At 39.2% G+C, this 144179-nt stretch overlaps 1 protein-coding gene across 2 annotated transcripts; it reads right to left on the reverse strand.

The window, feature by feature from the left end:
- Positions 1-6216: 6216 nt before the first annotated feature.
- SUCLG2 (succinate-CoA ligase GDP-forming beta subunit) lies at positions 6217-108239 on the reverse strand. 2 transcript variants are annotated; one of them, XM_030956591.1, is made up of 11 exons: positions 108120-108239; positions 87854-87995; positions 62938-63037; positions 62728-62818; positions 57611-57763; positions 56560-56649; positions 54035-54131; positions 50565-50726; positions 49025-49167; positions 15481-15601; positions 6217-8159 (listed from the first exon to the last, which is right to left on the reverse strand). In XM_030956591.1, exons 1-11 carry the CDS (start codon positions 108201-108203, stop codon positions 8044-8046), a joined length of 1299 nt encoding a protein of 432 aa, XP_030812451.1. In that variant the 5' UTR covers positions 108204-108239; the 3' UTR covers positions 6217-8043. The 2 variants fall into 2 exon arrangements, with proteins under 2 accessions (XP_030812451.1, XP_030812452.1); XM_030956592.1 differs by lacking the exon at positions 87854-87995 and having other exon boundaries at positions 108120-108198.
- Positions 108240-144179: the final 35940 nt, after the last annotated feature.

The raw sequence follows: 144179 nt of genomic DNA on the forward strand, positions 1-144179 counted from the left end.
GAAGGTTTGGCTGGATGATCTTTGAAGGCCCTTTCAAGCCAAATCATTTTGTGATTCTGTGAATGGGAATTATTGCAAACCATTAAAGCAGCACCTGCTCTTGAATTGCCAAATGAATGTTTAATTGTGATTCACATATCCTGAATTAGGGATGGGGATCCTGGGACATCACAGAGACACTGCCCAGCTCTGTCCTGAAGGCTGGAAGTGATACAGGCACTTTCTGCACCACCTGCTTTTAATACTCATCTTAACACAGAGTGTGTGTGGTTCTGGTACACAGAACACACAGCAGAACAAAAGAAACATCCTGCAAACGTGGGCTCTCCTGCTGTTGCTGCATTTCCAGATCTTTGAATGATCTGGAAACAACCAGGGAAGAACTTCAGCTGTGATGTGAACAAAGCTCAAGCTGAATGGTGAAACCTGGAGATCAATTATTGGAAGGAGGCAGTGCTCTGGCACAGCCCTCTGTGTCCTTTCAAAGGGAGCCCTTTTCAAGGAATGGCCTCATGACATGGAGATGGGAATTTCCCAACCTGAAAATCCAACGCAGCTGCCATGCAGAACAAGCCAGGTTCAGCAGATGGAGCATGACAGTGAGAATCCTTCAGATTTGAGGGCAGCAATTTCTGCAATGAATATAGTCCAGATGATAGTGGGGGAAAAAAAAATCATCAAGATGGCTTCTGTTAAGGAAATCGATAGGATTGAAGCTGCAGGGCTGAGTTGGGCACATGGAGAACTGACAGTCCCATTGCTCTGCTGTTGCCCTCAATAGTTTTGTCCTGATGGGGAAGCACTCAGCATTCTGAACGCTGGAATGAGAACAGCAGTGTCCTGCTCTCACCATGGAAAACACAGAAAAAAGAATCATTCTTTTGCAAGGGACATTCTGCACATCTGAGAACATTTCCTCTCTGCTCTGAGTGCTCTCTGAAGCGAATGTGAGGACTGACTGACAGATGTTCAGTGGACAAGCTGTGGAGGTGTGTTATGTCAAGCATTCCGCCAGGGCTACGAGACAATGGGGATGGAAAATTAAATGCAAAATAATGCATTGCTTCATTTTCCCTGTGTTTTGCACACACTTGTTTAGAGCACATCTCAAAAGGGATTAACATCTTTGGATGACATTCCTCCTGCTGCACAATATGGGAAAATCACTTGGGAAAACAGCAGAAAAAGCCTCTGGCACTGAGGGCTTTCCAGCACTTCAGGAATACAAGATCTAGGCTGAGCAGTGCTAATCAATGAAGCTGAACTTAGTGAATGGACAGCATTAAAAAAATCCAAGAGAAATAATGGGAGTTTGTCTGACTTTGTATTAATACTGGATTCTTTGGGCAAGCCCTAATAATTTCTGTTGACATCAGAAAGGAATGGGGCAACCAGGATTCCTAAAAGGTCCTTTTCCCCATACCTACCTCAAAAATGGAAAAAAACCAAAAGGGGCAGAGAGAAAATCACCCCCACCAACTCTTCCTTTAACTGTAAGGAAGAAAGGGAGGGACAAAGTCCACAGCTCATCCTGCCCAAACATCTCCAGGAGCTCCTTGCACAGAGCTGCCAACCCCAAATCCCTTCCCTGGCACCCATTCAGGGGCAAGCCAGGACAACCCAACGACCCGTGCAGGGCCAGAGGAGTTTAGGCCTGACAAAGAAAACATTTCCACCTTCCCAGTGAAGTCTGAGCTTGCCTGTGCACGGCTCAGAGGGGCAGGACAGTGCTGCTCTGCATCCACCATGCAAAGCCCAAGGTGGCAGAGGGAGGATGAGCCCTTTGATGCTCAGTGCCAGCACTGCAGGGCTCCTGCTGAAGGGCAGCAGTGCCCCCCCAGCTGCAGGGGGTTCTGTGCTCAGCTCTGGCTCCCCCCCAGCCCAAGATATTGCAGCAGCGGGGTGCAGCCCCCAGTGCTGCCCATCCCCTTTGAATGAGGCCCCTGGTCCCACTCTGCTCAGCCACAAGGTCAGTTTTGCCGAGCAGGCAGGTGGGGCAGGGCAGCAAATGCCATTTGTGCTCCCTCCAGGGTCAGGTCTGTAATAGAAGCTCAGGGAGGGAGTTTTTCCATGGATTGAGCTGAGAGTGCTGGCCATGTTCAGTCACAGAGCCAAGCAGAGCAGTGCCCCTGACCCAAGTGGCTTTTCCTGCCCCCCTTTACTGACCTGAAACAAAGGAGCAGCATCCCTCCTAAGGACTTGCTGCAATGCCCTTTCTTGCCTGTTGATTTTTGTGTCTGTTTTGGAGCAGCAGTTGGCACCTAGCTCTAAAGAGGCTGCCACATGCAATTACAGAGAGAAGGTCTTGAAGGACACAGTGCTGAAGCAGAGAGACATTTGAAATAAACTTAAAGGGAACAGCTTTGTTTAGCTCTGTGCCCTTTGGCTGCCCTGTAATTCTTTATGTCGATTATAATAGAAAGATCAAATTTCTCATTTTCTCACCTCTGTATCCAGAGAGATGCAAAATTTCGTTCACTTGATCTCTCTGAGCCCTCCTTTCCCAGATTTGCTTACCAATACTTTGTCACTGTCACCTCCTTGATGATGACCTGCTTGCATTCATCCATGCATTCACAAGAGTTGCTCTGGTAAATGAAAAGGTCCCAGTTTCCAAATCTGCACATCCCAACAGCACTTAATTCATGGAGCAGCCTATTTCTGACAGTCCTTCTGTCCAGGCTTGGCTATATCTGTTAGATTTCATTAGAAATTAGCATGGATTTAATTGTGAATTGAGGGCCAGGATATTCCCTGGCCCATTCAAGGATATTCCATATTTCAAAGATATTCCCATCTTTGAAAACACAAGGAGGTCCAGAATGAGGCACCTCATTCCTCTGTACCAGGGAATATTATCCTCATGGCATTGCTTTTACTTTCCCCTTCTTGATGACGTGTGAGGACTCCAAGGACACAAGGAGGGCAGATGTGGGAAACCATCACAATTCCAGTGTGGAGGTACAGCAGACAGGAGAAGCAGAGCCCTTCCCAAGGCCAGAGAGGATCCTTCTGCCATCCCCATCCCCAGCCCGCCCTGGGAGCTCCCTGCCTTTCTGCCCTCTGCCCGCCCATCAAGGCCATTTTGTGTTTATGAAAGGAAATGGGGCAGGGGGAACTCAGTGGCAGCAGCCTCTGTCTATCCACGCTCCAGAATGGACACAGGTCCTGTCTCCAGCCTGACACTCATCCAAGACACACAGAAATCCTTTTCCCTCTTCAGTGCCTCAGCCCTGCAGCAGAGGAATGGCTCAGGAGATGGGCAGCACCACATGATGTGCCATGGTCACTGTCACTGCCCAGCACCCACCAACAAACCCAGAACAGAAATGCAAAAGGCCAAATCCACATTATGCACTAGAGATTCTTCTATAATCTGCTACCAGGTCTTGGATAAGTCAAATCTTACCTCACAGCAGTTATCTCTGAGGAGTAACATGCAATAATCCATGTATTCTTTTATTTTTAATCTTTAGCTGGTACTTTGTGAGACTGAACAAAGACAGAGACGTGTTGAGGATTCTACCAAGGGTGCATCTGTCTCCAGATGAAAGGCTCCTGACATCAAACTGACTGCAGCTGGGCTGGGAAAAGTTTTAAATCACTGCGATCAACACAAGTTTTGCACCAAAGTACAAATACACACGGCATGATTTCCTCTGGGTGACAGGCAAATCCTGTTATTCTACTTATGAATGGGCCTCATTAAGTAGGAAAAAAAATTGTTGGTGCAACCTGTTCCTTTTTAAATTGAACATATTAAAGTTGATAGATACCCCTAATTCTCTGCTCAGCCTTTTATGTGTTGCAATAACACTGCTCCCATTGTTAGGGAAAGTCTTGAGTTTGCATAATCTGCTTTTCATTTCCCTGGCAGCTGCAGATCATTCTTGGTGACTAAATTAAAAACAGTTTCTTTCAAGAATCCACCAGATCTGTCCTTTTTCCTCCCTGTACCTACAAGTTAGGGAAAAAAAAAAGAAAACAAAGCCTTCCCAACAAGCATTAAATCCCATCAAATCAGGCTGGAAGGTCACCTCATCCATCCCTCTGCCCTGAGGCAAAAATCAGCTCTCCTTAAGCCATCCCTGACAGATGCTCACCTAACTCTAAAAACCATCCATTGATGATTTCACAGCCCATCCCTTGGCTTACCTCATACCTACAGGTCTGACCTCAATGTCCCTACAACAGCCAAAGCTCCCCAGGGCTTGTCCTGCCCCCACTGAACTTGGGGAGGTTATTTCTCCTTGCAGAAGAGTACTTCTCACTTTGGAACAGACCTTAAGGTGGGTGCCAAGCTTTCCCAGGCTTTTCACTCCTCTCATTTATTCCAAATATCTCTGTCTACTGTGATGGTGTTCACAGGGGTCTTAGGATGAGGGAAGAGATGAGGATCTGACTCCATGTTTCAGAAGGCTTGATTTATTATTTTATGACGCATATTGCATTAAAACTATACTAAAAGAATAGAAGAAAGGATTTCATCAGAAGGCTGGCTAAGAATAGAAAAAGAAAGAATGATAACAAAAGCTTCTGTCTTGGACAGAGAGTCCGAGCCAGCTGTGATTTGCCATTAACTAGCAACAACTAACATGGGCCAATCAAAGATGCACCTGTTGCATTCCACAACAGCAGATAATTTTTTGTTGTTTACATTTTGTTCCTGAGGCCTCTCAGCTTCTCAGGAGAAAATATCCTAAGGAAAGGATTTTTCAGAAAATATCATGGCTACAGTCTACAGCCTCAAAAGCTCAGCCCTGTTCCAGAGCCCAGCACAGAGCAGTGAGGAAACACAGGAATGGGGCTGGGTGTGGGGAGAAGTGGGGAAAACCCCAGGAAGTTCAGAAGAGGAAGGGGCAAGAAGCTGGGTGATAAATTGAAATGTGCAATGACCTTCTTTGCCCCACTTTGGCTGTGCTAGAGCTCACCTTGACTGCAAAAGACACTCCAATTTCCTGAAAGGCAAAAGAAAAAAAGGAATGAAAAAGAATGAATGAAAAGGCAAAAAGAAAAACAAGGAATGAAATCTCACCATCAGCTGAGGCTTACAGCAGCACTGAGAACTGGCATTCCACATGTCATGTAACAAAGCCCTAAGCCTTGGAGGGATTTCTGTAAGGTGACAGTTCTTGCCCTAGGACACAGTTTGGCCACTCCTGGCTCTGTGCTCAGATTTCCTGGCTCTCCCAGCCCAGCAAGGCTGCTCAGCCCTGGGTTTTGGGCCACCCTTAGTGCACTCAGCCCGCCCTGGGCTCAGCTCCCTGAGCCACGAGAACCAGAGGATGCTCCTGGAGGTGCCTGAAACAGGCAGGGCTCAGCTCAGAGGGCAGGGCAGGGCAGGAGCCCTGCCTGGCATCTCCTCTCCTCTGGTGAGTGATTTGCACTGCCATGCTGTTCCAATCACAGCAATTGTGCCTGACACCAGCTGCTCTGCCCCGTGGAGGCAGGCACAGCCCTGACAAACAGGACACTAAGTGCTCCTTAAGGACATTACTGCAGCACTCCCAGCTGTTACACTTTTGCTGGGAGAATTTAAAGGTATCTTGTTAAAGATGTAGCACAATGTCAGCATTAACAGTTTCCTCCTGTTTTGCCTTCCAAAGTGTCCCATCCTACGGAGTTCTATTAATACAGGCTGAAATTTCCAGATTTAAAAGCTAATTAAATCCCACTTTAAGCTTTCACAGAGGGGATTAGCTGGAACTTACCCACTGCTTATGCTGCTGTTTGGTTTGTGTGGGGAAAATACAACTAAAAACACCTTTCCCAGGGAGATCAAACCCCACTTTGCACATTTGCACATGGAGAGAAATAATCCATAAAAATAAAACAAACCAGTCCACACTACCACAGTGAGCCTCTGGTTACAGCCAGTGCACAGGGCCTGTGAAATACCAAACTCTCAAAGATACCAAACCAGAGCTTAGGGAAATTTTCATTTTACATCTGAAGAATTAAAATTATACTGTTCCATTCTGTATATGGCTTAAGAGGAATAAAACTTATTGGCCTACATATAAGAAAATAGAGATAAAATTATTTACATTTTTAGATAAAAGGCAAATATGTTGGAGTATAGCAGTATCACCCAATTGAAACTAAATTCCAATGCATTTGATTTCACTCACCTGTCAAAATGCTGGATGGAAGAGCACAGGCAAATTAAATATTTTTCTATTTTACAGAAAGGACAAATTCCATAAACATGTTCATTTTTACATTTATTTGACAAAACGCTGTACACAGTATTAATCTTTGCAAAATAATAATTGTGTACGCACAGTGGATTGATTTGAGACCAGAGTTAGGGACACAGTGTGTGACAACATTGCACAAACAGTTCTTCCACAGAATCTTAACTTTCCAGCATTAAAATATATAAAAGAGAGTGTGATTCTTATTTATTGTGGTGAGGTAAACATTTCTTCCTTCAGAGCAGTGTGGCTTTGATGCACCTCCAAGAAAGCTGCTAAGGATACCCTTCTCCTTCATTCTGCCAATAACTACAGACCTAGAGGCATATTTATTGCTCTTCTAATGGTCACACGTTTTTTCCTTGAGCAATATGTAGAGAAAGGAATGGAGAAGGAAAAACCTGCAGGAATTGATGATAGCAACCCATCTGCACTATTTGTGTCAGGAGCCAAAGATTAGTGCAGATAACTCATTTTGAATGTAACAGTTTTAATGGAAATGTCAAGAAAAATTTATTTACATTTTTCTAAGCAGAACATGGTATTGATTAGAGCTGCTCAAAAAAAATCACGATTAGGAATTTATTTCACAAATTTTTATATCTCTGCCCATTTACAAGAGCAGATCATAATATCCCCTCATTTGTTCACTGTTCAAATTTATTGATGATTTTCAGCACATAATTCCTGGGCAGAGTGAGATTTGTACAAAGTTCTTTAGTTACACAAGATCTTCAGTATTGCCTTCTGTTCCCTGAATGAATGATTTGTGTAACCAACAGCTTGAATTTTGACTGCTACAAAAGAGAATATAATCAAAATGAATCTTGGTCAATATCTGAGTACTGAAACTTAGGTTTTTTTTTCTTACACATACTTTTACTGATGCCTGAGAAGTCAAATACTTCAAAAATTGAAAAGTTCATTTGTGTTTTATTCCCAATAAATTAGAAATGGTTGTTGGAAGGCAAGTCAGATGAAGAATTCTCCATGCTCCTGAAAGAAAACTGCTTCAGTTTCTCATCTTATTTTAAAACCTCACAGCAGTGACATTCTCACAAAAGAGGTTATTTTAAAAAGTTAGCAGCCCTTTCCTTAGTGGCAGAAACATCCTCCTGGAGCCCCCTGGATGGCATTGCTCCACCTGGAAATACAGCAGGGCATTTCCAAAGACCAGAAAAGAAATGAATCACATTTCAGTGGTTTATAGGCACAGTAAGTGGGAGTTCCTTTCACTACCAACTTCTCAGTCCCTTTTCCTATTGTGAGGTATCCATTGGCATCAACAGAAGATAATCATCTTAAGGCAAAACCAGTGATTTCCAAAAAAAAAATAAACATCATTCATTTGAATAAAAAATAGGATTGTAAGCACAGCTTTATACATTATTGCAAAAGTCCATAAAAAATATAAACCCATTGTTAGTTTGCTGACTCTTTAAAATACAAAAAGACAAATGAAAATATTGTGAAATAGGTGACCTAAAAGTGTTTGATTAAAGAACAATTCTGTTGACAGAATCAATTATTACTTATTTTGTCTTATCATGAGTTTATCAGCGACAATTTGGGAAGGAGAGACAAAAAAGAACTTTAGGGAGTGAAGTATTACTTATTACAGTTGTGACTACCAAAATTACCAAAATTAGACAAAGACATACAAACTTTTGAAGACTGTAGCTGCAAAATTTCTGAAGGCCAACTTGCAAGCTGTGGCCTGGGGTGGCCACATATCTCCAGTTAAATCCTGATCTCTGCTTGGGAGAACTCCATTAATCCTCTGGAACAACAGCAGGAATGACACCTTGTGAAACACAAGTTTTCCATGAGAATAACCTTCAAGGTGTTATTTTTTGGCCACACTTGCCACTGCCTTCTTTGCTGCATCCTCCAGGTCATTGGCAGATGTGATGGGGAGTCCACTTTCACTGAGAATCCTCTGGGCTTCCTGCACATTTGTTCCTAAAAAAGAACACTGACTATAATTAGTAATTAATATTAATGAATAAATGAACATATCCTCCCATGCCTCTGAAAAATCAGGTAATGCCTCAAACTACACATCATTTCAGTTTAGCAGCAGATCAAATGAGTGCCTTAGACTGAGCAGAGGAGAAGGGGCTCCTAATTCCAGCGACAATTGTGACAGACAATGCAACCTGAAAATGGCACTTGTGTGCACAACAGGGGCTTGGTGGAGATGAGAGGGGCAGTGCAGCATCCCCCAGAGCCAGCAGGGACATCCAGCAAGAGCTCTGGGCAATGGACCACATGCCAGGCTCTTTTAAAGGCATTTATTAGCCATAATCAGCTACAGCTCATCAGTGAGTCAACAGTAACTAAAATTCACCTGTGATAACTGAAAGCTGCCACATGAGCTGTTGAAAGGCAAAGATTTGGGTAATCCTGAATATTTAACCGGGTTTAAGCTGCTCCTGAATATGCTGTTGCATTTTTACTAAAAACAGGGAATACAAAGGTCCCTGAAGTAATTCAGCATGACACCAATCCCTCCTCTGCTGCTGCACTAAATTATTACAATCACAGAAACATTTAGGTTGGAAAAGACCCTTAAGATCTTTGAATATGACTAGAAATCCAGCACTGCCAAGTCCACCAGTAAACCATGTCCCTGAGTGCCATGTCCACGCCACATCAAGGAGAAAATATGATTACACAGCACAAGGGCTGCAGTTTGTATGGAAAAAGCTCAACTTCAGTCAACAGACTAATGCAAAGGAAAGGAAAAAACCCAAAGCTGAAAAAGATATTTCAGGAAAATACATTTTCCCCACTTTCCTTGTCTAAAAGACAAGAGCATCACCTTCCCATTTACTCTATCTCATTCTTTTTGGAAAACTGAGACTAACAGAAAATCTGAATTCTCCAGAGCTCTCTGCAGCAAAGCAAATGACACTTTTGATCACTGCTGTTCTCTGCACCACAGAAGAATCTGGAGTCAGACATCCTACTGAGGAAGCAGAATCCACATTTTGGGGTCACACACTAGGCACAAGCACCCTGAGCTGGGCCTATTTAGAATAATTTCTGTCCTCTCCAATGTCAGGTTCCTTGTTCATTTGCCACGCCAAATGCTTAATTACTTTGTAATTCCTCGACCTAGCAAAATGAATTTTAATTCTATTTGGAGCTATACACTAATAATACCCTTAATTATTAACCAAGTAAGAAGCATTCTCTTTACTGTGCAACTTCCAGAATGCTCATTTTAAAGGATGATTTTTCAATTTTTTTTTTTTCGCAGACTTCATAAAACATCTGAAATGGTACCACAGAAGCAGAGCAATTTCAAAAGCCTGTTTCATCAGCATGCTCAAGTCAGGATTGCCACTCCTGGAGCTGAAAGGGACCAAAGGCATCCCTGTCACAGCACTTTGTGATGGGAGAGGCAGGATCAGGAAGAGGAATGTGGGACCCATCTGCTCCCTCTGCAAAGGCTCTGGCAGAACAGGTCATGCTTCCCATGGCTGTGCAGAGGACACGCTGCAGGGTTTGTGTGGGAAGGTCAAAGGCATCTGAAATCTTTGACAGAAGGGGGATTTGGTTGCTTAGTAACACTCAGAACTGTACAGAACTTTTTATACAGAGAAAAAAATAATATTATGGGCAAAAAAAGAGCATAATATTTGATTTTTGTTCAAGTATCCTATATTATATAATGTGGAGGCTGCTGCTTGTCAGCTCAGCACTGCACAGGGAAGGCAAGAGCCATTCCCAGGGCTCTGTTCTCTTTGGAGTCCCTCACATTTTTATAGTGATTCCCAAAAGGTTCTGCCTTTTATTTAGATAAAAGTGTGATAAACATTTAAAACAAGCAAGAATGTACTGATCTCTCAAATAGGATTCTACAAGACAAAGTGTTATGAGGAGAAAAAAATGGAAAGAGTGAAATTTTCCTGGAAATTTTCCCACACAGAAAAAAAATATTGTGGTTTTTGTGATAACCATGTATTTAAAACTAAACTTTTGTTCTTCACTAAGTGGCCAATATTAATTTACTAACGGGTCAGAGAGGGAACAATACATTGGATCTGTTCTGCACTGCATTGATTGCTCTCCACAGCACTTGTCTAACATGCATTACAAAATCAATACAAAACACAGGCCCCTGAGAAGGGAGGGGGAGTTTATGCAGGGAAATGAAATGATGAAAGCTGAAAAAAAAATCTCACTGCAGTCAAAACTGTATGAGTACATTTTGTATTTCTTAAATAAAACACTTTTATAGGCAGGCCATACAACTAACCACACTTTTTAGCAAGCACTTCCTTTGCTATAATTATCCTTTTTTTTTGCCTTTTTTTTTTGGTGGTAGCCTTTTATCTCATTGTGATTAAGTATTTTAGCTATGTGGAGAATATGGAAATTATAATGAGCCTGCTAAAAGCAGAGGTAAAAGATTTAAAATTAAACATTCCAAAAACACTGGAAACACTTAGGAATCTACAAAGAACACCATCTTGTTGCAACAGATGTTAAAATAAACAAATAAAGAATCCCACTATTCCAGCATTAACCTCCTGCCACTGGATGGTGTCAGAGAACTGTGAACAGAATTCCATACCCAGGATATCAGAATAATCTGCCCTTCCCCTGCCCTGCAGCCAACTGAGAAAATTCACAAGGCTGGAGGCTGTGGGGCTTTTGCTGTTGCTGGGGTTTATTGTTTGGGGATTTTGTGTGTGTGTTTGTTTTGGTGTTTTTTTAAACTGGATTCTATGAAGAGAATGGCTTTCTAATCAGAAGTTTTTGTCTTCTGACATATATTACTGTCAACAACACTCCCCAGCAAACCTGGAAAGATGTAATTTTATCGGCATGCACCTTCAGGCTTTGTAATCTAAACATCCCCCTGCTGGAAACCTGGCTTCTGGAACAACCTCAGTCTGTGTCAATGCAATCTCACATTCCCACTTCTGTGGGTCTGAAATCTCTGCTACCAGCAGCAAAGCAAATGTACTCAACTCATTACCAAAAAAAAAATCCTAATAATAAATGTTCTGTCTAAGCATGTCTCTACCAGTGGTGAGGTTACACCAGCACTCCCTGGGAGAGGCTGAATGAAAATCAAACCAATAAAATACAACCACATGCAGGATTTAGATTATGTTCCCTTACTCACTTGGCCTGCCATAGACCCATCAGAACAGGCTAAATGGTCACTGCTTAATGCTGATGCTTAGAGAGGATGCAGGATTCCGCAGTGCCATTTCTGGCTTTTCAGGTAAATAAGCTATAAGGGATAAGACACAGTTATATACATTTGCTATGTGCTAGCAAATAGATGAATAATACAAAAAATACTCTGATTGACCCAAAACATTCTGCTATGACAAAAAAAGTCACAATATACAGAATATCAATTATTATTAATGACATGAGCACAGTTACATACATTGCTATGTGCTAGCAAATAGATGAATAATACAAAAAATACTCTGATTGACCCAAAACATTCTGCTATGACAAAAAAAGTCACAATATGCAGAATGTCTATTATTATTAGTGACATGAGCAGGCTGTGCCCATGGTACAGGATCCCTAGCAGGGGTCCAGCTTGGCCATGCTGCACTGCTGAGGGCACTGAGCCACAGGGATCTCCCCCAGCAGGGATCCAGGCAATGAATGCACTCCTGTCTTCTCCCAGCCTGGAAACTTGGGACCTCTCAGGTCCCAAAGACAGGTATTGGACAATCAGGTTTGAAGTTCATCACTTCTTCAACAAGATTTGATTTGAGGTTTGGCTGGTGCCAAGCTCTAATTAGTGACCTTTAGGTAGGGAACATACAAAGTTTTGGTGGCTCACACATCTCACACCTGCTGGCTCTGCAGTCAAGAATAAACCAGCATCCACTGCCTATCTGTAAAAGACAATTAAACTCTATTATATCCACTCCATTTGCCCTTTCCTACCTTAAACCTTCCCCAAAGAATATTTTAATCTCTCCTTCTGCCTCATGTTTACATCCTAACAGGCAAGGGCAGATTTAAATTTGTGCTGAATGTTTAAACCCAAGATGTCTGCACAGGCTGATCTGAATGAAGCTCTAAGTGTGACTTTGCAATATCCCATTCTTCTCTCTTGACAGCCAATTTGGGATACTAAAAATCAAAAAAATCAGGCACACATACTAAACTATACCTGCAAACAAGACACACAAGCTGGAGCAAATTTTCACTTGTGTGTAAAAGATTTCTGAAGATACTAGAATATTTCAGATTCTGAAGAACACACAAGGTTACTGATCACACGGAAGGAAAATTTAAAAAAAATTGCATTCAGACATGTGAATAAAAAGCAACTTGTATCTATCTGAATTTCAACATATTAAGTAGTTATGATTCCTCCCAGTCCTTCTTGCCCTATGACCAGAGAAGGAGAGAATTCATTTTCTGAAAGAGAGGATGTAAAATTTCCAGCATAGGAAGCAGATATCTAATTCACTATTCTTTTTTATTCTTCCCTCTTTTCATCTAAGCTCTGAGCTACATAAATGAGAAGCAAGGCTTGGCTTCCCTTCAGCACTCCTAGTCAGTTTTCACAAAACTTAAGTGAAGAGTATTACATTTTAAAGGGAAAAAATCCTGCATAAACCCAGCAGCAGTTACTTTTCTATCTGTAGAAGATGAAATCTGGAATATTTGGATTCTCCATTTGTCCATGAGCTTTTTAAACAATAATCCTGTGTCTCAGCTGGTGAGTTCTTTACTGATAAGGCAAGCAAACATATGTAATTATAAAGTTACCATTTTCAAAGAGGAGAGTAATCCTTTCTTTATCCACTGGTAAAACGGCTTGTAATTATTATACAGCTGAGAACAAAGATTTGTCCACAGAATCCTACTAAATCAAGACAGATTTGACTGATTAAAACTCTAGTCATCAAGACACTTGTAGTACAGTGCATGTGGGCAAAGAGACTTTAAAGTGCAGGTCACAAATCTGTTAGATTTATGGGAATAATCACAAACCTTCTGCTGGGAAAATGTTCAAAATGGAAACCCAAAAGAGTGCTTGCTCCTTTTTCTCCTTTTGAACTGTAAAATGTAATCAGTGATGTTTTAAAAAGTCTTGGGTAGTCTTATTACTTCTACAGTGCTCATTATTAATTCAAAATCCTTATAAGTTTAAATAACCTGGTGTGAGTTCAAAGAACGATGAGGATGGTAAGGGATCCAGAGGGATTGATTTCTGAGGAAAGATTAAAAGGACCAAACACACATGTATTGCTTGGTTAAGTGATTAAGGAGGCAGAGAAAACAGCAGTGACTTGCTAACAGTTCCAAAATACAACATCTGAAGGTTCTAAACATCACAGCTCTTTGTTTAGGATGAACATGAGGAATGTGAGGAAGAATTTAAAAAAAAAAGAGATGAAGATTATGCAAAAGTGGGAGATTGCTGTATTATTCTGGGAGAGAGTGTCCTAAAGAAAATGTGGTACTGCCATTTCCAGTGTCAGCAACCAGCCTAGGAGAGCCATTATCAGAGCTCTAGTGAAGAGTGAGCAGTCCTGGGAAGATGGTAACCCAAAGATGTTTGCATTTGAGTCTGTGTTTGACGCTCTGAAGATTCAGTTTTGATCTCTGTGGGTGGAGCAGCAAATGACTCAAAGGTCACAGGCACAAGAGGAACAGGCACCTCTGCAGGGCTTTCACTCCTCTGTACAATCATGGAATTACCAAAATTACAGGAGAAAGGCCAAGCAAACACAGTGGCAGACCCAGCAGACTGCAGTTTAAAATGACCAAGTTGCTCTTCATGTTTCTTTTATAACAGTTTCAAATATCACAACAGAAACATCTTGTTCACAGGAAAAACTAATGGCTTTTGCAATATCTTCACTTAAAAAGCAGCACTTACAACAGCTGAGAAGTCTCACAGATCTGACAGATAAACTTTTTCCCAGCTGTGAAAGACAGGAAAAGTTTTTTTTGCTATGACAAAAAGTGAAACAGCATTGCCTAGAGCTGATAAACAATGAGATTTTATATAATGAAACTTCTCTGCTTCTAAGCAACATCCATCAGTCTCCTTCATCCATATTAAACTTTTTACTCAGTTTCTAAAGGTGTTGACTGGTGCTACACCATCCAAAGAAAATTTTCACAATTTGCCTCTAAAATCCATTTTAGGGTATTTAAACTTCCAGCAGAAGCCATGCCAGCACGTGCAGTGCAGCATGAGAATGAGGGAGGGGAAGGCTCTGCTTTCTCCTGAAACACAAAAGGAGCATCCCCCTAAGCAAAGGGCTCCCTGGGCACTCTGCATCCTCAGGAATCCTGGGGAGGGCAATTTTTGGAAAGTAAAAAGCCTGATGTACTCAAAACATGTTTTCCTCTCCCTTCTATCACAATGAAAACACCTCAGCATTGCACCTCATGTCCATAAAGGGATGCATTGCCTCCTTTCATCACCACTGCACACTGACAGGACATTTTATGCTCTTTACACACACACAAACATGAATATGGATGGTTTTGAGTAAGAGTCCTTAAAACCCACCCAGAAATCCCTCTGTTTTCCAAACCTACTTGCCAGAATGAAATATTTTCAGCTTACCAGGGCTGTGTGCTGATTGCAATCAAGGCACTTTTCACTCAGTGGTAGAAGACTCTCCCTCCTTCAGGGCACTTCTCAGAAATTACAGGCAGAACCCCACACCCACTGCCATTTAAGTCTGTAACTGCCAAAGAGTGCTTGTCCTCCCCCCTCTGTGGCTTTTTTGTTTCTTGTGAAACAATGCTGGATGCACTAAAGAAAAAAATATTCCTTACCATTACCAAATCTTCTGGTTTTTATTGGATTTTAGCTGGATTGGGGTTTGGGCAGAGGAACACATTACAGTAATTTCTCTCTCAAAAATACTGTTTCTAACATCTTTCTTTTAATTGACACTGGTGTAAATTAAAAAAAAATGATATTTTGCTGCAGGTTTAGCAATAATGGAATCGCATTCAGTAAAAAAAAAAAAAAAAAAAAGAAATACCTCCCAGTAAACATAAACTTGCATCAAAATAATTCCTATTTGCATTGCAAATCTTACAGGCAAACTCACAGCACTTCCATTGCAAACTTTCATTGCTTCCAGTAACATCAGGGTCCATAAATGCAGAAATATGAGTTTATTGACTTCAGGTTGTGCTATGGCCGAAGAATTGAACATATTGTATAGGAGTAATATGTTTAGGAGAAGAAGAAATTCTGAGCGAATTACTGAGAACCTGAGGGATGATTTTGTCTGAATGCAGCAGCACTCACCTTCCAGTCTGACCACCAGAGGTACTTTCAGCTCGAGCTCTTGGCAGGCTTTGGTGATACCATTGGCTATGATGGCACAGTTCACAATCCCACCAAATATGTTCACAAGGATTGCTTCAACCTGTAGGAAAGAAACCAAGGAGGAATTGAGTGGAGGCATGTTTATGTTTTGACTTTGTTTTTTAAATACACACAGGTAAAAGATCCAAACCAGGATAGCAATTCCTCTCTGTCAGGCAGATTCTGATTTATGGAAGGTGCAAGCTTCACCTCTGCACTCAGAGAACTTGAGTCTGAGTCTATTATTGCTCCAGTGTACAGCAGTGATTAATTGTCTTGGTCTAAACTGGCATGGTAATTAATGCCATAATTAAAGTATTTACACAAAAAAAGGGACTTTCTACCTATAAATATAAATAAAAAGACCTTATACAAGCTATAGTTTGATTATTTTTGAAATGTATTGAACAATCATCAGAGGTTGGAGCTCAGAAAACACGGGGCATGAATGTGTGATGTACATGCAATGAAATATTCATGTGGACACTTCACAAAACAATCTGGATCTTCACTTTATCACAAGCACGACAGAGGAAAAGGTAATAAACTTGCCCTGACTTGATAAAGAGGAGTAAAAATCCCTTCTAATTAACAAGGAGAGGCATGTAATGAAGAGCATTCATTACAACAGGTTAACTGATAACCTCAAAAAACTGCTATTCATCAGTTTCTGGAAACTGCAATTTCTCCACCCGATTCACAATTAAATTGCCCTTTACAACATACAAGACATTAATACACAAAAGATAATAATATGATTACTTTCCACTTGGTAAGGCAGCAGAACATGAACCCAAGCCCATATTGCAGGCTCCCAAGCATGCCTTATCACCTTGAGGACACCCCGGGGATGCAGCCCTGCTGCTCCTCATCCACCCTGGGGCTAACCCACAACACTTGGGGTGCTCCACAAGAAGTTTCACTGGGTGTCACAAATGAGCTTTGCCAGAACTGTGTTGACTCAAAACCTGAGAGGATAAAGAAGGGATTAGGTGTGAAGGAATGAAATATCACTGCATTGCACTGGTGCAGGATGTCAGCTGCAATTATCTCAGCTCACTGCACCGCAGGAGGAGATACACCCTGCCAGCTCCAGCCAGCCAGGCTCATACCAGCACCAGGAAAACTCCCTGAGGCCACCCACGTTTATAGCTCTGCACAATCAGGTTTTACACCTCTCCACAGACAAAATGTGACAATTCTCTCCTGTGATGTGCACTCACACACAGCTCAGCGCTGGTAGTAAGACTGCCATCCACAGTGCAACTGGAAAACACAACATCCCAACAGATGCTTTACTTCCCATAAGACAGGGACACCATCCCCTAGACCATGTTGCTCAAAGAATTTCCAGTGCATTTTGAGTTCATGGAGCCTGTGTATGGCCCATGGTATGGCTTTCTGATCCCAGGCAAAGCACAGGTGTCACTATAGGACATGAAAGAACAGAAGCACAACACCGTTCTCAAGGTGAAGGAAAAAAGGGAACTTTAATTTCTGACTCTAATATTTATAGTTTTCCAAAAGTGACAGCAGATTGGAGGGTGACAGTGCCACCTCTCCAATGACACTGGTCAAACCAACAGTCTATCAACTCCCCCCTCCTCCATAAAGGAATGCAAAACAATGAGTTATTTACAGAAAGTGTGTGAGAAAGCTCACTAGAAGAATGTCAACATCAGAAGGCTTAGAAAATCTTAAAAAACCAGTGACACAGAGGCACCAGAAGGAAATTTATAACCCATTCAAACAAGAACATACAATTTAATTGATTCTATAACTCTTCCTTATACTCACATTAAATGCATGCATTTACCAGTGAAGGGTTTTCTGGATTTTCAGTTGGTGACGCCATTGCAGTTTTTTATTTCACCTTTGTGCTGCAAAATCCTTTACTCTGCAGAAGCTACAAAGACTAAAACCATAGAAGGTCCCTTCTCTGCCTTGTTCCCGCTGCTTGTGAGCACACAAACATTCCTGGTGTCAGCAAGTAAAATCTAAGAGGAAAAACAGAGCCCTTCCAACTCTTATCCCATTAACCCTTATGGCAGAGATGTCTCTATGCAAAACACTCTGGTGTTAAAGCACCCTGGTGATGGATTCTAACAGAGGGACACGCCACAGACAGCACTCCACCCTTCCTAATACATCCTCCTAACTCAGGGACATTGCAGCAGACATGTGACAGATCAACTTACCCAAGTGTGTTTACATTAGTGGAGATAAGGAGGAGGATTTTATGCCCACTACAGATATTTTAATTCCTAGCACAGACTTTTTCATTTAGGGATCTGCTTTTCAGCTTTCAAGCTGAATTCTAATCATGTCTTCTAATCCATTGGCAGCAAGAGGAAAAAAAATTGAAGGAAATTAGATGCAGCTTGGATAATTGATGTTTGTGTGCTTGGCTTTAATAAAAATACACTGTTAAATTAGAGAGGAGTCTAAAAGGATTCAATCAATAAGAAACTGAATCAGGTAGGGAATTCGATCTTGGGTTTTATCCTAATCTTCCAAATAAGCCAGAAGATCAGTTCCAATGATGCTGAGATTCATTTTAACTCTGCTGAAATCTGTGAACATTGTTTATATATGCTTCTGTAGCCTGACTAGATCCTGCATTTCCAGCTGAAAGAACTTTAGCATTCAGACACAGTGGATGGATGAAGGGGTTTTCAGTGTTTCATGTGCACAGAGAATGCACTGTCTATGAATTAATTAAATCTGTGAGAAAAATAAACCTCCTGTAGCATATCAGAACCATTATATACCCACATGCTCAGCATCTAATGCCTGTGGACTATTAGACATACCAAGGAGAGGGCAAACTGCCTGCATGCAAGACAGGTTACTAAACAGCATCATTACTCTAATAACCATTTTTATCTACCAGTATGCCTTATAAATGTTTTTTCTATTCCAGCAACACTGCTAAGGAAACAAACTCACTGCCAGGCATTTGTTTCTTCCCTCATCCCTCAACAGAACAAACACCAGTGGAAGGATGATATCAGATCACTCAACATGTCCCAGACTGGGGGATGCTCACACTGCTGGGTGCTGGGACACAAGCAATGAAGATCCAGATGTATCCCCAGTCCAGGGAGGGACAGTAAAGGTGCTGTCACCTACAGCTGGAGCCAGGCATCCAGTACTGCAAACATCCAGAAGCCTGACAATCACTGTCATGTAAAACATTCATATTCCCATTCTGATTTTCAGAGGTGTTTTACACCTCAAATCCCAGGAAACCCCAGTTAAAAGAAGGGCATTGCCTTTTAAGAGGTAAATAGCAACATTAAGAAAAACCCAAACCACTGGTAAAATGGGATACATAGTTCTTCTCTTTGAGCCTAATGTAGTGCATTTAATCCCTCCTACTAGTCCACTGGTGTTTAATATTCATTCATTCATAGATTACCAAACTTGTTTCAATGTGAAAGAAGCAGATTATATTCAATTCTCAATACAAAGTAATAAAATGCCCACAGTTGTGTTTTCACTCTTTATCCTTCTGCTCCAACAGATAAGTCAGATGCAAACATTTCTATGTATCTCTGTATTATTACAGCTTCGACCACAGGTCAAATGTTACTTTTTCTTATTTGGTTTTGAAATATTACTCTAATCCTCTATCTTTTTATATCAGAGAACATTTATGGTTCTTTTGAAAATAAAGATTAAGCTTTCTGTATCTGTGCAGTGTGAAAGATTTACAAACACAAAAACATTTGCTTAAAACACCCACTAGAGGACAGTGCAATTCAATGTGGAAAAGGGATATAAAAATCTCTTTGGAGAGGAGAGCAGGGTTATTTTTTCTACTTAAAGCCAAACGACATGATTTAACTTTATAACAATTATGCAGAATATCACTGTGCCTCTTTGGGATGGAACTTTGAAAGTCTGGAAGTGAGAAGTTTAAAGAGGTTGAATCAACAAACAGCAAAGCAGGAAAGCTTGCAGTCAGGTGAAGAAACACTGACACAATGCAATTTTGAATGTCTTGCACTATTCTAAATCAGGTCAAGTTTATAATTCACTGGCAATGCACCCTGTTGCCCTGGCAGGAAAGGAACTCTGATGAACCTCCAAAACACAATTCAGATTTTTCTGTCTGGGGCACCCCAACTGCTAGGTAGGAAAAGCAGATTAGGGATTTTGGCCAAAGCTAATTTTTGGTCTGTACTCAAGAGGTTCCTGAGCAATGCAAATCTCACTGAGAGCAAACACCTGGTTCTGCCACATCCCACTGTTGTATGTGGAGCCCCATTCTTGGATGGCAAGTGAGAAGGCAGTGCCTGGCTGGCACTGGGGGAAGCCTTTTTGAAATGCATCTCCTTTAGTGCCATGCTCAGAGTCCCAAATTCAACATTTTTGCAAAGTCAATGCTTTGTAGATCCAGTTTCTGGTGTGCTGAAACAGCCACCTACAGTTTTCAGTGCTTCCTGCTTACAGCAAATCCAGGATCTAGAACAGGACAGGAATTTATTGGCTTCTGCTGGTTTGAAAACAATTCAGCAACAATCCTCTGCCACCTGAGCAGATTCCGGAGTGTGGCCCTTCCTTGGGGTATGAAAACCAGGCAGGCCAGGAGGGGTCTGGAGCAGACAGAGCTCTGGTGCTCTCCAATACCAAAGATACCCCCCCGAATGGACCACCAGGAACATCCCTGCTGCGGGATTTTGTCTTAATTCTCTGTAGCACTGACACAAAAATAAAAATTAAGGGATCAGAGCTCATTAATGGAATGAGATGAAACGATGAGTGGCAAATTGCACATCAGAGTACCACAGTGGAAACAGTCCCCAGAGACTCTCCTTCATTCCTTTGCCCAGCTCCAAGTAGTGCATGTTTTGGGAACAGAAATATTCCAATTCCATGCACACAGCCTCCTTCAAATTCCAAAATATCACGGCAGGAACCTCCATCTCAATGAATTTCAGGGAGAAGTCCCACACCAAGCCTGTTTTGGGAAGGAAGACACACACTCTGCCCCCCTGAGCCCTGGCACAATTGCATCCATCACAATAATCCATCATCCCTTGGTCTGGGATCAACTTGAGGTGAATTTAGGAAGCTGCAAACCATTTCCTGCTTGCTGTGTCTGTGCTCCCACCTGGCCAGGCCTCAGTCAGGTCCTGCCCAAAAGCCACATCCCCCCAGGTTAATGCAGAGATAATTAATGTTCTTTCACTGATAGGAAGCACAACCAGCCCCTCATATAATCCTATTTATGATAATAAGGGAAAAGAATAAAGAGAAGGAAAATAAAAGGTTGAGACCATGAAGTACCATTCTGAAGTATACTTGAGAATAAAGACAATGGCCTTTAAAACTGTTTTGGGGACATAATGCAGCAGGAATTTGACAGAAAAATTGTATTTTTGGTGCAAATATGGCAGGATAACTTTTCTACCAGATTATGGGTATTTGGAATAAATTTGTTCTGACTCTCATTTAAATACCTGAGGTTCAATGTGATGAACCCCTGGATGAGCAGAGCAGACTTCAGAACAACCCAGGGAAGACAACTACCTACACAACCATGTATTGCAAGACTGAGAAAACCACACATCACCAGCTCATGTGTGTCAGATGAGAGCACAGTATTTCAGATTGCCTTTAAATTCCTCTGTGTGCACCCAGAACTAAGGGCAGCTGCATGTTTGGGCCTGATTTGGGAGATATTAATCCAGCAGAACCAAGAGGCACCCACACCACCCCTCTTTAGGCACAAGCAGTGCACACAGGTCATTAAATACTCAGGGAACTCCTACTGACTGCTCCATATTAGCATGGTAAGTTAGAGACACCCTCCAAACCCACTCATCCAAGGCAGTTTATACAGCAGCATGACTGCAAGTAGTTCCTCCACAACAGCAAAGTCTATAAAAATTGATCCAATATTTGCTGAATTTTGCCTCTGCACTTCAGATTAATTTCTCAGAGGCACATCATACACTTTCTCTAATGTTTTCACTGTCTGAAGTTTCAATTAGATTTTTGCTAAGCAATAATCAGCTTTCTGAAAAATAATGCAGAATTACTGAAGCATGTGACAGAGGAGGTAGCAAGGTGTCCCTGTAATTCCAACAACATGTTCTGCCCTGGGGCGCCTCTGCACAGTTTCATCATCCTTTATGGGGCGTTAAAAGGCAAAAAGGTCAGACAAGTTTAAATGATTTGAACTAACTGCAATATTCCTCAAAAGAGCGAGCACCTGGAGAGTGGATATATGGATATATATGATGGATATATGGATATCATGGATATATGATGAAATGGAGCTGGTGCAGGACACAATCCACAGCGTGGGCTGCTGCCAGATGAGTTGTTCAAAGAGTAAGTCACAATGGATGGTGTGCTGTGGTGTGTGGCACAAACCTGGCAAATTACCAAAGCCAATGCTGTCAAATGGCACAGTCACAAATATCCACAACGAGGCCTGACTGAACAAAACTGCTGATTTGATCACTTTCTGTACAAGACTTTCTGTTTAATTCAACAGCCAGTTAAAAATAAATGTATTACCAGTTTGAAGACATGTCAAGATGTTCCTTCTCTCTTCCTTCTGGTTTGACTTTCTCCTAAATCCAGCTACAATGTGCCTTGCTCCAAACAGACAGTTGTTTCATAATTCAGGCAAGGAAAATGCCAAAACCAAACCACCAAAAACCAAAGTTCCACTAAGATCTGAAATCTTGATGTGAATAATATTTGAGGTCCACTAGTAAAATTTATTTCCTGAAACAGAAAGTCACCAGAACTTATCTTTATTTCCTCTTTAGAAATAGCCATAGAAATACAAATACTATGTTTATTTGGAGTATGCAAGCATTAAGTAAAAGTGCCCATCACATGGGAGAAGAGAGATGAAGAACAGTTATCCTTGTTCTCTAGAAAGACTTGGGATCTTCCTTTTTGTCACCTGAGAAACATCCTTGACTTCTACTCCCCATGCAGAAAAGAATGAAATGCTATAGAAGCTACTATCTAGGTCAGGCTGCATTTCTTAGTGAGACAATGGAAACTTTCAAAAAGGAATTCTGCACTTCAAGAAGCTTAATTAAAGTACAAAAATGCATTGTCATGGGTACTGAAGTGCTTATACACATCTGAAATCTCCAAATAATTAAAACACGTTCTTTTACAGTAACATTGTAGTCATCAAAAACGTGAATTGCTGTCCTCATTAGGTTCCAAATTACTACCAAATAAAAATCAGCTCACTTTTAACGTGTAGTAAACCAAAGCAGAACTAGTAAAACTCAGAAAGGCAATTAGAAGAGTGATAAAGACACTGGACAAGGTTTGTATTCAAAATATTATAAATAAACCACAACCTTCCATTTTAGCAGAGGAAACAGAAAGAGGATTCAGAGCCAAGCCTGCAACTAGCAAGGGAAAAAGGGAACCAGCTGCAATCATTTTGTACCTGGCTCCAGGTAGTTTTATTTCTTAGTCCTTGATTGTTGAAATGAGACAGTGAAGATACAAAAGGGATCCTCTTACTGTTATTTTCAGATACAGCATACAGCCACAGTTAGAAATGCTGCCACAGGATATTGGTTATGTCAAAAGCTTACATGGGTTGAGAATATACAGCAACAAATTCCTGGAAAGAAAACAACCAAAGACTTGTAAATACAAGAGTATCAAAGATCACTGGAAGCATCCTCAGACACTTGTCCTCTTCTTGAGTTCCTCTTTACCTGCCTCTGGCTGCTGCTGGAGAAAACAGATCAGATCAAGATAGGTCCAAACCTTACTCAATGCAGTTGCACTCTTCCAGTAAAGCACAGCTTACATTTTTTAAATATATCTATGCAACCCTTTTCCAAATTAAGTCACAAAATAGTTGGTGCCTGAGTCATATATTCCTTTAGCAGATTACAAAACTGTCTGATCTCAGCAGTTACTACATAGCATCAATCAGGAACATGGCACTGGACAGGTGATTTTTGATTTTGATTACTCCTCCTTTTATTTTAATACAATTAATTCCTTGCTCTTTCCTATCCTTTTGAGGATCAGATCCCAGTCAGAAGGCGGGAACAGAAATTAATGTCTCTGATCTTGTCCACATGTGGAACAAGCTTAAGAGCTCATGTGTCCTCTTCCTCTTGCTTCGTCCAGCCTCTGGAGCTCAACCAGAGGGGGAAGAGCTTGTTCCTGGGGCATACCAAGCTCTGGATGGAACACAGCACAAGTAGAAATAGGAAATTCTCCTCCCACCTTGCTAAACTCAGCCTGGAACATTCCTTGCCCACCCAGCAGCTCGGGTTTTTCCCAGTGGTCACCAGCAGGACTTGCTGCCACCTCAACATCAGTGAGAATTTTTGTTCCAGAAATGCCTCTTCCAAAGGCTGGCATTATATATTAAAGACATTCAGCTCTGGACAGGACTGCTGAAAGACTGAGAATGGTCTTTATCTTCCGCAAGGTTTATATAAAGGAATTTAAACTAAAAAATGTGCCAGTTTAAAAATTAATGACCTGTAATAACATCCCCACAAATAGGATACTAAGCTAAGAATTGGATTATTGCAAAATGAGATGACTTCAGGAGTTGACAAAGGGGTTCTACGTACTTTTTTGGACTGTCTTGCTACTTGAAAAATCATAAAATGCAGCTTAACATTTTTTTCCTTATAGCAAAGGGGAAAAGATTGGCCTGAACCTTTGACAAGTAAAAATCAGTGATGTCACTTCAGTCTTCCTAATAATTTAATCTACTGTCTTCATCTTTACTAAACTTTTTCCACTTTTATTAAGAAGGGAATCACCTTCAGAGAATAATTATTCGATAATAATCTCCCATCCACTTTTCACAAGTTTATCAAAGTATCTTGTAATAAAACCAGAACTGAATGTTTTAGCCACAAACCCAAAGTGATACAATCAGCAAATCTGAACTGTGAAAGAAGTTATAGAGCTACATTAAGAAACAGATGGAGTGAGCCTAAAACAATCAGAGATAAACCAGCATAAAGGAACTTAACTTTAGATTAATCAAGGTTGAGATGCTCAAGGCAACCATGGGGAGTCAGGCATATTAAAATTAACAGGAGAGACATGTAAATCGCAGGCTGCTTCTTACATCTCACCCCAGTTCTGTACAGAACAAGACATGGAATTGTAGGTGTCCCTGTTAACCATATTCCCTTCTTTACAAGTGATTTTGCACTATGGTCAAGGAAAATATCTATCTCAAAGAATGGCTCTCCTAGACTTGTTAATTTCAATGAGAATTGGAAAAGCTTATGAGGATTTAAAACTCCCACATTAAATTGCAAAAAAATGTCAGAACAAGCCTCAGATGTATGCTCTGATAACACTTGAAACTAAGCATGATGAAAACAAACAAATAGCCAGCACATACTCAGTTATACAACCAACCACATTTCACACAGCCAAAAGCTGTCACTTGGTTTCAGTAGCACCTTTTCTAAATTCAGATTTTCTGCTGGGTATCAGTAACTTAAACACAGTTCCTTGGTGTAGGATTCCACAGATACAAAGAGGCAAGTCACAAATAAAAATTAATTCAGAACCTTAAAATGGTGCAAAATTCGATGGCAATATTTAATGCTAAGCACACAAGTCCAGCAGTGTCTCATACCTTTTAATCTCAAAATCAGATAAGCAAGTACATCCAAAGCAGATTACTTATTCAACTATTTGAGAGCATAAAAGTAAAGTTGCACATTTATATCTTCACATAGTGACTTTTTTTTTTTTTTAATTTCCTCCTGGATGATCCACAAAAAGGAAAAAGTCCCATTATTAGAATATATTTCCTCACCTGAGAAACATGCCCTGTTTTCCAATACACACACAGTACCAAGACAAACTTGTGATCTGGGCTAAGCTGTAGAAGGGAACTGAAAATCCATATTTCAAAAGAAAACAATGGAAATGGTTATAACCAAGGAAATTATTGCAGGCAGAAACAGTTTAATGCATGCATTGCATGTACTTTTTGTTAATTACTTTTTAAGCACTTACGCAGTAGTGGCTAAAGAGGAATTACATAAAAGGGAGATTACATAAAAACATTTCCAAGTGGGTGTTTCATGCTGAGCCACAGTCTGTAATAGCAGTGCTGATTAACCAGGACAGCCTTGGCTTCATTTCCAAGGCCTTTAATGGCCCAGCAGAATCTCATTCTTAGAATGGCTTGGGTTGGAAGGGAACTTGAAGGGGACCTCATTCCAACCCCCTGTCATGGGCAGGGACACCTGCCACTGTCCCAGGGTGCTCCCAGTCCTGTCCAGCCTAGCCTTGGACACTTGCAGGGATCCAGGGGCAGCCACAGCTTCTCTGGGCACCCTGTGCCAGGGTCTCACCACCCTCACTGGGAATGAGTTATTTCTTATATCTGATCTCAAAGCACCATCTCTCAGTTTAAAGCCATTCCCTGTGTCCTGTCCCTCCATCCCTTGTCCCAGGTCCCTCTCCAGCTCTCTTGGAGCCCCTTTGGGCACTGGAAGGTGCTCTGAGATCTCCCTGGAGTCTCCTCCTCTCCAGGTTGAACAACCCCAGCTCTCTCAGTCTGTCTTCATAGCAGGGATGCTCCAGCACTCAGATCCTCTTTGGACCTCCTCTGGACTTTCCCACCTTTTCTTTTTTCAAGCACCAACAGGACAGATTCCTGCCTAGATTCTGTCTGGCCAGGAGATGACTGAACTGCTTTGCTACAAGTCCCTGTTCCAGATGTCCTTTTTTGCATGGAAATGCATTTGTGAGAGACGTCAGCCCAAAGAGTTCTACCACACTTTGACAATCCAACACATAGTCAAGGAACTTGAACTGAAAAAGCATTTCCTGAATTTGTTATTTGATTTGATAAAGCCATCTCCCAATGAAGTGTGGACACACTACAAACCTCAAGCTGAGCACTCTTCAAAGCCAAGATACCCTGCAGCACTCTCGACAGCTCTCACCTCAGTGACACCTTCGAGTGTTTACACAGAGCAAACAAAAGGACTCTGCTTTACTTCTGCCTAATTAAAATGTTTTAAAAGAATTTAATTATAAAATGCCAAACTACACAAATGCAAAGATCTTTCCTACAGAGAATTAGTGATGAATTGAATGATTTTTTTAAATCAAACTGTTGGCAAGCGGTGTGGGTTTCCTGTTTGTAAACAACCATATGAATGCTAAACATATTTATTCACAACTTGACACGAAATACAGCTCTGTAATTAATCATTTCCCTATCTAAGTCAGAAAAAATAAACCCCCAAACTTGTACCCCCTGTTATTATGAAATAGTCAGCTACACATAAATGAATAATTATCTGAATTATCAACTATCTACAGATGTGCAGCTCTTTTCAGCCCAGACAATGGCATTCCCCTGATGCAAACTGCTAATCCCACACACATTCTCTTATTCTTTGTTTAAAGTGAGAAAATCTCCTTACTTATTAAATACACTCAATCATGGGCTATTAAAGCTATTGTTTCAGGTTATCTATTAATTGCAGGCTCCCCTGCCTATATTCACTGCTAAGATGACACCCCTCTTATAAATTGAAAAATGCCTGCCTGAGTGGGTAAAATGTTAAAGGCCATGGGTTAAGACTAATTCTGAAAAATGAGGTAACTCTTAAGCTGTGAAAAGTTGTCACTGGAATTAACTGCTTGAAATCCTGTCTTATTTTGACAAGCTGAGTTTCAGATATTAAAAAAATACTCAGTGGAACTTATTTAATTTCAGCCTTAAATAATTTGCAAGAATATTTTGTTTTCTATAGCAACAAGATGTTTAGATCTGAAAGGCTGTATGATTGCACTCCCTGTAAGACCTGACTTTAATCTTCTCAAATGCCAACAATTAGCAGTCAATATGAAGACAGAGGAAACCATATTGCTCGTGGGAAAAGACTAAATTCTTTGTGGGAATATTATATTAATCCAAAATAGATCAGAAATGTAATCTGCTCCTTGAATACAGTTCTGAATGTAATGGCAGCATTTGCATGCTTTTTTCTCCACTTAATAGGAAAAATAAATGCACAAGATCTTTACAAGCTTAGTACATTCAAACAGAATAAAAGTAATATGCAGTCATAGTTACCAAGTGACATCTTTGACAGACAAAAAACTACAGGTAAAATAAAAAACAAAAAGCTACAACACACACACAATGCAGGACATGGAAGATGTGCCAAGACCTAGACTAGAACAGTATGATGCCACCTACTTCTGAAAGATCTTTTTCATCATAGTGAACCTGGAACTAACAAAACACCAGACTTCTTAGAGACTTAATGTGAGATTGCTCCAGAAATTTAAAACAGTAACTTAAGAATCAATGATTTTGTTTAGATACCTGTAACTCATGTATAGCATTGCCTTGGTGTGATGGGAAGTGGGAAAGGTGGAGAAACAATTTAGCTTTATAATCCATGAAGTCAACAAGAATGATTCTTGAAAACAACAGATAATAAAACATTCATTATCAAAGTTTCACTTTGTTGTTTGTCTTCAGTGTCTGCAGCTGACAGATACACTAATTTATAATCCTCTGCCAGTTGCAAACTGGCAAACGCTTTTGAATTAGTCCCTTGACTTGAGCCTACAAATTTAATTGTTTCCACAAACAACTGGGCAATGTTTCAAGACTTTGCTTCAAGACACCAGAAAGTCCCATATCGTACCTAACAGAAAAACCAACAGCCTGTTCCTTGGCATTTCCTGGAATGCTGGTTCTGTTCAGAATTAAAACAACCTGGATGAAAAATTTAAGAAGTATTAAAAGTAATATATCAAGAAAATCTCTTTGCCCTAAAAACTTCTGACTAGTTCCAATTTTGATCCAAATTAGAAGCGTCTCTGAACATCCAAGGACTTTCATTAAGTAGTCAAAAAAAAAATTGTGTGTTTAAATCTGCTCTACTGTACATAATTCACCAGAAACACTTTAAACAGAGTGAAAACTGCTGTTCATATCAATGAAAAAAAATGCTCTCCTCAGTTTTGTTACAAAACTAAGAGTGAAACACCACTGAAACTGCATAAAGAAAAATTTATACTTAAAAAGGAAAAAAATCAACAAATTAAAGCCAAGGTAAATGGTACAGTGATTAATGCATTGCTCCTTTCATTTGCGACTATTCTGATCACATGGGATTAAATAGATTGTTCACAAAATCTTCTGTGAGCACATGACCAAAGCTATCTCAGAAACACAATGATTACCAGTCACAACTCCAGGCAACACATGTCTGCAGACAAAATTGATGTAAATCAGAAATGAGAAGCCCTGGAAAACTGTGACAGGTCCTTGTTGCAACAGTCAGTACATCTCTCATAATACATACATAAATACTCCAATACTTTATAGTCAATATTTCTTCTTTTTTTTCAACCAGACTACAAATCCCAAATATTTGATTAACAATATATCAAGAGGCCTTGGAATTCAGAATTAAAGAATGAACTGTCAGCAAATTATGGCCCCTCATGCATTATGACTGAAATGCACAAGCGTTTGTACAGGTCCCTTATGTACCAGTGAAGGTCTGAATTGCCAAGGCAAGCCCAAGGACATGACAGCTGACTGTCACCAGGATGTTTGGATTCTTGGTCTAAATACTTACACCTCATACTGGCCATTGTTTTTTGCACAAACTCACAAAGAGCCCTCATTCAATGTCATGACCTCAGTTATTTTCTGGCCTGGACTTCAAGTTTCTATAAAATCTCCCTTCCTGCAAAACAACTATGGTTCAGTTAATCACCATCATAGCCAGCCTCTATTATTACCTGCTAGGCTTTGATTACCAGGACTTCAGCAAATCCAATATCCCTGATTTTCTCTTACGGCTGCAGCTGTGAAAATGACTTCTGGAGAACACTGGAACTGGCAGAAAATGCCAAAGTGGTTCTACACTAGAGAGCTTGCTGCTCTCCCTCTGGTATAACACTCACACACAAGTTACAAAGCTTGAAATAATTGTCTACTCTCTGGGCCTTGAAATCAAAACCCAGCAAGTCCTTCTTGTGTCTGCCCAAAGCCTTCCACCCCACCCAACACTGAGGAATTACAACCCTACCTCATGCCCCACATTTTTTATTTGACAAATGAATTTCACCCATGTAATGGCAGAGCTGTGAATGCTCACAGTAAATAATGCTTCACGTGAGGAACCAACTGGAATTCTTTCAACCATTTTATAACCAAACAAACACAAACAAGATTTACTTATTGTTAAATCCTCAGTCAGGATCTACATTTAGCTACAGCTATTGGTAGGCAGGACAAACAGTTTTAAAGCACAGAGTAATGCAATAGTTTAACCTGTATATTGCTGAATGTGGATGTCACCAGGATGTTTGGGTTTTTACTTCACTCACTGGTTATTTCCAGGTCTTCCCATCTATGGCAAGCATTTGTAAGCATTCTTCTAAAAGCATGTTGGTCCATTCAAAAAAAATGTAAAAAAAAATAATGCACAGACACTGTTCAACACTGCATACAGCTGCAAATGGTAAAGACTTAAATGTGTACAAACCCTCAAAGAAACAAAACCCATTGTATTGATTTCTGGATAGCTATTTTGGTTTCCCAATTATGAAAAAGCTACAGGTATCAGTTTTCAGTATAATGCGATGCTGCAGTTGTCGCCTGTTTCTCATTAATTTTTCATTCCTACAAGAAAAAGTCTTTCCTGGGAGCACTAAGTGTCAGTGCAAGTCTGTTTCATTCACTTTTCAACACCAGACACGTATTTATTCCTAAGTTTTCAATTCCATTGCATAGCTTGCTATGCAACTTGCACACATCAACCCCAGCAGCAGACAGCTTTTCACCAAAAATTGTAACTTGACATATACCTTGTCTTGCCTTAGGCTTAAATTGATTAATTCATCTTTCACTTGAGGTAAAGTTCCCCATTTAAAATGTTTTAGTAGGAAAAGGCAGATTTTACAAACTGAACCAGAAAAAGGACTTTCAGCATCATTGTCACACTTTCAAATTTGATGTTATGCACAGCTGTTAAGGAAGTCTTTACCTTAATTTTGCTGTTGCTATCTACAAGAAGTTTCTGCTTTCCAGACACTCCCTCCTGTGCAAAATATGAGGGTTACAAAGCAATGCTTGTCTCACTCTTTTCTCCTCTTAGAATTCAATTTAAGTCTCACATCCTCAGATTTTTGGAAAGAAAATGGAGTCAGAGCAGCTACTCAGAATATCAAAAACTCACTTAAGAAACTCATTCTATTACACCACTGAGTGGAACACCACAGAATAACTTGTGACAGGAGACAGCTAATACTTCAGAAGGTAAAAATATACTACAGTAGGTTAACTATGGAAAAGCTTCTAGGAATATATGTGGTATCTGCCTTAACTAATGATGAAGAATGAGAATTTCTTCTAAAAAAGACGTGCTAATTCAAACATAGAACTCTGACCTCAAGGCAGGGATTTTTGGTCAAATGTTTGTGGGAAGTCAGATTAGATGATCTTAAAGGTGTTTTCTAATTTTCCAGTCTGACTCAAGGAGCACATAACAGATTTGGGGTTGTATAACCTTCATGTAAAATGTTTTTGACATATTACTGACATGAATTTGTTTTAACTTTAGAGTAACAGGGCAGTTGATCATCAGAATATCCATCAGCTGCTCCTCTGACACCTCATTTTGATGGCAGGACACAGATAAGAGCAGGGAAAAGAAATTAAGAATACATGGAAAGCTGTGCTGAATGACCAAAGAGAGGAAGAACCCCTTGCCCCGACTGTTTTGCTCATGAATTTGCTCAGTTAACCCCAACAAAGATGAGCTGATTTTCATCTGACATTTCCCCTTTAATAGCATAAACACTCCTCATGTGCAGAATTTGGGACAAAGAGCACATAAATCAGTGCATTTTGCAGGTTGATGGAAAGAATAATTTCCAGGTTGGACTGCAAAAGTGCATCCACTTTTCCAGGTGTCACTGTTTTCTGTCCTGCAGCTGAAGGCAAGGAATTGTGAACAGCAGCACGACTGCCAGCTTGATTTTCACTTGTATTTGAGGCACACAGGCCACTTTGAGCCCTTTTCATCCACACAGCAAAGCTGACTTGCAGCAAATGAAAAGCTACATCAAGTTATTCTGTGAAGAACTGCTGAGAATAACACTGCTGAGCACTTAAATCAAGGAAAGGTACATCCTTCAGCAGGAAAACAAGACACAGGCATGTACCTACCATGTGCCTGACCAGGGGAAGGGGCTACAGAAAAAAGGGTTTCAATGGAAGCCACAACATCTCCTTTTAACATGAAAACAATGTTGGAAATTCCATTACATGGCCAGTTCTCTGGCCACCCAGCTGTACACACCCTACAGTCACATTTCTACAACTGTATTTATCCTAATGTTATGAATTTTACAGTTGAATTAGTGAACAAAATAAAAGCAACCTCAGCAGTAAAAATTCAAAACTATTATCAATCCTGTAGACGAATAATATTAGTGACTGTCCACCTACAATGACATATGATAGAAGGAGAGCTGCTAAACCATTCAAACCATATATTTTAGAAGTCTGTGTAATCCTTCCTCTCTCCCACTCCTCAAATATTTATTTTCCATACAATAATGACCTCAGTATTCAAGGCAGCCTTTGAAGATTAATGACCAGTGGAGGTTAATGGTCCTCAGCTATTCTTCAAACCATCAACTCCTCCCAGCCAGTCATTAATCCACAAGAAATGCCTTAATGCTTCACTTATTACTGCTTAAGCATCAAGCCTGTAAATTTTCAGGGCATTAAATCTCCAAAAGTAACCTTTTTCTCTTCACAGACCTCTATTTCAACAAAGCAGACAAATGAGATGAAAGCGACTTCGTTTTACGGGGATTCTCCTCAACTCTACCAAAGAATAGCATTTATTTGTGTTTATTTGCATCTATTTGTTTTGGGCACTAATAAATAACATCTCCTTTCCTGTCAAAATATGGACACCAAACCTCCTTCAGCCAGCATGCCTCTGACACCTCCATAAACAGCTGTTCTCCCTCAGCTCAGCCCAGCAGGGACCACAGTGGAGGATGTGGCATTGCAGAACTCAGGTCACACAGCCTGGTTTCTAACACAAAAAAACCCCACTTTTTCTCTGCCATTTATTAGTCTTTTAAAATGTCATGACAAATTATTTGCTTTATTGTTCCTGGATGCCAACAGAATAAGCCATCAAAAATGGCAAAAAAAAATCAAGTCTTTCTTTAAATAGTGATACCATCAATCACACCATCAATCACACAATCTATATCCATTCAGAATCAATTATACAAAAGTATCTAATTTAGACACATTTGATCTAGGCAGCCCATCAATCATCCAAAGGGTAGCCTTTCTTCACCCTTTTCTTTACCTTTCTCGTATTCGTTTAAATGGACATCAAGTGTTACATTCTTTCGTCATTGTAATGCTCTAGTTAATAAGATGTGTTTTACAAAGTGTTCACAACTCTGATGTTCACAAGAAAATGAAAAATTCTTTGCAGGATTCAGTGTCATATGACAAACACAGCAAGATTTCATTATTCCTCAATCATTTTCTTTGAGGAAAACACCACACCACAACAGAGTCAGAAAAACGTTGACACTAAATTTAGAAAAAGACCAGACATAATATCAGACTATTATCATGCTCATTTATATTGGCACTCAACGAGCATTAGTTGTGAAGGCAGCAGGGCTGGCTGTCAAATGTGAGCAAATTGACAAGCTATTAGAGTGCCAACTGGAGGGATTCAATTAGAATATTTACTCCAGCACCAGCAAAGCCTTGCTTTTAAGATAAGGCAGAAATGTGGTGTGTGTTGACCGGGAAATAAAGATAGAAAATTAACAGGCAAAGACAGAAATGTATCACTTCCTTTCTGCTATAAAAGCTACAAACAAAGAGATTAGCTTGAAAATATTAACTCTAAAAAAGGTAATATCCAACACAAATCTAAGAAAAACTGTGGGCAAGTCTGTGTCATGGTTCTGTCCCAGAGACTGACAAGCAGCTGATTTCCTCCAAGCTGCTTTGGGATCCCAATCTTGGGATCAGCCTTGGACACTGATGCTTTGACACTGACCTTTCCCCCAAGTACTGAATAAATTTCAAGAAGAGCTTGAGTTTTTAACAATCTTTTAAGACAAAACAACATAAAAACCACAACCCAAACCTGACAAAACCTCGCCCAGACACATCTTCCCAGAATATTCTGAGTTGTAAGGGACCCACATGGATCATCGAGTCCAACTCAAGTGAACACTGGCACTAAATGACACCAGTCCCATGTCCTTACTCATCTTCTCGGAGTGTCTGCTTCCTCCCCCAGCCAGGGGTTGAACAGAGATGTACTTGGTTGCCACTTCCCACCAGGGAGGTGGATTTGGCTCTGTGTTCAGAAGAACCACTGCAAAGCAGGGCACAGGGGCTGGAAGGACAATCCGTAAATGAGGAATGGAAAGATGTTAGGAATGAAAATTCCCACATGGGAAAGGATGAAGACTCAGAGGAAGAGGGAGGAACTGTACAAGTAACTCCTGGAGGAGTTTGAGCATAGTGAAAGAACAAATTTGAAGCCAGATCCTGTTTCCAGATGCACATCTGGAATTATACCACAGCCTATGGAAACAGCACTTACCACCTGCCATCTTCTGTGCATGCTACCAGATCACTAATCCAACTCTAAAAATACCTGCAAGGAGTTCCAGTTACTCACTTGACAGACCATGAAATATCTTTCCTTTTTCAGCCTACTTACTTTTAAAGCTTTCCAGAGAGATGGCTTGTACTTTATTTCAAATATGAAGTGATTTTTGGCAGGACTCTGCAAACAGAAATGCAGATTGAGTCAGGGAAAAACCTACTCAGCAGACTCCTTGCCTCATCAGGAAGGGCACACACCGAGCTAATTTCAGGATCAAAGTCTCACCCTATAGCTCCTGCTGATAGGATTTGGTTTCCTTTTTTTTTTTTTTTTTTTGGATGATCTTCACTTCTCTTTGTTTTTAAAAATGATTAATTCCAGTTCTACTAAGATTAAATAATTATCTCTGTCCTTCATGTTTACACCTTTTATACACTTCAAAATGCTCAGCATGTTCTTCCTCCCAGGGAGTACAATTTTTTACCACTTTCCCTATAACCCTTTCACCTCCTGCCTCCATTATTTTTGATGTTTTCTTTGATTTATTCAGACACAGAAGTTTGACAGGGGAACAAAACGAAGGCATTTATGCCAGGTCAAATTTATCACAATCTACACCAGAATGATTTCAAAAGACAGGAAATAAAAGTTTTCCCTTTTCACATATTTACAAAACGCAATCAAAATTTAAGAAATCCTTTAAAAATATTAAAAAGGAAAATAAGAGAGAACACTTTTATTGTAGCTCAGGATAGGAAAGGTACACTAGAGCTTTAAAAACTCTGGACTGGAGAATATCAGCAAGATAAGGGAAGTTTGCTTGAAACCGTTATGATAAAAATGTGTATGAAGCACGCATGGAAAACTGGTTTGTGTGATAGGGGAAAAAAAGGGAATAAAAATTAATAGATGGTGTGGGAGCCTCTAAAGGTTTCACTGCTGTGAGCTTGAAGTGACAACATCTCTACCAGGTGCCAGAGATAGGAATGTCCTATATGGATTTTCCCCCCATGAGTGACAATAATCATAAAGATGGAGCATCTGCACCATCACATTCTATTTCCTGCCATTTATTTGATTTTGGCTTTTTGATGTTGGTCTTTGGAGGAAATCAGTTTCTGTGGAAACAATTTTGTCACTGATGCAGCAGGTGAAAAGTTGTGTCAGTGAAAAGTTAGCTTTTGCACCATTTTGAAATCTGAGGGGTGGTTGGGTAAAAAAACAACCTCAACTGTACTGAAATGTGTGTTTTATCTGTGGCTGCACCAACTGCCCAGTGGACAATCAGTGCTCAATCACTGCATTGCATCCAACAGTGGAGAAACCTGCTCCCTTCATTCTGCAGGCAGCCAGCAGCTGAGGATGAACAGCAACTCAAAAATTTCCAACTCCAGCAGAATTTGGACCTTTCAGACAGTCTGAAATCCTTCCCAAGGGAAGGATTCTGTCCTAGCATCCCACATTATGCAAGAGAGGAATCCAGCCTTCAACAAGTTCTTTGCCTTGATCCTAATTCTCAAAACACAGATCATCTCTGTCACACATTTTCCTGATGGTTTTTCTAAGCTGAATGAAACTACTCCAGTTTTTCCTGAAAGCTGAGACAGCTCCTCCTGCCTTCCTAGAAGGATTTTCCCAGGAGTGCTGCTACAGAGCTGCTGTGACCACAGGAACTGTGTTGTGTTAGAATGAATCACAGAATGGGCTGGAAGGAATCTTAAAACTCATCTCATTCCCCCTCCTGCCATGGGCAGAGGCACCTTCCACTATCCCAGGTGGCTCCAAGACCCATCCAGCCTGGCCTTGGACATTTGGGTTCAGTGTGCACACAGTGAACTATGCTTCAGCCTCTGTGCATGTGCATAACTGCACAGGTGAATTATCCAGGAAAAAAAACCCCAGTTCAATTCACACTGCACAGAAAAGAACTAAATAGGTATTAAGGATCTAATATGATTTTAGTAGATTAATGCAAACCAGGACTAACACTCCAGCACCACGAGATTTATAAATAATAGAAATATCTCACTGAGGAGAGAATCAGACCTTGACTTCTCGATGAAACAAAACTTTTCTCTCTCTATGGCAGTTTTGAAATTTCATCTCCAACTTTGAAAATAGGAATTTCAAAATTATTCTCAGTTAAATCCATAGAAGCACTGACCTTCAATATCTGTAATGTTCAAAGGAAAAGACACTTGCACTTCTGATTGACAGATCCATTGCAAACACAGTCTCAGCAGCTCCAGTGTGAGTGTTGAGAAATGCAACCTGAGCATCTACAGCTCACTCATTCTAACTTACTGAAGCAGCTTTTCCTTGTCAGGGGAATTGCACAATTCAAGATTCAGCCCTACAGATAACAGCAATCAGGAAACCACTCTCATGTATGAAGTGATCTTAAGCATTGGAGTGACAAAATAAAGCAAATCTTCCTATAAAACTCCATCTCAATAGGAGAGTGCCAGCTTTCAATTAAAATCTTGAATTATCCTTTGTATTTACTACCTGGAGAATCCATAAGCAATTTAAGTAAAATACTTATACTGAAAAAGCCCCTTACACTTCAAGATAAACTTCAAGCTGAAAATTGGGCAAACCTCAACTCAATGGCTATGCAAGTGTTGTTGTAATAGATAAATTCACTGTTCGTTCTGGAGAACAGCTTTCTAGCACAGAAACTCTTCCTGGGACAGACCTTCCTTGGATCTTTCCAGCCTGAGATTCCACAGCTGATTCCTGGAAGCCTTGACATGCCAGCCCCACACAGACCCTGCAGCACTAACACAAGCGAGAACCAAAGCTCACAAATGTCACAGCCCCTGGCCTGTGCTCCTCAGAGCAGTCTCCAAATTAACCCAAATCAGGAAAAAAATCCAAGTTTCCTTAAGAGCTAGGGATTAAGAAAAAAAAATGGTATTACCTGCCTCCATTTATTTTAAGTGAGAAGTACTCAAGAATACTCAGAGAATTGCCTTAAAACCTTTCTAGAAGTGGAAAATACTACTACACCTTTAAGTGCTTTTGCCTCCAACCCTTCCAGACCCTCTGCTACCTAAAATGTTAGATAATGCCTCAGTGGGTTACCAAGTTAAACCCCCTCGTTCAGGGCTAAAAAGCTCTTGAATACATGAGCAAGATCAAAGCAGGTAAGCTCAATAAACTGTGCAGTCCCTGTTTAGGGACTAGAGGAGCATCACTTCCCCAGCATGTTGGAAGTAATTTTCTCTGGTGACATGCTATGTTTTGTCTTACTGAACATTTAACCTCTAGATCTGGACAGCACACATTTGGCACCAGCACATTTCTTTAGGGAACACCAGAGTGGTTACTTCCAGTGACAGTTTTCTAATTATTCTGTCAAGCATCAATCTGTGAAGTTCCCAGTTCCTCAGCACCCTGATTGACAGGGCAATCAGCACTTTACTTAAAGCCTCCAGAGCTGTTCTGGCCTGACAAATGCTTAAAAAAAAAAATAACCAACCCAACCAACCCCTCCTCCCCAGTGTGAAAATGGAGTGGAATATTTGACTTCCAAAACAAATCCCCACTTTCTGCAAATACAATTCCCCAAACTAACAAAAAAATTGCATTAGCATATAAAATGTACCTCCAGAGAAGGAAGAGCTGACCAAAACAGTATTTTCTTTTATATTACAATAATTCATTTGTGGCATTTTATTGTGGAGCAAATCAGCTGATGAAAGTACATCAAAAACAGAGAAGGAACTGAGACAGCACAATCATTTTCACTGAAGTTTTCCTTCTCTACTCTTAAGAGAGGGAAAAGAGCCCCACCTTTGATGCACTTTTAGCTTGATTCCAAGCTCCCCTGATTTCTGATAAACATCATCTTCCTCTGCTGAGGGTGGTATTGTGACTCTGGGCCCTTACAGCACTTCTGACTGTAAGAAGTGAGAAATTGAGGGACTTGGTGAGTGATAAACAATTATCCCTGCACCAAGTTCAGGGAACAGTAAAAGCTATTTAGTAGTCATGATCACATTTTCCTAAATAACACAAAAGTACTTCATGCTCTTTATCCACCATGTAATTAAATTCAACACCAGGGCTGAGATTTTGACCAGGAATTTGGCACTAGAATTACACAGGGCTTGATTTTTATGCCAGGATGCTGCACCTGAGAATTCAGTAGTGAAGTTGCTCTTGGCTTGCTGGGACAATCTTGTGTTGGTGTTGTTCAACTTCACACAAAGGGAAGCTCTCTCACTGTACAGAACTGCAGCAAAATGCCAATAATAGTTTCTACTAAAATCAAACTCGTGCCAGATTTTCTCCTTTGGTTTGAAATGGTAAATTATGAATAATGGAAATTTGGTGGTCACCTTTTTATGGTGAGCGTTCTGGAGTGCTGAGTGGTAAAATAGACTGAACACAGCAAGACAGAAAAAGAAATAAAATACCAAATCAGGTTTCAAACAAAGGGTGGAAGAGGGCAGCACATTTTATCCCTAATAAGAGTGAGCTGCAGAATATCTCTCTCTAGATTTAATTTTTTTTTTTTTTTGAGGACATTAAATTTGAAAACATATTCACACAAAAAATTCCTTTTTCTTTCCTTGGATTTAAAAAAAAATCCCAACGGTTCTTGATAGAAGGGAATGACAGAGCTGACCAAGTGGCAGAAGGAAGTTCTTTGATGAAAAGCCTCACACTGCAGTGGTCAGTAAGGTGGAACTGGTCAGGGGCAAGGCTGAACCCATCTGCTTTTCTTATGGAAGTTCAACAGATGTTCAGCATTGCTAAGAGAGTTAAAGGAATGTTGCTGATATGTAGACACCATCCTTGCTCTGATTGTTTTTATCTTTTCAGTTCAATTAGTTCCACAGTTTGTATGACTAAGTGAAAACAAAAATGTATTTGAGATTCTCTCAAAGTAAAACACACAAAAATCCCAGAACAACTGTGCAGAGCCCCATGGAAGTTTTGATTAAAGGCAAATCCTTCACAATTCAGGGAGCACATACTCAATCAATGGTTGAAGAGGAAAACCTCCAGGGAGCAGCAGGAACTAAACAATTCTGATAAGGTTTCTGTGACTTTCCAGCAAATAGTAATTTGCTCCTTTATATTTCTTCAATGAGAAGTCGAGCATTGCAGTCCCAAACCTTTAAATCAAATGATTTGTTGGGCATCAGGCATTCAAGTTTCAACACCCCCTATAAAATATTGACTCTGCACATTCATTCATTTCTACCCAATAACTGATTCTTCTTTTTTTTGCCTGCTACAGGCCCATAACAGTATTCTGGGAAGTTGACTTAATCAAGATTTAGTTAAGAAAAAAGAAATCCTCAGCGTTTTCCAGTTTTAATCTTGTCTAGATTAAAACTTGCACCACATAAGCATGTATATAATCTATTTTCTTAATGAGATGTTTTTCCTCTTTTCCCAGGTCATCACTATTCATTCCAAATCCACCATTCAGAAATGCCATCCACAGTTTATACAAAGGTTCCTGCTTTAATCACAGGCTTGGCATCACTGTCACAGGACAGAGTTTTATGCACACTTTTGCTGAACAGCCTTTTCAGCAGGGCCCTGTCTGAAGGTGCAGATTTCATTCCCTTTTCTGGTGAAGTGAATACTGACTTCCCTGGTCAGCTCACCTGTCAGCCACCCAGAAATCCAATTTTCTGGCACTGATAGCAGGACTGCTGTGTTTCCTGCACTGAGGCACTGCAGAGTTATTTGGGGGAGGATGGCAGAGGATGGTGGGAGCCACAACAGCTCCAGCTCCTCTGCCCTAAGCAGATTTTTTGCAGCAAGGGAGGCTCCTTCTCCCCCACGTTCCCAGGGAATGAACATCTGGTGCTCTGCAGCTCTTTGGTTACTCAGGCTTACCCTTAAATAATTAGAAATGGTTTCTAAAGTACAGCAAGCAGCCAGCACTGCATACAAAACAGGCTGTGGAAAAGTGCACACAAGTTGTGTCAGAGCAGTAGCGGGGTAGAAATCTGCAGATTTACTCACCTTCACCATAGCAAGCTGCATGTAAAAATTCAAAAGGAAGTTCTCTTTCCCCTCTACTTATTTGATGAGTAAAATATGTATGCAAATGAAAAAGAAAACGACAGGCATAGCAGAAGATTCAAGAAAATGGTTTTGTAAAAGCAGTCAAATGTCTTCTAAATTCAGTTAGAATAGCTGCAGTACTATAATACCTGCTCCATCCCAGCCAGAAAGAAGAAATTACATGGCTATTTGAAACAAGTAAGGCTACCTTATTCCTAATCAGCTCCTCTAATTGCTTGAGGAAAAAAAAATCTTTAAAATGTTTAGCATTTTTCTGCTGGAAAATAAATCCCTACTTTATTCTTTAACTCTGTCTAGCCTCTGTTCCAGGTCAGCCTTCACAAGGCATCACCTGCACACACCCCAGAATACAAACAGGAAAATTTGGCCACTGGCAGCTGGAAATGGAAGAACTTCTGCTGTCTGCAGACTGCTATCAGGAGCAGAAATAAACTGTTCATTTTTCACACCAATCTAAAGAGAACACCTGACTTTAGAAATTGCTGATTGTGAAAGGTATAAAAAATGCAACATCTTTTGAGAAACAGGACTAAGTTTATCTTCCTATGAGAGGGTAGCTTTTTATTAGAAGATGAAACTAAACCTGGAACAAAAAGAGTAAGAGCTACTAATTTGTGGTAGACGTGGACTTGATTTGCCAACTACTTAAGCACAGGATAAGCTTTAAATAGACTCATTTATTTCAGCTTTATCAACCCACTCAGAATAATAGATAATAAAATATTAAAACTTGAACCAGGTTTGAATTCTTGTTGAATTTGAGCATGAATATGAAGCTGTGAAATAATTTGATCCTACCTGAAGAAAAACAGAGATTCAAGAGTAATAGCTTTAGTCCTCTTTAATTAAGCTGTATTTCAAATAATTTTTGTCTTTTACAAAACTTTTCCATCACCCTATGATACCCTTCAAAAAGAAAAAGTATCTTTACTCTAAAAAATTTAGTAATATCAGGCCTTTCTGTCATTAAAAGATAATTTTATGATGAGAAAACACTTGTTAATTTTGTCATGGTTTATCATTTTTCGCCCAATTTGAGTCTTATCAGTAAGAAAAATATGAAGTCCTATCTACCTGTGCTCCATCCATCCAGGGTGCTTCTGCAATGATAAGTAAAACCAGTTGTTATTTATTTCACTATCACGAGAGTGTGCTAACCCAGCACAAATGGCTGAAAGCACCTACCTGAGATACACATTTCATCATCTGGGCCAGTTTGTCAGGAACAGATGGAGGCAAGGTGATTAAATTTCTTCATTTTGATTGAAAGAACAAACACATTCCTAGACTGCCATAACACCCACTTAAAAATAATGAGAATGAAAATGCAATTTTCTCTACAGGAGAGTTTAAGTAGGGACAGCTACAACTCTTCTTTTAATGTACTATTTCCTACCTGTATTATCAGATTATTTGCCTTTCATTCTCCTGTGTGTGTGCTAGATGGAGGATCTAAAAGTAGATCCATAATACATTACTCATCTCACACAGATGAATTACCAAATTGACTTTCCCAAAATATCTTCTCTTTTTATCTTCGCTAATTGTGAAATGAGTCATATAAATTTTCAAAATTTCATCAATTTGGAAATCCCAGTGAAGGATTAAACACTTTTCAGGTGTGTTTTACTGGGCAACCCCAAATTCTCTTGCACACCCTGGACATGCCATCAGGCCCTTGGCAGTCAGGGGTGCTGGGAGGGTGCTCAGGATGGAGATTCACTGCTAGCATCCATCACCTTCCAGCTGAGGCCCTGCTTTGGAGGGAGATGGTGACACCAGGCTGTGGCATTACAAGAAACAGGTCCCATAACCATCCCCATGTCCTTCCCAAACACTTCCCACCACAGGCTCAGCCCTCCCAGCTCACCAGTGGAGACCTCAGAAAAGTCCCCATTGTCCAACCCTGAGCACTAAAACCAAAGCAAATAACAAAATCTTCTCTCACTTTGATCGCTAACCCAGCACACCTCCAAACAAGCAGGGAAATGCAACAAGCCTTGCCCACAGAGCAGCTCTCTCAGGAGGGTGATGCCATTTCTGCCCCAAGGAAATGGAAATGCCTGCTCTTCTTTCCCTGTTTTAGAAGGGACAACATTCCAGAGAGGATAATTAGCACACAAACACTTCAAGTTCCATCCAAACCTACCAGCTCAGTTTGTGTTGTGGTTCTTCCACAAATTTGCCAGCATTTACCACCTATGAAAGCATTCCTGCCACAAAGGAAGCAATTGCAGAATCACTGCAAGTTCTCCTCTTGCTTAGGAATTTTATTTTCATATCCAGTTTTTAGGATTCATTATAGCCTACTATAAAATGCCAAAAGGCATTCAACTTGTCAGTGCCCATAAATAATGACAGATTCATGTTCAAGTATATTTACATATCAATTACTTAGAACTCAATACTACACATGCTCTTGAAAAATATTTTACTTTTGGTTATAAATCAAGACAATTCAATTATGCATTTTAAATGCATAATTGTCCTCTCATTTTCATAAATATTGTCAATATGCTATCAGTCTGTAAAAGTGCCTCAGTGAAATGAAAGAATGACTTTTCAATATTTTAAGTGTTTTAAAAGATGAATAGTCATTTCATATTAATTCTGCAATACTGAAAAGGCATATTAGAAAAGAATCCTTGCTATAGTTCGATCAGTCTGTATTTTCTCACCAATGCAGAGCTAATAAAAATGTGGGGAAATTCCTAAATTACTCTTATAAACTCAAAACCTACAATATCTTTAAAAGAACCATGACCTGCTCCATTGTCTAAAGGCAAAATACTTGTACAAATTTCTGAGAGAAAAACCACAATATGCTTTTGTGAACTTTACCCAGCTTTCCTGTGCCATAGTAGGTATTTTCTACCTCCACAAACTGTCATTTTATGAGAATAATCTTAAACTTCCAGAGTCAAGACATTATTGCTCTTACAGAATTACCAAGCACAGCTTTACACAGCTTTATGTTTATGTTTCCTCTCTGAAACACAGAAAGGAAGCTCCAGACCATTCACTGGTTCCAAGGCAGGATCAACTCTCCCTGAAATTTCCTGGATAATTGCTTGTTTAGCCAGCCTTTAAAACCTTGTGCTGCTGGACAGTGTCTAAATTCCCAAAATAAACTGCTGTAGGACTCAACTACCTTTTTTGGCTGCAGTATTTTCAGAACAGCTACCCTTTCCAGCCACATTTCTTCGCTGCTCTTAACCCTTCTTTCCTGCCTGAGGCAGTCACTGACCTGCACCACCAGGCAGATTGCTCAGGTTAACTGAAGGCTCCTTCACCTTTCTGTGTCTGATTCCTCTTTCAACCCTCGAATCATTTGTATATTTGAAATCAGAGAAAAGGTTGGTCTCTAGCTACCTGTTTACTCCCCCTCAAAACTAGAAAGCCCCTCTTTTGTGCTAACAGGAGGTAATACTAAGATGATGTAGCAAGATGCAGATTCCAAAAACTATGTGGAATTTTTCGGTGATTGATTAGCCAACATCATACAGAAATATCAAAATTTCTAGCAAAAAATACAACAGGTTTATTTATTATGATTTTCTTTTTTAAAATTTAATATTGCACTTCTACAAAACCAGTGCTGAGCACTAAATTGCCAGGAGGAGGGGGCTCTGTAATAAGCAGTGAGGAACAGTGATAACTTTTATGATTTTCATAGCACTTTTTTAACAAACTATTTAATTTTTGATCAATGTTTGTAGATGCAGATGAGGATTACAACCCTCAGTTCACACAGAGGGGTAAATACAGCAGTCAGAGCCTCAACTTCCAAAATTCATCACTCAATTCAAGAGTTACATTTTGAGACACCCAGCTGGAGCAGCGAGGGCCATGCAGAGTGCAGACAGTGGCAGTTAACACCTGGGGAACAGTGCAGAGCAGGGCAGCACACAGGCATTGTGCACTGGAGCAGCTCCTCAGCTACAGAGTTTGGAGAACTCAAACCAGAGTATGATGCTTCACCCTCCTCTTTACACAAGGTGTAAAGAATTTCCATGCTGTGCAAAGAAGTGGTGGCTAATGAAGTGTGTAAAGGGTGCACGGTATGTGAATGAGAAAGCAAAGAGATTCCTAATGAGGCTGTAAGAACAAGGTTCTGAAATGACACAAAATCTGACAATTTAAACAAATTCAGTGCTAACACTCTATTTTATGTCTGCAACTGAATCTTATTTACATTTCCATTTTTTCTCCAAAATTATATGTCCATGACATAGGCTGCATGTGTGATAGGGAAGGCTATCTGTTCCTTCTGATTTATGGGCTTGCATTATTGCTACACTGAGAAATCCACTGCTGACAATCAGTGAAATGCAGCAAACTGCCCAGAGCCAGCCTATGCTGTAAGCATGAGGAAGTTCCCTATCACAGAAATGTGGCATTTGGAATTGTTGTATTTTTAAAACTTTCTCCCTTGAGCAGGTCATTGTTCAAAGCTGCAGAGTGAGAGCAAACAGTCCAGAACCACACAAATATAGTTACTACACCCCAATCTGCCTGAATGATTTGAGATATTTTGAATGGTCTGAACTGAGCTAGCTCACTCAATTTTAAATTAATTACCCAAAATAAAGACCAAATACATTATACATGGCAACTTTATTTTTATTTCTGAAATCTAAGAAAAGAATATCCCAAATTTTTCCTCTTAGTATAATGTTATCCCTTCTGTTGCCACAAAACAGACTGGAAATGTTAAGAAAGCTAATGCTAAAAATCCCTGAAGCCAAAAGGATAAGCTGGTGATAAAAATGTCTTGTATAATAAGGATGCATAAACCATATTATTTTCACACCAAACACAGCTGGGAAAGAAGAGAATTGCAAAGTTATGGTTTAATGATATCCTCTTTCAGAATTCTGGTCACTCTCTCAGATGCCTGGAAAACAAAAGCTCCAAAACCTCTGCTTGACACACAACAGTGAAACACAATTATGTGGTGGGCACAGAGATACATGAACATTAACAGGCAAAGCAAGGTGACAGGAATCATTGTCTATTCCATATAATTAAGACAATAATCTGAATTGGGACTAGATAATTGCTTAAGAAAAAAAAAATAAAGTCTTGTGTGGGTTTGATATTAATTATTCCCTGGATATGAGCTAACAGATGTCAATATGGAATAGTTTTTCCTGAGAAACGTTTGTCTTTCTGTCAATAGTATTTTGCCTAAATAACAAGCCAACAGTTGCTAACATCAATTGCTTTGGTGAGTCTTTAGTCATATCATCAATGACAGGCTTCAAAAAAGGTTTTCAAAGGAACTATAGTGGGAAAAGGAGAAAAAGAACAACAAACCATGTTGGCCTTTAGCTGCCTCTGTTTCAGTGACACTTTCTAATAGGACTCCACTGCTAAGATCAGGGCTAGAGCAGTAAAAAAATGGTAAAAAAAACCTGCTTGCAGCTAAGTTGGCTTTTGTACTAGTTTGTGAGGCCAGGCAGGGTGGCTTCTGTGAGCAGCTGCCAGGAGCTTCCCCATGTCTGATGGAACCATCAGGGACAGTGGCATCACCTCTGGGGTAACAGAGTTATAAGAAGGGCACAGCAAACTGCAAAACAGCAGCTGGAGAGAGGAGTGAGAACAGGAGAGGAACTGCCCTGCAGACAGCAGGGGCAGTGAAGGAGGAGGGGCAGGAACTGCCCCAGGTGCCAGGGCCAAGATTCCCCTGCAGCCCATGGAGATCCAGGAAGGAGCTGATATTTTTTTCAGCTTTAGCCTTTCCAAAAAAAACTTGCTGAATCCTACAAAGAGTCATCATATAGTAACCAGGTCTTCAGCATGAACAAAACCAAGCACCTGTGGAGCTTGACAAGGATGTGAGAGTGTTGACAGATGAGGACTTTGTGGGGATGCCTGGAGCAGGAATTCACACGTGCAGGGGAGAGCCAGGCACCAGCCAGAACCTCAGAAACACCAAAGGCAACAACCACTTCTACTTCACTGTGGGACAAAGGGGGATAAATGAAGCTCCTGCAGTGTCTCCCAGCAGCTTGAAATGCCAGAATTGAGCCATCCTTCCCTTTCCTGCTAGTATCTGAAAACAGGGAAGACTGTACATTTCCTGCCAAAGCAGATGCACGGCACAAACTTACAGAAATAAGACAGGCAGGAAGAAGGAAAAGAAGAAAGAAAAAAAGCAATTGGAATTTAGACAGTGAATAGAAAGGAATTCAGAACCATTGCAATGACCTGTCTAACCTAGGAAGTATTGGATATGGCAGACAGCAAACAAGACCAGCAGAGTGTAAAAAGGGTCACTGGCTCCAGGGACAGCATTTCCATCCAAAAGCCAGTGGATCACCTTTTGCAACAAAACCCCTCACATTTTTTTCTTTTTCCCCAAGAATTATAGACACTGACAGCTGACAGATTAAACCAGCAGCAAACCAACCCAGATCTTCACTTTTCCCAAAAAACAATATCCTCTGTTTCACTAAATCAAATCATGGCTTACCTTGGTTTGTTTATTTTCTTTGTCTGGGGGAGAGGAGGGGTTGTGTGGTTTGTTTGTTTGGGGTTGTTTTTTGGGTTTTGAGGTTTTTTTTTTGCTTTAATACAAATAGATATTTTAAAGACAACTAAAGGGGGAGAAGGAGATCTTTTTCAGAGTGCAGTTGAACCTTTCCTTCTGGAAGATTTCATCTCTTGCAATGTCCTTAACTCTGCCAGCACAACTAAAAACCAGCAATTCTCCATATTACAAGCCCTGAAAACTTTTTTTTTCTTTAGTCTACAGACATTTGGATATTTACAAAAATTAACTGAATCTCAAGTTCCCAAGAACAAATTTTTATCTTATCAAACCAAGTGGGAATCAAGTTAAAGGCCACAGGGAAATGACTGACCAGTTAAAACCTGTAAATGCTGCATTAGCCACAAAGACTCTTGGGACTGAAACCTCACCATTAGTTAAGAAAAGAGAGGATTCATCCAATTTTCTGATTATCTACTAGTGAGCTAATGGACATGGTGTATCAGGAGAAGAAATGACAGACATTTGCTGTATTTTATGAACAGAATGAAATAAACCATGAAATGCTTTGCCTTCTGCATCTTCAGCCAGTCAATGCCAGGAATGGCACAGCCCCAGCATAAATGCCTAATCCAGTTCTTTCCATGCTCCCTTTTGCTTTTTCTCAGTAGCAGAGCTTCCCTAGCCCTGGTGCATGCAGTTGGAAATAGTTAAGCAGTAACATATAAGCAGAATGGGTAATAGAAGGATATAACACAAGTCAAATGCTGGGCACACAGATGTTCTATAGCTGAGAGCTACTAGAATGCCTTTTTGTTTTAAAATTGTTTAAACTCAGTCAGCTTCATCACCAAAATTAATACCTGCTGTTTGTGGTGCAGCAGACAGTACAAACTACTTAGCACAGTGATAATCACCAGCTAAGTTGTGTATCTGAGACCTTACTGCACCTGCTTCTCTACCACTAACACAAGTTTCAGAACTAAATTACATCTCAGGCAAACCCAGATCATCACACCAAGCAAACACTGCAGAACAACTCAAACAACTCAAACAACAAACACTTGAGACATCAAGGTACCAGGTGCTTATAAAATATGCAGGGAGAGTTGCAACTGCAAAGAGCTTACAGTATAAAGCTGGCCTGTGCTTATTTTGTACTGTAAATTTTCTTCCTAATTTTGCCTTGAAATGTTGCTGCAAACAATACCCACCTCTGTTTGAGAAGCCACAGCATTTTGTCACTTTCTGCTGCACAGAGCATACAATTAGAGCAATGTAATTGTCACAGGAAGGTGGCATTTAGAAGTCAATATCACATCACAATGAACATGAGGAAAATGACTGGAATCACAGCAAACATGAGATAAAGGGGATGAAGCCAGATCCACAAAAAGAAGCAATATGTTGAAATAGGGACTTCAGCTGTGATGCTTAGGTGCAGGAGATGGGAAAGATGATCAAAGCCCTCCAACAGATTCCCATTAGTAAAAATATCAGCAGCAAGGAAGCTCTGGCTGCACACAAAAGCAGAACTCCACGTTGGCAGGACGGGCAGCTGGCACTGCTCCAAAGCCCACGCCTGATCAATTTTCTCTCAGCAGATACTTCAGTTCTGTCTGCAGAGGGGACCAGTGACCTCAACACACATCTCTAGAAATAACTTCTACTCAGTACACACAGACTAATGTCTTCTCCTCTTGTTCAAAAAAGAAAAGAGCAACTGCAGCTCCATCTGCAAAAGGAAGTGTCAGAACATTCCAGGCTATGATTCCAGCCTGGGAACGTTAATTAAATACAGATTATCCTGCAGTGCAGAGTCTGATATTTTAGAAACCTTGAGTTTAAAAGAGTACAAATCGCTCTTGGAATTAGCTATTTGCTTAAATTTCCCATTTTTCTCCTCAGTCTATTGTGTTACTACACTATTAGGAATGCTATTTTAAACATCTAAGTCTCACAAACTCCATTTCAGGAGTGAGGTGCTCTGAGTTCAGCACTGCAATGCCCAGCATAGCACACCTGCACTCCTGTGCTGAACTGCCTTGAGAAAGTTCCCACTCACAACTCACCAGCAAACCTGAGTATGGATCAGGAGCTGAAAAGTCTGTCCAGTGGTTTATATTGAATTAATTTTCCTCCCAGATCAGCCCATTAGGAACTCACCCTCAGTGTTCTCACCATGATCTGGGTTTTTCTGTGCACTATTAATGGTCCTACTCAGCCCTGCAGCTGCACAGGGAAGCTCCCAGTCCAAACCCAACATTTTTACCTTTGGATCAGCAGTCAGCAGTTTGAATGCTTGATAGACTTGTGCTTCCTTCACACCTCCACCCAGATCCAAGAAGTTGGCTGGCTTTCCACCGTTCAGGGATATTATATCACATGTTGCCATTGCCAGTCCAGCTCCATTGACTGTAATTGCAAACATGACAGTGCTTATAATTCACATAGATGAGATTTGTGAAAAGGCTTCAAATGTATCAGCACAACCCCAAAACATGGCTCAAAATGTTATGCAGCTATTTCTAAATACTAGTAGCTATTCAAGGATATCCAATGCAACAAATAATTCAAAATCTGGTGAAAACACACAAACATTAAGTATTTTTAGGGGTTAGATGTTCACCTTCCTTTAAACGTGTATGAGCACTGGAATAATAATTGTAGCAATGCAGAACCTTCTGATTTTATTAAAAATAAAGAGACATAAAAACTTCTGGGAGTAGTGAAGAACAAATTGACCCTTTAAGCTCCTCTCCCATCACTCTAATAGCAGTGGATGCTTTGTATTACTGCATCAAAGATAACTCAGTTTTGGGGACAGACCTCAGATGTTCCTGAAACATCTTATTTCAGATTTGCACTAGTCTAGAAGCATTTCCATGGACAGGAAGATCTAAACTGGGAATAGTGATGAGAATTATGTGTCCCCTTTATGTTGCTCCTATTGGACAAATGCTCCTGTGTCACCCAGAATACAGATCACTAAAAAATAACATAATGTTGGAAATCATTATTTGGGTTTTGGGATCTTTTGGTTGTTTTTTAAATTGAGATTGAAGTCTCACTGCTGCTTACTGAATCAACTGCAACACATTATCAGAATCTTCTAGATTTGCCAATATATCTCAGCCAATATAAATGTTGGGCATTTTCTCACCAAGTCAAAAAAAATTACCTAATTCAATTAGATTAATAATAAAATGTTGTATTGGCTAAAAGAATTTGTACCAAATGAAAATTATTTAGAGCACAGCTGATTTTTCTACTTATCTCTTCTAAACAGCAGAGTAATTTCTGTTCTACAGAAACTTCAGGAAAATAAAAAAACTGCCATTTCCAAGCAGGTCCTTTAGCAGCTTTCCTTAAAGGGAAATGGAGTTTAATATTCAATTGAAACTGGGAATAGCACATTTATACAAACATACTTTTCAAGTGCCTTTTAAGTAACACACTCTTATTTTTTTTAATTAATTATTAGGTTCTGATGACTTTTTTTTGTTTTGTTTTAATTACTGGAAAGACCAATTACATCAGGTTAAAAAGTCAGAAATTGAGTTTTTAAGGCTTAGCCTGCCTTCTCTCTGACACCACTGCTTGTGTGCTATGGCCATCAGCACAGTTTGCACACAATTTCAGTTTCATTCCTGCAAGAACTCGTGGAAGGACAGACAAAAACTGCAGAAACACTCAGTAAAACAAACTGAAATTCTGTAAAGGGTGACCTGAATGTCAGATGTAAACAAAGTCTCTACACTGAACAAGTGTAAATTTGTTTCCAAATGTCTTTTGGATGTATTTGTTCTTACCAAAGCAAGCAATGTTTCCATCCAGTCCTATATATTTTAAGTCATATTTGGCAGCTTCATTCTCTATGGGCTCATTTTCAGACTTGTCATCCATGGCAAATATTTCTTTTTGCCTAAATTCTGCGTTGTCATCAAAGTTTATCTTGGCATCGAAGCAAACAACTGGAGGAGAGAATAAAACAACACCCAGGAATTTAGAGTTTACAGTCAACCAGAGCTTCTGAAATATTGCAGCTCCTCCAGCAGCAAGGGGAGGCTGCTTTGGGAATTTGGGAATGATGCTGCCTCCAACACAGGGGCAGCTGAAGCTCCAGCACTGAGTCTAGCAGGAAAGGACAGGTTCTCCATAAATCCTCTGCTGAGAAAAGGCACAGCAAGATCTCCACAGCACACAGGAAGATTTTCTGTGTTTGCTGCAAAGCTCCTGTATGTTGTGAGGGCAGTTTTTGTCATTTGGACAGGTGGGCTGCAGCAATGACACAGAAGAGTTTACCCTGCATATTTTGAAAGAATAACAGATAAAACATGTAACACCAACTCAAAGCCATGCAGTCATTCAGAGTTGAGCAACACAAAATGCTTTCCTTAGCCATGTTTTGAATTTCTGATTTTATTAACTATATATGCATTATTTCATTAAAGAGCTTAAAAAACCTGAAACTAAATATGTTAAAAATGACCAAAATGTTACTTTTAAATAAAGAAAATTAGGAAAGGAAATACAAACCGTCTCATCGATATCAACATTCACTATGGTTATAAAAACAAATTAAGAAGTTGCTAAATCTGACTGCATGAAATAAAAGATACAAAGGACTGGCTAGCAGCCCCAGTATTGACATAAACACAGCAGCAACAGAAATGCCTGTAGAGTGCTATTTGCCTATTTCCTGACTCATTATTTCTATGGGTTTGCATAGGCAAATGCCTCATTAGATTAAAATGTTCTAAGCAAATGTAAGACTCTATAGTTATCATATTACTATGCAAGTAATTTCCCTTGTACTATGTTCAGATTATAATTACTGACTTAAGCATAATTGATTTCTCAAGACAAACCAATCAAATCTAAGTGCCTTTAAATGCTGTGTCCACAAAAATCTACTAGTTTTTCTGTCTGCTGATGTTTTTTATTCACATTGCCACTGGGACATGCCCATGGTACCTGTGCACGTGTTCTTGAGCATTGCATACATCTGGAGGTCAATGACAATTAAGAGGACAATTTTAGTCTGCTGGAAATGTAACTCTGTTCAATATACAGTTCCTTAACTTAGGAAAAAAATAGCTAAGGAAACAGCAAATAAAACATTTACACAAGTAGGAGAGTCTCAGCTGTATATCTTGATTTGCATTGAGTTCTCTTGTTTTGGTTTTTTGATGTTGATTTTTTTTTATTTTTTAATATTTCACTTGGAACTGATAACAGATTAAATTAAAGCTATCAAATTTCACTTCAGTGACTGCAGTTTCAGAAAATTATTCATGAGTGTGCATAATAAATCTCTTGGAAGAGTCCAGATCTTACCTGGTCAATCATCATGTGAGAATGTGCCAAAACGCAGAAATATCTGCAATCCCTAATATGCTTCTAGTGCACTAGAGCTGCTTTAATTAATTTTTTAGCAATGAAATAAGATATATTTTCCTTTTCAAGCTTTCAGGTGCTTAAATTTGCTAAACCCAGTCAAAGCTACAGTATAACTGCAGTTTCAGAGTTACCTTACACACAAACATCCTCCATGTCACATTAATAGAAACTCATTTCCACTGAACATTCATCTTTAACAAAGGCCATGATGTACAAATAGAAGCAAAAACATGTATTAATATTTATCAAACCATTTTCACTATCAAAAGCGCATTGTTACATGAATGATAGATTATACAAATGGATTTTTCTTCCAAACAAATATCAAAGAATGCTCCAACACTTATATTCATGAAGTACTTGTTGTTTTTGTTACCAGTGTAGGATTTTTGTCGTTTGCCAATTCAACAGTTTACACTGAGAGCAAACAAAACAAAAACAAACAACAAAAAAAAGGGGAAGTTTCAGGCTTCTGACCCATTGTTAACCCAGTGTTAACAAATAATTTGCTAGGATATTAAACAAGGAAACACATACAACCTGATGGAAATCCACACAAGTGATAAAGACAAAACACAGCAAGAAGTAAATCCATCTTATCTATTACTTTGACAAGAATCATGGGCTTCATACAGAGACTTCTATTTTATCATTAGGAAGAGCTGCATTAAGCTACTCAAATGTTCTTCCATTTGTTTTATCTTTATTCTTCTTTAAAGACATTTCAGATGGAGAAACTGCTAGCAAAAAAGGAACAAGCACAGGAAGACTCCTGTGCATTTCTGTGAGCAAGAAGCCTTTCACAGCTTGAAACCCACTCTGTTTCTGCTCCTCAGCTTCCTGGATGCAAACCACATGGGGAAAAACCTCAGAGAAAACAGCACAAAACTCCTACCGTGCCTCAGATTAAGCCCTTCTCACTAAATATGCACAGCCATTCCAGGAGAGCTAACTTGGTAACTTATCCAAATCTTTATTTCCACAGAGCCACGCCCAGCAAGGATGCAAAGTGAGTGCCACCATGGCTCTTTCCAATCTTCAAGGACCACATTTCATTTCCTCTCATTACTTTCTCTCCTCTCCGTCACTTGCCTCTTCTTGCACACCAATTTCTCCTCTTGGTACTCACCAAATAAGCCTTCAGCACTCAGTGAAATGAAACAGTGAGAAGGTAACTGTGATCCCCCTGGATCAGCCCTACCCTTTTTTATTATCCCACAGGCACCTTTAGTTCCTCTGCTCTTCACCTTTGTCCAGGTTACTTGGACAAAAATACCAAATGGAAGGAAAGGTTTCAGCTGGAATACCAACTGTTACAATGAGGTGAGAGCTAATTCAGCTCCTCAGTTTTACCCTACACCTCCTCAGCCCTGTAGTCATGGTGCAGGACCCTTTTTCTTCCCAAAGGATGTGGCCAAGTGTCTGCTTCAGCTGAAATTTGTCCTGTGCTCTAGTAGACTGCAGAGTCATGCACTTTAAAATTTTAATTATCCCTATGATTGCAGTCATAAAAGAACAAGTTTCTTTCCACACAATCTCAGTAATTCTAGCAGCATCAACACACACAAAAAATCCCAAAAAACCTCCACAAAACAAAACCACGAAAACCCCAACTTTGAACATGAGCAGAAGAGCAAAAAACGTTGCTGTCTCTCACCAAGCAGAACATGTAGAAGCCAATACTTCCAGTATTTGGATGAAACAACAAAAGGCATTGAAACACAAAATCTGCCAAGGGAATATTTATGAATATTGTTTAAATTACATTACAAAATGAAATTAATGCAAAGCTGCTGCTACATCCTTCTATGCAATTTAATTTATAGTTTGCATAAATAAAGAATTATAATGCATTCATTTGTTTCCTTCAATTTCTTACCTTGCCCTTCTGGAGTTTCACCAAAGGGATTGACTTCAACCTGAGTGGCATCAATTTTCAAGAAAAGATTATACAGCTTCTTAATTTGATCTGCTGCCTAAATGTGATCAAACGATTTACAATTACCACACAGAAAAATAAAAGTTCATGTTTTCAAGGCAAAGGTAGACCATTATCGATTATTTTTAAAGTATTACATTGCACAGTAATTCTAGATAATTACTGCTTTTATTTCTGTTTTCTTAACCATATTCATATAGTCTCTTACACTGTTATAATGCATATCACTGTTATGATACTGTTCAAGATTTAGTAAATGTGCATTTAAAGACTACAAGAACTGGAGATTTTCTGCAAAATAGACAGTGCAATTACTATGAAAAGTTTAATTTGGGAAGTGACTGAAGGCACCAGCATAATGAAATGTTCTCTGGTACACTAAGATCTGAGTTGCATTCACATTAATCAGTCTAAAGTCAGAAACCACAAAGTAGTTTGTGCACTCTGGTGACTTCACCAAAAATATCTATTTCTTCCTCCTGCATCAGTCTGAAAAATTTTTCTTGAAGAACTCACATCTGAAGCATGCTTGTTTACTCATTACATGACACTCTTGCTTGCTCCCTACTACTCCTCACCATCTATCCCCATGCCTGATTCCGTGGCTGAAAAGATCACCACTGACTACTAATTTCCAAGTCTTTTGTTCTTTTAATATTTTTCCGCTAATAGAACTACTTAAAACCAGCAACATGAATGTGTATTAAAAAATCCCTTCGGTTCATTACACACTGTGAACCTATTAGCTGAAATAAGTTTGCAGATGAAGTGCACTAATAAAGAGCCACTCAATTTTTTCCCTCTCATTACTGATCAGCTAACTGAAGTACACAACCCAAAAATACTTGGGACCACTCCTGATAAGTGAAATGAATTAGAACAAAGAAAGCATAAGTCAGCTTTTTCCTATGAGGTCAGTCATGCAAAAGGAAACATTACAAGTGGAAAGACTCAACCCCAATCCCAGTTCTGCCCAGAGAGGCTATGGAGTCCCCATTCCTGGAAATGTTCCAGGCTGGGCTGGATGGGGCTTTGAGTGACCTGATCCAGGGGAAGTGCCCCTGCCCAGGGCAGGGTGGTTGACACTGGATGTTCTTTAAGGTCCCTTCCAACCTAAACCACTCGGTGATTCTGTGATAAGATTCTATAAAGAGTCACAGTTGGGAAGCAGCACAGATTCCTTAGGAAGCCTGCCCTCCTCAAGAGTTACCAAAGGATTCTCAGTGGGTTTGACTTTAAAAAAACCCATCAGTTGTAAATGTGCAGCAGCTTCCTTGGCACAAACCCTCACAAAGCACCCCGAGAGCACAGGGGGGAACTCTCAGCAGCGACACTGGGGAGGCAGCCCCACCATGACCCCCACATTGGCTCTGGGCCACCTGGAAAGCTGCTGTTGCCACAGTGCTCTGCTGCAATGGCACCAGAACACCAGAATCACTTCACTTTTATTAAAGGCTGCTCCATCTTTCAGCACCTCTCTGAATCAGGCAGCTTAATGTCAACGCTTCCCTTTCTCAGGGTCTATAAGAACTGAGCCTCTTCAAGCAGAAAATCCCAGCCTAGAACTAGAGAATGTATAGGTAAATACCAGGATTTGTCTGGATAAAAAGTATGTCCCTATGCTTCAGTAAATTCCTTTTAGTTGACTACATGAGGGAAGAAATGCCTTCCTGCAGCATTATTTAAATGTGTTGTTTAAAAGTCCATACATATTTGCTGCTAATTATTAAGTACCAGAACTCTTCAAGGGTTGAAAGGTTCTACATAATCATTTCTCCTCATTATATATACAGCTAAATCTTCAAATGTGTGTTAATCAACTTAATCATTATGCATTTGTTAATTGCATGTTAGGATAGAAAAGAACTAAAACTGCTGAATTAAAAATAAAGGAGTTCTACAAAAATGAGTTTCATACTACAGAAAAAAACCCAGGCCAGCTTAAATGAGCTCTCTTCTCTTCTCTCCAAAATGATGCACAAAGGCAAATATATATTCAAAATACATATGTACAGAAAAGAGATACTGAAAATACAACATGCTGTCAGCCTTCTGTTTTTGAGTTGAAAAATAAAAAAAATTTAAAAGGTTCAATCACAAAGCCAGATACACATTTATTTCTCCTTATTTCAAGGGCCAATTTTCAAAACCAGCTCTACCCATAGCAGTCACAGAGCTCCAGTGGAATTCCAGTGGAAACAAAGGAATCCCACATGGTGGAACAGCATGTTGCCATCAACTCCTTCAAAGACAGGGGACTCACACTTTAAAACCAGAAAGAGCTTATTCAAAATGCTAAAGCCTAATGACAATTACGTAGTGCAATTTAGTATTTAGAATGTCAAAATGACCCTGACTTAATGGACACTTGGCCTTTCCAAGTGGCCTTTCCTATTGGAAAACATTTAACATAGAGCTGGGCTAAAAAGCCCTCAGCCTAAAGCCAGGGAGTGGAGTTAAGTTACCTGCTGCTGCAAAGGTCCTTGGAATCCCAAATTATTTGCCATCTGCAAAGCCTGATGATCCTTTATGCCTTCAAAAATATCTATTTCCTCCTGCAACAGCAACATGCATGAACATAACTAAATATTCAATCAGAATGGAGGTTTATAGCTTCAAAAGGAAAACACTTAGTGTACATGTGCAAATTAGTAATTAAAGCCTGGCTGTTTGCCAAGGCTCCCCGAGACTGAGGCTATAGCAGCTGCCTATAGGGGATGTTATAATTACCACACTGACTATGAAACAGTCCTTCCAAAAAATATATAATTCTTCAGGGTGGCATGCTGACAAGAGAATGTGACACCAGTTTTCACTTTTAATTACTGTACAGATGGCATTGACGAATATTTAGTCTGTTAATTTTTATGACATATTCTGGAATATTTTGAAGGCAATGAGTGTCACTGCCCAGTAACACTGTGAAGTTTATATGATTTTTAAGTGCACATTAAATATTTTTACATTTATTGGAATAATTATACTTGATAGTATCAATTATTTTCTCAGCTGAATAGCTTGTCTACTCATTATCATGCCACAGTAACTTAAAAAATACTTCAGTGTAGTCAACATTAAGAAAGCAATTACAACAGTTGTATTTCAGATGCAAAAGTCTTGCAGGTACAAAAAAATAATTAACAACTCTGTCAATTAGAGAAAAACAGCCACAGAAACAATAAGCATATTGGCACCAACCCACCTGTGAAAAAACAGTGTACCTTCCTGAAAGTAAAACTCACTCATAAAACATTTCAGATATTAAGTTTAACATATCACATAACAGCCAGGTTTAAGATCTTTTTCTAATTGAAAAATTCTAGTAAAATCAGATGTTAAATATGCTTCATTTACCAGATGACAAGTATGATCCTGTATTTGATGAAACACTATTTTTATGGTCCTTCCTGTCTCCTTTTTGCAGGGAAGAAGGAAAAATGGGAGGAGAAAGGGGAAAAAATATTCTTTTGGATAACTGACAGAGAAAAATGTTATTGCAGAACATTATTCCAATACCTTAAAGATAAGTTCTGGGCTAGTTACTGCAACTTCTTCTATGTCCACACCACCTTGTGGACTGCCAACCATGACAGGTCCATTGCAGGCTCTGTCCATCAGAATTGCAAAGTATGTTTCTCTGGAAATATCCAGTGCTTCTGCAACCATCACCTAAAATGCAGAGAGGGTAGAAAAGAAAACATTAGTGGCTCTGACTGGTCCTTCTGCTTTGCCTCAAAATGCAGCAGTTTGATACTTGCTACCCTGAAGAGAAGCATTGCTTTCACTGCTTTTCCTGCACTATTACAACCCTGGGACCTTTTTCCCTTTTTCAATCTGAAAGTGAAGTGGCCACCTCTGCGATTTAATTAGAATTATATTCTTCCTTAAGAGAGCTACTAATTCCCATCTTTCAATGGAAGTGGTAGAAATCAGGAAAATCACTTCCCAAGTATTAAAATAATTAAGAATGATTAAATGGCAACATCTTTCTAGCAAGGTCTGTTTCTGAAGTGACAGTTTTGAACAATGACTGCGGACAATGATCATCACTGAATATAGCACAAGGAGAAATTCATTCTCTCAGTCAGCAGATCCAAGAGGCATTTTTGTACCTGCAGCCCTAAAACTCTGCCTACCTGGCACAAGGTGCTCCATCAAATGAGTATTTCTGGGTTTTCATAGTTCAAGGACTATAAACAAGAAAGATGCACTATACTTTCACCCAAGTCACATTTCTGAGAGTCTGTTCCAGAGTACATAAGAAAGAATGTAGGGACTTTCTGCCAGGCAGTAGGTATTAGAGAAGAGGGGGGAAAATGTAAGAAACAAGAAATCAAATAAAGCCATCAGTGCCCAGAATTGAAGGAAAGATGAAATTTCTTTATAGTGCTTTTGACTTGGAAGAAATTTGCTTTATAGTAATTTTGTTTCCTTCTACTTTTACCTCTCTTTATTCACACAACATAGGGGGATGTAAAGGAATAGTTCAAATAAACAACTGTTCAAAAGGAAAGTAAAGAAAGCAGGGTGAAGGAGAGAACCAAGAATGCACAAAACTACTCTACTACTTAAAAGCATCTGCCTATTTTAGTCTACTACAGAGGGATGCTAAAAGACAACTTCAGAGACATAGCTTGGCTACCTGCCAAGCTTTGTCAAATTAACAAGCAAGGGTAGGGAAAGCATCCTTGATTTGCTACTATTTTTACCTGCATCCATGTTTTCACCTTCTTACATATCCTGCATCAATGTATCTGAAAAATGTGAGTCAGTTGCTTTAGACATAAGTCAGATAAAACCAACTGGTCCTACTGGATCTTGTCAGAGCTGTTCAGTTTCCACAGAGCTCAGGGTCAGGGCCAGACTTGGGATGGGAATACACTCTACAAGTTTTGAGGAATACATTTGCAGGCACAGCAGGTGGAAGTAACATTATTAAATCAGGTATCTTCAACTGAGACTTCCAGCCTGAGTGATTGTCCTCACTGTTGCTAATTAACAATGTCAACATCATCAGATACTTCTCTGTCTTAATTCACAAAACTACTGAGAGTCTACTTTGCAGTAGGCAACCTTAGAACAAAAATTGTCAGATTGTGAAATATCTCTCGTTCCTCCCAACAAAATAACTTTCCTTCACCATCCTTCCCATTTGATGCAGAGCAAAGTCAAGGAAATTGGTGTTCCAGGTCTTTAAATATCATTTAAGTCTACCTATCACTCACACAACAGAACTAATGCAAACACATTGATGAACAGTTAAGAACAGTGAAATTGAATCTACAGACTGTTGACTCTTCTCACATTTTGTCTGTTTTGCTTTTGATAAAGAATATGACACATCATTATCTGTTTACCATATCATATTTATATTTAAAATGTCCTGAGGAAAAATCAGTTTTCATTAAAACTTCCTGACAACTTCAAGCTTGCTTTCTCTGTAACAAATCTTTACCTAAAAGTTTAAGTCACACATCTAATGTCATGAGGGTAACTCTAACAGCTTTTCTCAAACAGAATCAAATATGCAAAATGTTCATTCTGTTATTGCTTGGAGAGAAAAACACAGGTAGAGAATTCTCAGGTTGTCATGATAAGAGAAGACTGTCATCACAGATAGCCAGGCTCTCCAAATTCCAAATGCCATAAGAGGGTTTTATGTAAACTCACAAAACAGGTTCCAAGTTATGAGGGAATTGAAGAGATTGCTATTAATTTGAGAAACATCAATCTGAAGAGGCACAAACACACTTTAAATTCTGCAGCAGGTGCACAAGATGAGAAAGAAAGCTGAAACCATCATTTTCTGTTTCATAATTATTCTAATTGTAGAAAATTTCTCCCTTTTATACCTTCCTTACAAATAGATGTAAAAGGTACGTGACTTCCACTCCCTGACTTGACACTAGCTCATTTATTGCCTCACAAAAAGTGACATAATAAATATTTTCCTTCTGAAAAATGCTTATTACCTTCTTTTTTTTAAACATAGGAGTATTTTAAACCACTCAAACTTTCCAGAAGACTGAAAAGTTTAAAAAGCCCAAATCCTTTTCTTCCTGAAATGCAATTTTCCTTAAGTACATGTAGTACGCTTCCATACATGCAGAGAGAAAGTACTTGCCTTGAAACAGAAAAATGCCAGTGATTTGTTCTCACCTTCCCCACTGCCCTTAGCAAGCCCAAAGAGCCTGCCTGGCACTTTCAGTGCATTACATTCCCACTGCATTAAATGATATCTCAGACTTAGCTAAATTTATATGTTTAATAATATTACTGTAGTTTGCCCCTTGATTAAAATGTCAGTGTTTGATTTTGTAGTCCTGACACCACAAACCTGAGTGCCTCAGCTCCTCTAACTACCTTTAATATCCCAACGTGAGCTAACTTTGTAAATGAGAAATTCTTTTAAAACAGACATAATTCTGCTGGGAAACAGTTTTTTGATGAAGTAGAGCATAATTTTAAACATGCTTTCTCCACTATGTAATAAGCATAACATTGGACAAACTGAATTAATTTAAAGCAGGGTGTATGCTCTTAGCATTAATTACTAAGAATCAAGAACTTAATACCAAAAAATATAAAATGTACTAGTTGAAAGCCAACATACTTTCAAAAGCCAACTCTGTAAGCAGGATGAAAGTCTATGAGCAAATCATCAGCTTCTCCCAGTGAAAAGCATCACATTGGTTTCTCACAGATCAGCATTAAAATACCACTTTCCCTGGAACTGTATAGCAAAGGAAAAATACACAGTCTCTCAACGCTGTGCACAATCCTGTACCACCAAAATAAATATCTGAAGCTCAGTAGTGCAAATTTCACCTCAAACTTCACCTCTGCCCCAGCTGCTTGATCTGCCCATTGTTCATTCACACAAACATGTGGAGGGGGAGAAAGAAACCACAGGTTAAAATATTCTATAGCTACATGGCACAAAAGTCATCCTAATATAAATCCTTTGAATAATCCATGTCAAAACCACCCCCAACACCCATTTCCTTCTTCCATTTCTATCAATTCCAAAGAAAATTAGAAGCTTCTGTTTCAGAACTGAATCTGTCAATGATGAACAGGTTTGCACTTGGACAAAAAAGTAGAATTTCCTGTATGGATGTATTCAAGGCAGGCCAACTAGGGCAAAAGAATAAAAACAAAGAACTTATAAAGGAAAGCTGCCTTTACAATACTAATTTTCCCAAGCAGAGTGCCTTAATATGGAAAAGGTACATCCTGTCTTATATCCTTAGTATCATCAGGATCTCTGACAGACATGCCTTAATGGTAATACTGAGTCTCCTTTTTTAATATATAGTATTTTTTTTAAGAACAGCTCTGAGGAGTGGATGGAAATCTGCTCTCCTTGCTCCCCAAGAGAAGAACTGCCTGAACACCTTCCTCCACCCTCATTAGACAGGATCTTTCCAGACAGGTGTTCCTTCCCCTTCTATGCTAACACACCAAGCTGTTCACAGGATATTAAAAGTGAACTGCAGCTCCTTCAGCTCATGCCAAATTATTTCCTGGCATCAGACAGAGTGTGGCTCTTGACTACTTACCTGTATGAGGATTCTTGCTCAGTCAAACAAAGCAAGAGATAAAAACAGATCCAGCAGATAGGCAATTGCCAGGATTTCCTGACTCAAAGAATTTTACTAATTTGAAGGAAGCTCTTGCTGAATCTTTGCTTCCCTTATTTAGGCCACTAGAGAGCAAATAATTTATGTTGAAGTGAATCTTGGTGCCTTGCAGGAAGCACCATCATTGGAAAATGAACTCCCATGGTTATCTGGTACCTCAACCACTACCATGAACATATTTTAGTCCGTATGTGCAATAAGAAGAGAGTTCAGACGCTTTTTTCAATTGAGAAAAAATCTCATGCAAACATTTGAATACTTAAAGCGAGCATACAATATAGATAGGGACAAACTTTTTAATAGGGACTGTTGCAATAAGTCAAGGTGATTCTAAACTAAAGACAGATTTGACTACACATAAGAAAGAATTTTTTTACAATGAGGATGGTGAGGCACTGGCACAGGTTGCCCAGAGCAGGGCGGATGCCCCATCCCTGGAAACATTCAAGGCCAGGTTGGATGGGGCTTTGAACAGTCTGATCTGGCTGAAGATGCATCTGCTCATTGCAGGGGTTTGGACTGAAGGAATTGTAAAGATTCCTTTCAACTCAAACCATTCTGTGATTCATCTGTCACTCTCTTAAGACTTTCCCAAACCTAAGGGCGACTGAAATACAGATAATTTTATTACTAAAGGGAACCGTGTATCTACTGTTTCTGTAAGCAGAATGTCAGTAAGTGTGTACAGCTAATGCTACAGTGCAGCTGTATCACCATTTAGAAATTATTTGTTGGAAGATAAGCCTATGACAAAGGATTCCTTTCAATATTCATTGAGAAAACAATTTCCATCAGTGGGTATGGCAAAACTGATGAACAAAATATATATACAAATTGAAGAAGTAACATTTTCTTTTTTTTTAATCAATTAGATGTAATCAATCAGGAATTGGAGAAGGATTGAAAAAAATCTATGTCGTACATCCCAGCTTATTAATGCAAAATTGCAGCTGAACATAGTTTTCAACTTTCAAGAGGGCAAAATCTTACCTTTTTAACTGTCACACCATCCTTTGGAGTTTGCTTGGTTGACAGATTGTACCCAATCATCTGTTTAGCAAGCTGTTCAACAGTCTTAGGGCTACAAACAAAGCAAAAATGTTAGTTTACTGAAAAATATTAAAAGAAACAGTCCATAGCTATTGTAAACAGCCTAAATATTATACAAGAAGCAATTTTTTTTCAATTGAAAGTACTTACTCTTTAGTTAGATGAACTCCTCCTTTCAATCCACTATTGAAGATACCTTTCCCTCTCCCTCCAGCCAGAATCTGTGCCTTCAGAACAATTTCCTTTGCCTCTGTAAAAGAAAAACACATTGCAATTCTGTGGTTTGTCAATTATTGAGCTTGTTATTATGAGATCAAAAAGTATTTCCAGATTGGACTCTTAAACCAACAAGAAGTTGTTTATAACTAGTGAGCAATAAAAGAAGAGTAAATTCATCACTTCTATAAAAGAACCTTGCCAAAAAAGAATTGTTCAAGGAATATAAGGCATACACAGCTTATCAGATGGATAAAGAAGTCATTGTGGAGATCAGAACCAAGCTGTTAATGCTCCATGGCCTGCACAACAAACCACACACACAACCAGCCCAGCTCCATGGCTCACACACTGGCATGGTTTTTAAACATAAATCAGATCACATTTTGTCTTGAATACACAACAAAACAAGCTCATCAAGGGAAATAAGTTCCATTCCTTGCTCTGAACACATGGAAGGAAATGCATGGATGTGGTTCTTAAAGAAGAAATCCCAGTGTCCAAAGGACAGGTGAGTGCAGAGCAGGGGCAGGAGCTGTGAAATGAAAACATTTCATCTGTCTGTGAGGCATCACCTGGATCTCTGGCAATTTGAGTGTGACAGTCTGAGAAAAACAAAAGAGCAGCAAAACAGTGACAAAAGCAACTGCACCACATCCTACATTCCAAACAAAAGCAATCCTGACATCCTTACAGAGTCAAACGGGGGGAAAAAGGAAAACAACCAACCAAACCATCAGTCATCATCTCTGCAGCTCCAGATCACAGCAAAATTCCTGAACCATGAACACCTCCCACGTGCCTTTAAGATGTTTATTAACACCAGCTACTGCCACTTGGCACATTTATCATAACAGTGCTGGCTGCTTTGCAAAGTCTGAGATCCTAATATTACCAGATCACTAAGTGATCCTGTAAAAGGGTCATTGTTACCCTCTCCTGCAGTCTGTGGAAATCTCTGATTTCAGTGGTGTTTGGATTAGGTCATACCTCAGACAATAATATTTTATCTAAGTATCAAGAAAACATGAGAATTTGTGGTTAAATTCACAAATCTACTGTTTAATTGGCACAGAGGATACAGATACTTTCAATCAAACACATACAGGCTTTCTAGGCTGTAAAAACATTTTAAAGATTATTAAATATAAGTTTAGAAGTGCAGCAGTTCTTGGTGCAGGCAAGCTCTGACACAGCATCATTCCAAAGTGCCTGTGCAATAAATTTCAGCAGCTACAAAAAAAAAATTGAACCTCAGAATAGTATAAATATGAAACAAATATTCTATTTAACACAGGTATTGTACTTTAACATAGCAGTTGTTACTATTACTATTATTATTAATAATTATTTTTAACACAGGTTTTAACATAGTAGTAGTTACTATTACTATTATTATTAATAATTATTTTTAACACAGATACTGTACAAACAAATGCTTAATTTCTAAGCTTCTGGAGGCTAAAATCTCTCCACATGCTTATCCATTCAGTAACATTTGACATATATCACTCTGAACTTTAAAAGCATTCTCCTTGAAAATATTTCATGCATTCCAATATATTCATGTTCTGGGCTCCCTATTACTCATGCCATTGCCGGGCAGATAACAAGGAAATTTAAATGCAACAAAAAGTTTTATCTAAAATGTTTCGTAAGCACACAAATTAAGATGAATTAAAACTATAAATCACTTTTCAACCTGCACAAGCAAACTCTAAAAATCACAGTAGCTGCTGTGATAAAGAATCTAATATGGTATTGTTAAGAGATGCTGTAAGCATTTAATTAAATCAATTTTAGCTTCCAGCCATCCCAACAATGTGAGCTTTGATTGTCAGTGATGGGTGGTATCAGTTCTGGGAGTGATCATCTCCCTCATTCCCAACCTTCCATGAGCACCAATTATCTCCACTGGGCTCCAACAAATGAAGCTAGAGAAAGGAATTAATGTGTACATTTTTATAATCCACCAGAGGACTATCAAGGAAATAGAGTAACTTCAGAAAAACAACTATCAAACCCATAAACAGACACGAAAGTGAGCACAGCCTAGTAAAGATTAGACCTGAAGAACTAATCAATGCAGCAGCTCAGCAGAGCACAGTACAGCAGGTTCTTCATGCCCTGCAGGAAACCAACAGGAAGCAATTTAATTCCATAATTATTTGCCCAAACTCTCTAAAATTAAATCAACCATCCAGATCTCGTTTTACAGTAACTAGGCTTGATCAATCAGTACTTACCAAGCAGATTCACTACTTAATGTCACCAACTTATTTAAAAAGTTGATTTCTAGAAATGCTCACAAAGTTTTTCTTTGTTCCTGCCTGAATTCACAAATTATGTAATGAAAGACTATGCCAAAACAAAAATGTGGGGTTAGCTAGAATATTTGAAGTAATTCACCTCCAGGTTTAAGGAAAAAAAAAAAACCATACCTTAAGTCAGTATTAAACCCATTAAAACCAGAAAGGTGCAACTAATTTCTATTAATACCCTTCCAAACTGTTCTAGTAACACTGGAAAAAATGTTTAAGCAGAATTCTGTAGTTAAACACAAAGGATTTGATTAAAACCTATCAGAAACAACATGCCTTTACACCACCTTAAAGTACAGTACAACATTTTCAACAGCATTAAGGCTTCAACCAACTTCTGTGTATGGCCATTGACTGACCAGCCTGGTGCAAATTAAAACACAAAAACAAACAAAAAAACTCCAAAGAAAACCAAATAACAAACCAGCCTGCTTCTTAAGTGTGCATATGTGGATTTTTAGCCACAGATTTATAATTTTTTTATCATTAGAAACAATACAAAAACCCGACAGCTTTGAAGTGTCACTAATTTAGCAACAAATAGCTGCAAACTGCTCCATGCAGATTAATGACACATTGCTGGTAACAGCATGTGTTCTTCACTAATTATAACCTGAATACATTAATATCTCAGACTGAGCAGCTCTCTTATTTGTCTTTTTTACATTAATCTATGGAAAAAGACAGAGGTGCAGGTGTGGTGTTAGAGATGGGTTTAAGGGCTGGACTGGGCAGTATTGGGTTAAATGGGTGGATCTGGTGATCTTGGCATCATTTCCAAGCAAAGTGATTCCATGATTTCTAAAGAATCATTAAAAAAAAAATGGAACCAAAATACAGCTGGTCCCCAAGTCAAATGCCAATAAATAAGCAAGACCTTGACTCCTCAGAAGAATACTCAGAATTCAAAATTCCAGAACTGGGTCTGGCTCTATGTATCTAAAAAAGCTTTAACCACAGGAAAAAAGCTTTGAGTACTTATTTTTCTATAATAAATTCAGGTATTTCAGGAGGGCAGAATAGAACACTGAGGGACAAAGAGCCTCTACATGGCATCCAACAAAACCTCTCCTTCCCTCAGCCAGCACTGTGAATACAAACAGCAGTGATACTCCTTGCAATTGGAATAAGCTCAGTGCTGTAATGAAAGCCTATTTAAAATCAATAAAATCAGTCCTGCTTTTGGGAGCTATGATTACTCTGGTCCACTGGTACTGCTTGCAGCAAAAATGAACAGCTTGTTCTCAGCCCACTGCTGTGTATATTTAACTACTGAATTCTTGATCGTGAAACAATATAGTGAGAAGCAGAGTTCTGCTGGTTATATGCTATGCTAATTTATCACCTGTGAACAACTTTCCATTATTATTGATACGACTGTGTGGCTGCAAATTAGGCATGTTAACAATTACATTAAAATGTGCTGTAGCTTATCAAAAATAAACTGCCGTAAAGAACACGAGATGTATGGGAACAGCTCATGAACAAAAGGCTTTCTACCAGAGGGAACTCAGGACTACTTTGACAAGACCTCCCACACTACAGAATTAGAGCTTGGGACAAAGGGAGGAGGTCTCACATGAATTCCTAATCAAATTTCTGTCTCACCATGAGACTTTCAGTGGTCTGGCTTCTCTATCTGCAGGGGCTCTGTATAAATTAATTACTGTCTGGGCCTTTTTAAAAATGCAGAACCCATTCCACCATGACATCAGTGTATTTTTACCCCAGTGTAAAGCAGCTGAGCATAGAAGGGTTCACTGCAAACCCCTGATCCAATGTAAGCACTGCAGCAGCAGCAAATTGTCCCTGGAATGTGCCCTGATCTCTCTCAGAATGAGCTTAGCACACACTGCAAAGCAGATGAGAGCAAATCATGGTCACAGTGCAGACAAAGTCAGGACAGTCTCGAGTTCCACAGCATTCTACTAACAAGCTACAAAATGGCTAACTATCTTCCTATACAAGGTTTTTTAAGGCTAAACTATCCAATTAAGCAATGACACCTAAATTATTTTCACTTTTAACCCAGTAACTAAGCTTAGTTTCCACACTGAACACTGAATCTTAAATTTGTTGTAATAACTTTTCACTTTTGGGCCTCTTTACACCAACTTGGTCTGAAATCTGAGACAGCTTTTCCCAAGTATTGCTGCCACTTCCACTGCTGCCCATCTTCTGAGAGCAGGGATGCAGCATCCAAGGCAGCTCCCAGGCTCTGCCAAGTGAGCAGACTGAGATGAAAAAGAAGCTGTCCACAAGGTACCTCCCACACCTACAAAACTATTGTGCTTAAAGGCCTTTTGAATGGAGATAAACAAGGATTTTTCCCTCCCTTTGATTTTAATTTAAACTCTCTTCCTCTGTTATTTTCATCCTTCTGCTCCATAACACCAAAAAGAATTATGTTCTTACAAGCCCACTTTCTACAACCTTTGGTTTGCAGACTAGTTTAGAATTAAAGTTAAATAAATCATCCTTTTTATAATTCCATACTTTTGAATATATTGTATATTTATTGCTAGATTATAGGCCTCATTAAAATCTATAATGATAAATTAGTCAGTCTCTTGATTCTGTCACTACTATTATTAATTGCTTTCATAGCCATTACTACACACTTCACCAGTGATAAAAATTTTAAGGCTAGATAAAATCAGCTAAGCTAAAGCTCACTCTCAATAGTGCAGTCTTAAACCCTCTCAGAGTAAAAGTAATCAAGTATTCATACATCCTACATATAAGTTAAACCTGATAAATTAATTATACAGCAAAGGGAGCCTCACTAGATCCAGCAGCACCACTATAATGCATGGAAAAATATGCACACTGAGGCAGGGATCCAAAAGAAACAGTTCTCATATTGAAACTGTTCATTGTATGTGCTTGATTCAAACTCCATGGGATATCTTACTTCTGATATTTTTCAACTTTTAACAGCTTCTTTTTTCAACCTAACTTCTCATTATTTTTTACATAAATTTCCTCTGTAATAGACAAAGGGCTTAGAAAAATGGCTATTTTCACATTTGCTTACAAACTTGAGTGCAGATGTGGTTTGAAACTCAATCAAGAAAGGAACAAGTTTGTTCTTTTGTGGAAGAGCACTGAAGTTCACTGACAAGAGAGAAAAAGCTTTTTCTGCCAGCTCTAAAGCAACATCCATTCTATGGGCAAATCAGAGAAAGGCAGTTTCTGTAACCTGCAGTCATCCTGGCATCCTGCAGCATATAAATAGTAAATACTGAACAAAAATAGAAAAATCCATGCAAAGGGATCCAGGGTTCTTTCTTCATTATACCCAGTAGGTCCATTCTTGCTACTTTTAGACTTCAAAATATCCTTTATATCATGCCCAAGCCAGTATTATTTTTCTCCTCTTCAGATGATTTCATTTCAAGAGGTTGCAAAAGCAAGCAAAGAAGATTTTCCTTCTGTATTAGTCACAATCCCAATGATCTATCTGACAATACCACCATGGAAGCTTCTCAGGATACCCTGTTAAGCACTGAGAAACCTGGGCATGCAAAATCATGCGCTTTCCTTGTAAGTATTAAATACATAAATAAATCACAAGACTTGATTTCTAAAACTTTCATTCAAAAATTTGTTAGTTCGAACAGATTCTTATCAAGACATTTCTCTCTATCCTTCCTCTTTCCTTAAATTACAAAAAAAATTTAAAAAAATAATTACCTTTTAAAGCTGATAAGGATTTGAAGTTTTCCTTGCCAAAATAACATGCAAACCCTTTTTTGCTCCCCCCCCCCACCCCCCCAGTAAAATATATTTTGAAGTTAGCAGACTTAGGCAGATCAACTGTGCCTTAAATTCTTGACTGAATAGCATAACACAATTTGTTTTAATACAGTTCAGGGAACAGGCTCTATGCAATCTGTAGTGTTGAAGTCAAGCAGCCATTAGGAACAAACACTGTTCTCTCCCCTTGCTGCAACAATACACACACCTGCTTTCCTGGAACGTGTTCAAAATTTCATTCTTTCTGATTATATGTAAGGCAAAAAAAGACACAAAGCCTCCTCTGACTGATTCTAATTCTTTTATCCATTATTGAACTGCAGAGATGATTTTGAAAAAAACTGTATGTAGTGTAGAATACATAAACCAAGGCACACATATTAGTTTTTCTCACACTTCACTTTCAATCATAAAGGAGTTGTTGTAGTTGGAGATTGTCTCAAAAATGAAGCACAAAATTAAAAAAACAAAGCAAGAAACCAGGCAGTTCACATGGTAAAAAAGCAAGTTAATATGGATTGTTAATATGAATTGTAGAATCACAAATGGTTTGGCTTGGAAAGGACCTCAAAGCCCATCTCGTTCCAACCCCTCCCATGGCAGGGACACCTTCCACCATCCCAGGTTGCTCCAAGCCTTGTCCAACCCGGCCTTGGACACTTGTTCCCGTGCATCACCTCCCTGATGGTAAGGAATTCTTTCCTGACACAAAATCTAAACTTTCTCTCTTTCATATCTGAAAATATGCAGAGAATAAAGACAACTACAATGTTACCACTGCTACTTCAGAAGTGTTAACAGATCCATAATGCGACAGGTGAACCCTGTTCAAACAGAGACTTGATACTTAGCCCTTTGCCAAGCAGTCTTTTTACACAGGCCTGCTATGCCCAGCAGGATCCTTAAAAATAAGCATTAAAATGGAAGCCAGAGCTTAAAAAAATGTGGAGGACATCACACAGTGGAGGCTGGAAAACCAACAGCTTGGGAAGTGAGAGAACAGGCCACAGGCTCAGAGGGAGAAATCTCAGTGGGCATCAACTTTAGACCCAGTTTCTGCAAGGCTCCCAATACTAGGCCAGGACTAAATTCCTTCAAAGGGTTTCATCTTCTCTTGCTACCTTGTAAAAGCTGGGACAAAGTGACCTGACAGGTGCCCACGTGCATGCATGGGCACTTCAAGGCACCTCACCTCTTTACTCACCACCACAGCGGTCATTTCTCCTCTTTACAACAATTTATAGATTCTTTCACCTAACAGGTAGTTATCTGCTTAATTCTAAGCACACACTGATGCCAGCTTGGCATTTGGGTGCCTGCATAAATATTTCCCTCAGTGGGACTTTGACACATTTCATGAAGAACTTCTTAATGAAGCTCCAAACATACATACAGCTTGCATTTTTACCCAAAGCAATGAAAATACAGAACAGCTCTCAGCTGAAAATTTACATTTTTAGCAAAATTAACATTTCTCTCCCAGAGACAGTTCTTGTTATACAATTCTGCTCTAGCTCTTAGCCTTGTATCCCTTAGCTTTTGTTTCATTGTGTAGGGTTGCACTGGATATCAAACATTTTGCTCTTTAGACCATAAATAAATCAATCCACATCCAAAACTAGAAACATACAAAAGAATAGCAAATCTAGCAGCATTTTGATCTGAGCCAAGCCCAGTAGGATTGAAATGTCCTCCAGTAGCCTGATTCATTATCCAACTTATTCAGTGGAATTAAGTACAAAGTTTTCAATGTATTGCTGAAATAATGTATTGAACCTCTGAAGAGAATCATGCTAGACTGGTCATTATCTGAGAAACATCTGGATGGGAAAATGATCACAGTGAAGAATTTATGTCTGCCTCAGTAGTGCTAAAGAAAGTTGAAAAGTATTACTTTGGAGCTGTTATTCTACATATGCCCTTGACTCCTTGCCCTGATTTTGAAGCAAGACACTGATTTGCCACCCCCTGCCAAAACTAACCCAAAATACCTGACTTTCACCTCCCCACAACCTCCTCTTGTTTTTGTTTTCTCATCACATATGTGAAATATAAGCAATTGCCAAAATAATCTAATAGTGGAAAAAGGTTAAGAGCAGACCTATTAGAAGAATCTTTAATATCTAATTCAATATTTCAGACTTAATTACTCCATAAAAAGGCCATCTCACTGATCAATGATACACTGGTTAATTTAGATTCAATGCTGAAAAAATTGTTTAGAACACAGTTTCAAATCTGTATTACCTGAACAAAGCTCCTTTTACAGCTTTATAAAATTACCCAGCCTATACAATTCCTTCTCACACATACAGCCAAGACATTCAACATAAAACCCATCCAGAACACATCCCCAACAGTGCATCCCTGCCAATATCAGCCTTCTAAGAAAAAAAATATTTTGGCTATTTTTTTCTAGATTTCTTTTCTGCTGTGATTTTTTTTTATAGTATCACATCATCTGCAGACACTTTACAAAAATGTTGAAGAAAGGCAATTTAGGGAATGTTCCAGATAAGGAGGGAAAAAAAGTCCCGCTGTGCTTTTAAGAGCTTGGTAATTTTTATATTGTGATGTATTCTTTTTTCACATCATTGTATTAAGAGCTTTCAATTTTGAATGTTTGGTGGAAGCAAGATAATGCAAACTTCACAGGTTAGCTGCCTATTAGGACAAGTTAAGAGAGAAAAAAAATTAGGTTGAAAGTGTTCCCATTACTTATTGAATGTAAAGCCACAAAACAAAAAAAAGCACAGAACTTTGAACAACTAAGTCGGGTGGACTAAACAAGTTTCTACTTGAAAGATGAAAATAAAAAATGAGGCCAGAGATTTTTATCCTGAGATAAGCCTTTAATTCATAAACCATCCAGAAGAAAATATTAATTATTTCAAACACATGGTAAAGCAACTGTGAAAATACATGTTGTATTCTTGATTTTCACCAGTAGCTTGTTAGCTGAGCCATTCATGACCATGCCCAGTACCAACACGTGCAGCTTTTTGGCTTGGCCTCTCTCTGCCACTTCATTTTCTCAGTGGTTTTATAAGGATTTGCTTTTTATTATATGCAGCTACAACATGATCTGTATGAGGACACTGGACAAGCTGTTAGCTCCATTAAGTTAATAATAGATTTCTGAGTGTGATTTCCTATTAATTTCATTTTCCTCATTCCACAAGAAGCCAAAATTTCAGACAGCCATATGGTGCTTCATAAACAACAATTAAAAGTTATTTTCTAATTTTTAGGCACTAAAAAAAAGCCCATAAAAATACATAGGCTTGGAATGATATGAAGGAAATTATGCTTTGGAATGTCTGCATATGGCTAGGATGCTCCAAGCACTTCCTCAGCCTTTTTCCCATTCACACACTTCTGGTCCATGCCAGCCACTGGAGGTTACAATCAATCACAGTGCATGCCTCAAAGATCACAACTAAGATTTTTTTCTTCTAGGAAACAAACCTACATGAATCTAAACCATTCCTATTTTCTTCTTGTGCATTTCTTTAACACAATCTATTTTTTCTTTGTCTGTACAAATTCCTTTGTTTCACAAGGAAAGACTTTTTCAAATGCTTTTGTGATATTAATAGATTTTTTTTCAAAGTAAATCGGATGCAAAGCCTCTGGACTACAGTTTTAAAGCCAAGTATTCTGGATATATGAGAAATGAAATCTGATAATGCACATAATAATTTTCTTCTGCTTTATTACCACTGGTCTGAAACTGAACATCTACAATCACATCTTTTCTTTCAATTAACTAACACCAAAGTGATTTTCTGACATCACCTTGGCTGGTTTCTGCAGAACCAAGTCTGCATTTATTCAAGGAATTTTGAAACATCAGCAACTAAATTGAGAGTAGGTCCTACTCACCTGCAGCCTGCAGAAAGGTTGAAATATCAACAATTTCCTGAGTTTTCAGCATAGGAAACATTAGGAGGCATAGAGATTGAAACAAAACCGCAGTATGTTACAGAACAATGGCCTGAGTAAAATGAAATTCTCCACCCTCCAGGGCAGCCTGTGTGGAAGCCCCAGGGCCAAGCCAGAAGACAAAAGAAGGCATGAAGGTCCCCCACCCTCAGGGCAAAGCACTGTCACTGTGCTTGTAACCCAAAAAACAAAGCTGCAGGGGGACAAGGGACCTGGCAGCAGAGAGGAACACCAGGATGCTGGTGTGAAATCAAGTAATTTCCCCCAGGAGTGGGCTGTTCCACAGCTCTGTCCAGGGCAGCCCTGGAGGGAAGCTCCAACCAGCAGTGCAGGAGAGGTGTTGATAGAGAGAACAAGACATCCAAGGCTCTGACCTTGGCAGCCCTGGTCAGTCACGTGTGCTCCATGCAATAAGCTTTTCATAAAGCTCTCAGCTGCCCCAGACCAGTGAAAGAAGATGCAGGACAACAAATAAAAATGAAAATGAAGAGTGCATTACTTTCAGCAGAGAGCCAAAACCAACCTCTGCTCTCGTGTCTAAGAAGTGAAGTGATACAGCACCACGATGACACTTCCATGGCACTGCAGACTGAGCAGGTGGAGTTGCCAGTTTTCTGTTGACATCTCCCAGGAACTCTCCTGTTACACAATTAATTAATGAATAGACAAAGAAAGAAAAATCTTGCAAATGAGCACAGTTACAAAATCAGGCACATTTCAATACTATCATAATAATTTTCCTACCATTTCTTACCACTCATCTAATTCAGAGCACTTTGTTACCACAAATCAAGATTTAACTGCACAATAAACAAGCTGCAAGCAGTTTGAAGTGCCTCAAAATCTACACAGGTCAAACATACAGACCTATTTTCATTGATTATGTAATATTGACATCACCCTTACAAAGCTATTACACAGGCACACAAATTTAAGGCCTTAAATCAATGGATTTGCTTTCAAAACTTTCCTTGGACACACCTGATGAGAATGGGGAGGTCTTGGAGCTAATCAGAGCTTGAGGAAAAAAATTATAGGCCTAAACTTTATAAATCACTGGTCATTTGTGCCAATCATCTGTCTAAAGGTTCTGCTTTTCAAATGCCACAGTGCAGAGTGCCTTTCCCTGCAAACACTCCCAAAAGCCCCAGAGCTGCCAGCTACAGTTGCTGCTTTTGAAACTTGGGACCATCTGTATTTGAAAAGAGCATTCTGTACATAGTTATTTGCATCCCTACCATGCCAAGACATGCCAAACACAGAGTCCCAAATGTAAATGCATTCTGCCTGCATGGGTAAAGACCCAACACACTGATGCACAACATACAGACAAAAATATTTTCCTGCAAAGGGTGTGCCCTGAGTCAGATGCAGCCTATTTTGTACTTATAACATCCATGGAATTAACATTTAATATGGTTACAAAATTGATGTCCGCTCAAAAATTCTCTCAAAGAAGTGAAAATACATTAAAATCAAATACTTTTATAACTATTTTCAACTTTTTACATTTATGCAAAAGATAATTAATACACTTCATAAAAGTTATTCAAGCTGTTTTTCAGTTTGTGTGTTTTAAAGAGTTTTCACACTCCTCCTTTCTGTTTTTTCTGCTGACACTTTTATCTCCTCCTCTTGTAAACATGAGCTTATAAGAATAAATCATGTTTTATTTATTAAAGATATAAACAGGAATCAATACAAAGCAGGAAAGCCAATCTCCATAAAGTTTCCCTCCACACTGACTGAAATTAGTTTTCATATGAAGATTTAAATATGCATCTGGTTGGCATTTAAGCAAGAATGAAGATATTTTCTCTCTTGCATTACATAACATGCTTAAAAAAAATAAGATAAAAGTACTGGCTTTGGCCAGTTCCAGTGAAGTAAAATCAATGACAATACTTCAAAACATAAGTATTGTGCAATGAAGAACCTGACACATCTGAGAACTGTGAGAACTGTTGCCTAAATTAGCACCAAAGAGCTCCACAAAGTGTAATATAAAATAGGGGTTTTCTACTTTTATATTCAGGTCACTTTTAGCCACAGCATTGTTGATTTGGTGATACAAAAAAAACCCACCCTTGATTCTTCTGTAAATATATTCTGCTTGGAAAAATGCCTGTATGAAGCACACCAGGGAACAGGAGTGCAAGCAGCCCATATCACCTTGCCCTTTGTTTGGATTGTCAGTTTTTCCTTTTGATCTTTCTTTGCAGTTGAGGAACCAAAAATTGATTTTCCCAGCTGAACTAAGGTAGAAAAAGGACAATGTTTTATTTAAGATCCTTCATGCCTGCACATAAGCCTATTTCTTTCTTTATATACAAAAGAAACTGTCTTTTTGTTCTTGTAAAAAAATATTTCCAAGTAGGGGAACGGTCTCAGAGTACTGACTTTGGATTCATAACAAAAAAGGGGGGAAGGTGTTTAAAAACCCAAATGCTGGCCTCCTGCAGAGAAGCCCACACATCTCAGGAACCTTCCAGAGGCACAGAAGCTTCAGGGAAGCAGGTCACGCTTGTTAGGTGTCTGCAGAAACCTAAGCCATGAGCAATGTTACACTCAAAACCTTGTTTACAGGCAAAGAGAAAGCACAATTTACATATTTAGACACACAGAATGCCAAGAATATATTGTAAATATACCCATGATCTCAACAATGTACTTGCTTTTTTTTCTTTATTCCAGATTTACTTGTTACAGAACAGGATTCAATGCTTACATGCAGGGGAAAAAACTCTATAATAAAGTAGTTAAATTTTTTACACAACTATTTCCTAATTGCTACCTCTTTTCCTGGGGTTATGCTCATCTTTCCACTGCACTTCTGGGTCCAAAGGTGGGCAGTTTCATTCTGGTCTAGGGCTGTTCTTCATGGCAGTTCTTTGCTGGGAGGAATAGGATGTTTGTTTTGATGGGTCCTGCTTCCTCACTCTTTTAAAATGGGCTCTTTCTCTCCACTGAGTTTACTGTATACAGTAGGGACATTATATACCAGAGACACATTTTAACCCACTGTGAGCCCAAAATTATTGCATTTACTAATTAATTTCTTTGATTGTTGTCACAACTTGTATTACAGAATAATGTTTTGATATTGGCAGAAACCAACATTCCCTAACACCAGGTATTATTGGTACTCCTGGACCACAAATTTCCTGAGTTATTTACACAAATTCTTATTAAGTCCTTGAAGAAATCTGAGCTTACAAACTGCTGACCTGCTCTTGAATCTCACAGGAAAGCTGAGGACACACAAATGCCCACAGAGAAGCACAAAAAGCTCCTGTCAGTTCCAGGTTTCCCAGTGCTTCCCTTGACTACCCCAGTCTTTTTAATCTCTTTTTTCCTGTGCACTTGGAAGGGTTCACACAACTTTGCCCAAGTGTTTCATCTGAATCAGTTCAGCACCTGACTTGTCACACAGGGCAGTTCAGAGCAGTTTTCTGGACAGCAGAGCAAATTCTGTGTAATTATGACCCAACAGGCTGCACTGACACCAACCACTGCTAAGCTGAAACCCAAGGGATGCAATCTGTGATTCTCCTTCAGATATATGATCAGCTTTTAGAGCTTGGAAAGAGCAGGGAGGGTACATAAGAGAACCAAATTCTAGTATTCAACAGGGCACTCTGCAGTTACTTAAAGACAGAGAGCAGTACATACATTCAATTACTGATAGCACTGTCCTGATTAATTAGAAGCCTCCATGCCTTCCTCACATCCCAGCCCTTTCCCAGCCTTTTGAGGGAATACAAACATGCTACCCCCCAGTTCTCACAGCTTGGCATTTGTCTCTCAAGCTCCAATCACCACCTCAGCAGCAAAGATATAACTACATACATTAAACTTCATGTTTTACAGTTTCATAACATTAAATTAGCCTAGAAAAATGAATAGAAAAGCAAGAGAGAGCTTTTGGTTTGGCAATCAGCATTTGCAGGAAAGTGTTGTCTTATTTATTACTGCAGTTCTATTATCATTATGGTGCAAGGATTCCATAGCTTCAGAGAATGTGCAGCTGATTTAAGTGCCCTGAACCCATGCTGAACCTATAAGGGGGCTGGCACAACAGGTGAGTGAGTACATCTCAAATGGTCACACTCTCCATGCACGGTGCTCTTCAGCACCTTCTCAGCCTCAGACAAGCAGGACCATGGATCAAACGTGTGTCAAACTTGTCAGCAGCAGATGTGACCACATCTGTACAGCAGCTCTATAACCCTGGGCAGCTGAGTGTGTGGGTTCAGCCAGTCTGCCATTGAAATGACAGGGATGTCACCTAAGCACCATCCCAATGGCCCCTCCTACAAATCCTCAAAAACAGATGCTATGTGACATCCTGACAACTGTTAAGCACTGGTTAATATTTCATTAACTCAAGGTCAGCAAGCTGCTTTGGCACATCAGAAAGCCCACTTCTCAGCTTCTGCAGAGTCATGGAATCGTGTCTGCCTGGTTTACAAATCACATGAGGTAACAGCTGAAAATAAACCTCCAGGAGATTACTCCTCCTCTCTACGCTGCTGAAAAGAGCTCCAGATTTTATTGAAGTGTCAGATATACAATAGGGCAACCTTTCTTTAAAGGCAACACTTTTGCATGATGTTTTGTTCATGCTTCTGCCATTTCTTATATTCCAACCTTCTCACTTCAAAATCAAGCTCAGAACTGGTGTCTAAGGCAGCATAAATCATATTTGTATAAATTGTGGTCACAGTTTACTCTCAGAAAGCCTCTTGCAGTATAACTTAATAGTATGCAAAAGAAGGCTCTAAAAAGCTAAAACAATTCATAGAGACAAAATAACATATAATTAATGTTACTCTACCTGCTGTTAACTGCACTAATTGCATCCTTTCTGCACAACTGAAAATTCTGACATCGAGCCATCTTCAGTGATATGCAACTCGTGTTCAATTACCCCTGGACCTTGGCCCTTAAAAGTCTCTCTCTCTAGTATTTCATTTGACTGGTTTATTTTGTTTCTTCAGCAGCAGAGAGATTTCTGAAGGAATGCTTACTCCAGTCTGTGGATGTCCAGACCTCTCACTATTTACAGGACTCTAAACATCAGAAACTCAACGTAAAACTCAGCCATAAATCAGAACCCATAAATCAAAATTGTGAAAGTAGTCACAAAGCTGCATAAGCTCAACAACTCAGGAATCTCATCTTGTAAACCAACAACATAAAATATGAAAATACATGAAATTTTTTCATCTTAAAATTGTAAAACAACTTTTTCATACAAACATCTTTAAGCACCTAGTTTGGCTTCTTAAGGATCAAAAAACCAACTAAATAAATACTATCTGTATATGCACTTCAAATAGGAATGTGACTCAGAAGATAAAATAAGCAAGTTATTTATAGTATAAATTAATCATCATATTTAAATGGCAAATTACTTTATGGCATGAGACATAAGCCTGTATCTAATGGGGGGTGGAGAGGGGAAGATTGCATAAGAATAGTTTTTCCTAAGATAGTCAAATTTGCAGTAATCAGCCTCAAGTCTCTCTTGTCCCACTTTTATTCCAAAATACCCAAGCAAAGGCTGTATTATACTGAAGGCCAGATGTGGAAAGGCCAGCGAGAAAATCAAGCACACTGTACATCGAATGAGCTAAACCCAAAACCAGGGTACAAGATTCATCTTTGGGAACAAGAACAAGAGAGGGTGCTGGACATGCAGACATGGCATCAGGACTTTTATGAATGATCAGCAGTGGGGACAAAGCACAACACACCCAGATCAGGAAAGCTACTGCTAAACTGTACAGGTGAATAACTGGAGGAATAGAGGGGTCAAAGACTTGGCAGGAGGAGAGGGAAGTGCAGTGCAGCGCAGCAGGTGAACCTTCCAGTGACTCTATACTGTTAACTGTTTATACAGCAAACTCTTCTTGGTTGCCTTTCTCTTCTCTTTCTCCAAAATCCCCAGGGCTGTTCTTAAGTATTTAGAACAATAGATAAATATAAGATTTATAGCCTGAAGTTTAGCCATATTCATCTTACTCAGGTGAGCAGTCCAACTAAGCCCAGGAGAGGTGCAAGAAAAATGTTCCCCTTCATAATGATGCACAGAACAAAAGCTGACTTTAACTGTACGACCAGGGGGAGTGTGCCACACAGAGGTAAAATTGTCAACTTCAGATTTTTCTTAATAAAACAAAAATCACTTAAAATAAGAGCATAGCTAACTTCTGGAACTACCCTGAACATGATTCTGACTAAATATTTTTTTGTGGTGACATTCTCAAGGGTTAGAGCATCATTTAAAATATACTGTGATGCAGAGAGTCAGATAATATCTCCCAGCTGAATCCAGCAGGGTTACAAAGACACATTTTGTATTCATAAATGTGTTGAAATATTTTACTTCTCTTGAACCGCAAATATTTGAAGAAATGTAGATAAACATATTTTAAATTCACAGCACTTTCTCAAATATGAAGTAGCAGATTAACAAAATGTCAGAACATCCTTAGCTTCAAAAACTGCTCTACCATTTTAGGTAGAGATTATCTACCAAAAAAAAATAATAATCACAGCCTCTTATGATCATACTTCTCAACTGCTGATATATTCAACTTGTAAATTACTCCCATCCTTAAAGATAAAACAAGCTCTTGCAAGTCATCCTAACCTTTGCAAAATACCAGTTAACACTACCTCATTGACTGGAAAAGGCTGAGAAGGAAATAGGGGATAGGAATCATGGTATGGGGGTTGGATGCTGGGTGTTCTCTGAGCTTCACAAGAGTTGAAACATCAGTTGTGAGAGATTCCTGGCTTGGTTCCAAGCAAATGTACAAGTTAATATCCTTACTTGTCAATCCAGCCTATCCTAAACCACCACCTGGTGCATAAAGACAAAATGTGTAATAAATTTAACAGAAACAATTGACAAATTAAAAAAAAAAAAACAAGCAACTTTCCCAAATAAATTACATATGAAAAGTAGATAACCAACAACAGTATCTTCCTGCTGTACCCTGTGTCACTTGGGGCACACTACATGAGATCAGGAAAATCATGACCATATCAATCATAAACTATACTGTCTTAGGACTGCCATCATTCCTTCTTAGATTTTATTCAACATGATTGTGCTACTAATCCTTCTACTGAAAAGTTTAAATGAAAAACAGGCATGAGCATCAATTTTGTATTTGAGAGCTCTATACATGGGATTATCCACTGGGACTGATCACATAGAAGATGCAGCACCACACAGCACAGAGTAAAAAACAGGGAAAAGAAGAAAGAAAACAAGAATGAAACTTGCTTTCAGTAATCAGGCCCTGAACATTTAGAAGTTGATGGGCACCTAGAGAGTATAGAAGAAGTGATTTCTTTCCTTTACACAGCTGCTAGTACTACAGGGAAAACATTTTTGTTTAGTATTTCATACCTTATACATTGTGTCTAATGGTTCTGATTTTATGCATAAAAAAATGAAAATTTCATGCAGCTGCTTCTCAATTACACATCTGGTTATTGTTCTGCAGCTGCAAAACTACCTTGAAGAACCATAAAATATGGTGTGACAAGAGCGGAATAAATACCAGCAGTCATCTTGTACCCTCCTTGTAAAACTTTGCATTTTTCACCACATGATAAAATTCCTGAATCAAGAACTATGTTGCCTCCTCTGTTGCCTCCTTCTTTTATGAACAAGAATCCAGTAGTGTACTTAACACAACTGAAATTTCCAAAAGCCCACACTCTGTGGCACACATTGTGTTTTGAATTCAGTACCCCATTTCTAGAATATTTTTGACTTTGTGTTTTACTTTCAAGCAGCTATTTTGGTAATTTGATCAGAAATCCAACACAAAGAACAATAAGTTAGCTCAACATTAGTGTCAAACATCTGAAATGAGATTTTGATTTGTTAGCCCCCAAGCCATTACTCATATTACTATAAATCTATTGAATATGAAGACATTTGGTGACAAAGAATGGTTATAAAATATCCAACTAATGTAAGCAGTCTCAAGCTTGCATTTACTGACTCACACTCAGCATGTAATTCTCTAACAAAGGGAATAGATAAGAAAAACAAAACAATTTGTTCTTCATAACAATGCATTTCAAAATAACTATTTCTGTAATTCCTCTGGAGGTAGAGGGTCTTGCAAAGTATGTTCATTTCTAAAATATTAAAAAACCCACAAATTTTAAGTTAACTTGAAACAAAAAGGTTCACCTTGAAACAAAACAATACCCAGTGGTGAGCTTTGTCAAAGTCCATTGTTAACCTTCTCTGGAAGAGAATAAAACTCAAACTCCCAGGTAGAGAAGCTGGAAGTTTCTCTATCTGTTTTTTCTGGCACGCAGGATGCAACACATGTGGCCATTACCAACAAATGCATGTGTGGTTCCACAGCTGCCTGGATTCCACAGAAAACACAGAGGTGCCAAGGCTTTATGTGGAAAAACATTGGTGGAATGAGAGAAGCAGGAAAGCAAAGGCAGAGAGCCCTCCCAGGGTATCCCAAGGATGTTGCACTGCTTCAACACTGCTGCACAGAAAAGTCTTCCAATTCTCTGCCACCTCTGTGAAGCAGTTTCTCAGCATGAGACAAAAAGGGAGGAGGGAAGCACAGGCAGGATTACAAGATTCAAACCACACCAATACAGAGGAGAAAACAGCACAACTTTAGGGCTCCTGTCCAGGGAAAAGGTCCTGTAGCACCAACATTCACTGAGTGTGAAACCCTCAAATGAAATCTTCATTCCACCTTGACTGTGCCTTGTGCAGTTCAGCTTCCAAGACAGATGAAGCTAAAGCCCCAAAAAGCAATGTGTGAGGAAATCAAGAATGTCCATAAAAATAACTACAATGCAGAGGTGCTTTATTCCTGCTTTGTTCTGTAGCTGTATCACAGCAAATTCCCCAGGACCTTCTAACAAACTCCCTAGCACAGCACATTTGGTGAACAAAGCCCTGTAACACCTTTCCTGGCTCCTCTGATTTTCCAGGACTGATCTTTTTCATCCAGTAGATGAGATAAATAAATTGGGTCACTGACATATTGATTGCCAAGCCTCCTACAAAGGATTTAACTGCAGCAAACAACATGTTGCCTTCATAATTTTTACTCTACTTTATTATTTTCATCATTTTCAGATACAAATGAGAATATTAAAGTTGTTTGCACAACTCTGATACTTCGGTATTTTTTCCAAAAATCAAATCATTGCAACATGGACAAATGTAGGAAAAAACCTATTATTTGCAATATTATGTGATAATATTTAAATATCATATAAACCATGGTTAGCAATCAGTATTTGTCTTCTAATCATACACAGAAAAATTACCTTCTGTGATTGCCAAGCCAAGCAAATGTGGGTCTGAGCAAAGCACTTGAGCAAGCAAAAAACCTGTATGTACACAAATGGCTTTTAGCAGTACACAACTGCTAAATATGTGCTCAAACTATGCTAAATAGGGTAACAACTGACGGTTTAGCACAAAAAAAGGAAAAAAAAATAGGAAGAGGATTTTCCCAATCAGAACTCATAAGGTGGGAGAAGGGCTGAGAAGAAAAGAGCAAATGAGCACAGGGAGGAGAAGGCTCTGAGAAACAACAGGGAACTGAACAAGGGACAGAATGAGAGTAAAACAAGGGACAGAATGAGAGTAAAAAAAAAAAATGAGAAAGTAAAATTGACAAATTTTGTGGAGCTTTGAATTGATATGTGTTATGAAGACTGCAAATAATGGAGTATTAACAGGTATTTTCTATCATTGAGAAGTGGCTTGGAAAAAATGCAGATTCACTCTAATTTTAGATTTCATTCCTCTGACTAGGCAAAATCCATTAAGTGGAACAAAGAAATACTCATGTTCAGTAACACTGAACGTGGTCCAAGGCAGCTCATCCACCACCAGTTTTCTATTAAATTTAAAAGATTGTTTTCTAAATACTTACCCATGTGAGAATAGGATCATATTAGTCCATAACTTACAGCATTATTTTGCCTGAAAAGAACAGTTTCAGAAAGCTATAAATTAAGTCTAAGGAACTTTAACACAAGCTGTCAGAGAAAATAAGAGGACTTGTGGGAGAGCTGTTCCCCACCAGCAAGCAAAGTTCTGTGTACAGTTCCCTGGAATGCTATTGCAGCAACACATGACTTTTTCAACATATGCAGAAAAGGATAACCTGAGTGTCTTCAAAAAATAACTAGTTATAACATGAGGGTTTCTGAGAAATAACTCATTATGCCCAGGTGAAAAATTATTACTTCACAGAGAAGCACAGAATTGAAAGAAATATGGAAATCATAGAAACGCTGAAAGAAGCAATTCTGCTACCTGTCCTGATGGACAGAAACAGAGAGGAAATTAAATCACACAAGCAACCCCATGATGACAGTAAAAAAAGATCAGCTAAGTAGCCAAGTTCTCAAATAAAATTTTATATAGGGGGCCACTCTGTACAGGATACTCACAGAAAACTCTTCCTGGTATAACAAAAAAGGACTTGAAATCACATTCCAAATATCCTCAGAAACATCAGGTTCAAGGATGTTTTTAATTTTCCCAGCATAAAAGCTTAAATTAAATGCAGACAGCATTATCATCAACAAATTGTTCATGATCTACACAAAAAGGATGCTACCAGCCTAAAGGTCAATTTTTGATCCCTTCTAAACGTAAATTGCTTTCAAGTGGTTTTCACAACCAGTACTAGAGAGGTGGATTTTCAGATAAGGGATCTAAAACAGCATCTAAAAATTCAGCCTTCCCTTTAAATTAAAAAGCCATGGGGAGAAAAAAATTTCAGGAGCTGAGACAGGTAGGAGACTGGTGCTCACATGACCAAGAACTCTTTCAATATTCTAAAAAATGGTGAATAATAGGTGACAGGTAAATGACCTCATGAAAAGATGCTTCAATAAACCTTTTCTGTTCTTTATAAAATACATGTTTACCTCTCCAGCCTGATAGAAAAAGCACACCTTCAGTCCAAAGCTGAATTTTATGAGTTCCCTCATGCATAAGCAATAGAAATAGGACACGCAGAGGCTATATTTTGTTTTATTATTTTTTTTAAGAGGAGTGAATAAACACCTTGCTCTCAATTGAACTGCATTTCTCTGTGATAGAGTGTGAACACTGCACCTGACTGATTCCTAAATGTAATGAAACACTCTAAGTGGCAACAGGCAGCATTCTATTGCTTTTGTTAAAATTCAGAAAAAGAAACACATGCCAAGTTCCCAGCATCGATTTAGGACTGTCAGCAGTGCCAGCCACCTCTGTGCTCTCTACTGATTCAAAGAGCCAAATGACAGTGCACAGCAGCCCCCTCCAGTAGAATTACAGCCCCTCTCAGCTCTGCCCACCTCCTGGCTGGAAATGACGGGTCCCTTAATAACTTCTCCATCAGGCAGAGCACAAAGAGCAGAACACGAGACTCAAGGGTTTGTGCTGGAGGAGCCCAGAGCAAACGATGCCCTGAAATGATGCCCAGTGCACAGATTTTCCTTTCACAAATGATGCACAGTGCAGGCAGTGGCAATGCACACACAGCCTATATAAGGATTATTTCCTTAGGTATTGGTGCTACAGTACAAGGAAAAGAAACAGCAAGTAAGGAAATGCCTTCTCTGGCTACACAAACCCTAAATTAAGTGAGAATTAAATCAGAAGACTTGTGAGTTAATATAAAAAAAGCCACATGAGCTTATACTTCAGACAAAAACTTGGCTCCCAAGTATTTTATTTTTTTCTATTTCTTCTATTTTACACTGGAATTGTAAGAACTTGTTTACAAATTAAGTTTCTTCAGAGAGAAGATCAAGCAACACCATACTGTGCAGCAAAACAGGACAACATCTTTCTTTCCCCTCTTGAAAACCAAGGAATTTTAACACAAACTAGAAAACTATTGTGACTGAATTTCTTGGCACTCTGTAAATATTGCCTTCTCTACAAAAGTTACACTGGGAAATTGCTTAGCACACAGAAGGCAATGAACTCCTTGGGGCTTAATTCTGTATTGTGTACAACTTCTTTTGAAGTCAATATTAGTGATGTCATGTTAATTTTTCTTACATCTGCCATTCTTATCTTAGAAGGGGAAAAAAAATCCTTTAGTTCCATTAAAAATTCCTTGCAGACTGTCTTTTGTGCAGTTGGTAAGTTTTGAAAATATCTGAGAAAAATTAACATTCAGCGTATATATTAATAAAAATAGAGAGAAACAGAGGAAGTGAGCAAAGTGGAACAAAACTGCTGATACTGGATAAAGGCAAACCCTTTCAAGAAGACATGCATTAACACCTTCCTGACAAGTGAAGACAGCAGCAAAAAATCATCTCATCTCTTTCCATTGCATCAACAGGAAATCCAACAATAGCAAAGCTGGTGAGCACAGGCCCTGCAGCAGTAAAGACAGCTCTGTCAAGCACAAAACAGTTGGCGAAATTGTGAAATTAAATTGTGAATTCCAGACTTTATGCAGACTTCCATGACAGAAATTCCTATCATACCCTTACCTCTACCCCTTTATCACACACACAGACCCATATGAGCGATGTAATGCTCTAAGATTAAAAAGGAAAATTCTTGTTTTCCATATTTCTTGTATTCCTGAGGGCTGTAGAAGGAATTTCCTTTCACAAGAAAAATACTGAAGCTTTAACTTTCAAGTTCTGAGAACTTTATCCTATCTTCATCTTTAAAATAGGCTGACAAGCACCTTTTCTTGTTTGAAGAAGTCAAAGTGAAGGACAGCTGCAATGTGGCACACAGCACCTGAAACATGAGATTTTTGAGCAGGACTTGGCAGGGGAGGTTGGCCTCTCCCCATAATTTACTGCAGAATGCCAGTCTATCAACAACACCTCCAAACTGCCTTCACTGGCTATTTTATTTCATAGTATTTTATCCTCCTGAAAGCTGAAGTTTTCTGTTTTCCCATATCTTTCTGTGGTTGCATATTCAGTTGCAAATTGTGCAGATAACCCTGAGTGACAGAGCCAATATTAATCCAAGGGATCACAAAGAACATAAACCTGGCAAAATCTTGGAACAACGACCACAGCAGCAAAAGTAATGTTCTTGATTCTTAGTTTTCAAAGTGCATGTTAGAAGTACAAGGACAGCACAGCACCAGAATGATAACGAGGATGTTGTTAATTATTAAGTGGATCAATGGTGTGTCAGTCATTCCAACATGAAATAGATTCCACACCATAAACCACAATTCTTTCATGCTCAGTAGTGCACCATGGCTGAATGCAACTACATAAAATGAAAAAAGGTATCACTAACTTCCACTTTCTGAAGTGCTAGCACGCCCACACAATTAAAATAAAATTTACCAGATAAAGTTGCGTGAGCAAACGTTTTTTAGTTCTGGATTTTACTTTTGGTTATTTAAACACTGTTTGTTTGTTTTTAACAGACAGATATTTCTCTGATTTGCAAAACAAGCAAGCTACAGAGGTTATTTATAATAAACCCAGCATCATAAAACAGACGAGGTTCACTGCCTTTAATGGAGTAATTTATATCTCCAAATAGTCACAGAGATCAAGAACAGCAGTAGTTATTGGACAGGCCAATCCATTTATGAGTTCAATCACGAAGAGGAGAATTTGAGTGCTGAAGGACTGGTGATAAACCTGCCACGGTTTCAGTTAGCATTCCTTGATTTTCTCAGATATCCAGACATGAGGAAACACTCCAATTTCATGTGCTTTGCTTTATGTCCCACTTTGCCATTTTGTACTGCTAAATGCCCATAACACTTGCATTTCATTTTTTGTTTCAGATATATTTCCAAATACACTGATTGTCATAAGAAGGTTTTGATCACTGAAAAATGTATCACCTTAATGAACTTCTAGAGATTGAACAAGCCATTATGCTAATGCTACTTAGCTACTTGAGCTCTGATGAGATCTTGGATATGAGAAAGTTGTGTTAATTTACCTTCCAGTGTGCAAAATTGAAATGCATTTAACCAAGTGGCCTGTGCATTATGTAAAGCACAAACCAAAAAACCTTCCTGTTACTACACAATTAGACTACAATAATGTCTGGCCTCTGGCATTTTGATATTTGATATATTAACAAACTCTGAATGAGAAGTGGAAAACTGTGCACCTTTAAAAAATAGAAAAATTATTTCAGTTAGAACAGATTGACAAAGTACTTTAACACTTTATTTTGAGAGAGAAAAGCTATTACATAAATTCATTTCTGACCCACATTATCTTTTGTTCACCACACCACAGTGAGGATGCTGTCAGAGAAACAAAACAAAGCTCCAGAAGCAGGGTCTTCTCTTCAAGCCACTGTCATGTCCTTTTGTGATGGTAACTCAACTTACCTTTTCTATTTCTTCATTTGGACATACACATTTACAAATATCTAAGTATCTTTTAAAATGGAGAGGCCAAAACCTTTTCCTTCCTTTGCTTTTTAATAGAGCAAATTTTTGTTTGAAAACAGCTTGTTACACTAGTACATTTATTTCAGATCCTTATATCAAGTATACAAAAAAATTTCCTCCACAACAATTTATTACATTCTGAATTATTACAATGTTAATTAAAGAATTCACGTTACATGCTGCATGCAAAACATTTGAGACATAAAGTTCTAAGTACTGCCACTAAAAACTTGCTCATATATAAAATTGAGCATATATTTATGGTCTGGATGAAATATCAAAGCTTTTCAGTAAGTAAGAATTTAAAGACTGTTTAAACTTATTAGAAAACAATTTATTTTCCAGATTGCTACCAGTGAAGCAGAGTTCTCCCATTATCAGTCAACTTACTCAGTCTCTGAGCAGCCTCCAGGGCATCATTTGCAGAATCAGCTACAAAGAATCTCTGAACTGTAACCCCATGGTCTGCCATTATTTTTTTGCTTTGGTACTCCTGCAGGTTGAGCCATCGTCTGGGGGTTAATTGAACAGCCTAGAAACAACAAGAGGGGAAAATAACATAATGCTCATTAAGAAGAGTTCATGAGACAGCCCACTGAGCTCTTCCACCTTATGGTTATCTCAAACCAGCAGTTAAACAACACCCAGAGAAAAGGTAAAATACTTATTGATTTACCTAAGTGCCTTTTCTCAACATTTGTGCATCCCAAGTGCTCTGAAAGCTACAGATATTTTTTAAAAGCTACACAAAGCTCACTTGGCCAGATAAAATGTCTTGCATTTAATATCAAGGCAAATTTGGCTTGAACTCTGAAGTTTATTTATGTTTCAATGTTTTCCTCTGCTATAAAAGTAGTAACAGACTCTTACATTAAAACAAATTCAGTTGCATGTTAAATATCCTTATCATACAATATTTCATCTAATCCCTCCCTATAAAATGATTTCCACTGATTCTATGCGTTTGTTGAAGCATATCTGAGAAGAAAAACAACAGTCATGGAATTAGCATTATTCTGTAAGAAACTATACACTAATATATGTATTTACAGTGGTTTGCTAGCTCTGGTTTGTTCATTGTGCTTCTAAGCAGCAGGACACCAGCACAGCCACATCAGCCATGCCAGGCCAACAGCAGCTGGGTATAATAATTAGAATAATGAGAATAATTAGAATAATTCCCTCCTCGTTCCCAACATGCCAGTTTAGATGCCCCTGTGGGAATATAAACACATCTACACCCCACGGGTACAAAGACCTTACACACAAAAAGACACCACACACTTGCTTGTCCTGGCAGGAATCCTTGAGACACTACAGAAGTCAGAGGATCTTTACTGAATGGTTTTAAGAAAGGACACATTCTCCACGCAGGATGAATTGATTCACACAAAAGCAATAATTAAGGAGCTGGAGCTGACTCCTGGCAATGTTATAATAGCAAAGGTGGAGCTGGCTCCTGGCAATGGTATAATTCCATTTTGTGCCAGCCAAAGATGCTTTTCCCACACGGAGAGACAAAGTGCTGTCCCCCTGGCAGCCAGCCACAATCAGTTCTTGGTTTCTCCTGAAGTAAGGAACACAGCATGCAAGCCAGTGCTATGTATTTAGAAATGTTGGACAAAGAGGATTATTTACTATACTTTCATCTCTAACAGCATGATAAAAAAATTATCAACCTAATGCAACTTTATACTGAAAACAAAACCCGTTTGTGCTAAAGTCTTTCAGTAACACACCCTCTCACAACACTCAAGGTTTACAGGCTGAGTTGTCTCAAAAGCAAACTCCCATCTGTTCTATTCTATTCGAAACACAGCACAAAAGAGTGATGCATAAAGAAAACACAAACCCATCTTCTACAGTATACAACTGCATGTTTTCTGTAAAAGTGACTCCCACTGAACTTAAACAGTTACAAATAGCTCAGGATGACATTTTAAATCCTTTTATGCATAACCTGATTAACATATTTTAGAGGAACAAAATGGCATTGTCAGTTTGCTCTATGGCTATCTCTAATTCTACACATCACACAGACACCTCATATGATTTATATTCTTCCATGCTATTCATGGATAATGTGTCATTACAGTTATGCAATACTTCAAATGTAGGGTCAAAATTTAAAGTCCCTTTCATAATTGTTGACATTTAATTTGTTTTCCTATTATAAATTCTCTGCTAGGCTCTAACAATTATCACTTCAGGATCATTTCCACAAAGGGATTAACACTAAGGGCCAGGAGGGACCCTTTTAATTTATATTAAAAATTCTACAGGTCAGTAATACTACTGATAAAATTTTGGTCACTGGTTTTATAATTTAGACCAAGTCTTCAAAACAGCTTTTATTCATAACTTAGAAAAATAAACGAGTTTCACATATTAGTATTACTAAGATGATCTAAATCAAATAAATACGAAGGAAAATATTAAAAGAATTCTTTCTGGGGAAGATTTTTGTGACTGTTTCTTGATGGGAACTGCAGTGACCTCTGCTCCCAAGAACCCTCTCAGCACCTCACAGGTGCTTTTGGGATCCAACAGCTTTACAACTCAAAATGTCCCACAGAGATACTCCAGTGATGAGATGCTAAAAGTCTTATTACATATGCATAAAGTGCAGACATACATAAGCACAGGGACACATCTTCTCCTATAAAAACTGGACAATTAAGATATTACAACAATATTTCTTTCCTAAATTATGAACCAGACCAGTCTGAAGAACACAGAAAGGAAATAAAAGAATAACTCCTTTGAAAAGGGTCAAAGTCCTAAGGGTGATGAGACAAAGGTCTGCTCAACAACTGGTAGCACAGAAAAACAAATCCTACAAACTCCAGGTTAGTGAGCAGACTTTTTCCCCTGCTATATTACATAATTCTAAGAGAGACACTCTTACTGAGTGCCAACTGAAGACTTTCAATCAAGTCTTTGCACAAAAGACAAACTCCTGGTTGTGAATGAACTGCTTGATAAAATTAATAAGTATCTGAAGTCTGTACCAGAAGCTCTGAAGAGCAAGGAACATGAAAAACTTGCTTTAAAGCACTTGCAGGATACCCACCATATGTCACGAGGACAGCAGGAAAACTAAAGCAGTTGTAAGAGATGAAATAAAGCACAAGCTTTGTATCTGTAAAGGTGACTGCTCTTTCAAGACTATCTTGAAAAATCAAAACATCTGTGGACATGCATTTTAGGGTGAAGACAAAAAAAAAAGGTGATCATGAAATCTCAGAAACATGAGATGCTGCTTTGAACTAATTTTCAGTCCAAGATGCTTTGGATGCAATAAATCTGTATCTGAATTTATACAAGAATCTTGAATCCCTACCCTCCAAATACATTTATACCAAGCATTCTCAAAAATCTCAGATGGGCTTCAAATGGCCTAAATTCTTGGGCATCATAAACTTTTATGCATTCTACAGATAAATCCACACGTGAGACTGACAGTAAGATGCTAATGCACAAAGCTACAGCCCCAAAACTCTAGATAAAAACCAACAAAGGTTTGAGAGAAAGCTATTTCCCATAGACAGGCTTCTACAGGCAGCCTTAATCCAACCCTTCCCCCTGAAAGTTGTTAGAAGGAGACTTTAATCCAGCACACAACACAACTCTGCCATCACATCTTTGTTTTACACATTTCCCTGTTTTACAGCTGTTCCATTGCTTGCAGCAGCATCAAACAGCACTCTTAGATTTGCCAGTTCAGTTCCAGCTCTCAGCAAAGAGACTAAGGAATTAGATGGTAAATCAGCATCAGCAAAATAATCTCAGCGTGAAAAAGGGAATGGGGAGAGCAGCTGAAAGAGAACCTACAGCACAGGAAAGCAGAGCCTAGCTTTTAGTAACTTCTGTTAATTACTGACAATCCCCTTCTATTCCCAGCTTATCCCTCCTTGAATATTTTTATCTCTCCACACATTGGTCAGAAAACATATCAGAAAACACCAGAGATGTCTCAGATCTTTCCAAGAAGCTCTGTCCCAGCTGACACCCAGTGTGTCCACAAGTTCAAGCTGTATCTGTGTTTCATCTCTCTCTTTATTGCAAGATTGGGCTGCAGTACAAGGAGTAGATCCTGTCCCACCAGCCTGTGAAGAAGAGACTGGAAATTGTGTGTGGATGGATTTTAGTAAACCCTGACTCTGTGTGACATCTCATCTTTCATCTTCATAAGATGACAGACAAAGAACCAGAAAATTTTCCACTGGTGGCATTTCTCTGTTATCCTTTCATATGGGAACTTTGTGTTGTGTATTGATGTACACATTGAAGATGCAGAGTGGATCTTATTTGAGATTCAGATCCGCCTGGTAAATCAAAAGGTGTTGTTTATTTTGAAATCACAAATAAGGTTTAAGAATAAATCAGTTTGTGAAACTAAGAACACATTACTAGCAGCACACAGAAAATAAAATGTTGTTATTTAAAATAATAAAGCTTTAAAGAGGAATTAAATTCATCCTAATAAGATATTTCTTAAGATTAAATTTCTAATGAAAGTGCTTATCAAAGAGATTAGTACACTTAAATAGAGCTCTTTTATAACTGATAACATTTTCTGAGAGCCTGACAACATCAAAAATCCCAAAACTCAAGTAAGTGGAACAAAAGGCCTCAACTGAGCAGCAACATGAAGCGAGACGAAGGCAGAATTATTTATTCAAGTACAACTTTCAAACCAGATTTTCTCCTGCTGGCTATAATTATTTGGCATTTTCCAAAAGCACAAAGTATTGGTTGGGTTTCACCTCTAGTCTCCCTTCCCTCTCCAATCTCCAAGATTTTTGTTACCAGTCAGAATCACACTAATGTAAACAAAAGTATATAGAGGGAGGAGGATTTAGAAAATTACTATTACTGGGAATTGTATATTTTGTTCTGAACAAGCTTTCTGTCCAAAGTTCCTTCTTTATATAAGCAGAAACCATGTCTGGTCCCAACAGCATGATAAAATGAGTGGCACACACATCAAGAAATCAAATATTTCTTTCTGATCATCTCAACAAGGTCAGATGTTGCAGAATTGTATCTGTGGTTTGTTGACTACTGCCAGAAAAAAATTTGACTCTTCACATAACCTGCATAACCTCTTATTTACCACCTTTTTGTTTGGTGGGGTTTTTTTAATAAAGTACTAAAGGCTCTGCACAAATAATGCATTTCATTTGCATTATTCTTACACTATTCCATTTGCCAATTCTTTAGCTGCCACATGACAAGAAAAAAATTGATTAAAAAAAAAACAAACCACCAAAACCAAAATAAAACCACCACAACCAAAACACCAAACTCTCCCCCCAAAAACCCCCAAACAGATTTAGAAAACACTGCAACAGAGACATCGTTGTTATATATGCAGCATTAACTACTGTGATGTGAAACATCTTTCAGATGACCCAGGAGGTATCTTTTGAGTACTTGCTTTTGGAAAAAGAAAACACACACACATAAAACCAGACATAACTGTCTTAACACATTCATCAAGAAGTTTGCAAGTTGCATGTTAACTACTTCAGCAAAACTCTGCTCAAAAAGAAATGTTAAGAAATGTTCCATATAAGCACCAAACAGAAGCAGCATCAGTAAACCCACACTTCATCAGATTATGGCACTGAGTATTTCTTACCTGAACCTATATGTTCAGGATAAGGTTTTCTCTTTCTTTGGCCTCCCTGGTAAAATATCCAAGGCTGACTTTTTAAAATTGAATAAATAGAATAGAAAGAATCACTTAAGTCTGTTCTTTAACAAGAATATGAAGAAGCTGTCAAAAGGAATAACTGAAAGGTCAAGTCTGACAAACAACTGAAGATTCAAATTATATCTGCTATTACAACTGAGGCGTCTTGGTCTTAAAAAAAATCAAATTAAAAAATTAGTGCCATTAATTCTAAATGGAACTACCTTGGCTAGCCATCCACAACCAAGTATTTCACCTTATCAAGTCTAGAATTCATGTGTAGATCATTTCCTTAAAAAAAAGCCCTAAATATAAATACTTATTTTCTCTTGGTAAGACTCTACTTTAGTAAAATGCCAAATGATTCTAGCTTGGGGAAGAGAATCCAATGTTAATCAACACTATCAAAGAAAACAAAACCACCACTAAGCAAATTTCTAGGATAATTGAACATCCCTTGACACACCTATATAATTTGAGCAGCTCTACTATTTTCATTAGCATAGCTTAATGCATTTTGTTGCATCACTGTTAAAAGGAAGACACACTCTAACATCCAACATTTCCTTTTCATTTACAGTATTAATGAAAACCAGTATTAGTACCACAAAACAAACATGGACTTTTAAAAGCACCTGGCAGTAAAGTTGGGCAAATAAATGCCCACTTCTTTCTTCTCCCTCTGTTGCTCCACAGAAGCCAAGTAGCTGTAACTGTGCTCATTGATCCTGTGCCAGTATGAAATAGCTCTAGCAACACAAATTAGCTCTGCATGAATGCAAATTATATGTCAAATATATAAAGTATCACTTTTTATAAACTTGGACTTTTTTGTAATGGTTATATCGGAAATAAGTCAATTGGGAAGAAAAACACTGGTGGTTTTGAGGAGGTGAGGAGATGTATTCTGTATCTGAAATTAAAAGGAGATGTATTTAGTGTATATGATCAAAAATAAATGTCTGTCACCAAAATAATCTAAATCACCAAAATGGTTTGCTTAGCCAACACATTCTACAGCATTCCAGTTTATTCAATTTGTGCACTCTGCCCTGTAATACAATGCCAAGCACATATGAAGGAAAGCAGATACACAAAGATGACAGTAATGAAAGAGCAGACCATTCATCAATGTGAGGCATAAACCTTTATTATATTTATTGACATACAGTCTCTGTAATTGACAAAGATGTAGAAGTTTCTCTCAAAAAGAAACCATCAGAAATAAACTAAACTGAATACCCTCATATAAACCACTGGAGGTACAGACACATTTTATTAGGTCATGTATTTAAAATATACCACATAGGCCACTGAAAACAAACTAAAGCACTTATTTTAGTATGCTGGCAGTGCCCACAAAATGAGTAAGTTAACCCAAGAAGAAACAAAAATGTAGCAAAATGGCACCACACTAAACAGAAGTTTACCACAAATATAGTCATAAAATGCAAAAATATGCTCTGTAGGGAAAGCAAGTCTTTGAAGAAGAAAATAAACTGGAAAGAGGTAAGGCTGATGTGCTTTAAGGTGTCCCATGAGCCACACCACACATCCCCTTCAGAGATGGCCAGCACAGCAAACCTGGGGCACATCAGGGACAACAGGACAGAAAATGTCCTTCCCAACAAATGCCCTGCTGGCTGCCACAAACCAGCAATTTTCATCTTCCAAAGCAGGAGCTAGCATCCAGGTCATGCTGTTTAAAAGCCACAGAGTAAACTGCATTCCATGCCCATCCCAAATTGCCTGCTTTGGCTGGGATGCCATATGGCAGCAGAGTCCCTTTGGTACCAGCAGCATCATCCAACACTGAGATTATGATCAAAGCCTCCATCTAGACCTCTGTGATATATTTATGAGGGATAAAATTGGTTCTGTGAGCTAGTTTAGGAAGAAGTCTTGAATATTTCTCTGACAAAAACAGTTTCCATATTTTTGTTCACAGCAGCCAGGAATTGCTCATTTTTTAGTCTGTATCAAAGCACCATAAGCAGACCAGGCCTTAAACAAGAGCATTTGGTTTTAAATCTACAGGTACAGCTGAAGACCTTTTAATGTTCCATTACTTATTCCTACAAATGGGAATTCATTTTAACTGATTAAAACCCACACACAAACTCTAGTTAACAGCTATAGGCCTTTGAACTCCATATTTATTCCTGAAAATATAGCAAACAAAATATCCTGAGCAGTAAAATACACAGGAAAAAAAATACCTATCACATTTCCCAGTTTTCTAAAGGCTAAAGCATTTTGATCAATAAACTGCAGGGTAATTTACTGTTTTATACCAATAAACTATACACTCACTTTTCAGAACAAGTGAGATCTGTCCATGCAACAAAGGTTTATGAAACCTAACTTCAAATAAAATAAAAAACCACACATGAAGTATGGCCCTACCTTTTTGTTTAGCAAATCTGGACTGCCTGTTCTGTTAGATAATTACTACTATTCCTAACATCTATGACTGTCTGAAACAAGATGCCTGTGTTAAATAAGTAAATGGTTCTCCTCATATACTCACAAAATACAGAAAAAAGAAATGGGGTTTTGTTTATAAAAGGAGCTCACAGTCACTGTAATTATTAGGATTGCTATTGTTAAATTGTTTAAAAAATTGGACTCAAACAGTTGAGAGGGTGGCCAAGAGCTTGGAAAGCATACATTTTAATAATTCCAAGTTGAACAACTTCAGAGAAGTGAACAGGCCAGCACCTCTGCTCAGAAGCTCTCATTCCTGAAAATGAGACTGCACTGCTGCAAACCAAGCCTGGGGAAGACAGCATCAAACTCCCTGCTCAAGAGCTTTTCTCCTTCCAAAGGAATTACTCACATTCACTGCAATTCACTGTCCAGAACAGCAACACTCCAGAAGAATTTCAGACATCTAGCTTGAAACAATAACAGGATTGTTTTTATTACTGCATTAGGTGTTTGTGTCACCATTGACTTCTAGTCGAGGCAATCAAAACAAGTGTTTAGTTAAATCTTGCCCTGAATACTTTTCCACAGAGTTCAAGGACAAGCCAATTTCGCTTGTCGCACATTGCAAGATTCTTTTTAAGAGGAGCTGCTGCAAACCAGAGAGAGGAATCAGAGTGCATCATGGCAGAAAAAAAATGGTGACAAACATGAAAGAAACAAAGAGAAGAGCTTTGTTAAACTAGTAAATGTCAGTTTTAGGAAAGGAACCTATTTAAACTGAAAAGCTAAACAAGGTATATTTAGAGATCTCATCCTTTTTAGTTAAGAGAAACTACTTTTCTCCCATCACCAGGCAGCACTGATTCTTTCAATAAAACCTAATAAAGCAAGGATTATCAACCACAGACTACCTACCTGCAGGTAACAAAGCACACTAAACCAACTGATGCCAGTTGACATCACTCATCTGTTGAAAAACAGGCAGTCACCAATTACTAACAGAACAATAATTTGTTTGTTTAATGAATATGCTAATTTACTGAGCTCTCATTAGACAGATACACAGGCAATATTGATGAGCTCCATAAGGCATTATAAAGTATGGCTGAATTATTTCAAAACAAATTAAAGCAGAAAATATTCCACACTGTTTAATGGAATAATAAAAGCCTGGCAGCAAGTGAATCCTCTGGGTGAGCCCTCTGAAAAAGGCCCAAGTTAAAACCATGACCCACCATCCATGTTTGAGTGTGGTCCCTGGAGAGGCTGCATCTGCCTGAAATGTACCTGAAGGCCCTTCAATAAATACAACAGCTTTTATTCTCTCAATTTTGTCTGGATTTAGGTAGTCCCAACAAGGCATCAGTAGCAGTAGGTGTTTAGGTCCCCCAGCAGGGACACTGGAGAACTTTGTATTTTCCACACAACCACCTGCAGTACCTCTGTTACCAATAAATCCTAAGTAAAAGCTGGTTCATCTGCATTTAGTGCAATGCAAGACAGCCCTGGAAACAAAAGCAGTGATTAAATTTTCAATTCATAGTTCATTCTGCTTGTGTTGTGGCTGCATCTAGTTTCTCTTCTTCCCTCTTAATAATTTTAGTTCCTAAATTAAGAAGGAAATAGAAATTGGTTTTTCACTCAACAAAGGAATCACTACGAGCCGTATCTGTCAATTTGTAATCATTTATTCATACACAATTTAAATGAGAAACAATATTAAGTTCTCCTTCAAATTTCAGTTTTACCAAAGGAGTTTTATTTCAATAATACCACAGAAATGAACAGAAATTTCTGTCAAATAAACACCTATAAAATCTCCTCTACATAAGATGGCCATATAAGCCACATTTCTGCTTTTTAAAAAGAAAATACAAACTTAGACACAAGGGACTGCAGCAGGGAACACTTTTAGGCAGAGTAGGAAGGTCTGACATTTTTGTGTAATACAAGACAGTTCAAAGTAGCAAGATCCTGCAGAAACCAATTATAAAAAGAACAGTTTCAGCCTCAACCTGAACAGCCTACCCAGAATGTTAAAATTAACCTGGGAAAGTGAATGATTTAACTAAAGAAATAAGCCTACTGGATTTGACCCCAAAGTCAAGTCATGAATCAAACTCCCTCACTCTCCCCCGATTTGCTCACTGAAGTGGGAGAACCTTCCCAAAACTCGCTCACTAGCTGAACTGCCAACTTTCCAAGGTAATTGAATCTAAAAATATGTGGCTCTAGTAAAGGTTTTTCACACTAAAATTAAAATGCCACCATTACTGGGGGGGTTTATACATTTCATTCACTACCTACTGCCTCAAAATTAATTCATTAATAAATATATGAAATATTCATGAGGATTTACCTCTTCCATCTTTAAAAGAATATTCCCTTCCACTAAAAGATATATTAAACTGCAATGACATATTAATCAATATTTATTAGGAAACATATAATGATACTTCAACATCCCTCTTTGTTTTTGACTCAGTGCTTTCTTTCCTCTCTGTGGTAGAATCCCTCATCTGGGAAAGAGGAACATCAGGAGTTTGTCCATCAGTTCTGAAGTGGCTGGATGCTGGGGAGGCTTTCTTTGCTTTATTTATCTCTTTCATTAAAGCACACCTAAATTTTTCCACAATAGCAAAAAGCACAATTTTGCTGTGCTTTACCAAATATCACAGAAACAGAAGAGGATTTCAGAAGACAGCACCCATCTTTTTCATAATTCTGAAATTTAGATTACAAAACCATATAGACTGGATTAAAAAAACAGAAGAGTATCTATTCATGAACACTTTAAACAAAAAAATAACAATATGCACATAAAACCCACAAAGTTTTAGAAATATCTCAGTTATGTCTTATGTATTTCACAGTATTGCAGATGAAAATGTAAGGATAATAAATGTAGTCAGGGTGGAAGTGGGATTGAAAATCCCGACTGCATTCTTAACAAAATGTAATGACTCTCTTACCAGCTCTCCTGAATGTTCCTGCTTGCTGTCTACTGCAAGAAACCCTTTTACCTCTAGGGTTTCTGAATCCCTGCCCTACTATGTTCTTTTGACTTGATCTTGTGCCCCTCCTTGTCCTTCCAGAATCAGTCTGATTGCAAACTGATTATCCCAGGCTTTACCTCTGCCCTCTCCTGAACACAGTGAGTGTGATGTTCTTCCACTGCAGAGCTCAGTCAGTCATTAGCTCCAGAAGACACAAATGAAATTACACAATCCTCTTCCAATGTGCCTTTATATCTTCCAATGTGCCTATATATGTACAAACTCAGCTTTCTGACTTATCCTTCTGTTTACTTCTCATGCAAGGAAGCAGACACAAGAATGAACTTGAAGCAAGTCCTTCACTCATTGCAGATTTAAAGTCTCCAGTAACGATTACACTTTATAGACTTATTTACAGCTTGCTTACACTCAGGGATTTTGACAGCTATTCTGTAAATACACTCTCCTACCCACTAAGCTCCATTGTAAACTACCAGGAACATGCACGGGGTCACACTTGAGGTCCTTCTGTCATTCTTATTCTCCTTATCTCACAAAACCAGAATCTGAGCCCACATCCTTGTGCTCTACAAGGCAGATCCTAGCAGCCACCACCTGGATGATCCTTTTGGGTGTCTGCATGTATGGGTTTGTGAGGACTAAAGTCCTCAAATGCAAAAGAGGAGAGGGTGGGAAGAGTGTTCTCTTGAATAGCAAGACCCTGACCTCTCTTCTCCATTTCCCACACCTTGTTCAGCAGCTGTTTCAGTCGGGCTGCTACAGACTGACCTCCAAATAAAGCAGGACATCACCAAACCTCTGACAACTGCATCCTGCTGCCCACCCAGGGGAGTATTCAGGACTCTATTTATATGCAATCAGCAAAATAAAATTTCTGCAAGTTAAGTGACAGCACCCTTGTGACCCTGAGAAGTTCTGGGATGCATTTTGCTTAGCGTGGACAGGTTGCCTGAGCAGGGCTGAGCACACCCCAAGCCATGAACCTTCACCTGAACATTGAACCATTAACAGCTTCCAGAAACCCTGACACAGGGCAGGTTCCTTTTTCTGTGGGATTATGTGAAAACTGTCTGGTTCAAACAACACGCAGAAGGTCACCTCGCAAACAGGATGCCACAAAGCAAAGCTGCCAGCCCAAACATCAAGCCGCCAGTCCACCCAAAGAGCCAAACAATACCCTCTGTCCTTACTGCAAAAATGTTGGCAAAACATTTTTCCTTGCATTTTTAAACCAAATTTCAGCCTAATAAAACAGAATTACGTGTGCCCAAAGAGCAAACATGTCTACAGAAGCTTTACACCTCTGGAATCAATTTTCAGAGACTTTGCTTGGGCAAAGGAAGACCATGAACTCCCAGATTCAATTTCTGCTTTTGTCAATGTTCTCACCATCAGAAGTTCTGCTTTGCATTAGTAATTAATGTTAGTCAAATTATGTTCATTTTGCTTATTTTGTACTTCAAAGCTTTAAGAGAAGCACACTTTCCTGACCTAAAAAGTAAGGCTTTGAAGTATCTGATGAAAATAAACTCACTACCATATACAACTGCATAATCAGTTGCAGAAAATACTGTAACACGTTCCCTGCCTTAGCAAATGAAAGAAGATTGTTGGTGATATGCACAACACATTCAAAAAGTGAAATAAGCCATCTTCTCTACATATGAGTATCTTAAGGGGAAATTTTATATTTTTGTTCTGAACATAAACTGTTTAATTTCTTAATTTTTTACAAGATTAAAATGGTATTTTTATGCAACTATGAAGAAATGCTCTAAACAGTAAACAAAACCAGAAAAAAAGCTAAAACTATTGTACCACCAAACATGAGACTAAGTAGCCGCTACCATTTTTTTCTTTCTTGCATGCAAATTCAGCTTTCTAAATTGTTACAAAATCCAAAGCATATTCAACAAGATCAACAAAAAAATTTCTGCATTCATATCTCAAGTAATCATATCTATCAAAGAAGGGTTTCACGCCTACCATACCCTGAAAAAATGTTTCTTCAAGTGTTAGAAGTCACTGATATTTTAAGAAAAACACCAATAAAATGCCAATTTAGACAGTTTGAGCTCCATTTTTCATCACAGAGAAGGAAATATGAAACATAATCACAGCTTTTTTGTTCCAGTTCTTTAATATTGAAGTCAAATCATGATAATTTCCACGCTACCTGACTATGTCATCACAGAATATGACTCTGAGCACTAAGCAACATAACACTTCCAAGCAACAAAAATGCAAATGCCCATGGTAGTAAAATAAAGAAATACAGAAAAGTATCTACAGAAATAGTTTCAGTGCATGCCTAAGTCATATCTGATTTATTAAATCAGTCCAGAATGGTCTATATCAATTTCTTTCCTGGAAGCAGCAGGAAAAGACTGGTACCCATTCTTTGTTTCCATCTGAACTGACACCCTTTATAGTTAATAAGTCTTGGTTTTAATTAGACCATTTGACTTAGACTGACATGAAGCCAAACATTAAGAATAATTTTTCCTTCCTTCGCTGGTAATTTCTTAATTAATATTTTTCCATTGTTTATACATAATTATATAAATTCACTCTGTTGCCATTCTCAAATTTCAAAGCAAGCTTAGGACACTACAAGAAGCATCACTTCATCATCCTCAAAGACTTTGACCTAAAGCAGATTTCTACATTTCTGACTGTATGGAGGGAGGGAAAGATAAACTTTAATCCAATGGAACAGCACTTCCAAGCCCAAAGGATGATGGTATTGGATGTTGGCGATGGATGATGCCAACTCCAATGGTTAAGGAAATTGGGATTGTGCCCAGCCTTGTTCCTTGTGTCTTACTGCAGCCCGTGCCGTATCCAGAAATAAACAACATTAGAATAAACAACAGCCACTGTTCTTCCCTCAGCTTCTCCCCAGAGGGGGCTGCCAGGACCCTGACCAGTTCTTGTTCCCACATGGGAGGTTCAGCAGGGTCTCCTGTTGTCAGCTCCTCACACATCTGCATTTGGAAGTTATCAGAGCTCTCCAGAAACCTCCTGGAACTCCTGATATGTTCCCAGCTGTGCTGTCCCTCCAGGAGGACCTGGGGGAAATGAAGTCCTCCATGAGGACAGGGCCTGCTGAGGCTTCCTCAGGGTCTGCAGCTTCATCTGGTCCTCGCTGATGCAGGTGCCTGCAGCAGAAATGCACAACAGCCCTGTCAGAGATGTTGGTGTGCCCCCAAATCCTGACCTGTGGGTTCCAGCTGGGCCATCAACCCTCCCTAGATGGAGCTCCAGCACTCCAGCTGCTCCGGACTCATGTTCACTCATCTCACATCATGTTTAATGCAAGCTCTAAATATCTGTTCCTCTACTTCCAAAATTTATGGTGTTACTTTAGACTATTTTAATCTGGGCTATTTAACTGCAAAACAAATCTAGACTGAAACTCTGCATGAAAGAATTCAATTAAATAGATTCTCTGTTTCCAATGTGTTTGGAGTGACAGAATTGAAGACGATAGAAAATTTTAGGGAAAATACATTTTTATGCCATCTTCAAACCTTAGCAAGTACTATCTTGACAATAAAAACGATATGGTTCCTTTTAATAGGCCTTTCATCTTTAATTATCATGAATAGCTCTATGTTTTACCTATACCCATCAGTGTTATGTACAATTGGCACAATTTTCCTGACATTTTTATACCAATACTCTGTATGAACACCTCTTTTTTTTTTTTTTACACAAGGCAGTAACTGCTTTCTTGGCTGACATGAAATTAGCAGATGTCAAATTAAACTGTCCTTTTGTCCACAGATCCTTCAGAGAAAGATATCAAAAGATAATGAAGTGTTCCATTAGTAATCTGTGTCTGGTTTTTAATTTGCAGTTTCATATTTTTCAGTCAAAAGTCTTGGACAAGCAGGCAAACCTAGCAAACATGATCAAAACTCTCGCTTAATTTTTCACTCCTCCTGACAATTCTTACAAAACTTTTGCATCTCATGAAGAATTTAGGTGGACAAGAGTTAAGATATCAAAGGTAAACCACAGTACAAGTCATTTTCTATACTCCTGACACAAGCTGAGGCTGATTCTCACAGCTTACATTGCTCAGACTCCAACCCAACCCAGATGGTGATTCTACAACACACAAAGACAAACAGGGTAGACAGAAATTGATCTGTCACTAAGTACTACCCATGTGCAACGTAAGTAAACACAAATGAATAATAATGTATCACAAAACATGTTCAGAAGTCTTTTCTTAAATGAAACAGTCTTTGAGTTAAACATCCCACCCTCATTCAAGCCCAACAGGATTGTGAGTGCCTGGAGCTTTATGATTTTAGACTCAAAGCTTCTAAATGCTCAGATCATCACAGAATCAAAATAAAATTTAATTCAATTTTGGAATACAGACTCTTATAGTTCAGGGAAACCCATGAGCAATTAGAAAGAGACCAGAGAGAGGACAGGAAGAAAAAAGCTCATGGGTAAACCTGCCCAAAGCAGCACCTTTTAAATAAAACAAAACTTGCATTTATTGAATATGTTTGTGCTATCAGTATAAGTTGTTGACTGAAGAATTAAAAAAGATGTTCCAACAAGTAAATGGAAAAACAGCAAGTCTTTAAATTCCTTCACAGTTAACATTTAGCCACTAATTGTACAAAAACATCACCATCAGCATAATAGCACAAAAAAACTACAACACCAATCTAGGGGTTTAATTTTCATTACCATATTAAAGGATGACTTCAGCTTGCAGTTCAGAATCTGTTTTCAGTCTCACTTGTACAACAAAGAATTCAGCAGCACAGCAAAACTCCACTATTAAGGAATTTTTCACAATAGTCAATCTTGACTCCTGTTTGTTTCATACCCACTCCTGCTGTTATCTAGTTAAAATAAAATCAATAGCTACTAATCATGGATCAATGCTTAATAACCAGTTCCAAAGCTACTGTCATATGCACTTGGACAGGTAATATGACTTCTCTGCCCTGTGTTTTATTAAAGTGCTATGGAAGAAATAAGCTGAGTCACAGACAGAAACTGCTTTTAGGGTATTAGAGGAGGAAACTTTCTAGAGAAAACCCTCAGAGTATGTGCTCAAGTCTGTAGATGATAGTAACAGTCACAAATATGCACAGAAAAATTGGACTGGCCAAGGCAATAATGAGCTGAGCTACTCACTACAGGCATGGCCAACAACAAAAATTATCAGTTGAGGTTAATCACTTTGGAATGAGTGAGTCCCCAAACACGCAGGGAGACAACCTCATCTCTATACATTAAATGAGGACATTGCCCATTTTTGTGAAAATGAACCTTCCAAACAAGAGAAAGGATAAAATAGCAGAGAAATTAACTACTTCTAAGAAACAACTCTACCCCAACTGTGTCTAAACCTTCATCTCACTTCTCTGTATTCCCAAAAGAACCTCAGCAGCTTCACACATTTCAGATAAAATCCCTGCTGGCACTCATCAGCCAGATAGACCAAATGAAAGGTGACTTTAAAAAAAATTTAAAAAAAAGGAAAACTACCAAATACACTGACATTTCCAGAGAAAAACAGGAGGAAACAATCTCAGATAACTGCAAAGAAAACACAGTTTGTCTATTGACACTTTATCTAGTTCCTCAGGAGGCAGATCAATAAAAAAAACCCGCTTACTTTTATATAAAAAAAACTTCAACCAATCCTAAACATACCCAAGGAATGTAAGGAGTCTCTGGGAAACTGGTTGGGAGTTCAGATGGAGGGTCAGGAAGGATTTATTCAGAGCCATGTTTAAAACCACGGGTGTGGCTAATTCTCCATCTAATATCATATTTATGAAGGCTCTCTCCTCTTACCTAATTAGCCCTATCCCCTGATTACACCTCCATGAGGTACAAAGGAAAGTAAATCAATGCAGCAAAGTGCAGCTTTTCAGCTTCAAGACAGAGCTGTGATATCTGTGTCAGAGCCAGATTGCTCCCAGGGTAGAAGTTCCACTAGTAGAAAACCAACCGGGAGAAAAAAAAAAAAAAAAAAAAAATCACAGTCTGAGGTTATATTTATGTTTTCATTTCCTTTTTCATCTCAAAATAGGATTCAATAACCATGTGTTTAATGGAACTGCCGGGGAGGAGTGGGCCAAACATCTGCTCCACTTTGGCATTTCAGTTTTGTCTAGAGTTTGAAGAGGGCTTTCCTGTCATTTGGATGAGGTGCCTGTAGAAAAAGCTGTTTGTGAAAGTCTGTAGGCTCATGTATTTCCTGCCTCTAAATGTAAAACCTTGAAAATATAGCAAAACTGCCAACCAGGAAAAGCCAAATAGGGAAGCAGTCCAAAGAAATTTTCAAGAACACCAAAGAAAACTAAGAAAAAAAGAAGAATTCAGCATTGAAGTAGCTTCTAAAGCCATGAATTGAAAAGTTTTTTTGGATAACATTCTGTGTCACATGGAGGATCAGCGATCACAGCTGATAGCTTCTTGGAAAAGCAGAACTTTTCTGTTCAACATTAATGAGGTTTTACAGATATACAAGTCTAGGAACTGAAGGCATCTGCAGTGAGCAACCTTGCAGCTCCCTATTTCTAACTTCTATAGATTCCAGCAGATTTTATAACAGAAATCTTGTTTTATTTAATCTTCCCTCCTTCCTTTTTTTTTTTTTTTTTAATATTTTCAATGCATGTGGAATCTGGATGTGTTCTGGCAGGACTGAGGCCCATTTTGAAGGCTGGGATAGGGCTCATAATGCACCAACCAACCTGCTCACCCTATTAGAATACTGGAGAGTTACCTTAAGCACTTTTTTTTTTTATGATTCTGATTTAATTGTCCCTCATTTATATTCATCGCTGAATTTCACTGCATCTGAAGCTATTTTGAATACACAGCATTCTCCCAAAGGGCCCAATCCAACTCCCATTCAAATAAACAGCCTTCAATGGAGCCTATTTGTTGCCAGCCAACAAGATTGAATTCTGCTGCCCAGTGGTCCCCGGAGCGTTTGTCACAGCTCTTCACAAATATTGCTCCAGCAAGAGCAGGCCTGAATGCTCCTGTCCACGTGCACTGCAGACAACTCAAACCTATCTTTTATCTTCTTGAAACATTTGGTCCGATTTAAAACTCCAGCAGCACAAAGAATTGAATCTGCCACGAATATAAACAGCAAAAGGAGTAAAAAATGTTTAACAGTTATAAAAAAGTAAAAAGGAAAGCAAAAGGATGATAAAATAATTTCATATTATAGGATCAACTACTATTTACTCTGCCTCTAAAATGAAGCCACACAGGAAAATGTGTGCAGATTACAATGACAGCATATAACCAAATTTCACAGCTACAGTTTTGAAATAATAAGAAATTTTGCAACAAAGTGTAGAAACATCACTCCAACAGTAAGTCATAAGGGCTTATGAGGGAAGATTCTAAATCTCATACAGGGTTACCAAAACAACAAAGTTGGAGACTGGTATTTCTTGATCACATTCGCACCATATGGAAGACCCTCATCTGTGAAAGAAACACTGTGATGGGCTTTGAGGACAGGTTTTGGTGGCTTGTGCTAAATAAAGTAACAGCGTAACTTCTCATCTGAGCAACAAAATGAATGATAGAAATGAGAAAAACCTTCAATGGAAGGGCTCTTACTCTCAAATCCTTTATCCTATTTTCTAGCCAGAAATCCAGACTCTGGCTGATCAACTCATTTGTAGCTTAAAGTCTGAGACAGTGGAAGATTAGGGGACTGTTTAGATGGGAATTCTATTATGCAACATTGCCAAATTGAAGACCTTTATAAAGGAAAGTGGTTTGCTTTGAAGTTAAGAACTTGATTTGTTGTTATACAGTATTGATGTGGTTCTTGAAAATAGCCTCCTTGGAAAACACAGATCTTGGGAGATGCTCGCAGTACTGGCAGAGTGCAGAAAGAGAATAATAAAACGTGATTTATAATACAAGCTCAACAGCTCTAGTTCAAAAATAATGCACAAAAAAAAAAAGTGGGTTTTTTTTAAAGTTGGCCACCTTGATATCCTAAGAATATTCTTGGGAATCTGAGCTAATACCCAGTTATTTCAGTGGGGCAATTTACAGATTGCCTCCATGCTTTGAGAGATGACAGAATAGACCATGAGCTCCTAATTTCCACCTATATCTCACTGCAGCACCATGTAGTGACAGGGCTTGAAACCAGCCAAAGCACCTCAAGCAGAACACCTCCTAAGTTCACACCAAATGACTCTTTTCAGACAATGCTCCATACTCCTGCCTTTCCAAACCCTACAAGAACAGGGACATTACCTCCAAATTCCTTACTGCAGGATCAGACTCACCTAAGCCTTGATGGCAGGAACACATCTTCAACCATAAAAAGCATATTCCCAAACATTGTTGGGACTGACAGCATTGCCTATCCACACTAAAGAGATTAAAGCTGTATATATACAGATAAATGTATGTTTAGAGATATCATCATGTGTATATATCCACACATAAACAGTCTTCCTGAAAGAAAGGAGGTGAAATGGACGTGAAATGGATGAATGCTAAATCAACAAATCAATTGCACTGAGTTCTGTACCCAGCATTCAAATAGGAAAGTTGGACATAAAAGATTTCAGATTTACAACGTCCTTCAGGTTAAAAGATAAACCACACAGCCGCAGTTGTGCAACACAAGTTCAGCACCAACAGCACCCTTTACCCCAGAGCCCTGCACCTGCAGCCAGGAGCGCTCCCAGCAGCGGCACCTGCGGACAGAACTGGACACAAACACGCTTTGTTCGCTCCAGGGGGTTTTGCTTCGTGGAAAACATTTATGCTCAAAAGTGTGGACCAAAGTAAGATTCTCATGCAGCTGCTCATGATGAAAAGGTAAAATAACAGAGCTGGTTGCCAAAGGCACGAGGGCTGTCCAGAATGTGCATATCTCATTTTACCTCGCCATGGCTGCTGTCGAGGTGAATAATGAACTCCTGCCACACCTCAAGAGAGCCCCTGAGCCCTTCCAGGACGCTCATCTACTCTTTCCCACCGCTCTGCTGAGGCTCAGGACCACCGGGAAGCCTGAGCTAGGATGGATTTCCCCAGGAGAGCACAAGCAGGCATCTTCACCCCGGCGTGACCTCAGCCAGCCACACTGAGCCAAACCAACGCGATGCTGCCACCGAAACGCGTTCAGACAGACGCTATCGCTTCGTGCACAGCGTCACCCAGCTCTGCTACTGAAACAATTCAGACTTCTGGCAGGTGTGGGGGCAGCGAGGCGCTCTCGGCCAGCTTTGGTCTGCCCAGCCCTGAGCCAGCGCCGCCGCCACAGCTTCGCCCCAACCCCGCAGGCGCCGGGGCTGCGGGTCGGGCGCATCCTCCGGCCCGAGCATCGCAGCCAGCGGGAGCACAAAGATCCCTCCCGCTGCCAGACACGGCCGCGGGGAGGCTGCGAGCGGAGCCGCGCCGGCCGCGGGGCTCAGGCGGGCACGGCGAGCGGGCAGGGCGGGGCGCGGGGCCGGGCTCGCTCACTCACCGGGAATCCGGCCCGCAGACGGGCGGATCGCAGGGCCAGGTCCCGCAGCACGGCCCCCGCCTGCCCGGCCAAGGGCGCCGCCATCTTCGCCGCTGTCCCCGCCCTGCCCCGCGCCCCGGGCGGAAGCCCCGGCGGAGGCGGAGAGGGGCCGGGCGGGGCCCCGGCAGCGCCGTGAGGGGCTGCGGGAGGCTGGCGTGGTGGGGTCGGTATCTTGGGGAAGGGTATAGGCTCCTCTGAGGGGGGGTGCGTTATCGCTCTGATTAGGAAACGCCGAGGGAGTTGTGCCTGTTCAGCCTCGAGAAGAGACCACCGAGAGGGGACTCCGTTAATATGTGTAACTGCGTAAAGGTTTCCAGAAGATGGACCGGGCTCTGCTCGGTGGTGCGCAGCGATAGGACAACCAGGCAATGGACAGGGACTGATGCCCAGAAAGTTCTTCCTGAACACGAAGAACTTCCTCGCTCTGCACTGACCGACCACGGGACAGATTGCATAGGGAGCGTGTGGAGGCTGCCTCGCTGGGGATGCTCCAGAGCTGCTTGGACACGATGCTGTGCTCTGGGGTGAGCAGGGAGGCTGGACCTGAGGAGCCACTGTGGTCCCTTCCAGCCCTACCCATGAAATTGTGTTTGAGATGAGTGCGCCCAGCACGGCCGAGTGCTGGGGACTGGGACTGGGGTCCAGGGCGGTGACCAGAGCAGGAAGGGCCCTGTGGAGAAGGCAGCGCCTGGGAGCGGGCAGGCGGCCATGAGTGGAGTGCTTGGGAAGTGTGAGGTGCCAGCCTTGCACTCTTGGAGGCTGTTCCGACTTCTTTTTTATGACTAAAAGGTCTTTTTGGTTTTTGTTAAGAAATATCAAATTAACACAAAATAATAAACCCTAATAAGGCCTCATGGGAACCAGCTGACTCTTCATAGGCACTTTAATCTGAACTCCACAAAACTCTCTTCTTAATCTACAGGTAAAATATGTCGGTGTCAGGTTGAACATTTGGAGGAATTTTTTCACAGGAAGGGTTGTCAGGTGTTACAGTCAGCTGCCCAGGGTAGTGGTGGAGTCACCATCCCTGGAGGGTTTTAACAAAGGACTGATTTGGCACTTGGTGCTGTGCTCTATTTGTCAAGGTGATGATTGGTCCCAAGTTGGACTTGACTATCTCAGTGGTCTGTTCCAACCTAAATGATTCTGTGAAACCTGTGAATTAATGCCAAACCTGACACCAAACTCAGGCCCTCTTGGGGTATGGAGCAGAAGAGCAAAGCCCATAAAGCTTTACGTCCATCATGTGGACTTAAAATCTGACATGAGTTCACAGTCTGAGCAGAGGTTTCATGAAAGTGAATCCCAGATTTGTGAAGTTTGTTCCATCCATCAGAAATGACTTGGGGGCTGGTGTGGACACAGGCGAACCATGCCTACAGTATGAAGCAAACCCAACAGTCAGATGGCCTGGTCTTTGCAGATGCAGTTGCTATGTGACTCAGTTGAGTATATCCTTGTCTGTTTCTGTTTAGTGCACATTTGAGATAATCCACCTATGGGTAATAGAGATTTAACCAAATAGCTCACATGAATTGTCCATTTACAATCATGGTCTGAAAAAAAAATGCTAAAATTGAGCAGTGGCTGAGATACCCTTGCAATTTTACAACAGTTCATATTAAATTCACCTATATTGAAGCATGCAGAGTTAGCATTATATGGAGGCATTATTTATGCTGAACATTATTTATTCAGTGGTTTATGATGAAATAGCTGGATAAACACTTAAATCCTCATCTTCCAGTCCAGGATGTTAGTGGAACAAAGGAAAATGCTGCTGTCAGGGCTTAGAACTTACACTCCCAAACATGTTTTTTAAAAAATCAGGACTGAACAACTCCTTTATTGGAATTTAATCAGCAAATAAATTATAAGTCTAATAGAGAAAAAATCTGCAATTTCATAAAAACTGAGGTGTTAGAAAAGTCTGAAATTGAACACTTTTGTCTTTGTCATGACAATTCAAGTAATGTAATATGTTTCAATAAAGAATCTGGAGATGCTATTTCTGATAGCATTGAGCAATAATGTATGGTACCAGTATTAACCCAGGTATTACTGTGTGCTTGTTCTTTCATAATATTATATACTGACTTAGGTATGATGATGGAGGAACTATAATTTCATTTTTAGTTTCATGGCTGTGGTTCAGTAAGCACAGTGTTCCCTTTTCATACAGACTATTATGGCTGTCTGCATTAGGTTTATATATATAGCAGGTATATAAGCTTTCAGATAATGTCTGTGAATTGCATGCAAGGCTATCATTTAATGCTGTGAGGAGCATTTTCACTGCTTAATATAAATAATGCAGAACCTGCTTTACTATATTTTTTTATTGTTTAGATTTAGTGGGAAACCACTGCACAGTGTGGAGTAGCCACCAAGACATATTTCTCTTTGTATCTCTGTTGCAGAACATACCTGACCTTTAAAGTATGAGGAGAAAAGATAGATTCATTGTCTTCACATCCAGTTTCCTTCTATGTATGTTTCAGCCAAAGCAAATTTAGATGAAACAGGTCTCTGAAGCAATTAGAGCAAGCAAGAGCCGTAATTTTTGGATCATGGAATACAAGATGTGTTGGTGTGTGAGAGGAGGGACAAATTATGAATTATTGTTGGGGAACACACTTCAAATGCAGGAATTTGGGAGCAGCTGAGGAGTAGTCTCAACACACCATCCTCACAAATAAGGAGGGGAGGGAAGTGCAAAATAAAAAAGGATAGAGGGAGAGGCTGGTTTCAAAGGTCATTCCTTCTAGAGTTCCAGACATTCCTCCTTGTATCTCTCATGGATATGCAGCATTTGAGTGTGCTTCTATTCTGTCTTCCCCAGGATACACAAAAGTCTAGATTGTAGCTAAGTTTTTAGCAGTGGTCTATTTAATGCAAAACAACCAGTAATGGTTTTGCAATTAAGTTTAAAAAAACCATTGTGTAAGGTTTATACCTCTTTAGAAGTTTTCCTTAAGGCTAAGTGGTTGATAGTGTTCAAGTGAAAACATTTAAAGACAAAAGAAATCACCTTATCACAGGTAAAGCACGATTCTAAGTGGTTTTGCAATGACATTGTATATTCATTTTCTTATCTGTGCAGATTACCTCCAAAACCACTGGGGTTTTTTATTTTATAATGTGTTGCTCTAGCTGGGTTTTGGTGGGTTGTAGTTTCATATCAGGGTACTGGAACCAGTGGGCTGAAATCTGCACATTGACTTGTAATTGTTCTTATGTTAACAACAGAACTTGAGCTTCACATTCACATGGATTTCATAGGGAATAAGTTTATAATAAATAAGTTTATTTGACAGATACCCCACACACAGCATCCTCAAGAATAAAAAGTGAGGGTAATAAAGCTGCAGCAAACTCACTAAAATAGTCCCACTGTAGGTGGTTGAAGAACAGGAAACAAGATCATAGGGTGAGTCTGACAGTGCCACTGCAGAGCATGAGTCCTGATGCTCAAACACTTCTCAGATTATGATGCTTTCCCAGTCATTCACTATTTCTCATTCTCTTTCTCTGTTCAAATATTAAACCAAAAAGAAAAATATGTGGTAAGTGGTAAATATACCAATGGGTGGAGGAAGGATAACAAAGGATTAAAATAACAATGTTTGGGTCTAAAAAGAAGGATGAAAATAAGGAATGAAAAATAGTGTATTAGAATTATAAATTGCCTCCTAGGTCACTGAGTTCAGTGATTGCACACAGCCACAAATTTCCCATTCATTAGAACATTATTGAAATGTACTGGAAGGTATCCTGGAAGGAAGCAGGATGGGGTGGTTTTGGCTAGCTAGGATCAAACATCCTAGTTTCTCTTTCTGCAGTGACATGGGAGCTGCTGCATCACCAGGCTGTGTATGTAAATATCAGTCTGCCCTTTTCATTTTCAGATTGCACCTCTGCTGTACATAGTGGAACTTGTGTGTGGCTCAGAATGAAGGAACCAACTGAAGCCTTAGGACAGCATCTTCTGCTCAATGCTGTGGGAAGCCAGGGTGCTGCATTTTAACGCTGTGTGATAACTGTGACTTGAAAAACAGGGAAAACTTTAAATAATAACATGGAATTAAGAGAAAAAGTAGTGGAGTAACCAACTTTAAAATGATTTCTAGCAGGAGAGGCAACACTAGGCATAGCAATAGTAACAATTATGCTCCACCTTTTTTGATATCTAGCCACCTGACTGTGTGAAAACAGAAATTTCAGGGTTTATAACATAAATAATAGGCTGAAAATAATAGAAGTGATGCATCTGTTTACAGGAGAGCTACTGCTACCTCTTGCCAATGGCCTGCTGTATAATGAGGCAGACAGGGGAGTTCAGGTTTCTCAGCAGAGATAGACTGTAGGTCTATAACACTCAGTTCCAACAATGCTGAGGACCCTGATATTGAGGGTAGAAAGGCAATTTTATTGAACTTCTGTCAGAGACGGTGCAGGACTGTGAATACAAAAAGTGTAAAGATCTGAGTTGTGGGATACAGTGAAAACAACCTCTTAGAGTCTGAACCTCTTTGATAAGATGTCACTGTATCCTTACAAAAACTTTGAATTCTCTAAAAAATACTGTGAATCTAAATTCAGGAAAGAAATGTCTAACAGTCTTTAAAAAAAGAAAGCTAAATTTACTTGGGAGAAGGAATAGAGGTTAGAGTAGCAGCAAAACAGTGATGTAATGAAAAGACAGCCTCTGTTGTATCTGCTGAGCAACTCAGTTTATTATGTAGAAAAACATTCCAAAAAAGAATTAGATGTATTAAATATGAAGCAAGATCTTGACTAGATCAATAATCTTCTGTACATTGTATTTAAAAACATGTTTAGCAGCAAGGCATTATATTTAGAAACATTCCTATCAGCAAGCTCTCTGGAGTGTACAGGAAAGTTCCCAGATGAAGAGTTTGCTGAGGCAGTCAAATGTGGAACCTCCACATCCACCATGGTGGCTGACAGGAATCTGTGAATTCCACATCAGCCATGCACTAAAGCTCTTTAACTCTTTCCCAGCAGGGCTGCAATTCCCATATGGAAGAATAATGGCAAGATGGCACTGCCATAAGAGAAATTACTTGGATGCTGATAGAAAAATCTTTGTTTTATGGTGTTCTGTGTGTCCTGCACAATTATCTGCAAACAGGTGAGCATTTTCCAGGAATGAAACCTGGTTACAGCTTGAGACTGTTGAAGGCTGTAGCTGAAAAAGCATTGTTTGCCCCTACCATAGGGAGGCTGGGCAAATCAGGAAAGCTATAGGTGTTCCCATCACAGCTAATCCATGTTTTAATTCACAGGTTGCAAAATACCTTGTTGCACCAACCTGTTACAGGGTTTGAAATTGTCTATTGTAATTAATTTCCAAACCAGTAAGGTGAAAGGGCTGCTAATATGTGAGGGGTAATTTTTTCCTGATGAATTTTATGGATTGCAGAGGCAGGGAAATTGATTTTTCTGCCAAATGAAGTATTGATCTAAAAGAAGCTTACTATGCTACCTAGTTTGGGGTCATAGGGTACTATTTCTGTGGATTTTGTAGATTGCTTGCTGTGTTTTCCTATTTCAATAAAACCTTTTGTCATGGAGGCAGGTTTCACTTTCATTACAATTGGTTGGACACCTGCAAGTGGTTCAGTGATCATGGAAGTTTATAAAAACCATAACCTTTCAAGGAGCCTAACAAAGAAATGCAGCACTGTGTGAAAAAGCTTGTAACAAAACCTGAATGCACCAGAGGAAACTGAACTGCCTAAACATAAAGCAGTGTGACAACAGTTACTATGGCATTTGGTGCATATGCTCACTGCTTTGTTGTCTAGACAGCATATTTGGACATTTACAAGGGTGTAAAATAAAGGAGAATTTTTTTTACCTTAGCTGGTGGCAAGAGCAGTTACAGCTGATGGAGCCAGGCTGTCCCCAGTCAAAACTGCAGGCGGACTCCATCCCCACTGCTTTGAAAAGCTCTCAGTGCCTTTATATAAAAGTGCCAAAGTTTTTTTCTGGTTTTCTGAGTTTGAATGGTGTCATCTCTCAAACCAGCTGTGAGAAGAAGGAGAATACCTAGAAATGCAATCACACAGATGAGACTGTGCTGATTTGTTTTGTAATCTGTTAGATTACAAAATCTAACAAATGTTGTATAGAATAAATCTACCCTTTAGAATAAAACTATCAGCAAATAGCAGATAGCAATCTTCCTGCACAAGGGACTGACAAGGGGTGCTTCCAGGCTCTCTTTTGCTAATTAATGTGTCAATTACCAACTAATGTATCAATTCTTCAAAAATGTAGTCAAAATGTAAGTTCATGGAATAATAAAAACAGACAGTGACTCTTTCTGAGATCCTTTCATGCTACACGCAGGGAGCCTTTATGAACCTGATTAAAACATTAAATATAATTGACTAACAACTGATCATACCCATGGTGAACTGCAGTTTCCTGACCATATAGCCTAAATACTTTAACAGAATTCCAACTACATTTGTAAGCATCACCTCCCCTACACAAAGGTTTGTAAATCAGCTGCATTAGTATTTTCTTTTGAATGGTGTTTGCAAATTTTATGGAAATTCAAAGAGAAAATGGGCAAAGAGCAAAGTCTGTATCCTCAGGGGACAGTATCTATATGAACAGATGAGTAGGGAGGGTAAAGCCTCATGTTTGCCTTCTATATAGATGCATTTTATCCAGTAAAATTTTATCCATATAATTTATTGGCTTCATTTCTGTAAAACTTTCTTTAACCTATAAGCAGAATAACTCAAAAATGTTTTTCTTATGAAGATTGTTGCAAGATACAGCTAACTATCTTCATAAACTCTTGGAAATGGACATAGATTATCTCACTTCAAGTCTTATGTGTGTGTACACATATAAACTACATTTTTTTCATGGTTTGGGAAATCATAATATAAAGCTTTCTTCTATTAGTTGAGCTAGGAAGAATCAAAAATAACTTCCCCATGGCCTATTCCTTTAATAGCCTCTACAGAAGTACATAGGAATTACCATATTTTTAATTAATATGCATTTGTTATAAAGATCAAAATGGGAGTGCTTTAGCCATCAGCTTGGCTGTAGCAGAGCCTAAAAAAATTCTTTTGCATTCTGCCTCATGAAGAAATTGGAATAAAATTTCTCTAAGCAACAAGTTCTAGTATCCATCTGATTTACTAAAGTAGCACTTGCAAGCTTAGCTGTTAAATATAGCACTGTCAGGTACAGCTTCTGCTTTGTATATTGTTTGTCCTTAATAAATGTGTTTTGATGATTTTGTTTCTCTAGGAACACTGGGAATGTTTTAGTGCATACATGCAAATTTGCAATCAAAATTCTACCCCAAGAAGTAATTTTAAGCTACTAATCTGTGCTTCAGAAAATGTTGAATTTTTTCTTTCGAAAACGAGTGAAGACCAGTTCATTAACAACAAGTGCCAAAGGAGGTATGTGATTTGTTTGGAGAGTCATTTAGGATCAAAATCCTGTGTACTGGGAAAATTTAGGGAAACAACAGAAAATATCATGGACAGCTCACTTAATGGCTGTGATGATTTTGTTTGAGGTAACATGCATCTTTATTTACACTATATTTAGTGTAGTATCCTGAGAAAATCACTATTTATTCACTTTGGATTTGGCTTCCTTAGACTTTTAATGTATGTAATGAGTGTTGAGCTATATACTGAAATGAATCCCTTTGTTACTGAAGGCTACATGTGGCTTACTTGATGGAATTCAGAGTAGGATTCATAACAACAGAGTTTGAAGGGATAAATGCTGAGAGTAACCTTCCTTATCTCTGCTGGTTTCTGGGAGCACAGTTATTACAGTGTCTATGGCCCATGGTTCAGCTCTCTGCAAAGGAGAGAACTTCACTACTAATCATCCTGCAGACAGTAATGTGAGTGCATAATGTAAGAATGCTCAAGTCTTATTTATAACCGAAAGAATTTAAAAGAATTTTAATATTGCCAATGAATACTCCCCCAAATCCCAATGAAATTTATATCTATGTAAGAGTTTGTGCATGTTTCATTCAATAATTGCATCTAATATTGCCAGCAAGGAAAGAAAAACAGTAATGTATGCCTGGTATGACACATGCCATGTTTCAACTGAGAGCACAACTGTTGCCACTCTATAAAACAGAAAATTATTGCAATTAATTCATTACTTCAGAACAACAAATAACTGAGGAATTTGCAAAATACATCAGTCTTCTGTGAAGAAGAGAAGACTTTATTAGGCAGTAATTGTTATGAATTAATCACTTAGTTTTAATGCTAAGTATGATCTTGTGATACAGCATAAAAATATGCCAGTCAATAAGCAGACAATGAATAGTCTTGGGGAGGGATTCATCTCTTGTCCAGAGTTCCTGGAGAATAGCAATGACTTTTTATTTTAACCTCTCATTGGAAGGAGCAGTTCCGTTCATGCTGTCTTACATCAGAAGCACAGGATTCAGCAGTGGCACTGTGCCTGATGCAAACTTGTCACCACTATATCCTGCAGAAGTGTCTCATTCTTTTGAGGCCAGTGGAAGTGATAAGTCAAATATTTCTTGTCCCATTTAAAGCACAGAAGATACATATACATATATATGTGTGTGTCAGTACATGTGTGTATATATATATATATATATATATTTAGTGGAGACCTTTACTGATAGAAGATTTATATCAAAATATATGCTAAATATTATTTAAGATCTTTCATCTGCTGGTTGCTGTGACATTAGGACTTTTGCAATACTTTCCTTCCTACTTCCTCAGGCTTCCTCCAGTTTATTCAAAATGGTGAGGAAGTTTCAGTATACCCAGTATTCCAGGGATTTCTGACCAACATGAACAGATTAATTGCATATAGCACAGATCAAATTGCATGGAATTGTTAATGTAGCCCAGTCATGCCCTGATGCATCTGTGCTGTCAGACTGAACAGGTCTGTCTTAATAACCTGAGAGAGGTTGAGAGAGTGAAAATCAGCTCCATAAAATTCCACCCAAATGAGAAAATCAGTCCTGAATGACCGGTGAGTACAGACCATCAGAAATCATTTTTCTTGATGAGCAGATGGAGAAATGTGTTTTTGAAGTAGGTTGTTAAGTGTTTGAAAGGTAACTATCAGAGGTCATTTCAGCCTCAGCTGAGTATCTCTTAGGCTTTAGCTAATACTTAATAGCAAGGCCATAAGGCTTATATGTACAGCTGTGGTCTGCAGAGTGAGAGGTGTTTATAAAAAGCTGAAGAAAAGTGACAAAGTCAAAAACCACAAAAAGGACCTTTAAGGACATTGTGCTTATCTGGGAACTGAAAGCCAGGGATTGTTTATGTTGTGTGGCATTTTGCTCCCTTGTCTATGTAGCACCAAACCAGAGGTCCTGTTTGTCATGCAATTTCTCCCTGTTTTGTAAAGAATGCTGGGTTTGTATGTCTAAAAAACCTCCATCATTCTCCATGAAAATAAGATGGTCTGCAACTTAGAAAAAAAAATACATAAAGGAGGCAGCAGGAGAACACAGAAATTGTCGTCCTAGTCAAAAGGCATCAGCAGCATGTCCTTATCTTCATGATATACTTCATAGCCATGGAACAAAGATGAAGCAAAAACTCACAGAGAGATTTGATATTCAATTATTTTGTCTCATTCCTTTCCTTATCTGCCAAAGTGTACAGCAGTCACATATGACAACTGTCCTTTACAGACAGGGCTGCCATCCTGACTTCATCCAGCTCATCCATCATTTCATGGCCACTCTGTTTCAAAGCACTGTGGCTGCAGTGCTGCTGAGAGTTCTGCTACTGCAATGACACCCAAACAACCATCCAGTCTTAAGGCAGTTCCTCTCAATTGTTGAAGTAAGCTGAAATTTTCATCAGGGAGCTTTTGCTTCTCATTTATAAAGAAAAACATCGGCTATTATGGTAATAATACAGAAAGCCTCATTAATTACAGCACACAATAAAGAATAAAGCGAGTGTAAAGCCAAGCAGATGGTTCATTATAATCAGACTTTTTAAACAGTAACCTTCACAGTAGGGAATGCTGTAGGTAAGAGTGCAACTTAACTTTCATTAGAACATTTTTATTTCTGTGTTTAAGATGTAAGTGTATTTCCAGATATGGTTTTTGCTGCAAGTTGAATTATTCTGGAAAGTCTGAGAAAAACAAAAAGCAATATAATTTCTTTCTAATTACAGAGATTATAGAGTGTGAAGTGGGGGAGAAGGGGAAATGCTGTAAAGTTTTTACTGGTTTCTGTCATTCCTTCTGCAGTTTTGAAACATACTGTAAAGAAAAAAATTTAAAAAACTTTTTAGGAAGAGACAAAAATAGGGGCAGCTGTAGCTCTCTATTTTGGGAGCGTGGAGTTTGGGAAGAGGAGGCTTAGAGAGCATTGCATAAAACTAGGAGCCTTTGAGGTACCATTTTGCCTAAAGGGAGGGAAGAGGAGGGTGAGAAAATATTGCTATAGGTTAGTGGCAGTTTTAAGAGACAAACCCAGCAAAGATTCCTCCTCCCATATCCGGCACTCCTGTGTGCCCAGGAAATGAAAATGTAACCTGTCAGTTGCCCTTGCAAGTATTCAGAAAATAGCTGTAATAGAAACCTGTAAAATATTTTGTCAGAGAAATTATACCCAGACATTTGTACATAAAACAAGCAAAACTAAAGCTGTGAGATGTAAGACTTCAATTCCCATACAATAATTTATTAGGAGGATTCATTTTATTGAATGAAATGAATGCTAAGCAAAACCCTCTCTGTGCTTCAGCACAGCAATAAAGAACATTGTTCACCTTTGCTGGGTAACTGAAGTGTCCAGCCCCAGAAACAACAGCTGCTCAGAAAGCACTTTGTGTCCACACCTGCAGCCTCTGTGGGCTGTCCAAACTCAGCCTGCATGCAAATCCCATCTGCCTTTGCTGATGCTGCGGTGGGAGCAACCTCAAGCCTTTTTTTCCCCCAGGATCCTGTGGCTTCAGCAGGATAACAGAGAGGGTAACAGAAGGACTAACTCTGTGCTGAGAGCTGAGGAGGATCTATGAGAGATGGAAATTTTGGCTGTTGGAACAGTTTGATAAAATAGCCTGAAAGCTCCAGAGCCACGTTTGAGAGCTTTTGCTCTAAGGTTTATTGCAAACATGGGCTTTTTGCTTGGAGACAGTGAGTTTAAAGTAGTTGCTGTTCAATCTCCTAATATTATTCAACCAATTAGGTTTTATTAGATTGTTCTTGAAATAAAGTGTATAATGTGTAGCTGTTCACAGAAAATTCTCCTGGTCCTTTCAGCTATGAGCTTTCCATGGATGGCACATGTATTACCCTTTACTGTCAATGAAAATCTAAGATTCATGGCAATATACTGACATTCCATTACTTTTTTTTCTTCTTGATGTCTTTAGCAATTAAGTCCAGTATATTTTTAGTCAGGATGTTGAATGGCAAGAAAGTAACAACCAAATAGTCTATATTAAAAAAAAAAAAAAGAGAGAGAAAGAACATATTAAGAAAATACATCTGTAGTCAAAGAAGTGTTACTTCAATTCTTAACTGTACAATCGGGTGGAATTGGAGACATTACTTCTGTTCAATATTCTGGGTTGGCATGTTTTCAAAGTGGGCAGTAGGAAGCTTGGATTCCTTATGCTTTGTCCCACTGCAGCTCTCCTATATAAATGTCAGTGTATGGCAGCACGTATAGAAAATATTCAGAGCATTGTTGTGTTTGTGGTGATTCTTCCTAAGTCTGGAGTGATTCACTGGCCAACCCATCCATACATTAGACTTTGTTTTACAGGTCAGAATGTGAAAGGCAGCTCCTGGGATGCTGCACAATTCTCCTTTGGGTACCTGACCACTGACCTTGCCCTGCCCTCGTGGCAGTTATGGGCAGCTCATGGGGGTTTTTGATCCATCAGTGGTTGTGTTTATCTAATCCTTGAATGTGGCAGTAGAAAGAGACAAATCTCTATTTTCCCTTGAAGAAAATCTGCTCTTGTTAATGAAGCTTTCAGTCATCCATCTGAAAGGATATTTAGCTCATGTGTTCACAAAATGCTTGTTTGCAACTGTGGCAGCTCTGAAATTGAGGAAAGGAGCACTTTGCTGCCACCTCTCAGTGAACTGAGAAGAGAGGGAGCTGTATGTACAAACTTTGGGGCCTATTTAATTGCTTGCTTTCTTACTGAGGTGCATTTCTATCTATTTCCTATAGGAAAATAGGAAATAGATAGAAATGCACCTCTTTCTGAGGTGCATTCCTATCTAAAACTTGGAGAATCAGAGAAATGAAATAATGTTATATTTGTTTTATGCTGGAGAAAATCAGAATGGTATTTAAATATGACCTGTTTTGGAGCTAGCACAACTAGACCTCAGTCTTGCATGGGTAGTAAATGGAACTGAATGAATATGAATATGTAAATACATTTCTAACTGATCTGGTGTATTGAGTGTGCTAAAAAATGGAGTGCAGGCATCAGCATGACAGAAGAGGATGACAACAATAATAGGGGATTGGCACTGACAAAGGCTGTAAATGGGGGAGACATTAAACTACTTCCTTTGTGAAATGAGGCAGCCCTTCCTGAGAGTGTTTGTCAATTTGCCTATTCCCTTTCTTTAAATGATGAAAGGGGTGCAGCTGATGGAACAAAATCATTTGTTTATCAGATGTTCAAACTGAGCTACAGGCTGGGGTATCTGAGTCTGGTCCTTTTTGTTAGCACCAATATTTGGAGGAATAGTTCAATACTTGTGTGATTACAGGAAGTTTTCTTAGCACAGTACTCATGAACAGTCTCATTAAAATCAAAGACTGGGACTCTGTGGCTGTGCAAACACCCAGAAGAGGGGAAGTGCTGGAGCTGCTGTGGCACCTCCAGGGATTGCACCACTGCTATTGATTTTACATGAAGGCTCTGGGATGGTGCAGTGATGGACAGCAGAGTAAAACCCTGGGAGAGATGGATAGACATGATTAAGTGTTTATTGGCCAGCAGTCAGTGCCTTTTCCTATCCTCTTAGGTCCCAATCCATAGATGATATGCTGTTACCACTTTTAGCTCCAGGGCTAGTCGTTAAACTCAAGCACAAGGAGCTGATATATTTAGGACCAGAGGTCTCCAGTTCATTGCTTGTTTATCACCATGCTGCAGTCTGGCATCATTACAATACTGAGGCCTAAATAAACAGAGTTCTGAATATTTAATTTGTAAAAACACTTTATTCAAATATCTTAAATCTCTAAAGTTTTCAGCTCTTTTGTTTGTTCCTTGGAGAATTTACAATTTCCCTTGAGATTGTGGTCTGTTGTTATTCCTTCCAAAGAAAATATAGAAATCATATTTTAACCTGAAAGGGTTTTATCCTCCCTTCATGTTCTCCTTAATGTTTTTTTAGTTGAATAGTGTGAACTTTTCTAGACACATTTCTGGGATTTATGCATTAATATCAGGCTCCAGGTGGAGAGGCTTTTTATCAGATAAGCAAACCTGGGAGAAAGTCCTGAATGTTAACACTGAGGATGGAGATGGTATGGCACTTTTTCTTTGAGCAAATCTGATTGCATTTCAATGACAGAGAAGATAGAATACTTTTATTTTATTCACTCATTCTATTACTCCCACAATAAGCAATATAAGCTCAGTAAAAAGTTTCTGAGATGTGGAAAAATTTGATAGCAGATGTACTAAGGAGCAGTGGACATATTTTGTAGTTTGCTCCTGCTTGATATTAAGGTGGCCAAGGTTCTTAAGAGTGCTTTCAGATCCTGCAGATCAATATTCTGCTGGGTTCTGATTTAACTTGAGTTGATGGTACTGCTATCAATGCCTTGCAATATAGCAAGAAGTCTCTCTGGAATGAAGCATGTGGGTGTCATTTAGAGAATATTTAAGTTCTTTTTCAGCCCCTGACATCAGCATTGCTGGTGCTTGTCTCATTATGTCTGATTTTATGATACAGCATCAAGATCTTAATTTCACTGAGGTTTTTTTTATTCTCTGGGGGAGAGAATAGTAGAGAGTTTCATATTACAACAGGTCACATCTACCCTGGGTGAATAGCCATAGATGATACTTGTGTAATCCACAAAAATATAAAGAAAACTGCAGCCCATTCACCTTTGTTGCACTCTTTTAGTTAAACATAGCTTACAACTGATATAGAGCATATATCTGATTTGATTTGAGCTAATTTGATAACTCCTGGTGAACACTAAATTAATGCAGTGTTTAATTGGTATTTTCTACTTGGGAGAGGGCTGTGAACTGCCATCATTTCATTCCTCATAGTTGTTATTCTAGGCCAGTTTTCTGGCACTTCTGGAATCAATGAGTTTGGGAGGAAAGCTACATCTTAGAGATGTTACTTCATGTCCCTCTTCAAGTGAAGTCATATGTGGTTGTCTCAGACCAACACACTATCTGGCACTCCTAATAATATTCTTTAAAACCTGCTTCCCACAGGTCTGTGCCCAAAATGCATTTTGGACACTAGAACAGGATAGAAATGGTCAATTGCCAATGCCTCAGAAATGTTAGGTAAGGCAGTGACTGAATATTTATAACAACCTTCTTTTCCTTCTTTTGCACTGTGTATCTTTTTGCAATAAAAATGGTGTTATTTCTTTATTTGCTGACATTCCCTAGTGACATGTCAGTGGTTCTGGGAACAAAAGCCTTTAAGGATCTTGGTGTGCTTTTCTGTCACCTGAAAATGAACCACAGAACTACAAAGTCTTTGCCCAGACAGCCTGGCTTGTTGTCTATTGTCAGTTGCTTCCATTTATCTAACAAATGCTGCCAGTTCCTTAGGTTTATCACAGATTCTGCTTCACTTTCCTTTCACCTTATGATGTGACAGCTCCATCACAGAGCTGTTTAATAGATGGCTCAGCTTCATTTCTCACTCCCTTGTCCACACAATGTGGGGAGAATGCTTCTGATCCGTTTTGCTTGCAAGGAACTCTGGAGCAAAGACATTTTTGTTGTAAGGAAGTACTGTCAGCCTTCCTCTTGTGACTGAACTGCTGGCTCTTCTCAGGTGTACCCCAGCCTGTGTGTTTTCAACTACTTTCCACCTGATCTGATCAGATGCACTTATTTCTTTTGTAAGGTACAGGTGTGAATGTTGGATTCTATTTTATTTTATTTTATTTTATTTTATTTTATTTTATTTTATTTTTCTGTGCAGTTCTTTCTTGATTTCTTTTTCACATTCATTCTTCCGCATTGTGAACTCGATGATGCCTGGAAAATTCATTTTTTCAAGCCTGCTCTGAAACTTCATTGGAAATATTGCATTGTGTATGTAATTACACCTTCTCCCTCAAGATCACTCAGTAATTTATACCCCACAAGGATGTATTTCTCTGGGAAATCATGGTTGCTTGACCAGCACAGTTTTACTGTGTGTTACAGAAGATTTTGCTGCCATAAAACTTCACAGTAAAAACATAAATTAAAAGCTGATTAATCCAAATATAACTGCAAACTTTATACAAATTCAAGTAGTATGCCAACAGTATATAACATTATGTAAAATGTACCCAAGCTATATTGGTATCTTCCACCCCTACAGTAGAAACAAGGGCAGATATTGTATTAAACTCCTCAAGTGCTTCAGCCATTTCACCTTTTTGTAGGATGTGTATTGGAAGCACCCTGTGTCCTGCAGCAAGGCAGCTTGCTTGACAAACTGGTCTATAGCTTTTCTCTAAAAGCCATGCATGTTTTACAGTTAATTTTTACTGAAACCATGATATTTTCATGGTATTTTCACTACATCAAACTAGTTGATGAAGTATTTAAGAGCAAACAGAAAAAACTGAGTGACATTCTGCTAAATGTGACAGTAACTTTATGTTTTCATGCACACTTCCAAAGAAAGGATTTAAAAGGAGCTGAAGAGCTCCTACAGAATGTGATGTATTTTGGACAATGGTATTATTCTTATCTCAGCAGTTGGAGAGGATTGAATTTGATTTGATGGGAGGTGTTTGACAGTGCCTCTTGGTGGTGTTATGGTCTAATGGTCTCTGGCACCAGGAGCTGTGCCTGCTCTTTCTGGCAAAGAAGGAAGAGCCCAAGCTCACACCTCCTGAAGCTCCTGAAGAAGGAACACTGTGAATGGAATGTGAAGAAATGCTCTTGGCTGTGGAAGAAAATTACAGACTAAAGTCCACAACTCTTCCAGAAATGGTGGATCTATTAGTTTACTTCATGTACTTTCTCCAGAGACTCAGAGAATTTCAAAGGAAAAGACAGTTGCAAATATTACACTGAACTAGAGAACAGTGATAAGAAACTGATAGAAGAATGTGACCTCCAGCTGCAATTTGAGGTTGCTTGCAGAAATCCCTGTGAATTCCAATTCCTTTCCTCCAGCTAAAAGAGGTACATGGATTAGGATGCATAATTTCTGTAGGCAGAGGAAGAAAACCTTTGCCACCTTGCTGCTGCCTGTGTTTAGCTCTATTATTCCTCCACCATTTCCTTTTCTTCAGTGATGCATCACCTCTCCAGGTAATAAATCATAGAATCTTTGTGGATAATGTCTTCATTTTGCATGGCAAACACATGCCATAAATCTAGGTGAAACTTAATAATTGGTATATGACATCTTTCTTCCTGTGAGTGGCAGAGACAGAGGATCCCATTTCCACTTACTTTCCCACTGGCAGAGAGACAAAACCTGTTGATTAACTATTTGAGTACTGCTGTGATTGAGATAAATGCTCAAAAAAAAAAAAAAGATAGGGGAAAGAGACATTAATACTGCCCTGGCCGCTTCTCAAAATCCTACAGGAAAACTTCACACTCGTCAATGTGTCTAGAAGATGATGGCATTGGAAACACTTGGAAACTCTTCTGCCTTGTCACTACTCATGTACCAGCAGTTCTCTCTCAGAACTGTCCTTTTCTGGCACTAGGTATTGTCCTGGAGACCTCCTGGTCTTGCTTTCCCTGGAGCACTGTTGGCCATGACATGGATGTGTGTTTCTATGAGGCAAACTGGCCAGGTGTTAAAGGACTGTAATGATTCAGAGTGCTCTAAAATGGAGTGGTCTAATTCTCGAGTTGGCTGGACTAGTGCAAGCATTTTCCTAAAGACATGGCATCTCCATGCTCCTTGCACCCTGACTGCTTGGGATATTTTGGCAGCTAGATGCTCACTGTGGTATGAAGCGCCAGATTACAGAGCCATAAGCTCCCAAAGTGGAATTGACAACTCTGAAACAAAGGCAAGGGAAATTTTCTCTGAGCAGGAGTGGTAGTATGAGGCCCATCAATGTAAGGCAATTACAGTGCCAGCTAATGAAATCAGATGCCAGCTTTGCTGATGTAACTAGTTTCACAACCTCTAGCCTTCCTAGCATAACACAGAATAATTCATAATGAGACTGCACAGAACTCTTTCAATTAGATTGCAGCAGTGGAGCAAGTTATTTTTGCTAGGCAGAAGCATGCAAAGCCTGTAGGCTCAAACACATGGTAATTGAATAAATAGACTCAGGCTTCTGCTATCACACAAAGAAAATAAGATGTAAGAGTCTTCCTCAAGAAGACACCCATTCAGCTGAAATCATCTGCCTGCACTCCATTCAAAAATCACACTTCTGGATGAGGGGACAGGTTGCCATTTCTCAGAAAAGCTCTCAGTGGTGAGGATGCCTTCAAGTGAAGATTGGGAGAGCAGCTGTAGCTTTCAGATGGCACAAATGTCAAGAATGCCTGCAACACTTTAAAAAAAAAACAACAAAAAAAAAAGAATGCTAATCAGTAAGGAGGGATTCTGAAGGCAAGCTCTTTCATGGATACTATTTTATTAAAGGGGATACTTCACCATTTCAGGCAGGCGTCTGTTTTACTCACATGAACACAGTTAAGCACAGGCATTTGTGTTTCTGTGTGGGACTTTTTTGTTTCTCCATGCCACCACCTGCAGCCTTCCTGCCAAGGGGATTGGAAGCAGCAGCCAAACATCACAGCACCTCAATGTTTCTGGCCCACTGCCATAGTGCATGGAAGGTTCTTTCTGTCTTCATGGTGGTTTTTGCTCTTTCCTGATAGTAACTACTTCTAGGCTTGAGTATAAGTCATCTTATCTTTCCTATTGTGATTGGAATTCTTTCCCATGGTTCCCCAGACAGATTGCTTCAGATAAGCATCTTTGATCCAGATCTTTTATTCTGAGCTTCAAAATTCTTTCAATCAGCAATTCAGAGATGAACATACTGGCATAGCTGATTCCTGGCCTGCTAATGGATTTGAAGACAAGAAGAAGAGAACAAATTCAGGGCTCCGTGGAAGTCCATAAATGATTGCAGTGTTATACTGGAAAGGAAGCGGGAGTAGTGTTGATTATAATAGTTTTACACTGTTTTGCAGAAATTATCTATATCATTCTCTCCAGCAGTCAAGGCAGCATTGCATAGGGAAAGAAAAGTGTGGTCAATTTGCAAGGAAACTCTTGGGACTTTCGGTTTTGGCTTCAAAAAGAGAGAACAAATTATTTTAGCTTCTCGGTTTGAATAAGAATTGCTTATAGTGAAAGAGATTTTACAGCCCATTAAGTTCAGTCAGTACAAAATGAACTTAACTGGCCAGATTGACACCTGGAGAATACACCTTGTGCTAGAGGGAATCTTCATCTGTGTAAAGTTGATGCAGCTAATTCTGTTATCTCTTGCTTTGGATTTGACACCTATGAAGTTTTTGCTGCTGGAGCCATATTTCCTGGGTGATTTGGAACAGGCTGAGACCATAGGAAATGAAGGAAGGGTTGAAGGAGAATCAATACTATTCTGCTATGCCCCATACTCAATGAGCAAAATAGGCTGACAGGAGCACAAGGCTCACACTCAGTATCCTACAGCTCTAGAGATGTCCAGCTCCTAGAAATTACTCCTCTGATGATTACTCCTCTGAACCATGAAGGCTACGATGGATCCAGTCCATTTGATACTCGTGTTTTTCTTAATTATTGTGAAGAACAGACAAAGGCTAATGTCCTTTCCCTGGGGGAAATGTCATGTGACAAACTGATATTGTAAATTACCAAATGGTGTTTGAGATCCAGGCACTGAGAAGAGGATGAGAAGGCAGAATTCTTGTGTAGAAAAGAAAATTCTAACTCTGCTCAGCTCTTAAAATGAAAAATGAAAAAAAAAATCCTGTCTGAAAGTGATCCAGAACATTATGTCCTTCACAGGAATGAAATATTATGAAGTTCAGCTCAAGTGTTGACAGAATAGTTTATCACAAGGTAAGCCACTTTCTTTAGATAACTCTTGCTTTTTAAATTCCTACACATGCAATTGTTTTCCTTTTGAGGACACTTAAAAATAAACTGTCAAACAGGATATTTCCAAAAGGACAAGATCGTGAATCTGCAATTGTGTACAATAATATTTGGCCAATATATTGAATAAAATTTCCTTCTACCATAGAGTTAAGTGGTAGAGTATGAAACTGGCCCTGCACATGGACAAAATCAAAAGCCTCCAGAATGAGTCCTATGGCAATCTAAACAGTCATGTTTTCCCAGAAAATTGATTCCCTTCCACGTCTAAAGCATCAATCACAGTGTTTGATGCCACCTCACAGAGAATTTCCATTTTCATTTCTTTGCAGTGGTGTGGGATTATCTTTGCAACAATAGTTGTGGCTATGTGTAAATTGTTGTGTAAAAATAAAGGGGATGTAAGTGACAGGCAGTGAAGTCTGGCAGCACAACTTCTATCACTCAGGATTTGACAGGCATTGCACCAAGTCCTGCACTCAGCTGACAGGATCTCTCGTTATTTGGTCTTTGGAATTTGTAGTGCATCATCATCATGCCAAATTGGTTTTTTGTAAAAACAAGGAACTGTGAAAGCTGGTTACTTCTGTGTGTTGTTTGGCTCTCTTTTGAATGTTTTTTTTTTTTCCATCACAAGAGGAAGTCCTAGAATTCATAGTGTTTTCTTTATGAACTTAGGTAAGAAGTTTTCATCTACTTAGATACTGCCACGGGGACAAAGAAATCATCCAAAGTGCTTCAAGGAGCCACTGAGCACCAGTTTTCAAACACAGAGGGAAGTTGTGTGGTTTGTTCTGCTAAAAGCAGGAGCCAGATTTGATAACTGGCTGGACTCAGAATTGCACACAGGAGGACCAAGGATGCATCACTTCTGAGTGCTTTGCTTGGGAGACAACTTTTCCTTGTGCACAAGTGTAAAGGCAGAACTACCTGTCAGTCAGTGTCTCAAAAATGGAAAGGGACTATGGGATCCTCATCCCTGGAAGTGTCCAAGGCCAGGCTGGATGAGGCTCTGAGCAGCCTGGTCTAGTGGAAGCTGTCCCTGCCCATGGCAGGGGGGCTTGGAACAAAATCCTCTCTAAGGTCCTTTCCAGTCCAAATCATTCTATGATTCTGGGATTATTCCCATTGACTGCATCTCAGACATTTACATTTCCTTTTTTTTCATTGCCTTCCCTTTTGAAGAATTGATTTCAATAAGGGAAGCAGTACCAAGAGAAGATTGGCTGTATTGAATTCACATTGAACTGATTAAAAAACATTGAACTTATTAGAAAAATAAACAAATTTCCTTTTTCATTATGCAATATTTCAACAACAAATTTATTTGTTTAATATAATGTCTAAGTAAATATGATAGGGAATGTTATTAAACATGAGTGCAGAATAATTTTGGAAGCTGGAGAACATGTTTTTATGTGTGCAATACAGTTTACAATTAAATATGTCCTTTTATGAAAGCAATCATATAATTTTTCACCTTCTGTAGCAAAAAATGAATAGAGTGAGGATAGCTCTTCATAAAAGAGCCTGATTTTGTTAAGATTTTTCCAGATTATTGCAATATCCTAACTACTGAAGAAAATCTATGTAAGAATAATTTGGACAATAATCAAGTGGCAGTCTGAACAGACAGCTGCTGATCATTATTTCCAGTGTGAAAGCTGGGGTTCTGGCACTGAAAAAGAGGTGCTGTAGCTGAGATGAAAATATTTTTTTGCAACTTTCAGAGTAAATAACTAAAGATCAGGAATGGGAACTGCTGTTTCATCATTCCAGTTTGTTCCTTTGACTTTCCATGGATTTTCCATTGCTGGGGCTGTTACTGGTTATTAGCTGATACAATTAGGCTGGGGAGATGAGACCTTGCTGGTGAAGAAAGCGTAAAGAATTGAACTGACACAGTTGTACCAGCAGTGTGGAGGCTGCTCTGGCTCCAGCCTGGTTGTGGGTTGTGCTGTGATATTGCAGATGCCTTGTTTTGATGCAGGGAAATTAGATCAGTGCCCATGGGCCCCACCACAGAACTGTGAACAAGGCAGTATTCCATGTCTCTGTACCAAGGATATGCACTCGCTGCAGAGTGACTGAGCTGGTACAAGTGTTAAACCAGAAGAAAAACATCATCTCTGCAAAGTGCGCTGACAGAAATTCAGGCAATGTTCTACAGCCAGTGTTATGTTCTTATTGCTTTTCATAGTTCCATTTTGGATTATTCAGGGTCTAACACAGTGTTTGGAGCCTCAGAAGCAAACTGTTCTTTGAGTATCTTCGCTTCAGGCACATGCTCTGATTCTTGGGGATGTTCTGTGCAGACTGGTTCTGGTGGGTTCCTTCCAGCTCAGGATGTTCTCTGATTTTCTAACTCTATAGTGTTGAGCCATGGTCTACACATATTTGGATGTAGAGTGGTGTCCTAAACCTCTGTGAGTGATGGCTACAGGCACCAGTCATTTATAGCCACTGCAGAGCTGTGAACTGGGGCACAAAGGCTTCACTGCAAATAGTTGTTAGGTATTAACAGCTGGAGTCTTCAGTTAAAATGTCCTTCTGGGTGCCTCCTCAGGGGCAGGAAAACTTGCCTTGGATTACATTTGTCCTAGAGACTTTCCCAAGAGAGCTTAATGCCTTTCTCTTCAGACTGTAGGGCCAGACACTTTGCTGACATAACCCTGACCATTTTCTCTGATGTAGAGGGACCTTTTAGGGATTTGGACCAGCTGAACAAATGATGTATAACTTTACCACCAACACTTGTTTTATACATATATGCACCCATTAGCAATTCAGACCCAAACATTCCTTCATAAAATGCTTGAAATCACAAGTTTCATGTCTATTTTGTACCTTCATACTTTGGCCCTTCACTAGTGACAGTGCCTGCATGCAATCCTACCAACTTGAAAATTCATACAGTCAGTTATACACAGGCCTTGGAACATCCATTATCATTAGAAGATAAATAAGGCCTGTAAAAGTGCCTTTTCTTCCACAGTGTAAGTATTTTTTCCATCATTATGACTGGGTGCTGAAGTTTGCTAGTTCAGAGCAGTAAAGCACATTCTGCACATATGAGCAATGTGGGAAATGAGGAAAATCAGGCTAATTTAACCTCTTTCCAAATTTGTTCTAAAACCAAAGAGTTATTTAGTGAAATTAAGTTTAGGGTTGGAGAGAAGAGCACTTGCTCTGCATAGGCAAATGACAGCATATACCACAGATTTAATTAAACAAAACAGAGATAAGTACTGCATTGTATGCTAAAGTAATGTTTACTATAGCAACTGATTACTCTGCAGACAGCTTGTTATTTTCTTTTCCAATTTAAAGTGAAGATAAGAAATATAGAAGGGTGATAAATATTCGATCTGAATTGTACCTTTTAGGGAGGTGACTGAAAGATGTGGAGAACACTTATATAAGAAATAAAGCTACAAAATCCTTGGGCAATAATAAATTGGCCTATTTCCATTTGACATTACTGAGTGTTGTTTTATACCAGTTGAGGAGCTACCTCCCAGGAGAGCTCATAACAAACTTTTGTACCTTCAAACCTTGCTGTGAAGAGCTGGACTTTTTAGATCCATGTGCAATGGCCTGATAAATCATCATCCATTTTTTCTGAGAAAGTGAAGAAGTGATTGGAAACAGTGCTGTTGTTCTCTGGAAGAAAGCTGTATGACATAACAAAGAGATGGTAACCAAATCCTGGTCAGTCCTTGTTCTGTCAGTGCCTCCACCTTTGCCATTGCTGCAGTTGCTGTACAGTGTCCCCTCCTCTGTTTTGTTCTGGTGGTTGGTTACAGGTGGTGTAAGGGTATACAGCTTTCTGCTGAGGGAGGAGATTGAGAAACAATTCTGTTCCAGAGCCATTCCTTGACTTTGGAAACCTCCAGTGCTATTGTGTGCCTCTATTTCTTCATCAACGTGATCCTTCCAAGCTGCCCTATCTCATTCCATCATTCCACTGTCCTTTTTTTCTGAAGGGCAGGAGGGAATCATGAGCAGTCCATGGCAGAGGCAATGCTCCTGTGCAAATCAATTGAATTTAAACACCAGACAACTTCTCACTGAGACCAGTCCTGCCTATTCTGTCCAGTTTAGGGCCAGATAGATATAAAAAAAAGGGACAACAAAGCTTAATTGTTGCCAAATCATCTGGGAATAGGTGGGACCCCAGCTTTGCAGCTCCACAAGATGGTGGTGGTTGTGGGAAACAGCTTGTATCCTAAAGTAAGCAGTGGGAAATTAACCCCTTGTCCTGGTGCAGCAGGACTTTCAGGATCGTGCAGGAACCATGAGGTTTGAGTCCTGCAGGAGGGACAGGGCAGTGCTGGCTCTGTGCACTCCTCTCAGCCATGCACCAAGCACTTCCTGAAATCCAGACTCTTCCAAGCATTCAACTCACGTTTCCAATGTAGCAGGGCAAAGCAGACTTTCCATGTGTCAGATTTATCCAAGAATAAAACCACACTATGCGAACCTCATTATTCTTTTATTATTATTATTATTATTAACTCATATGTATTGCATTTAATTGTGGCATGAGCTGATGCTAACTACTTCCAAACAGCCTTTTTAACTAGAAAGTTTATGTTGTATTTTATTAATGCAATAGGTTCTGACTTTCCAAGTTTCCTCAAAATGAAACAATTTTCTTTTCAAGTGTACATCACTGAAGTCAAAGAGACATAATATTCCCAACTGTATAAAACAGCCTGTGGCAACTAGGTTAGAGCTGTCAGTTTTACACATGGGGTGCCTGACAAACATATTATACATACAATTCAAGGCTGACCTTATACTGCACCTGAATTTAAATCTGTGTGCTGCACAATGCTTTATATCCTAAATAAGCCGTTAACACCCTCTTGCAGCCCTTCCCTTTATAATGGTATGTAACTGCAAACTCTATATTGTCACGAGCAGCAGCCAGAAGGTAACACCATAAAATTAGTTAATTTTAACATAAAGATGCCAAATCAATGCTGCACACATCTGAAAAATACATTTTCTTTTAAGGAGTTGAGTGCTTGCAGATAAGAAGAATGTTCCATAAAAATTCACCATTTCCCCCCGTGTTTTAAAGTGTCTGGTATCTCCAAAATACATGGGATAAGAAAATGGTGAACATACAGGACTGAGAGCCTTTAAAACAGAAATTCAACTTTGAAAGAAGCACAGACATCGAAGAACTATTTCAAAGAATTTTTATTCCAAATGTTGCTGCAAGGAAAACTGTATGCAGTGGGGAAGTGCCAATAATCTATAGAGCATGGGGATAGGATACAGTTTTTCTCAGGAGCTTCTGCAAGTCTTGTGAAGGCACTTCATGGGCAGTAGGCTACAAGTGGTCACTGTGGGGCTCTTGTTCATCTAATGGGGAACACACTTTGCCAACCTCTGCTTCCTGGAATATCCAGGGGGTTTTACCCACATCTCTTAATCCATCTGTGAGATAATCTCCTCTAAAGTAGAAATTGCTGTTTCTACTAGTTTGGAGATGGTGAGATATAAACCTCTGCTTTCCAAGAGTGCAGCACAGTCAATTTTCAAAACTCCTGGTGACTTCAGCAGGGTAGAAATTCTGCTGTAACTAATGAGAGCACCACAAGAACCAACCAATGCTTCCTCTGCTCGTGTGCGGGAAAGGAAAATTGTCATTCCTCTCTTATAATGACTGGAAGATTTTCAAAGGGAATTTTTGCAAGAGATGGTGTGACTGCAGCCAGTGCAGGAGGCAGGGGGAGGTGGGAACAGGGAGGATTTGAGCAATACACTAAATCTCAGTGTAAACTTCTGTAGGGTATGTAGGAGGCTAAAGAGGGAGGTGAGATGTTGAGACCAATGCTTTGCATCTCTTGACTCTCTCTGCCTGTCCTCCCTTTTGCCTTAACCTCAGGCAGGAAGTTTTCAAACCTCAAGTGTGGTTTCAACTTGTCTTCAAAATGGATTCTTCCCACCTATGGTCACAGACAGAAACTGTTTGGAGTAGGTTTAGGATGTTTGTTATATAAAATTTAAGTGCTGCTTGTCCTGACTGCCACACATGCAGTTCATTTTGTCACACAGGCAAAACAGGGGCAGAACTGGAAAGTGCTTCAGGCTCTGGGTATTATTTACACTGTCTAGTATAAGTGCATCCCTTCCTTTGCTGAGTAAATAGGAATGTGGAAGGGATCATGGGATCAAAGGGGTCTATGTACCTAGTCAGTCCTCTGGCCTCTCCCTCCCAGGAGGTCTGGGCCAGTGCTGTAGCACTGCACACTCAGTAGCTGTGTCCTTGCTCAGAATCCAGAGCAATTCTGGGCCTAACTTTACAGCACTGTGTCTCTTATCTTTCTTGTCCTTGTTGTTGCAGAGATGTGCTCTTTGCATGTCAAACTACCCCTATATTCCTGCTCAAAGGACCAAAAAAAAATATCATCTGGCCAAGCCAAGCTCAGGAGAGGCTCCAGGGCAAGGAGCCTGATTTCAGACTGACCCAGGCAGTGGGAAGGTTGAGATCAAGATCTCAGCCTGAGCTCTGTAAATTGGGCTTGGCTCTTTGGCCAGTTTCCAATCCACAACAGGAGCTGGCTGGGTCTGGCTTCCTGCCCTGTCTCTGTGGGCTCCTACCATGCCTGGCACCTTGAGCAACAATGGAAAAAAGACTGCTTTTCTTGGCATGAGCAAATCCTTTTGGAAATGTTTTCAGGCATTTGGAAGAACTGTTTGGAAGCATCCCATTTCAATCTATAAATTCCCTTCTTTATTCTCCTACATGCTCTTCTCCGCATTAATAGGTACTGTTTCCTTTCAAATCCTTTTGGAAGTAAAATTCTTAGGATTATTGGGTTTGTCTTTTGATTTGGGAAGTTGCCACTCATTGATTCACATCAGACTTTAGAAAAATGGCTGACCTAGGGCACAGTGTAGCATGTATATTGTTATAGTTAATGAAATTATTTCTCACCAGTGGTGCTTTGCTTACAATCAGTAGTAATTCATTGACTGGATTAGTTTCTATAATTGATTGCCAACTTTCTTAACAAGCTTGTACTTTGAAACTTTTAAACATAAGATGACTCCTCTCCCTCCTCTGGAGACATCTATCTTGTATGCATTATGAAATGCCTATTAAGGTATTCTTCCCTGCTTGGATATGACAGATATTCTCCAAGGAACTAAACTCATTTCTGAACACTGTGCTAGAGATCTGAAGAAGTAAACTGTAATTTGTCCTCCCCAAGTAGCACTTCTTAGTTCAGTGCCTAAGCTGGATCACCATCCCATGGACTTCAGCCATGGATGTTTATCTATGGCTCCAAAGCCATATGGATTTATTTTCATAATATACAAATAATTTTGTAGATAATACTGGAAACAAACATTTTATTACTGATTTCCTATAAATTAGACAATGTCATTGACAAAAATTTGACTAGTTACACAGATTCTATTACAGTTTTGCATATTGACTTTTAATTATGCACTGTTTAATCAAACAAATAACAATGTCTTTCCCATCAAATGACAGGTAAAGTATGCATTCTCTATCATGACTGATTTTCTTAGCTCATCCTCTAGATTTTGTGAGTTGAATGAAAAATCAGAATTTTAAATGTGTTTTGAAAAGTAAGAAGGAAGCCTCTAATATTGTACAATATTCTTACTTGGAAGAATGCTTTGTTGTAGATGGGTTAGATGTTTGATTGGCACTGATTTAACTGGCATAGGCAATCTGACTGTTTAAACTTGGTCCATATGTCACAAAGAGATTTTTTCAAGGCACCCTTATGCTGCATCTCTTTCTTTAGGAATTCATTTTTGTAGCCTGAGGTTTTGGTTCAGGACAGAAAGTTTTTATCTGTTTTCTGTGATTAAAGAGATAAAATATGCTGGGTGTTAAGCATCAATTTTCCTATTAAGATTAGCATGTTCACTGACATATACTAACCCTCAGTGCTAGTGGGTAAAAGGGCAGCAAAGTGTAAGCAATTCCTTTTGGGCTTCTTAATCCAAGCAGGGTTGTTTAAACAGCTTTTCCTCAGGGTCAGATGATCACTTAAGCAAAGTCATGGTACTGCCTCTCAGAGAAGAGACTTTGTCCCTAGAGATGAGCAGACATTGGAATCCAGATTTGTTGATTGTCCCAAGTTTGAATAGGCTGGTGGTTGTTGAATCCCAGCCTCAGTGTCCCTCTGAATAATCTGAGCTTGCTGCTCTGAAGCCCAAAGCCATGAGATGATCCAGCACGTCAGTGCTTCTGTGCATGCTCTTGGCCCAATTCTGACCCAGAGATATTCCCCCTCTGCAAGACAGGTGGGAGAAGTCGCAAATACAGAGAAAATAGTTTAGGAAGATAGAAAATACTTCTAGTAGCCCTTCTGAAAGTGGTAGAAGTCACAAGCATATTACCTTTCAAAATAGCCACCCTTCAGTTATTGTGGTTTCTAGCCTGCTTTTGCTCATTCCAAGATTCCTCTCAAGATCACTGTTTCCCTGTAACAACTGTAATTCCTCAAGCCATTCCTAAACTACACTTTAAAAGCACAAATAAAATGAAACCATTATGAGAATGTTATTAATATATGAAACTGTGGCCTGACCAACTTTCCATGTGTTTTATTTGTTAATTAATCTGGAAGCTTCCAGGGCTTATTTTAAAGAGTCCAGTTTATAGACACATGCACCTAGTGCAGCAGCCTGTGCTTAGGAATATGTTTAGAATATATCCATGGAATTGTTTTATGTTCATATAAAGTATAAATGTTGTTTTCTCCAGGTTGTAGTATCATGATTCTAAAAACTGAAGACAAAGGGTTCTGTACTAAAATCCTGCCAACAGAATGAACAATAGTTATTAGTACTTAAGCATTTTTTATTAGAGTGTTAAAAATACTTATCTCTGCTCACCTCTGCATGACGTCGGGGGAGAGGGGGGGACTAAGGGGTGCTAAAACATTTGCATTTGCTGTTATGTGAAACACACAACGATTTTCCATTGCTCTCACTGCCAAGCAACTTGGTAGCAATGAATTCTTTGAAAAGCAACCATTTTCTTCAAGTGGCAGAGCTGTTCCTTTAGCAACTCCTTCTGTTAGAAAGTTACTCACACTTAAAACCATAAGAGAGAGATTTTCCAACCCTCCCTTTGTAAGAGAAAGTTGGCCTGTAGACATAGTGGGTGGGTATTCTTACCCTTTAATTTTAATTTTAAGGTTTCATTGAAATTAAATCCTGATCTTCCAGAGTCAGAGTTTTTTCAGTGCTAATGGGGTTATGCAGGCGTTTTGTTAAGACAATTGAGAAGTTAGCTGTTGCAAACTGCATGTTAATTTGCTATTAATAATTGTTATTAAATAACTCAAGGACAAATGCAAGAAGTGTAAAAGGTTCAGTATCATTCTTGTCTGGAATTAAGCCCCTATTGCAGTCTCTGGTACCACAGGGAGCACATACTCAGTGGGCAAATTCAGATATGTACCTTTCATGACATACACTGCCTGCCTCCAAGAGATGCACAAGCCACAGAGAGCTGAGCATCAGCCAGATATCCAGCATATTTTTATTCTAGCACTGCAGCATATGCATGTGGGCTCAGAGTCCCAAGTTAAGCCCTGACTAACCTGGGCAGGTGCAGGACATCCATCAGTGAGAACAGCTATCTTAGGGCCAATGAAGGAAGTCTCCAAAAACTGGGACTTGCATGCTTAATAGTTTCCTTGATGTACAACCCAGGTGCACTAAAGCATTTGGGAACTGGAATCCCTTGGTTTTGGCTGTGCTTTTCTGAAAGTGGCAGCTTATCTGTGCTTCTACATACAAGAAAAAACAATGGAAATATCTTCAGAAGTGGGCTCAAGAGGCTGAATCATAGCTCCAGCAGAGATATATCCTACTTTTCCTTATTGACCTTTATTATAGCTTCCCTGGCACTCTGCAATCAATGTAATCTTTTCACTATGATCATAATGGCCATTATCCTGGAGACAACAGATAGAAGTGGAAACAATATTAAATTAGAAAAATAGCTGAAAGATTTCTTTGTTTTCTTTGTGGATTTCTCATGAGTTTTTCTTTTTTTTCTCTCTCTTTGTTCTTCCCCTGGAGTCAAAAATATTTTTATACTGAAGCAAGTAGTTGGCCCCATTAATATTGCACACTTTCCTCTGTTCCAGTACGTTGCCAACAGTAAGGTGTTATTTAGGGAAAAATATAAATGCATAATAAACAGATCTATACAATCATTACTGAACTAAAATAGCAGTTAGGAAAGTATTTTTATTGTGAAAAATGGCCCTGTAAGACTTGCTGGCTATTTGTAATGTTGCAATGTAACTCAGATAAATTGGTGCCCAGGAGTGTGACATTTCAAAAGCTTGAAAATACACTAAATTTTTCTGGGCCACCATTTTTGTAATTCTGCTGGCTATTTTGCAGGAGCAAGAAGCAATTCCTCTATGCCCAGGCAGTTCAATTAGAGTGTTGTAGATGTTGTCAGAAAGGCTCAAACATGAGTGCCCCTGAGCAACAGTTGCGATTACATGAAGTATCCTGTCCCCCTTCTCCCTGGTAATTGACATTTCTGGTCATTTGTGTGCAATGTTATTAAATAAGTTTTTAAGTGATGACTCATTTTTCTTGTAAACTTTGTATGACAAGCCCTCCCATTTGTGTTTAGACATGCATTTTTTAGTAAAAATTGGTTAATAGATGAAGACTTCCACAGGTACAAAGGTTTTTTTCTATTAAATATTTCTACTAACATAAGTAAAATTTCACCAGATTCTGGAGATGGATGTAGGGCAGCCTGGAAACATTATCTGCTTATCTGTCATTAATTATAATGCAGATCAAGAGTTCAGGAGATATCCAAAATCCATAGTGAATCCAGACTGTGGAGTAAGAAGGGGAGAAATAGATCAGGCACTGACATGGCTGACATGGGGGTTAAATAGCAACCCCAGCTACCTGAAGGCTGGGCAAACAGCACTGCACTTTAGGGTCAGAAATCAAGAGCATTTGAGAGTTTGGATGTGCAGCCAAAAGCTGGATAAAGTGTACAGAACACAGTGGGAGTGGAGCAATGGATTGGCCCACCACTGCACTCTGTGCGGCCAAGGCATGGCTCCCTGGATCTTCCCATCACTCTTGTGCTTTGCTGCTTCCATCTCTCACTTCCCAACAGGGCTGGAGCTCCTTTGACCCCTGTGCTTCTGTGTGCACCAGGCCATGGTGCAGGAACTATGGGCAAGGCAGTGCTTCATCGCTGTCCTTGGTCAGACATGGCTCCTGCACCTTGAAGCACCTCAGCATCTGTCTGGACCCTCTGCACAGACAAGTGCCAGCCCTGGAGGTGTAGGAATTCAGCTCACCAGCAGCACAGGAGCTCTGAACACATCCTATTTCACCAGCAAACAGCTTCAGTTCCAACCGCTCCATCCCTGGGGATTAGGAGATGCAGCTCTTGTTCTGAATGCTGAGACTGCTTCCAGGGCACCTGCTCTGATCCTCAATGCTGCCCCAGTTGCCTGAATAATTGCAGCCTTCAGAACTTTCCCCCATTGTTTCTTCACTGTTGTCTTCATGCAAAAGAAAGATGATTTGTGCACATTTAGGAGTCATAGATTTGCTTCATGCTTCTGCTGCAGTTTTCAGACAATGGCCTTGATTTCTCTGCTCTGAAATGGGACAATAAGATGTTTTCTGATCTATCTATGTAGTTGCTTTGAAAGGACAAGAACGTTTTCCTACTGTATGTGCATGCGATGCTCAACACAACAGGATGCTGATTTTCTAAAGCAAAGCACAAACTGTCTTGTTAACCTCCAGAGTCTTCTGAAGCCAAGAAATGGGAAATACTTCCTATAGGTGAAATGTGACAAGCCTATTCCTCTTAATTTTCTAATTTTCTACTAGGAGTTTGCACTGACTGCCATGAAAAATTGTTACTGACCAGTTGTCTAAAATCCTCCTGATAACAAGCAACAGTTGTATTTCTGCAATTTGGAAATTGATTCACTCTTCTGATGATCAGCCTTCATAGAGGTGTGACTTAAAAATCCATTTCCTTGTCATGATAAAGAGCAGCCTGGATTTAAAGCCTTTGAAAATCTCTGTATGTGACTTAATACCAGGAGATGAGACAGCATGACATGATGCAGACTTGGTGTTTTAACCCTGAGGCTTAAATGCTATAATGCAGCATCACTTGCTGTTACTACTTAAGAGACATACAAATAATAGAAAATAAAATTACGGAGTATGGTTTCAACAGTTTCAGCAATCAGAATATGTTATAACTCTTGGAACTACGTTTGTCGTGTTTCACCTGGAATCACTTCATGTCCCATTATTTTTCTAATAGGTATCCACCCAAATGACATCAGCATCATTGTCTACATCAAATCCAGCACTAGTATTGAGTTGGGAATTTGATCTTAGGTATATCTTAGCAGGAACGGCCTATATATTCTGGTACAAAGAAAAGACTAAACCAAATGCCCTGATCACAATTTCTGCTACTATCTGCTTTCTGTCTCAACATTCATTTGACCTGGAATGTTCCCATAGAGGAAAGCATTACCATTTTCTGTTGACAAAAGCACAGTCATGAGGTCTGAGGGAGAAAAGCAACAATTATTAAACAAGCACACATCAATTCCTAAAATTGCTGTTATGTTAAATACATGGTGTACCACTTCAAAATCTGTTATTATAGGTTGCTGCTAAAGAGAGAGCAATTTTTATTCTTGTGCCTGTGGCCTGATAAATAATCATGAGATGAGGAGCTTGGAGAAACTTTCTAGTGCATGTGAAGGGTTAAATCAGATTTTACTCCCTAAGTCCAATTCAAAAAAGAATAGCTTACATTTTCTGGAACATATTCCAGTTCATATTCCAAATCATTCCAAGAAATGATCCCACTTAGTCTCTCCACAGTGGTTTGGGATCAATTTGGGATCTGTATCTAAACCTCTGTCTAGTGGGAGCTGCAACAAAGGTCACAAAATACAGACATTACCCTGCATCAGAAATAAAAACCAACCAAGCCACCAAACAAACAAATAAATAAACTGGAAGAGCGATCCTCCAACAAAGTTATTCAGAGGATAATAGTACTACAGAGAGGAGTTCTTATTGTTGTTATAATCATTGTGTCTGCAGTCTGTCAGATACTGACAGGCGCCTCTTCACCTCTCGAAAAGGGAAAAATAGATGATCACATTGCCAAACCCATAGACTTTGATATCTGATCATGTCTAGACAGCCTCTGTCCCTGCCTTTTAAAGACCATTGTCAAACGCTCTGCATCGATAATCTGAAATGCTGCTGTTTTCAAGGCGTTGAACATTAATGTCACCTCCCTGGGTCCCAAGTGCCTGCCTCTTCCACACTCGTTATTTTTAGGTAATAATGGATACTTGCTTGTGTTTAGTTTTAAGAATCATGCAGAACCAGCAGCTTCAGAATCTGAATAAACTGCCTCACAAATTAATCAGTGCAGAACAAAGCTGTTTTAAGCTATGACAGCCGATAAAGTCGTTTGTGATGCATTATCTCTGCTCTGTGCTAAATACTAGTGTGAGCTGCAGAGATGGAAAAAAAATTTATTAGAAATCAGATTCTCTGGGACTTTTTGCCAAACTGTAAAACTGGATTTTATACATTATACATGATCATTTAATGTAAGTCCTAAACTTTCAGAGGATTATTAAAAGACTACAAGCTTTAGGGAATTAAGAGACAGCTGACAATGGAATTGCCCTTGTGATCAGAAGAAGTTTTGGATAGGTTAGATGCCTTGCAGGCAGTCATAGTGCAAATTTCTCTCACTGGCAAATAGAATCTAAGTCTTTGAGCAGAACTGAACTGTTTGTGGTTGAATTGTAATAAACTTCCCTTAGCTCAGCTGCTCACTTGTTGGGCATTTAAATTGTATGGTTGTAGGAAATAGCTGAATTATGTGCAGCAGTTTTGCATCAGCTCATCAATGCAGAAGGAGCTGACCAGAGCCATCATTCATTTCTTTTCATTTTTTATACTGGATATAGAAAAAAAAAAGTTGCATATTGAGCTAACTATTCCTCTTGCTTCTGATTATTCTCAGATTACATTTCACTCTATCATCTATCTGTTCAACAAATCTGTGTCCCTAAAGCATTTATGAAAATAGCATGGGGTAGAAGCTGACATATTAATGCTGATGGATATGCAGAGATAGTGAGGGTTTTGAATGTAGCACATTGTAGATGTGAAGACCTTAGTATAGAAATGATCTCCTGAGTAAAATCTATGTGAGATATATAGGAGTTGCAACACAGAATATTGGCTTATTGCACTCCATAGATTTGAAACCATCTCTCTTGGATGGCAGTGGAAAACTTCAATATACTTACATGAATTATAAATGATGTCTGATCCTCTTGTTGAAGTAGGTACTGTATGTTTTTCTAACATAGGCCCTTCAGCCTTTAAAAAGCTCCTTTGTATGTGCAAAGGCGAAAGATCTGCATTTGGAAACATTTACTGCTGTCAATACCTTTGTATAAATTGTGTACCCTACTGGAAATATTTTTGTTTTAATTAGGAATGCCACAGTTATTCCCTTAAAGTCATGGCTTTTAAACAATTAGTTTGGATATGGAATTGATCTGGAAGAAATAATGCTCACAAAGATGCAGTGTAGGAAACCAGAATTGATTCAAGGAGACAACTCCTAAATGGTTCAGACATTTTGGTGCCTTGAAATGAACATCTTTTCTGTCAGCTCAGAAATATAATAATGTGCAACAAGGCAGATCAAAGACAAGAAATCATCACTTTGCTTATCGGATTCTCAGCAGTGATACAATTTACATTCTTTTAGATGTCTTTGCATTGTTTTTAGTGCAAAACAGTAAAACTGGAAGTTCCCACTGCCAGTCTGGATATTAACCCTTCATCATAATTACAGTAATGGCCTCAGGACGTGAATGGCTGGATAAAATTCTGAAGGCTTTTGGACAGGATCTTTTAGATTCTACAATGATGATGAACTTCGTTCTTTTCTTGGCAGAAAGAAGAAGCCTTTCTGACCTTTGTTAGGATCATGTGAGGTTGTGAGGTTCCAGTTCATTCATCAACCAGCAGAGCTTTTAAACTTTGCATGCACTTCCTTAGGGCTGGATCCAGATGACTTTTCCCATACTGAGTAGTGCCACAGATCCTTCACTGCCCCAAGTGAGTTAAGTAATTTTGGCATAGTGAGGTACATCTATGTCTAGGCTAAGAATCTGACTTAAAAACTGAAGTGTTGCGCATGGACAGAAACATGCAAGTGGCTTCTTATTAAGTTGAAACCTGAAGATTTTCTCCCTGTGTAGATCTCATCACGATATCAGCTGGGAGAAGTGGCTGCTTGCAATGCTGTATCTGTAATTCCTGGAAAGCACTGCCCTCAATATGAACAGTCAGCCTCAAAATAATGGAACTGGTAGGCAAGGCATTAGCCAAACTACCCTAGCAAAGGTCAGTCAAGGATAAAGGAAGCCTGGCAGACTGCTTGATGTAAGAATTGCTTTATGCAAAAAGGACTTAATGGAAAATAAAATGCATTTCCTGAAACAACAAACTGATAAGGATGCAGTGGAAATTGTTATCATGTGTGCCAAGAACAGAAGGTGGCCCACACTGGAGGGTGCCAGTGGGAATGACTTTCACTGTGTTTCAGGCCCATGCAAATGTGGGCAGGCTGTGCACAGACTCCAGCAAACCTGAGGGATGTTTACCTGGGTTAAAGGGGATATTGTCAGAATTGGGCTGCTCTAGAAACTGTCTGGTTCCAGCCCTTGCAGTGCCTGTCATTCAGCTACTCCAAAACAAAATGTGAATCACAAACCTAATACATTTCCCAGTCTGATGGCACAACCTGGGTCATTATCATTGATTGTAATGTAAGGCTTGCCCTAAAAAAATGTGAGAAGAGCACTGTGGTAAAGAGTCTGAGCAGTTCAGTGGCAGAGGGACAGTGTGGCTGCACTGGAACATGCCCAGAGCCACCTGTGCAAGGGGTGGTCACAGAGGGACTGAAGGAAAGGACACAGACTTGAAAACAACCTGAAGCCTTTTAAAAGAACCACAAGTTTCAAAAGGTTGCCTAACAGAGTTTGGAAAGAAAAATGGAGCCAAATAAGGAGAAAGTTGCCTGCAACACTACATTATCTAAGCTCTGACAGAGCACTTCTTCATCACAGATCTCAAGACATCTTAAAACCAGAGATAAATATCATTATTTCTGTTATGTAGCTTGGGAAACCCAGAGAAAGAGGAAAGTCTGCTTACTTATTCAGAGTGAGTCTAAAGCTGGAAATGATGGGTTTCCTAATTCAATCCATGCCTGCTATCATGTGACCCCCTAAGTCACAGATGAATGAACTGTAAAATACAGAAGAACAAGTTGATGAATATTAAAGTAATGTTTGAAATATTTGAACTGATATTTTTGCACCTTGATCTCTCTTCTTGCTCTATCCAGCTGTCTTTCATTTTCTGCTGCCTGTGTGCTATGCTTTTTTCTCATATTCATGATACAGTTTAGCTCTGCTAATGGTTTTATGGAAGTTGTTCAAGTTTTGTTCTGCATTCCTTTGATGATTCTGTACCTAAATCAATTATAAATATCAGAAGATGTTGGGGCTTTATATAAATTATAAGCCAAATTCCATG

This window comes from Camarhynchus parvulus, chromosome 12, assembly GCF_901933205.1.
Source record: "Camarhynchus parvulus chromosome 12, STF_HiC, whole genome shotgun sequence".
NCBI classification, from domain to species: Eukaryota; Metazoa; Chordata; class Aves; order Passeriformes; family Thraupidae; genus Camarhynchus; species Camarhynchus parvulus.

Coding starts and splice junctions, on each gene's coding strand:
- SUCLG2 (XM_030956591.1), bottom strand. CDS start 108,203: ATGGCGGCGCCCTTGGCCGGGCAGGCGGGGGCCGTGCTGCGGGACCTG. Junction 62,819..62,937: donor GGAGTTCATCTAACTAAAGA/GTAAGTACTTTC, acceptor CTTTGTTTGTAG/CCCTAAGACTGTTGAACAGC. Junction 15,602..49,024: donor TGCTGACTGCTGATCCAAAG/GTAAAAATGTTG, acceptor TCTTTCCTACAG/GTTGAAGCAATCCTTGTGAA.